Raw genomic sequence first — 120,811 nt, forward strand, 5'->3', positions numbered from 1 at the left:
AAAAAAAACTTCAGTAAGATTAAGTGAGTCTGGACGCTATTAAGAAGAAATATGTACTTATCACAACATTAAACATCTTTAAAGTGTAAAATTATGCGAAATGAGAGAAGTAACTTCGTATTTTCAGTAATTCTTTTAAGCAAAAAATATATAAAATATGCACAGTTGATAGTAATGTTTTAAGAATCTTTTTAAAGGTTATATGGAATATTTGATGTAGGAGTCTAATACAAAGTTATTGTGTATTTTCAAGCATCCTGCCTGTATTTTATGTAGTTGATGGAATTCTGCTGGTTATTTATGGTCTCAGTTAGAATTTAGAATATTATAATCTATAGATCTAAATGGGTCCTAAAAGTATGGTTCTTGTTTGACAAAAATAATTAACATTGCTATGGTTTTATTCTATAGTTTGCATAACATTCTGGTTTATTTACAATTCTTGGATAAATTCAGTTTTCCTTCTTCTCCTTGCTTCAGTATCATATTCTTTCAAATATGTTTCGAAGATCCGCTTCCTCTGGGTTGAGTCTCGGGTGTTCCTTGAAGCTGCAGAGGGAAGCACAGGTTTTTTTCAGCATTATGTTGTGTGAGAAAGATCACAGATCACACTTTCTAACTTTTGTGATTGTTTGACTTCTGAATAATTAAAACTAGCTTTTCTAAAGATCACTATGTATCTGTCCCATCTTTTCTGATTTTTTAAAATTTATTTTTTACATTTCTTTTTATTTTTATAAAGAACCCAAGGCAGCGAGTATCATTAACCTGGTTATAAAAATATATTCTTCAATACTTAATTTATGATTTCTGTCTTTTGTTGTTGTTGAAATGAATATTCAGGCAATAGACATTTGTAAGAAGATCTGTAGTAATTAAAATTATATAAAATATGTTCACAAATGTTATTAAAATTTAAATTTCAAACAAAAATAGGTAAGATATATATATATTATTTTAAAATAAATTTTCTGATTTTTTAAAAACAAGGTAGAATTTGAAATCAATGCTTTTAATGTGTTTCTGAGAAAAATGAAACATTCCTAATATTGTTTGACAATCTCTTTTCTGCTTCTTGCTCACTATATTTATCTCTTTGATTTTAATGCATATATTTTTCTCCTCCATTTTATTACATGAACCAAACTAGGAAGGCAATAAGCTTTACAGAAGTAAAATATGTGTCTATCTTTCTTACTCTATCTCTATATCTTATCTCTCTCTCTCTCTCTCTCTCTCTCTCTCTCTCTCTCTCTCTCTCTCTCTCTCTCTCTATCTATCTATCTATCACATTGATAGAGGGACCCTAGATGCTGTAAAAATAAAACGTTAAAAACATAAAAAATATAATATAAAATATTTTTAATATTTTTAATATTATATAATATAATATAAAAATTTAAAATAGGGCAATAGGGATTAAAATGTGATATTAAATTAGTTAACAGGTGAGCAGGGCTGACTTTCAGGGCACTACGTATTCTTCTGTGAGATCCAAGCAAGAGGATTTGAAAAATATTGCCTTTAAATATAGATATTATTAGATTTTTATTCCACATAGAAGTGATATACATCTAACCTCCTTCCTATTTTTCCCGCAATAACAACCCTGTGAGGTAATTGGGCTGAGGGTGAGCATGATTGGCCAAAAGCCATCAGCTGGCATTCCTAAAGCTTGACTAGAATTCACCATCTCCTGGTGATTGGCCCAATGTCACCCAGCTGGCTTTCATGCCTAATGTGAAACTAGAACTCACAATTTCCTGGTTTCTAGCCTAGCACCTCTGCAACAAAATGGTTGTCTGTGATATATGTGAATAGGGCAACAAACACCTGTCTAAATGCAAAGCTAGTGTTTAATTTGGCCCTCATAATTAAGGGGCTGACCATATTTGATTGTTATGGTCCATGTAAAGTTGGCTTAACTCATAAATGAGCAGCATTTTTGGTTTTCTCTTAATAATGGCTTCAGTTAAAAACTGACCAGCTTAATCATGACTTTTTCTGTGTTCTTGGGAAAACAGAGAAGTCTATCTTATTTATCTCTTAAGTTACATTTAAGTTAACTAATAATAATAATAATAATAATAATAATAATAATAATAATAATAATAATGATAAAGTTGGAAGGGACCTTGGAAGTCATCTAGTCCAACCCTCTGCTCAGGCAGGAAATCCTATACCATTTCGGACAAATGGTTGTCCAGTCTCTTCTTAAAAACTTCCAGTGTTGGAGCATTCACCGCTTCTGGAGGCAGGTTGTTCCACTGATTAATTGTTCTCACTGTCAGGAAGTTTCTCCTTAGTTCCAGGTTGCTTCTCTCCTTGATTAGTTTCCATCCGTTGCTTCTTGTCCTGCCTTCAGGTGCTTTGGAAAATAGCTTGATTCCCTCTTCTTTGTGGCAGCCCCTGAGATATTGGAATATTGCTATCATGTCCCTCCTCATCCTTCTCTTCATTAAACTAGACATACCCAATTCCAGCAACTGTTCCTCATATGTTTTAGCCTCCAGTCCAGGTTAACCAAGTATGTAGTAGTAAAACAGACTATAAATTTTTAAAGTAAATAGCTTTCATGGCTTTCTGTTGAAATTAAATAACCAAATACTGCTTGCTGTTTGTGTAATTGTGTTGATGTCCTGATACACAAAACCATCTGTATGGTCTGATTCTAATTATCAGCTATATTTCTCTTACAATCAGAATGTTTGTTTGTCTCCTTTTGCAGTCCCAGTGCAGAAATATGCCGAATTTTTCTTTTTCAACGGCTCATAATTTCCTCCGTTTCACTCCTGAATCTTTGGATGCAATTAAAAAGAGAATTGCTGAGAAAAAAGCCAATCGCGCCAAAGTCTCAGAAAAGGACAATAATGAAACACAAGAAGAAAATATTCAACCACAGCTTGACCTGAAAGTTTTAAAAAAGCTGCCTGTTCTTTATGGGAAGCCCCCTCCTTGGCTGATCGGAGAACCGTTAGAGGACGTTGACCCCTATTACAAGGATCATGAGGTCATACAGGTTTTTCTTTTTAAAAAATCTCTTATTTTTGGTATAAAATGCTTTTATGAGATTAGTTAGAGTAGAGGTTTGAGGAACACAAAAGTAGAATTTTTTTTAAAAGAGCTGAAACATAAAATGGGTCAGTATTCATGAATGGAGGAGTCCTATACAGTTGAATTGTGAAATATGTGTCTGAGTTTCAAGTAGAAAATATTGTATGTATTTTATTGACGAAACATTGAGGGCAAGAGAAGAATGGGACGACAGAGAATGGAGTCGCTGAAGCAGGAGGCGTGAGCTTAAAGGGACTCCAGAAGATGGTAGAAGACAGGAAGGCCTGGAGGAATGTTGTCCATGGAGTCGCGATGGGTCGGATGCGACTTCACAACTAACAACAAATTTTATTGACTCTGGAACTAATTGTTGGTAGTTAGTTGCTGTTAGAGGTACCCTTGATCTAACCTGTAGATTAGAACCAGTGATTTCACAGATAATAGGAAAACCAAAATGTGTGAAGTAAGAATCATTCTGTTTTATTTTAAATTAATAAAAAAAAATTCAGGGGATTTTTATCAGTCCAGGACCTATGTAGCTCAGAGGTTGAGGCACTGTTAGATAATGTCCTCCATTCTCTCTTATTGGTCAGTTGAAGGAAAGAATGGGAGCAAAAATTGAGAATTTTTGAAATTCTCCGAATTTCCAAATCGTCAGAAATGGGTAAGGTTGTGGATTTTCTTCAAACTTTTACTAGGGGGTAAAAATTCTGGGGTTGTGAAAGTGCCCTTTTTATAGAAAACGTTGAGAAAGCACTGGAAAAATTCTTTGGAGCCTTAGACTTTAAATGATTCAGGACAGGCAATTAAATCATTAATGACTAAATCTAGAAACCTACAAAGATTAATTGGGATGTACTAAAACTGCTCAAAAGTCCATTACTGCTTATACAGCTTTTATCTGTGCTCCTCCACAATATTCCCAGCAGTTTTTTCCCCAAGCTACAGTAAAATATAGCCCGTTTCCAGTCTTCTTTCAATTGTATCATAATATCACATCATAATGATGCTTCTAGTGGTACATATCCTGCTCTTTCTCATTTCAAGAAACAAAATTACGAGTTTGAAAATCAAAATTGCATTGCCTGAGGCTGGTCTTCAGAAAACCAGCCACTTGGAAATTGCACAGACATTATAGTCAGAAAAGTGGTATACAAGTAGTCCTTGACTTACAACCACAACTGAGTCCAACATTTCCATCACTAAGCAAGAGAGTTATTAAATGAGTTTTGACATATTTTATGATCTTTCTTGCCACTGTTGTTACGTGATTGCTGTTGTTAAGTTACTAACATGGTTATTAAATGAATCTGTCTTCTTCATTGACTTTGCTTGTCAGAAGTTTGCAAAAGGGGATCGTATGATCCCGGGACACTGCGACTGTCATAAATATATGCCAGTTGCCTTCACCATGGGGAAACTTTAATGATCATAAGTGTGAAAACTAAGATTATAAGTCATAAGTTACTTTGTTCAGTGCTGTTGAAACTCAGATGATTATTAAATGGATGATTGTAAGTCAAGAAATACCTGTAGAAGAAAAGGGTTAAAAACTGATCTAAATTGTCAAGTCCACAACTGACATCTGCTATGGGGAAAAACAAACATCAAAATTAGTTAGTTTTTCTACCTAAGGTAAGCATCAGCGAAAAACCTACCTCAGGATTTTCTGTTTTTTTTTTTTACGTGTCTCATTATTGCAATGATAGGATAGGACTTGCTGACTTTTTGTATAAGAGACACAATTCTGTAGCTGCTAAGATTGGTATGTAGTATTTTTCCATGTCAAAATGTACAAAACTGCATTGAATTTATATTGGTGGAAGTATTTCAGTCTTCCTAAACCAATGTCCTTAGATTTGGAAATTCTGGGAATTTTAGTTCAACACAAGGCTTCCAAGCTGAGAGTTTGGTTGTTACAACTTTTAAATAAATAATATTTAAGATGTTCTTTAAAATCTCTTCTAAACAGCATACGTTATTTACAAAGAATTTACCTATATTTTACAGACATTTATGGTGCTATCATCCCGAAGCAGAATCTTTCGATTTACAGCCTCCAAATCTTTATTTTTATTTAGTCCATTCCACCCACTAAGAAGACTAGCCATAAAAATTTTAATACATGTATATCCTTCTAATGTGGATATGGGGGTTCACTCCATGGTTGTTAGTAAATATGTATACCAGTCTAGGCTGGATTCACGTAGCATAACAAACAGAGGATAAATAGTTTATAGTTCAATTATCATGGAAATCTAGCCACTGTTCCATCATTTTATGAGACACTCATGATATGCCATTGTTTATTGGTATGAATCTAGCATGATATGAGAAGACAATTGTATTTTTAAGTGATACAGTGGCTTTCTTCCCTTTTTATATACTCTTAGACTGGAGAGTAATTGAGTCTCATAACAGAGGCCTCTTACTTCCTTGCTGAAAGGGGGATTAATATCTAGAATAGAATAGAATAGAATAGAATAGAATAGAATAGAATAGAATAGTAACTTTATTGTCACTTTAAATGTAAACTAATCAGCATACATTAAAATAAATTTTTATTGCATTCAGTGCTCAAAGGGTCACCACCTCGGATATACACTACATAAATATGACAAAACTAAATAAATAAATACAGAATTATGCATATACCCACATATATTATAACACAGAGAAACAACAGTCTAGTTTGGGTTATGTATTTACCAAATATTATATAGATAGTCCTCAATTTACAACAATTGACCCAAAATTGTTGTTGCTAAATGAGACAGTTGTTAAGTAAGTTTTATCTAGTGGTGGGATTCAGCCGGTTCGCACCAGTTCGGAAGAACTGGTAGCTAATTTTTGGTTGCCCTGGCCCACAATGGACTTCCAGAAGCAGCATCCACAAAGAGAACTGGCTGGTCACCTATTTGAATTCCATCACTGGTTTTGTCCCATTTTGCAACCATTCTTGCCACAGTTGTTAAGTGAATCACTGCAGTTGTTAAGTTAGTAACATGATTGTTAAGCGAATCTGGCTTCCCTCTTGACTTTGCTTGTCAGAAGGTCACAAAAGGTGATCCCATGACCCTGGGACATGGCAACCATCCTAAATACAAGTCATGACCATGGGGAAGCTGCAATAGTCATTAAGTGTGAAAAATAATCATAAGTCACTTTTTTCAGTGCTGTTGTAATGTCAAAGAGTCATTAAACAAATGGTTGTTTAAATTAAGGGCCTTAGTATTCAACCTTTAGTTCTGTGTGACAAAACACCTGTAGTAATTTGTTACCTCTGGGGCACTTAATGTATGACTAAACATACTTTTTTCAACTTGCTTGAATAAGACTAAGCTATATCCTATTAAAGAGGATCTTAATCTTAACAGTCACTAAATGAGAGTTGAGAACTACTTGTAATTGCTATTGACTTCATATGGATTCCATATGCTCAGACCCTAATTATTTCAGCATAGGGAGACTACTTATACCTGATAAATCCCAATAATGGTGAAATCAGTCATATAATACATCATGCTGTTCAGCAATAGTCATAGTAATAATCAGGTTTTATTAAATTTGGAATAGATATTTTGTGATCCCAGCAACTTCATTTCCTTTTTGATTGGATTCACATGTTCTATTCATTTCAAACAAAATCCAAACTCTTGGGTTCCTCAGTTCTCTCATGATGATCAAAATTAGGTGGGTTGGATTTATAATGAAGCCACCTTTGATGTTGAACATTGGGTTATATAAGTTACCTAGGAAGTTAAATTCATAAAATAATGGAAATGGAAAGTGCTTTGAGATACTTTGGCACTGGCCTTAATATAGTATATCAATAAATTCACACTATAAATTTGTGATATAGTCCCCAAATCTCTCACAAAACTGAAGCATTGAATAAAAGGTAGGCAATCTATCAGAATTATTTCAAGTAGGATAGTCAAGATGGAAAGCTTGAGTGAAGTTTGTTTTCATTCTTAAGAGCTGAACATGGAACTCTGCTCAGATCAATGTTAACTAGAACTGAGGATAGTGGTGGGATTCAAAGGGTGAACAACCAGTGCTTTGTGTGGATGCCTCTTCCAGAAGTCCATTCTGGGCCTGGGCAACAACAAAATTAGCTACCGGTTCTTCCGAAATGATGTGAACTGGCTGAATCCCACCACTGACTGAGGGTCATAACAGTGGAGGATTAAGTAGAATAACTGCATTGCCCTATTTTTTGAAATGCTTCCTTTAATTTAAGAATACAATTGTAAAACAACCACTTTTTACCATATTAACAGATAATTGAACATACAAATGTATTTTTTCTTCTTCAAAGGAAGACAATTTCCTTAACATTGTTTACTTTGTTTATTGCATTTATAACATGTGTTGTTCTTGTCAACTGTGTTTTTATGGCTTTAAACACTCCTCCAACTGATGGAAACACTACTGAGTAAGTATATTCTAAACTTTCATATTTTCTCCTGCAAGCAATAATTAATGGAACTAATGGACTTGACACAGCAACATAACACAAGCAGCAGTGCTAAATCAAAAACAGTCCAAATTCTGAAGGCTGGGAATTCAAGATAGCATAGCAGATACTCACCTTAATATGCTTCCAGCAAGCTGACTGAATTTTTGCCAGAATTTTTTTTAATCAGAGCTTCTGCAGCCTGTTATGTTCTTCTTGATTCTCTATTAAATATCTTTGAAAAATTATTTTAACTTTTTTCCTTGCTGATGGAAAAAAACCTTTGGTTTTAATCTGGAACATGTAGCTTCCTCCTGCCTCAAACTACCTGGACGAAATTTTATTTAATGATGGTTCTTGACTGTCCGAAGAATATTCAGAATCATTTGTAATTCCTTGCTTGCTGTGCATGAGTTCTCTCTCTCTCTCTCTCTCTCTCTCTCTCTCTCTCTCTCTCTCTCTCTCTCTCTCTCTCTCTCTCTCTTTCCTCTCCCTCTCTTTCTTCCTCTCCCTCTCTCTCTTTCTCTTTCGTCTCCCTCTTTCTTTCTCTCTTTCCTCTTTCTCTTTCTCCCCTCCTCTCTCTTTCTCTCTCTCCCCCCCCCTCTCCCTCTCTCCGATCTTCTGCTCATCTGGCAAGCTGGCTTCAGGCTGTTCTCCAACAAGCTGGCACACATTATTGGGCTGGTTCTCTCCTGCCCTTCCTGCTTCCTGCAGAGATGCAGCAAAGGGAGGAGCCCCACCCAATAAGCTTGTCAGCTTGTTGGTACAGTGTGAGCCCACTCTCTTTCACACATACACACACACACACACACACACACAGAGAGAGAGAGAGAGAGAGAGAGAGAGAGAGAGAGAGAGAGAGAAGGGAAGCGCAAGTACCTCTCTCTGTCTCTCTCTCTCTCTCTCTCTCTCTCTCTCTGCAAGTGGCAGAGGAGGCTGGGAGCCACAGGAGAAGGCTCAAAGAGCCACGGGTTGCTGACCCGTGGACTAGAAGACCTCCAAGCTCCCGTCCAACTCTTACTATTCTGAAAAATATCATATATTTATTTCTCTTTGCGGAGCCCCTGAAGTGATCTTGGGGAACCCTAGAGATCTTGAGACCATACTTTGTTTGGGTTTTATTTTGGTAGTGCTACCAAATCTGAGTTGCAAAACTCCAGACAATTGTATGGAGGCCGCAATGAAAACAGCCCTGCTTGGCATTGTACTTCTGTTTTTATAAAATGACATGATATTTTGGCTTAAAAGCAGCAAAAACTAGTTTGTTTGCAGTCACTAAACACATCAATTGCTGAGAGTTCTTAGTATTGTTTTCATGGTAAAAGGCTTCATTCCCCAGCTAGTTTCCACATTCTGTTCTTTTTGGGAATGTTTCCCCTCTTTGAGGATTAGGCAAATATTTTGCAACAACTAGTAATGTAAGCCGCAAACCAGAGCAAGTTTCTTAACCCGATATGCTTTTGCCCAAATAGGATCTGAACCAGAAAGATAGATTAATATCTATTTATGCATAAGTAAAAGGCAGGTCTCCTAGTGTCACGTTAAAGTTTCCTTAAAAGAGAAAAAAAATCGCTTTATAAACAGTTCAAGCATATTGGATTTGGATTGTGTTCTCCAATTGGCCAGCATCATTTGAATCGTCAAGCTTTTAAATAGCATGCTCAGTAACTATATATATAGCATGTAACAGTTCTTAGCATCCCCTAATTCTTAGCATGATCTTGTTAATAACCAATTGCATATTCATAAGGTGTGTTTCCCACAGTGTGTTTTCAGGTGATTAAAGTTCATACTTTTCCACAGACCCCTGGCTGGTCTGAACCAATACTTACCAGAAACCATGTTTTTGCTTTGTTATTTCAAAGAACAAGAAACATTAATCATAGATGCTCCTTGTTACTGAAAACAGTTACTCAAAGACCACCCCCACTTCCTGCTCCCAATAGTAATACTGAAATATTCAATACTATAAGCTGAATATCCCTTTTTTTTCTACTTCTAATGACTTTTTTTGCTGCTTTCCTTTTCAGAATTATTTTCACAAGCATTTATACGGTGGAGTTCATAGTCAAAGTGGTAGCACGAGGATTTGTTTGTAATGAATTCACTTATCTGCGAGATCCTTGGAATGTGTTGGACTTCTTTGTTTTAATTATGACGTAAGTTTGGGTATTTCTTTGCTGGTTGAAACCCCTGTAGAGATGATGATGATGATGATGATGATGATGATAATAATAATAATAATAATAATAATAATAATAATAATAATAATAATAATAATAATAATAATAATAGAGACAGTCATAGAAAATGATAAAATTAAACAGCTCTGGGACTTCAGAATTCAAACAAACAAGCATCTGCAACATAATACCCCAGACTTAACAATTGTCGATAAGAAAGACAAAAAAGTCTGGATAGTGGACATGGCAGTGCCTGGAGACAGCAGAATAGATGAGAAAGAACTGGAGAAGATAACAAAATACAAAGACCTACAAATAGAAATAGAAAGACTGTGGCAAAAGCAAGCAAGGGTAGTACCAATAGTCATAGGCTCCTTGGGTGCAATCCCAAAACAACTGGAGCACCACTTGAACACCATTGGCATTGACAAATTCGCTATTAGTCAATTGAAAAAGGCGGCCTTACTAGGAACTGCTTCCATCCTGCGACGATATCTGTAATACCATCAAACATCCACATCTGCCTATCCCCGGTCCTGGGTAAGGACTCGATAGGTAGACAAAATGCCAAATCCAGTCTGAACATCTGGCTGACTGTGCGATGATCCATAATAATAATAATAAAGTTGGAAAGGATCTTGGAGGGCATCTGCTCCAACCCCCTGCTCAGACAGGAAACCCTATATAATTTCAGACAAATGGCTGTCCAGTCTCTTCTTAAAAACTTCCAGTGTTGGAGCGTTCACCACTTCTGGAGGCAGATTGTTCCACTGGTTAATTGTTCTCACTGTCAGGAAGTTTCTCCTTAATTCTAAGTTGCTTTTCTCCTTCGATTGCTTCTTGTCCTGCCTTCAGGCACCTTGGAAAATAGCTTGACTCCCTCTTCTTTGGGGCAGCCTCTGAGATATTGGAACACTGCTATCATGATAGATAAGCTCAAACTCTCCTTAGTTTTTAGTGAGAGGGAGTTTCTGATCTAGGAGTTACTAAAGCATGTAGTAATCAGCCTACCTTTTTGGAAATAAGTAGCTTTTTTATTTATTCAATTTATATGGTTACTTATCTCACAAGTGCTTTTAAAAGCTCTATCTCTGGATTTTATTTGAGAAGGCAAAACATAGACAAGAGACAGATGTTAATAGTGTAAAATAAGAACATCATAATAATAAGATTAAACAATATATTTTGTTTCTAACCTCTCAGCTCCCCTGTAAAAAAAATTACCTATAATTCTTACCGTTGAAATAGAAGGAAATACAGATAGTCCTCGACAAGTGAGCCCAAAATTTATGATGCTAAGTGAGATGGTCGTTATGTGAGTTTTGCCCCACTTTACAACCTTCTTTGCCACATTTGTTAAGTGAATCACTGCAGTTCTTAAGTTAATAACACGGGTTAAGTGAATCTGGCTTCCCCCATTGACTTTGCTTGTCAGAAGGTTGCAAAATGGGATCACATGACCCCAACACATGGCAACCGTCATAAATATGAACCAGTTGTTAAGCATCTGAATTTTGATCACATCCATGGCCATGCTGCAATGATCATAAGTGTGAATAATGGCCATGTCACTTTTTCAATGTCTTTGAAAGGTCACTAAACGAAGGGCTGTAACTCAAGGACTCACGGTAAAGAGAAACAAAAGTGACTCAGGGAGCCATTGAGATTTGTTAATGAATGGAGATTTATTGCTGGGGAAATGGGAATGAAGAGTCTTGTGATTAAGGTACTGGGGAAGAAATTAACTGTCCTGCCTTAGTCATGAAAGCTGACTGGGTGATTTTGGACCAATCCCCAGGAGGCATTGAATTCTAGTCCTGCCTTAGGCATCAAAGCCAGCTGGGTGACTTTGAAGCAATCACCAGGAGGCAGTGAATTCTAGTCCTGCCTTAGGCATCAAAGCCGGCTGGGTGACTTTGGAGCAATCACCAAGAGGCAGTGAGTTCTAGTCCTGCCTTAGGCATGAAAACCGGCTGGATGACTTTGGACCAATCCCGAGGAGGCATTGAGTTCTAGTCCTGCCTTAGGCATATAAGGAAAGGCTGCTGGAATTGGGTATGTCTAGTTTAATGAAGAGAAGGATGAGGGGGACATGATAGCAGTCTTCCAATATCTCGGGCTGCCACAAAGAAGAGGGAGTCAAGCTATTTTCCAAAGCGCCTGAAGGCAGGACAAGAAGCAACGGGTGGAAACTCATCAAGGAGAGAAGCAACCTAGAACTAAGGAGAAACTTCCTGACAGTGAGAACAATTAATCAGTGGAACAGCTTGCCTCCAGAAGCAGTAAATGCTCCAACACTGGAAGTTTTTAAGAAGAGACTGGACAGCCATTTGTCCGAAATGGTGTAGGGTTTCCTGCCCGAGCAGGGGGTTGGACTAGATGACCTCCAAGGTCCCTTCCAACTTTACTACTATTACTATTACTATAAGGTGAGAAGCAACCTGGAACTAAGGAGAAACTTCCTGACAGTTAGAACAATTAACCAGTGGAACAACCTGCCTCCAGAAGCGGTGAATGCTCCAACACTGGAAGTTTTTAAGAAGAGACTGGACAACCATTTGTCTGAAATGGTATAGGGTTTCCTGCCTGAGCAGGGGGTTGGACTAGATGGCCTCCAAGGTCCCTTCCAACTTTATTATTATTATTACTTTGGAACAATCACCAGGAGGCAGTGAGTTCTAATCCTGCCTTAGGCATGAAAGCCGGCTGGGTGACTTTGGAGCAATCATCAGGAGGCAGTGAGTTCTCCAGCATGATGAATGTAGCATCTCGGTGGGTAATCTCAGCCTTCCTGCTCAGACAAGACTAAGTCAGAACTTTAGCCACGCCTCCTTTGGGTGGTGCCTTCCCCAGTTTTTGACTTAGTCTCGGCTCAGTAGGACGCAACTTTGTGTGGCTCCTCAGCTAGGCTAGTTAAAATAGGAGATTTATTTATCTGGTAGTAGCATAGAATTAGATTTGATATTGGTTGTTTCCTTTTCCTTTTCTTTATTTTTCTATTTGTTAATCAGCATTTTCAGTTCAAGGGAACTCAAAAGCAGTTGAAGTTCCTTTTAGGTCCTAAAGGGGCCTTTTCCGGCTCTCTCCAGACCGTTTCTCAGCCGCGCCTGATCATCGGGGGATTCAGCGAGAATCAGCTGTTCAGCACTGAAATCGGGCTTATTTTTAGTGCTTGGGGCTTTCCGGGAGTGCGGCTCAGCAGGGAGGCTTTGTTTACGTCAATCTCATGGCACGAGGTCCCTGCTGGTGCACGAGTTTCCAATTCGCAGCGGAGGCTGCGCTACAAACCGCAAGTGTTGTTTTGCCTTATTTCAAAGGGGAAGGTATCCCTTTACAATTAAGCTCCCTTTGTTCCTTTCTTTGGGCTAAACGGCCAAAGTAGATCGCTGGGGCGTTTGTTAGGGCGCCACCATTTTGAGCGACCACAAGGCTTCGGGTCGCCATTTTGAGTCATAATAACAGGCATGGTCGCCATTTTGAAGGCCCTTACGTGCCATAGCGGAGCGATTGGGCCTGATTCCACAAAAACTTTAGCCTGCTGTGCCAGGTTTCCAAGGGGGATTACTCAAGCTCCCCTTTGCTTATTTCTCTCTTGATTAGAGAAAAAAGCTGAAGAAGCGGGGGCGGCCGCCATTTTGGATTCCTCTGTGGATCACACATATTCTTCACAAGGTCTATTCCCTTATACCATCCTCTGAGGGGGTTTTATTAGAATCCACCTGTTCGTATTAGTCCGCAGTGCTGTGCATGCAGGGCCTTGACAGGCAGTTCTAGAGAATTGTCTGGCTGTTTGCCTTCGTGGTTCATCAGAGCGCGGGAACCTCCCTCTCTGATAACCTGATCTGCGTGTTAATTTCCCCCATTCCTGGACATCTCCTACCCGAAATATCCAGTGTGCGATGGCAGACAGTGCAACTCCTCAGACATTGCAGAGCTCTGATGTTCCCCCCGCACAAAAAAAGCACAGATCTTCTGATTTGGAGGCGGGGGGGGGGGAAAGAAAAGGCCAAGACAAAGAACATAGAGCCTTCCAAAGCAGCTGAGCGAGAAGCCTCGAGAAGACATCTGGCGCTGGAGAAGGAGTTCTCCAGAGCTCAAAGGCTCAGGTCCAGTGAGGCTGACGTGGTTTCCCCCATTTCACTGGACCCATCCCCATTCGGGCCTCATTTCGTGCCTTCTCATGATGCCCCTAGGGCGTGATCTCCTCAGGGGGAAACTGAACAGGTTGGTCCCTCTCCTCCACCTCCTCCTCCTCCTCCTCCTCCTCCTCCTCCTTCGATCACACAACAGGTCCCTGAAGCAGCATATCCTTCCACTTCAGCTGGAATTCGTTATTCGGGCCAACAGGCATGGTCTGAACAGTTCCAGGTGTTCATGCATCAGGCCTTTGGACAATTCATGGCGTCATCCATGGGTCAATGGTTCCCTCAGATACCACAACTTCTGCCCATGCCTTTAATTCAAACAGGGCGTGCCCTGTTAACTGGCACTGGGGAGTCTGAGACATCCTCTCAGTTAGGAGAAGGGGAATCAGTGGACCTAGAGACGGCAGACATTCCTATGTCAGAGGATGAGGAGGCTGCACTGGATCCGTCCCCAACATCGGGTCTTTTTGATCCTTCATTGTTCAGGTCATTGCTTATGAAGTACTATGGCTAAATTGGCCGCTGAACAGGAACCTCAGCAATCTACCTCCACTGAACAAGAGTCTAATCCCTTGTTTGTGGAGAAAGTAGTGGAAGAAAGGCACATTCCTTGTCCAAGTGTCTTCCGCTCCATTGTGGAGAAACAATGGTCCTCATTGGCCACTCTGCCTTCTCCTAACAGTACAGAAAAGAAGTTGTTTAACGTTTCCTCTTCATTTGCTTCTCTTCTAGAGGTGTCTACTGTAGATACTCCTCTCACATCGTTGTTCTCCACATCCACAATTCCAGGAGATATGGCTGAAGCCCTAAAAGCGGACGAGAAGAGGTTTGAATTTTCTCTCCGTAGAGCTCACCAGGCCTCAGCATGGGCGATCAAGGCGGCAACGTCTTCGTCCTTTTTTGCACGGGCGTCCATTATGTGGCTTCACGAGCTGCAGGCCTTGATTTCTCCTGACCAGGTGCATGCACACCAGACATTAGGAAAATTGCTTGCCGCTTCTGAATATATGGTCGACGCATCCCTCCATTCTGCTAGGTATTCCGTCAGATCTATAGCGGCCACTGTTTCATCCTGCAGGTTGCTGTGGTTGAAACAGTGGAAGGCTGATTTAAAATCTAAATGGCACCTCTCAACTGACAAGTATAGCGATACAAAGCTGTTCGGCCCTATCCTAGAACCATACCTTATTGAGGGGAAGGATAAGCGCAAGGTCCTCGCGCACCCCTCTAAGGAATTCCTCAGACAGGCCTTTCGTGCCGGTGGTTCCTGGGAGTGGAGGCAGCCCTTTCGGGCTGGGCAATCCTGGGATTGGAACAGAAGTTCCTGATCCTTCTCCCCCAGACAGGATCGACAACAGGACCGCCAAAACCTAGGAACCAAAGGTCAATTCCAATCTAAGTGTTCCTTTCGGGGGTCCGGGAGTCGCCCTTATAGGAGGTCCAAGTGACGCCAAGGGGGATCCTCCCATAGGCGGTCGCTTAGCATTGTTCAGCGACACTTGGGAGCTTACCACCAGCGACGCTTGGGTAAGGGAGACCATAAGATACAGTCTTACTCTAAAATTCATAACCACTCCTCCAGACTGCTTTATTCAGTGTCCCACTTTGAGAAACACAGTCAAGGCCAAGTTAATATCCACGGCCATATCCCATCTGTTATAAATAGAAGCCATAGAACTGGTACCTTGGGAACAGAAGGGATGGGGGTTTTACTCCATTCTGTTCGTGGTCCCCAAGGCCTCGGAGGGTTGGAGAGCCATATTGGATTTAAAGGGGCTAAATTACTTCCTAACCTACAAGAGGTTCAAGATGCAGTCCCTCGAATCCATTCTGGCCAGTATCAGAAAAGAGGATTTCCTCTCTTCTATAGACCTGACAGAGGCGTACCTCCACATCTGTATCCTCCCACAATACCACAGATTCCTCCGGTTTTGTTACGCGCACCGGCATTATCAGTACAGGGCTCTACCCTTCGGGCTTTCATCAGCTCCTCGGGTATTCACAAAGATATTGGCAGTTTTGGCAGCCCATCTCAGATCAATCCTGGTGCGCGTACAATGTTACCTGGACGATATAATCATCCAATCCAGTTCTTTCCGTTCTGCCCAATCAAACCTTCAAATAACAATCAATACTCTTCAGGAACATGGATTTTCTGTGAATTTCAAGAAGAGTCACACAACATCTTCAACTCGCTTGCTTCACCTAGGAGCAATTATAGACTCCAACCTTTGCAAGGTTTACCTCTCACAGGAGTGCAAAGACAGCATCAGGTCACTTGTCCACAAAATACGGAGAGACAAGGTGGTTCCCCTGGTCCAGCTGTCCCAGCTGTTGGGCAAGATGGTTTCTTGTCTGGGGATCGTTCCATGGGCCAGACTACATTCCAGAGTCCTCCAGTGATTCCTTCTTCCTTTCCAGAAGCGGAACATGAGTGCTTTCACAAGGAAGGTGAGAGTTCCACATCACACACTATTGTCTCTTCTGTGGTGGACGTTGTCGGCAATGAACAGGGGATCCCTATTCAAGGAGCCTCCCAGGCTCACCTTGACTACGGACGCCAGCCTGTTCGGCTGGGGCGCTCACCTACAGACTCACAAGGCACAGGGTCAATGGTCCCAGTCAGATTTAGCGCACAACATCAATTGGCTGGAACTCAGGGCAATCCACCTGGCTCTCAGTCAATTTTCTGCCATCGTGGCAGGAAATCACGTTCTCATTCTGATGGACAACATAACAGACATGGAGGGACTCGTTCGTGGGCTCTCATGTTAGAAGCCCTGGAGCTGGGGTTGTGGGCAGAATCCAATATGTAGTCTATCAGTGCGGAGCACATATCTGGGGAGGCGAATCGTCAAGCCGACTCACTGAGCAGGGCCACGGTCGACCACTCGGAATGGCACCTGGACCCAGCCCTGTTCAGGGAGATCTCGGCCAGATTCGGATAACCACAAGCGGATCTGTTCGCCTCCCCAACAAACTTCCAACTCCCTAGGTACTTCACAAGGTTTCCCTCACTGGGGGCGGAGGGAACGGATGCTCTCCGCAGCAATTGGCCCAAGGGGCTCCTTTACGCTTTTCCTCTTCCCTTGATTCCAGCGACAATCCGCAAGCTTCTGCAGGAAAAGGCGGAAGTTATCTTAGTTGTCCCACACTGGCCAAGGCGACCATGGTTTGCCGAACTCGTGGATTTGTCTCTTTCTCCACCATGGAGGCTTCCACCGGACCGCGTCTCTCTCAGTCAAGGGAGACTTCAACACTCAGATCCACAGTGGCTTCAACTAGCCGCTTGGCACTTGAGCGGGAGAGTTTAGCCAGGCAATCCTATTCGTCTGGGGTGATCTCTATGATCCAAGCCGCAAGATGGCCCTCGACCAATAGGATCTATGATGCCATGTGGAAGAATTTTTGCTCGTGGTGTAGTCCACATAATCTTGGACCATTGGAGGTCACTATTCCTGATATTCTGGACTACCTTTTAGAGGGCCTGAACAAGGGTCTCTCACATAGCACCATCTGCAGACAGGTTGTGGCTTTGTCAACGGTTCTCACCTGTAACAATCTAGTCCTTTTATTGCAGCACCCTGCGGTTGCTGCCTTTCTAAAAGGGGTGGTTAATGCCAAACCTCCTGCGGTGCATCGCAATCCCTCATGGGACTTACCTACGGTGTTACAGGCCCTCATGTTGAACCCATCCGGTTTTGCTCACTTCACTTCCTTTCTCTGAAGGTGGCCTTTCTGGTAGCCATCACATCGGCAAGACGTATCTCAGAACTGGCCACTCTCTCAGTCAGAAGTGACCTGTGTATTTTTCTGGAAGACAGAGTGGTCCTTAGATTGGATCCTTCTTTCATTCTGAAGGTCAATACCTGGTTCCATAGGTCTCAGGATGTTATTCTTCCAAACTTTTGTCCCAATCCGTCACATCGTTTGGAGAAGCTGTGGCACAAGTTAGACGTGCGCAGGGCCCTGAACCACTATATCAAGCGAACCGCAGCTTTTCGCAAGTCGGAGGCCCTGTTTGTGTCTTTCCAGCCCTCTTCCATGGGTATGAAGGTATCGTCTTCTACCATTAGAAAATGGATCAGGGCTTGTATTGCTCACACCTATAGATCCCAATCTCTCCCAGTGCCTACGAATGTCACTGCTCATTCTACGCGCAGTGCGGCCACATCGGCAGCCTGGTCTACCCAGGCTTCTGTTGAGGATATCTGTAGGGCAGCGACCTGGTCATCTCCCTCTTCGTTTATAAGGCATTACAAACTTGATAGGTTCACTGTGGCGGAAGCCTCTTTTGGTAGAAGGGTTTTGCAGCAGGTAGTTTCCTCACAGGGGACACATGCCTAGACTTTCCCTCCCCGTAGGGACATGGGTGGTTTTGGTATGTCCCACCGGTGGATGCTACATTCATCGTGCTGGAGAAGGGGCATTGTCTTACCTGAACGCCTTTTCTCAGCATGATGATGTAGCATCCACACCCGCCCTTAACAGGCAGTCTAGGCAGGTATTTGTTACAGGAGGAGCCATTGCATCAGACTTTGTCATGGGAGCTTCACCTCGTCAAAACTGGGGAAGGCATCGCCCAAAGGAGGCGTGGCTAAAGTTCTGACTTAGTCTTGTCTGAGCAGGAAGGCTGAGATTATCCATCAGTGGATGCTACATCATCATGCTGAGAAAAGGCGTTCAGGTAAGAGAACGCCCCTTCTAATCCTGCCTTAGGTATGAAAGCTGGCTGGGTGACTTTGGACTAATCATCAGGAGGCAGTGAGTTCTAGTCTATCTTTAGGTATAAAAGATGGCTGGGTGACCTTGGGCTAATCCCTTTCTCTCAGCCCAACCCACCACACAGGACTGGTGTGGGGAAAATAGAAGGAAGGTGTATCAGGTCTGTTTGCCGTCTTGAATAATTTACAAAATAATAAAAGTGAGATAAAAATCTAATTAATAATGAATACTGGGCTAGTGGCCTCCCTACTCATAACTCGATTTAATGCTATATCTTTGTAGGAGAAGCTGAAAAAATGATGCTGAGAGAGGTTTATAATAGTCAAAATTAATATTTTGTTTTTGAGGTGTTTTGTAAATGCCTTGCTTCCGGCATGTACTCACCAAAACATTTGGCAGCGCTTAGCAGAAGCTCTGTATGTGTGATAGATTTTTCGCTCTTTGCTGTGTCTCTTGGGAAGCTGAGGTGATATTCTTAACAGTACCGAGAAACAAAATGAAGTATGTTTTGCAGCCTTTCCCCTGCAGTTCTGGAACAGGCCTTTCCTTCTTGTTCTGCTGCACAGTGACTGGAATTTCTCTCTCCCTTAATAGCTCACGTGACTTTGCCACTAAATGTCTATGGAAATTCTCAGTCATCCAGGTTGTGGTTGTCCCAAAGATGCTTTTTCATGAAGCAACTGGACTTTCTTGTTTTTATTTGCAGACATTTCGCTTCTCCTCCAAGAAGCTTCTTCAGCTCTGATTGGGTGGTGGGAAAGATTTACATTCCTGCAGACAGCTGTTTATTTGCATTCTTTTAGTGAGTCATTAAATCTACCTGGTATATCCAGTACAATGCAATGAGCCATGAGCAGATCTGTACCTTGAGGAAACAAAACAACCACTTCATAAACACATGGCACAACGCAGGAGAATAAACCCATCAGGAAAAGATTCAGCAATCCATCTGCATTTAAAAAGCAAAGGCACTTTTTTGAAGACAGCAAAGTTCACAATTTGGACAGAGAAGAAAGAGGGCCATCTAGGTCAAAATTGAACCGCCTTCTGTCAACAGAGGGGGAGGGAATCTGACATCCTCTGTCTCCAGTTTACAACACAGTCTGTTCAGCGGTTCCAAGAAGACTCCAAACCCATTTGCACTACTCAGGTGATCATGAAGACACAGATAACCTCCAGGTAGATTTAATGACTCGCTAAAACAGTGGTTCTTAACCTGTGGGTCGGGACCCCATTTGGGGTCAAATGACCATTTCACGGGGGTTGCCAAACAATGCAGTCCGCCATTTCCCCCCCTTTTCCTTAGCTACTCCCTTTTATTCTGTTGGCTTTTGAAAGCCAATAGAATAGACTCTCTTGAATAGAGTCTAATTCTATTGGCTTTCAAAAGCCAATAGGAATTGTCCAGGCTGTCTCTGCCCTGCTGAGCCCGCCAAAAGTCCCATTCTGCAAACGGTGCTGCACCAGTTGAGTAGTCCTCAACTTATGACTGGTTGAGTAGTCCTCGACTTACGACCGGTTGGGGGATCGTGGCATTAAAAAGGTTGAGAACCACTGGGCTAAAAGAATACAAATGAACAGCTCTCTTCAAGGAGTATAAATCTTTCCATTCCCCACCATCCAGTCAGAGCTGAAGAAGCTTCTTGGATGAGAAGCAAAACATTTTCAAAGAAAACAAGAAAGTCCAGTTGCCTCGTGAGAAAGCATCTTTGGGATGACTTTGCCACTTACTCTCCCTTCTAGCACTTTTGTTTAATATATTTAATAATATAATGTTATGTTCTGTTTTCTGTTGCTGCATAAGCAAATCAGGCAAGGAAGAACAGAGACATAGGTGGCCTTTGTTGTGCCTTCCCATTGGCCTGCAGGAGGGAGTGTTGGCCAGGACTGTGAACAATCAAAACATAGAAGTGGAAATACACATTTAAAAATGCTGAAGAAGGTTTGAAGTATGAGGTATATGACTGTAATGCCCTAAATATATGAACTAAAATAATCTGAGGTAAGCTTTATGCTCTTCAGTGCTTCCATCTTCACCCAGCGACATCTTAGCATTAATAGAGGGATAAACTCAAGATCACATGAATTTCCACTACCCCTTTACAAGGCCTTGGTAAGTCCACACTTGGAATATTGCATCCAGTTCTGGTCACTACAATATAAAAAAGACTCTTGAGACTTTGGACAGAATGCATAGAAGAGCAACAAAAATGATTAGGAGACTGGAGATTAAATCATATGAAGAATGGTTGCAGGAATTAGGTATATCTAGTCTAATGAAAACAAGAATAGAGAGATATCATATAAGTTTTCCAAATTCTGAGGGACTGCCACAAAGACGAGGCGGTCAAACTGTTCTCCAAAGGGCAGGACAAGAAACAACAGATGAAACTAATCAAGGAGTGAACCAACCTAGAACTAAGGAGAAAATTGATAACGATTAGAGCAATCAACCAAGCTTCTCTTCAGATGTTGTAGTTGCTCCATCACTAGAGACTTTCCAGAAGAGATTGAACAGCCACTTCTGGACTAGTATATTGGGTCTTCTGTGTGAGGAGGGGGTTGTACTAGAAGACCTCCAAAGTCCCTTCCAAATCTATTATTCTATGTTCTATATTCTAAAACATATCCCCAATAAATAATATGGATGAAATGGTGCTCTCTCTTTATATAGTACTTACAGAAGAAGTTCAGATTGTTGTCCTTAAGACTGTAAGTATTCTACTGAATCTGGTTATGGCCCATCTTAGTCCAACATTGAGCATTTTGAGGGTGGCAGGTTCTAAATCAAATAAATGTTTATTACAATGGCCAACCAGAAGCCTCTGAGGTATTCATAAGCAGGACCTGGAGACCTACCCTTATTCTCCTGCAACTGGGTGTTTGGAGTCACGCTGTCCCCAACTGGTTAATACAGGTAGTCCTCAACTTACAACCACAACTGAGCCCCAAATTTCTGTTTTTAATGAAGACAAGTGACTTTCGCTCCATTTTACAACCTTTCCTGACTACAGTTTTTAAGTGAATCAATGTAGTTGTTAAGTCAAGAACATGATTGTGAAGTGAAACTGGCTTTCCCATTGACTTTGCTTGTCAGAAGGTCGCAAAAGATGATCACCTGAATCCAGAACACTACAGCCATCATAAATATGAACCAGTTGCCAAGCACCTGAGTTTTGATCACATGACCACGGGGATGGTGCAACAGTCATAAGTATGAAAAATGTCCATAAGTCCCTTTTTTCAATGCCATTGTAACTTTGAACAGTCACCAAATGAACTGTTGTAAGTCAAGGACTACCTGTACTTGAGTCTTCAAGGCCAAGAGACCTTGATAGACCTGTTCTCTTTTAAAGCCAACCAAATTAATTACCATTATACACCTTATCTTGGGTATTGAATTTCACAGGTTAATTATCCATCTTCTTTGTCGTGACTTGTTTACAAAGTCTTCAATCACTTTCCTTCCAACTAGAAGTCAACCTTGGAGCATTCTGCTTCCATTTACTTGTTTATTATTTATAATCCACCCTTAATAAGTAACTCAAGTGTGTGAATATATCCAACATACCTTCCTCTTCCTTCCCCCCCCACAACAACAATCCTGTGAGGTAGATTGGTTGAGAGAGGGGGACTGGCCCCAAGTCATTCAGCTAGTTATCATTCTTAAGCCAGGACTAAAACTCAAAGTCCCCTTCAAATTGACCCAAAGTCACCCAACTTGTTTTCATGCCTAAGGTAGGACTAGAATTCACTGTCTCCCAGTTTCTAGCTTGGTGTTTTAATCAATAGACCAAGGCTCTCTAAACTATACAGTACAACAAAGAGCTACAATTTTTCCTCTCATTTAATAGAAGCATTTGCAGCTTTTCTGCCCTGAGTATTTTCATACGTTCACCCAGTCCAACCTTGTCTGGGTGGACTAACATCAGCTGCCAAAGTTATTCCCAGATTCTGCTACCAAAGCAATTGCAGTGAGGACCTTTGGAAATTAGCCCTTGTGGTCTTTGTGATCCAAATTCACACATTTCAGTAGCCGATAGGATGGTGCTGACAGGACTGTACATATAACTGGAAAACATCTGCCTATCTCAGGATCCTTGGGAAGGACATAATAGGTGGATAAACATGCCAAATCTAATCTAATCATTTGATGGACTTTGCAACCTGCCATAATGATTTATTAAATTTCTATGTTATTCAACTCATAGCAACTCTGCCAAACTATCATATTACAATATTAGGTGTATCTTTATGCAGATATCAAGAATTTGGCAGCATTTCAGCTCTCCGAATTTTCAGGATACTGAGAACTTTAAAGGCAGTTTCTGTAATTCCAGGTAAGTAGCACTTTTTATTGCTTATATTCAAAATTTAGAAACTGCCTGTCTGTTAAGGATTTAAATACTGCGTTACAGGAACATATATCAAAATAATCACAAAACCTTCTGAAAAAATGAACTGGTCCACTTTAACACAGAGCTAACCTGCTGTATTTCTACCAAATTTCTGTTGTTCTGGGAAACCTGGAATTTAACCCTCAATTTCAAATCTTGGCAATGACAATCAAGGAGCCCTTATTATGCTGTGAAAAAAAAAAAAGAGAGCTAACTCAAATCTGAACCTTAGCAAGAAAATTAATATATAGGTAGTCCTCAACTTATAACCATGGTTGGGACTGGAATTCTGGTTGTACATTGTTATGATTGAGGGACCACAAAAGCAAATCTCATGGTTGTAAGTCTAAATCCACTTTCACAAACGGGCATTTTTTGCTTTTAAATAACTGGTTGTAAGTTGAGGACCTGTGCATACTGTGGATGCTATGCTCCAGTTACATTCAGAGATGCCCCTCCCCTTTACCAGTGTTCCCAATATTTTCCCAGTATTACCATAATTCTGAGCTGGACTTCCAAGATGTACAGATCACTTTTCCAAGGCTATTATTTATTTATTATTGTTTTATCAGTAATGCTAATATGCCACTTTTCTTCCATAAGTTAAAGGTAATATCTGATTCTTTTCTATTTCCCATTTTGTTCTCTAATGGTGCTGTGAAGGACATAAAAAAGCGGATACTTTATTTATTTATTTATTGTACACACACACACACACACACACACACAGACATAAATACACACACACACACACACACACAGGTTCTCTATGCAGCTTCGTGAATGAGTAAGGATTTTAGTTTTCTTTACTTATCTACTGTAGTTTTTAATCTCATAGTATAATGCTCTAGAGTGGAATGGGATGGGATCAGATGGGATGGGATAGGATAGAGTAGGGAATGGAATAAAACAGATCAGAACAGAATAGAATGGAACAGAACAGAATAGAATAGGGCAGGGCAGGGCAGGGCAGGGCAGGGAATGGAATAAAATAGCCCAGAATAGAACAGAATAAATAGGATAGGATAAGATAGGATAGGGAATGGAATAGAATAGAATAGAGTAGAGTAGAGTAGAGTAGAGTAGAGTAGAGTAGAGTAGAGTAGAATAGAATAGAATAGAATAGGGCAGGGCAGGGAATGGAATAAAACAGAATGGAATAAAACAGCACAGAATAGAAGAGAATAAATAGGATAGGATAGGATAGGATAGGGAATAGAATAGAATAGAATAGAATAGAATAGAATAGAATAGAATAGAATAGAATAGGGCAGGGCAGGGCAGGGAATGGAATAAAACAGAATGGAATAAAACAGCACAGAATAGAAGAGAATAAATAGGATAGGATAGGATAGGATAGGATAGGATAGAACAGATTTCTTGGACAAATGATAGACATACAAGAAATAAGCTCCCAGTGTACATGCAAAGCAAAGAAATAATAATCATAATATCAAAATAATAATAATCATATTGATATCAATATGAGAAGATAGTGGAACAGATGAGAAAGATAATAGTAATACAGCCATACTACAGGAGTAAATATACCTAGACATAAGACTTAGACTGTGGGAATCAGAGAGATGGCATAAACGGACACACACACAAAAAAGTGTCTTTGTGTCTAACTGCTTTGGCATGCAATGCTCTGTAGAACTGTCATGAGGGAAGAAATTGAAATACTTTATGTCCAGGATGTGGGGTCTGTACATATTTTCTCAACCCTCTTTCTGGTTCGTGCAGTATAGTGGAAGGCAGGCTGGTTGCGATTGTTTTTTCTGCAGCCCTAGTTATCCGTTAAAGTCTGTACCTGTCCTGTTTGGTTGCTGTACAGACAGTTATAGAAATACAAATGACAGACTCAATAATTCCTCTGTAGAATTTTATCAACAGCTCCTATTCTGTTCTGAACTTTCTGAGTTCAGGAATACTCGGGAATAACATTCTTTGTTGTACCCTTTTAATGATATTAGGTGTCCATTTCAAAACCTAGAAGATTATAGGACTCAGAAACATAATAATGTTGATGTTTCCTCTGCTGTAGGCTTGAAAGTCATTATATCTTCCCTTCTTCAGTCAGTGAAAAAACTTGCAAATGTGATGTTGCTGACAGTTTTCTTCTTGGCTGTGTTTGCACTGGTTGGTCTTCAGCTCTTCATGGGTAACTTAAAATATAATTGTGTTTCCTGTTTGGTTCTTTCTGAAAACCTCATCAAGAACAAAAATGATTGTTTATTAAAGGATACAGGTAATGTATAAGTTTCTATCTTTTGGTAAGCTCTGTGTCATACCTGTTTTAAATCATTTATTGTATTAATAACTATATTAACGCCATTTATTTGTGAACCATTTGCAACAAAAAGTGTTGCAAATTAAGAAATGTAAAATTATTAAATCCTAGAACTGTGGTATTGTCAAGGAAATCCTGGGGTTTTTTTTTCTCACTCTTTCTCATTCCTCTACGTACCTTTTTCTTAGGTCATATCTGTGCTCCTGTATGGGATATGGAGAACCCATAATGAAACTTAATCCAATCTTGTACAAATCTTATCATTTGGGAGTTAGAAATAAAATCTTATACTCCTTATTTCTTTTTTTGGATCACATCTATTTTGTTAAGTTTGTTTATCTCCATATCACAGTCCATAAAATTTCCATGAAATGGTGTGTCATGGTTCTAAAAGATGAAACTCTTCAAAGAACTTTGAGGCATTGTTTACCTTAAAGAACCTTTATTCGAACAACATAGTTTTGGCAGGTACATAGTCAAAGCCAAAATCCGACTTCCCCTCCCTTCAGCACATAGATCAAAGCACAATTCCCTCCTACAACTAACAGTCATAAATCACATTCTCCAATTAGTTTGAAATGCTGGCTTTCCGCCCAGTTCTTCATCCTGCCATGCCTTATCATCTTATGTTACAATATTGTATGTCTAACTAACTCCCATCACATTCCTCCTCCTCCCTCAGTATCATCTAATTCTAAGAGTAAAGCATAAGAAAAAAAAAGGCTGCATCTCCATATGTCGTCAAAGCAAGAACATCCAATGTTAGCAGCATTAACATGGTGCTTTGCATAAAATGAAACACAAGTTTTCCTTTTGGTGTAGTTATTTCTGTTTGGGATTAGGGGTTGTTTCAAAGCACTATTTTCCAAACTTTTGCATTATCATGGACCCCCTTTGGGCATTAAAGATAATGAAAATAAGAAGATGGCTCCAATTCAGGGCTTAATTCAGAAGTATTTGTTCTGCCTAACCCTCTAAATCAAAGCAAAGTAAAGAAACATGCCCTGGAATTAGAGAAAGAGGAAGTTCATTTTTCTGGGCAGTGGCATCCATGGAGGAACTAAAAAGTAAGTCAAGATGGAAGCTGCAACCACTCAGTCAAAACACATTGTCTTTTTTGTATGTGTAACAATTTGCACATGTGTATAAAAGGGAGGTCTTAAATCATGTGGTTGGTGAATGCCATCTTGACTTTTAAGCCTCTCCATGCACACCTCTGATTTTCTGGGAGCACTCTCAAGATTGTAAATGTAGTCTCCCCCAATTTAAGAATATTCAGGGTTTTTTTTTGTCATGGAACGCCCAGAACGGAGTTCTGGCACCTTTTTTGGATGGAACCTTGTAGGGTAGGCAAGACGGATTGTATGACGTGTGTGAGTTCCGGCACCTTTTTTTTTTTTTTTTTTTTTACAAAAAAAGCACTGAGAATATTGGAAACTCCTGAAGGAAGCCTTTACAGGTAGTCCTTGACTTATGACCTGTTGCTTAGCAACTTGGAAGTTATGACCAACCTGAAAAAGGGGACTTAGGATCTGGATTTGAAGTTTTGAAAGTCAAGCCTCTTCCATGGTCACATGACTGAATTTAATTTGCTTGGCAGTATGGGTGCAAGGTCATGTTTTACAATGGTTTTGCTGAAGTGACCATGTTGTGCTTCCGGTTTTGGGCAAAACTGCACCTATAGTGAATTGTTTTGTTTAAAACTGTAGCATTTGTTTAACTGTGGATTCACTTAACAAGCATAGTTATTTGCTTAATGACTGCCACAAAAAAGTCTTAAAATAGAGTTGGTTACATGGCCTACCTGTTTTATGACTATTACAACATACAACTGCATTGGGTCAGCTCCAATCATATGTTGTGAATTATCTTTATCTCTGTATTTGTAAAATAAAAGAAATTTTACACATTTACAAGCAGACCTGATAAAACAATTGAACTTTTCACTCATTGGGCATAATTTTTTTTTTACTGATTTCATATAGGAAGTGCCAGAGAAGGCTTAACATAATATGTTCAGGTTTCCTCATGTGTCTTACGTTAACTTAATACACTGCTCCAGATTATGGCATTTTCCTTTCTTTTTTTATAAGGTTTTATTGATTTTTTTTTACATACCTATAATAATTTTTCAACCAACGTGCTATCTGGGTTGAAAAAATGCTAATACATATTTAATTCCTAGTCCTTCATTCTTTCCTCTAGCTATTGATAAAATAAGTCCCAAGTTTGATAATATTCTGTTTCTTCTTTTTCTTTCAATCTCATAGTCAATCTGTCCATCTCTACACATTCCAATATTTCTTTTAATTATTTCTTCCTCGTGGTATTCCTACATTTTTCCAATATTGCACAAACATTATTCTTGCAGCTGTTGTGATGTATAAAATCAAATATAGGCTTTGTTTGTTAATCTTTTCTGGCATTATACCTAGTAAGAAGAGTTCAAGTTTAAAATCTAGATGTTTTCCCAGTATCTTTTCTAACCAAGTATGTATCATTTTCCAATAGCTCTTTGCTTTATCACATTATTGCATTTTTCTTATGAAACACTTCTGGAATTGAGTTTGGGGACATATATGATAAAGTTATCAACCAATAAAATACAGATAAGGAGAAGTTATAGCTCCTCTTACCTGCATGTTCCTATTTCATGTAAAAGACTACCAATCTATGATAAATATTTTCCTTTTCTTTTGAGAAGAGCACTTTTCTGAAATACCATCAGATATAGTCTGGTTTTTTTTTCCAGAAATGCTTCCAATTATATTATTTGGAGATTTTCCTCTTATCTTGCCTTTTGTTTTTCTGGCTCCTATTGTTCTTTCTTCTATCTTACCCTATCAACCCAATCCATCCCAGATTTTAAATAAGGATTTTTTTTTAAAGTTAAGCCAGTGCTAATTTGCAGATTAATAAATTATTCTTTATACCGAAGTTATCCAACAGATGGTTTAAGCTATGCATATCAGGATAGGATGATCTTTTAAATAATTCCTTTTTTCTCCACAGAAAAGTATAGGAGCTTTGTAAGTGACTCTTCGAAGCCATTGTTATGTGGATTTAGCCCAGATCCTAAGTACGTACTTTTTCTTCTCAAAACATTTTAACTGTAAAATAGAATTGTTTTCAGAATAATTGAGGCTATAGTAATGGATGAGGGCAAGATTCCATGTAATCTTCCTTCTTTTAAAAGGAGGAATACTCTTAAAATGCTGGGCCTTTTTAACTTTGAGGTAAGGATGAATTGGCTCATTGAGAGTCAGTGTGGCCGTGAGGCCAAAGGAGATCTTCAAGTGCCTGAGAGGCTGTTGGAGAATTGAGAGATCAGCCTGTCTTGGCCTTCCAAAGCTTTTTCTCTTCTCTTCAAGTACAAGAGTATGCTTGCAATTGGGTTCTTAAAGGGCAATCATTTATCCCTTGTTTCAGACAGCAAATTGAACTGGACTAATCCTTGTCTTCTAATGGAGCAGGAAATTTATGTGATTGTGACTATTGAGAGAAAACTTGTCAGCTGCTTTGAAACTCATCAAATTTGGTACTCAATGCATTCTGACATGAACATTTTCTCCCGGTGCTCATTGTTTATTTGGCACTCACACACAAAGTAGAACTTGTCTGTGTCAGCTGCCTTGTGACTCACTATATCAGTGGTGGTGAACCTATGGCATTCATGCCAGAAGCAGCACTCGGAGCCCCTTCTGTAGGCACACATGCCGTCTCCCAGCCTTGCCTCCCCCCGCAACCCCCTCCTCATCAGCAGCCCTCCCAGAGGAGAGTCACCCCTGGGTGCCGCCCGGGCAGAGCAGCGCAGTGAAACACATGGCAGCTAGGCAGCAGATGATGTTGTGGGGCACGGGCGGAGGGCATGCCACCATGGTACTGCAGGGCCGCCAGGGTGATCTGCAGCGGGCTGTGGATGACCCTGAAAGCAGGTAGAGTGAGGGTGGAGCAGGGCGGGGGTGGGCGGGCGGAGCAGGGGCAGGCTGGGGGGCAGGGCGGTTTTTGGGCACTCGGTCTCTAAAAGGTTCGCCATCACTGCACTATATTATTCCTTGTGGAGAAATTTTGTACTCCTCATTTTGGACCTCCCAGAACCAATTAGCAATGAGTACCAAGGAACCACTATATAAGCAGAAGGCAAAGGCTATTTATTTATTTATTTGTATCCCGCTTTTATTATTTTTACAAATAACTTAAGGCAGCAGTATCCAACAGACCTTTCCCAAAACAACAACCCTATGAGGTGGCTTGGGCTGAGAGAATGACTGGCCCAAAGTCACCCAGCTGGCCTTCATGGCTAAGACAGGACTAGAACTCACCATCTCCGTCTTTCTAACTTGGTGCCTTAATCAGTAAACCAAACCTTGTCTATTCTTTAAGTTTAGGGAAGTAAATTTGAAGGAGACACATGCAATGTTCCTGCAAAAGGCTGTAGCATACTGGTGACATCTCACAAAAGAGCTTTACTCTGCCAGAGGTTTAATGCTATAGTAAAACTATGACATATTGTTCTATAAGTCAGCTCATACAAGAAAAAACAGTTTATATCAAAAGCAAACTGGCGTTTGCTTTTTTGGAATAAAAGGATATTGAGTGGGTAAAAAAATGAACATTCAAAATTATCATAGGTTGTCCTCAATTTACAACCAGTCACTTGGTGACACTTGTATTTGTGACAGATTTCCCTAGGCTACTTTCAACTGGATTTGAGGTTCCAATTTTGCTCCTCTCCCCCTTTGGTCACAGGATCGCATTTTGGGCAGTCAGTAACTGGTCCATATTTGCAAGCATTTGCAATGTCCCACAATTACGTGACCATAATATACAATGTTTTTTTCTCAAAACTGGCATTTACTTACAATAAGCAATTGAGTCAGAAGATCATTTAAGTATTACAGTACTCTGATAAAGTGGTGTCTCCCTATGACAGCGATGGCGAACCTTTTAGAGACAGAGTGCCCAAAAATTGGTTCCACCCCTGCTCCACCCCCTGCTCTACCTCTACCCTGCCTGCCGCAGGGTGACTCACTGCCTCCAGGGCTTGCCGCAGATCATCCAGGCAGCCCAGCAGCACCATGGCGGCCACGCCCTCTGCCCATGCCCCGCAGCATCAACTGTGCGTGATGGGGCATGAGGGCACTCTTGTCTACGCTGCCTGGCTGCCATGTCCTTGGCTATGCTGCTCTGCGTGGGCCACACTTGGGGGCGACTCTCCTCCAGGGGGGCTGCTGGTGAGGAGGGGGTCACGGGGGGGAGGAAAGGCTGGGGCAACAGCATGGGTGCCCACAAAGAGGGCTCCGAGTGCCGCCTCTGGCACTCGTGCCATAGGTTCGCCACTACTGCCCTATGAAATGGATGAACCTGGAAAAATAATTTACACTTACTTTTATAGTTAGCATAACAAAGAACTTCAAAGCAAAAGCTGATTGGTTTAGAAATAGTCTTCTCTCCAGGTACAACACCAGCATTAAAGCATCCAATAATATGTGAGCCTAGCAATAGAAAAAAGCATTGTACCCTGAATAAAACTAAAGGAAACATTTGCAAAGGAAAAACATTAAAATGGGTATGGATAATTTACATTCTCAATGCTTCCCAAAGTTGGGCTTGAATATTTTCTTTGATTGTGGATGCTTGAAAACAGCTGAAAATAAAAGGTACTGAATGCTTTCCTGCCAGTTCTGTTTTCTGAAGGGGAGGCTTTTCTTGAAGGTTAAGGCTTATGGCAAATTATTAGCCATACATTTGAAACAGTAAATTTAAAATACAAGAAAATCCATGTCAGTTAACCAGTATTACAAAATGCATGTTTCAAGTATTACAAAGTCCATCAGTCCCAAAGGGCTGGGCCGGCAGGCACAGGCTGCAGTGATTGGCCCGGGCAGACCATGTGGATGCCCAGGGCAAGAAAGGCTGCTTCCAGCCTTTGCAGTGATTGGCCAGCAAGGTATTGTGCAGGGGGGGGGCTATAAAAGGGGGCCGCACCGTTTTAAAACCTGTTCTGTTGGTGTTGCAATAAAGGAGACTGTTGGAACGCTTTGCTTCGTCTCAATGCCTCTTTTCCTGAAACAGAACAAGGCCAATTGAACTTTCTTGTTTTTCTTTGAAGACATTTCACTTCTCACCCAAGAAGCTTCTTTAGCTCTGACTGGACGGTGGGGAATGGAAAGATTTATACTCCTTGCAGAGAGTTAGTCATTTGCATTCTTTGAGAGAGTCGTTGAGGCCACTTGGAGGTTTGTCTATGTCCTCAGAGTCACCTGAGTGGTGCAAATGGGTGTGGAGCCTTCTTGGAAATGTATACATTCTTCCATTCCCCACCATCCAGTCAGAGCTGAAGAAGCTTCTTGGATGAGAAGTAAAATGTCTTCAAAGAAAAACAAGAAAGTCCAGTTGCCTCCTGAAAAAGGGGACAACTGTGATCTCGATAGCAAAAATCCTTTTTTTACATGAAAACTAACACTAGTGTAATGTTTGGTCTATTATTAGTAAAACGGAATGTCCTTTGAACAGCGTTTGTGTGAAGAGTAAAGAGAATCCTGATTTTGGATATACCAGTTTTGATCACTTCGGATGGGCGTTCCTCTCATTATTTCGACTGATGACGCAGGATAGCTGGGAAATTCTCTACAGACAGGTAAGCTTTCCAGATAACTAAAGATAAGAAATGTGCAAAACAGAATGAAGAACACATTATTTCCTGGGATAAAGCATTCGCTTCATATCCTATTTGAATGCTGTGGGTTGCATTAAATTATTGTCTAATATCAACAGTATAAAAATCATTATCCAAATTTAGCTATGTACCACAATTCATTAGTTTGACCGTGAGGCGCAATATGAACTTTACAGCATCAAATTAACAAATTTACTTCTTTGAAATGTTTACAAGAGAGGGACCTCGGAGTCCCAGTGGACAATCACTTAAATATGAGCCAGGCGTGTGCTGCAGCTGCAAAAAAGGCCAACACAGTGCCGGGCTGCATTAACAGAGGGATAGAATCAAGATCAGGTGAAGTATTAATACCACTTTACAACACACTTGGAATACTGCATCCAGTTTTGGTCACCACAATGTAAAAAAGATGCTGAACACTCTAGAAAGAGTACAGAGAAGAGCAACAAAGATGATTAGGGGACTGGAGGCTAAAACATATAAGGACTGGTTGCTGGAATTGGGTATGTCTAGTTTAATGAAGAGAAGGACGAGGGGGGACATGATAGTGTTCCAATATCTCGGGCTACCACAAAGAAGAGGGAATCAAGCTATTTTCCAAAGCACCTGAAGGCAGGACAAGAAGCAACGGGTGGAAACTAACCAAAGAGAGAAGCAACCTAGAACTAAGGAGAAACTTCCTAACATTGAAAATAATTAACCAGTGGAACAACCTGCCTCCAGAAGCGGTGAATGCTCCAACACTGGAAGTTTTTAAGAAGAGAGTGGACAGCCATTTGTCCGAAATGGTATACAGGGTTTCCTGCCTGAGCAGGGGCGTTGTACTAGATGACCTCCATGGTCCCTTCCAACATTATTATTATTATTACTACTACTACTACTACTACTACTACTACTACTACTACTACTACTACTATTATTATTATTATTATTATTATTATTATTATTATTACAATATGTGCCTTGTTGGCTTAATATATTTGTTTTGGAATCTCAAAGAAACCGAGGCTCACTGATTTTGTATTTACAGGTTATCCGAACATCTGGAAAATCCTACAGCATATTTTTTTTCATCGTCATCTTTCTGTGTTCATTCTATCTTTTTAATTTAATCCTGGCTGTTGTCTCGATGGCCTACGAAGAGCAAAATAAAGCAACTCTAGCACAGACAAAAGCAAGGGAGATGTTATTTCAGGAAGCAAAAAAAGTGCTGAGGGAACAAAAGGTTTGTAAATAACATTTAGGACTGCAAATCTCTATACTACTGAAGGAGAATCTATTGCAGACATGAGAATAGGAAGGAAATGCATCATTAATAGCAATTGCCGTGTTCTTGATTAAGAGAATATTCTCCATAGGCTTCTTCGTGTCATATTTTTGGTTATTTTGTATTTTTAAATTTGTTATATTGTTGCTTTGTATTTTCAAGTTTATAAGCTGCTTAAAGTCATCATATGTACATTTACATCTATCTATATCTATATAGATACACACACACATACATGTTTTCTGCATGTGTGTGTGTGTGTGTGTGTGTGTGTGTGTGTGTGTGTGTGTGTATTTCTTTTCTGAGGTTCTCGCGGGTGTTTGTATGTAGGTCTTTGGTTATTTGGGTTTTCTCCCGTGTAAAATTGGAAGTGTCTTGGCGACGTTTCGACGAAGTCCCATTCGTCATCTTCAGGCTGGTGTTTTCAGCTTCTTACTTCTAGAAGCATGAAGCCGAAAACACCAGCCTGAAGATGACGAATGGGACTTTGTCAAAATGTCACCAAGACACTTCCAATTTTACATAGGAGAAAACCCGAATAACCAAAGACCTACATATATATATATATATATATATATATATATATATATATATATATATAGAGAGAGAGAGAGAGAGAGAGAGAGAGAGAGAGAGAGAGAGAGATGGCTGCTAGATTGAAGATTGATTAAAAATATACACACACACATACACTATTCTCTGCTCTCCAGCTGTCCATCTTTTGTCCATGTGTGTGTCTCCACCTCTCTCTCTCTCTCTCTCTCTCTCTCTCTCTCTCTCTCTCTCTCTCTGTGTGCGTGTTTGTGTGGTTGTGTAACTAGTATTGACTTTGTTTACCTCCTAAGATCATCCAAATACTGATATATCTGCTGGGGCATCTGTATGTATTTTTATTTCTTTCATTGCATATCAGCTTTTACAATACCAGTATTCCTTTTTCTTATCACTACTCCTCTTACATGTTTTAGGAACTAGTTTCACACAGTCTCCTTGCATTATCAAATCAACACTTGGAAATACCAAGTGAAGAATCTGAAAATAAAAAAGGGAAAAGAAAATTTAAGAGAAAGAAGAAACACAAAAACACAAAATCCAAAACCTATGGAGAAGATGAAACAATGTTTTATTCACCACCCAATAAAAATCAAAAGGAGCTTGTAAGTTTAATCAGTATAACCTTTATAAACAGAGTTGATAAAGATGTATCAATCTTATTGAAATTTGATGACCAAGGTGAATATAGAAAGTTTTTAAGAAGCTACCAACAAAGTGCTGTATTTTCATTTCATAGATTTAAAAATCGGTAATATATATATTAAAAAAATCTTGAAAAATGCATTATCCAGTTGCACTTCACAATTTTACTTCAACTACAATTTTACTCTCTGTTTCTGGTTTTTAACTTTACAATGTAGAATTGCTTTTTCTAAATGTGTTTCATTATGATTGTGCATTTTTTTTTCATCATCTTCATGATAGGTCAAAAGAGGCAGGATGCTGGTCACAGTATTGTATGTGCAAGTGTGATGTTGAGATGCACCCAACCTGGCAGGATGGAGGGATCCAACATGGAGCTAGACCAGTGATAGTGAAACTTTTAGAGACCGAGTGCCCCAAACTCATCCCCCGCCCCCACTCTGCCTCCCACCCTGCCTGCTCTATCCCTGCCTGCCCCCTGCTCCATCCGCCCACAGGGCCATGCACCGCCTCAATGGCCCGCCATAGCAGATCACCCAGGCAGCCCTGCAGCGTCATGACAGCCACTCCCTGAGCCCACACCCCGCATCATCATCTGCATGCTATGGGGTGTGAGGGCGGAGTCTTGTCCCTGCTGCCCGGCTATGTCCTTGGCTGTGTTGCTCTATGCAGGCTGCACCTGGGGGCAACTCTCCTCCAGGGAGAGGAGGAGGTCAGGGGTCAGGGGGGAGGTTGGGTTGGGGTGACGGCACGCGTGCCCACAGAGAGGGCTCTGAGTGCCGCCTCTGGCACATGTGCCGCCACTGTCCTAGACTTACTGCACACAACCTTAAGAAGGGCCAGGACCAGCCCTCCCTGAATTGTTTGGAGCCTTATCTGATTGTTCCCAAAGGAGAGCTGCCAGAGTGGGGAGATTCCTGTATTATAGACAGAACATAATAAAGTAGCTAGCTGGAACTCTGTATGAATGGGCTTGGTTGTTTCCGCCTGACAGATGGGGCTTCAATCATGATGCTATGACTTCCATCCTGCCTGTTTTGACCCCCACTGTGGACACTACTTTTTTTCCCCTTTCATTTATTTCATCAAAGCAATGAAGTTTCATCAGTGTTGACTACCAAAAAACATTGGCTTTACTTCTGTGTTCTTTCCAATCAGGGCTGTCTATGTTTTGGCTATAGGGGAATTTTGTATCATTACTGAGGGTCTCTGTGTCTGTATAATCAAGTGCTGTTTTTGGGCTGAGCGGATTTGTTTCTGACTCACCTGTGGCAAATTTAGAAAAGGCATCCTTTTTGTACATAATATTGAAAGTATTGCTTTGCAGAATTACAAAGGGGTCAAAAGGAACAGAAGGCTAAGGGGAGACATAAAAACAGTCTTCTAATGCTTGTCACAGGGAAGATGGATTTATTCTCCAGAGCTCTAGAAGGTAGGACAAGAACTAATAGGTGGAAGCTGTACAGAGGAAGATCTAAATTTAAAATAAGGAAGAATTTCCTGACCAGAAGAATTATAGGTAATCGACTTATTACCACAATTGGAATCAAAGCTTCTGTTACTAAGTGATGTGGTTGTTAAATGAGTCACACCCTATTTTATGATCTTTTTTTCCTGTGATTATTAAGCAGATCTTCTCATTAAGTGAATTTGGTTGTCAAGCTCAAAGAAACATCATGCTGCTTCAGCCATTTCTGTTTTTTGCCTACAGACCCAGAGGGTATGGGGGGTGAGAATGGAATGTGCATTTGTAGGTGTGGAGCTGTTAAGCCTGAGAATCAAGGTCATGCAAGATTGTTTATTAAGAGATGAAGGTTTTCTTTCATAACAATTGTCTGAAACTTAATTAGGCAATGTGACTTGCATTGTGTGTGTGTGGGGGGGGGAGTTGTATACTTTTAATATACTGATTTGGTGGTAATTTAGCCAGAGCTGTTTTTCTACTCATCAGTGATGATATAGTATGCTCAATAAAGTTTTGCATTAGAGATTGGAATTTCTTAGCTGTGTTAAGTTCGTTGGGATCATCAGTCGGAACTTTGACATTGGCTTCCACATTGACATTGCTTGTTGGAAGCCCCCTGGTAAGGGTGCAAGTGGCAATCAAGTGACCCCCCCACTGTAAATATGTGCTGATTGCCAAACACCCAAATTTTGATCACATGATCTTGTAGACCCTGGCACAGTAACGAGTGAGAGGATCAGTTGTAAGTGAGGAGCGGTTGTAAGTCACTTTTTTGAGCACTGCCATAACTTTGAATGATCATTAAACAAGTGGTCATAAGTCCAGGACTACCTGTACTGAGCAGTGGAATGTCCTTCCTGGGGTTGTGGGTGTTCTATCACTACTGGTTTTCAAATAAAGATCTGGGATAGTAAGGAGCTGGCCTAGAGACCTCTGAGGTTTCCTTCATGATTTTGTGATTTTTATTTTATTCTTCTCCCTGGATTGTGGGGTTTAGCAATTGTTACTGTCCGAGATTTTATTCCTGCTGAATGCTTATAAGTATCCTAAGCATTTCTCTCTCCATAACTCTGGTCACCAAATATGCTTAAGGGCATTGGGAAAAAAGGACCTGGCAGCAGAACAAATTGGCAAGCTTTTTTTTTTTCCATCTCCATACAGGATTTTTAAATGCAAAGAGGAATGATGGCTTTGCAAGTTCCATTCCTAGCAGTCATTCAATTTTTTTTTTCTTTTAAACGGAGTAGGCTACCAGTGCTAGCAATTTTATTGTCCTTTTGTTTAAAACAGAATTGAGGGGATGTTTGTTGCTTCAAGATCTGCAAAAGATTCTCAAAACAACAGAACAAACTTGGAAGGGAACATGGAGGTCTTCTAGTCCAACCACCTACTCAAGCAAGAGACCCTATACCAGGGGTAGGCAACCTTGGCTCTTTTATGATTGGTAGACTTCAACTCTCAGAATTCCTGAGCCAGCCATGCTGAGGGGAAAAGGAGAGGTTTCCAAGCTGAGCCATGCTGGCTCAGGAATTCTGGGAGTTGAAGTCCATGAGTCATAAAAGAGCCAAGGTGGCCTACCCCTGCCCTATGCCATTTCAGACAAATGGTTGTCCAATCTCTTTTGGAAAACTTCCAGTGACCAAGCACCCACAACCTCTGCAGGGAAGTTGTTCCACTGATTAATTGTTCTTATTCTCAGAAAATTTCTTCTTATTTCTAGTTCTTTGCCCTCCTTTTGACAGCTAGAGGTCAGCATTTAAAGATGTTTGATATTCCCCAATCATAGATCAAGCTGATTTCTGTGCAACTGGAAAAATAAAGTAGTCTGGAAGAGCTTTTAGCTCTCTTTCTCACTTTCAGAATACAGGTAATTCTCATCTTATGATTGCAGTTGAACCCAAAATTTCTGCTGCTAAGAGAGACAGTTGTTAAGTGAATTTACCCCATTTTACAACCTCTCTTGCCACAGTTCTTAAGTGAATCACTGAGTTTATTAATGTAGTAACACAGTTGTTAAGTGAATCTAGTTTGCCTATTGACTTTCCTTGTCAGAAGGTCACAAAAGGTGATCATGTGACCTTGGGACACTGCAACTGTTACAAATACATGCCAGTTGCCAAGTGTCTGAATTTTGATCACATGACCATGGAGATGCTGCAACAGTCACAAGTGTGAAAAATGGTCATAAGTCACTTTTTTCAGTATTGTTTTAACTTCAAACAATTCACTAAATGAATGGTTATAAGTCAAGGACTACCTGTAGTGAGGGTTTTTAGTTCTGCATGAACAAAATGCCTGGAATAATGTGATACCCATAACAATTACAGGTAATTAATATCTCACTAAGCATATGTTTTTCAACTACTGTGAATTAAGACTTTAAGCTATATCCTATTAAATAGGATCTTAATCTAAGATCTTTTCCAAGACGTTATTGTCCTATATTCATCCAATAAGAGATGTTTCAATAAAGGGATGTGGGAAATCATCCCTCCCAGAGAAGGAAATATTAAAAGAGCAGAAAAAATGTATTTCCTCAAAGGATTTTAAAGAGGCAGAAAAGCATGCCCAGTTTTCTTAATAGCCCCAAGTCTCCCTCCCCCAAGCAGAAACCATCTCTGTAGAAATGCAGATGTAAACCATTCAGGAAGGTTGAAGCTAGAAGATTAAGAAGACAAAGACACCTAAAATCTACATACCCCACCCAAATTCTAAGACAAGACATAATAGGATTAACACAGAGATACCAAAGGGCACAGTCAGATTCAGGTCAAAGTTCATGCCACAGAAACAAGTCCAAACAAAAGGCTCTAGAGGGTATAAAAACCCACTCCCTACATGTGCTCACTCTCTTTTCTGCCAGAGCCATCTTTCTGTCTGGCTCTCCTCTTCAACAAACTGCAACCTTCTTCCTAAAGCAGTCACCATGTAGTTTATTCTCGGCTTGGACTGAACCATGATGAAGACTTTTCCTTCAACAGCGGTACATTAATAGTTCAAACATTCACTTTATTCGGTAAAATGGGGTTTTTTTTCTCCCACAGAAGGAGATGGTGATGTCCTATCAACTACCACTTGAAATGCTTGATGATCCATTTCAAAGGCAGAAATTAACGAGTGCTGCCAATGTGATTAGCAAAACTATGGGTGAGTGAAAAGATAGGAAAATAATTTTCAAAAATATTATGGGCAAGATTTTTAATTTTTTTAACTGTTTGATAAAAAGTGAAAATAATTTAGCTTCTTCTTCCCTTTTCTTCCCCTTCCCCTTCCCCTTCCTTCTCTGTTGAAAATGAAAAGGAGGAAAGTATTAATTCAACAGCAAAAGCCATCTGTGGAAATCCCATTCAGTCCTTTCAAAATGATATTTGTTCAAATAAAATAATGAACTGGAAAAACAATTCCACCACATATTTATGGAGTCCTTGATGTGTCTGAGCTTGGCTGGTTTTTTGTTTTTTGTTTTTTTTTGGCAGACATTTCATTACCAAACTAGTAATGAAATGTCTGAAAGAAAACTTTGGTAATGTTTGGTGATTAGTTTGGTAATGAAACATCTGGAAAATCAACAACCAAGCTCAGAAGCACCAAGGAACCCCAATATTTCAACCGTGAGCTGCAAAGGTTCTCTACATACTACATTTTTGTTTGGCTTTCTTTCTAAGCTTTTGGCTTTCACTACTGTCAGGTTTTCAAATAAATGCCAGTGATTTGGAAAATTTTACTCCTATTTTTTTTAACAACTAAACAACTTCAGTACCATTATTATATTACAAATAATTAAGTTTTCATGGCCTGAAATACATTTAAATTTGTGTCCTGTTCTATTCTTTACAAAACTAAGAAGGGTCTTCCCCAGAACGTGGTAAAAAAATCCAGAATGGCAATCATAATGATGTCATTGTTACCCCACCTGTTTTCATGTACATCACAACCTTATTTTTTTTTAACCATACTGTGGTTAACACTCCCTGGTCCTCTCCTCTGATTAGCCAAAGAAACCCAGAATTCAAACAGGAACACATCCACATTGTCTAATTGAAGCAATAATTATTATGACTATCGTATCCATAAAGCTTTACAAGCAGATTAAAGATGTGCAAATTGGTGACCACTAGCATGCTAAATTGCAATACACTATTCCAGGTCTCAACACCAGAGTCAGCATCACTGTGTCATGCATCTCGACAGCACTTCAAAAGGAACTTGCAGATTTTCCCAAAATTATTTTGTTTAGACGAAAATCAAAATATCTTGAATGTTGTAAATATTAAAATAGAATCCAGAATGGGGCTGCAAATTCAAGTGTAACTGAGAACTCTTCAGGCCAGGCAGAGTTTAAATGCCTTTCCTAATATGTCCCACAACCCAATTCTCAAGCTTGTTGAATCTGTCTGGTAACTCTTGTTTGTTACCTTCACTGGGAGCAGCTGTTGAACATACTAGGCAATAGGTTTTGTTCCTTTTTGTCCCTCAACTCTTAATGGTGGCGCATCTTTGTGTGTATGTATTTTTATGTGTGTGTGATGACCCAGGGCACAGCACAGAGACAATGCAGTCAGTTGGCAATTCAAACTATCCTTTAATTGCTCCAAATTTTCCCAAATGCTCCCACGTTTCTGGCAAGCCTCCAAACAACAGAAGACACACACACCTCTGGCTGCAAGTAGTTTCACATACAGTCTGATTTAGGAGAGGAATTTACTCAAGGTCATGGAGATAAGAGAGAATGACACATACATCATAAACCTAATGAGTGGGTGTGAATACACACTTGCCTGAACAGTTTCAGAAGGGAAGTCAAAATAAAGTCCAAGCTTTATAAACATCCAAGTAACATTGTCAGCCAGTCCAATGATCAGAGTTTCTGGGTTTCCAAGCAGAAGTCACAGAACAAGAGATCAGCAACAACACAGACAAAACTCCAAGGAATCAGCGTTTGTTCCTGACAAATGTCTCTCCCCACAGCGTCTCCTTAAATCTCAGTCTCCAGGTGTGCCTTTTGGAGAGGGGCAGGACACTCTCCTCCTGAGTAGTTGAGCCTGTCTGCATTGTTCCCTCCTTCTCTCTACTCTCTGTGCTCTAGGATCAGGTGGGGGAGGCCCTTGCTCATCGCCTCTCCTGTTCCAATCCTGAAGGGCCCTGGCCTGCCTCAGCCTGCTCTTCCCCACATTCCTCTGAAGCCACAGATATCTCTCACTCGACCTCCATTGGTTCCCATTCCAGCTCATTTTCCTCCGCAGATTCAGGCTCCCACGGAGGCATGACAGTGTATGTGTGAGAGAGGGAGATGCAGAAAATTTCACAATATTGTTCTACACTGCAGAAAGAGAGCTGTATAATCTATAGTGGTGTTTCTATAGGAAAAGACAAAGCAGAGTCTGGGGTGGAGTCAAGATAGGAATCAGCCTGGAGTCCTTACGCTGCTAGAAGTTGTCCAGCTTCCCCTTGAATTCCATTGACTCTTATCTAGTACCAATTTACTGCTGACAGTTAGTTGATTATTCTTGTGTATGAGCTATACATCTTCTGAACTAGAACTGTATGTGTGATCCTGATTCCATGTGCTTGATAGTTTGTCAGCTTTGGCCCTTTTAAAAGATGTGGACTTGTACTCCCAGTGTCGACTGGCCAGTTAGTTGGCTGAGGAATTCCACATCTTTTAAAAGGGTGAAAGTTGAGAAACTGTCAAGTGCCTGGTCTATAGTCTACAGGTAATGCTTGAATTGAATCCACAGTTATGGTCCATGTGACCCACAATGACAGTTCATGTGACCAGATCTGACTTTACGATCTTTTTTTGTGGTGGTTGTTAAGCGAACAGCTGGGAACACTGTTATCATTATATGAACCCATTGTATATGCTGGCTGAATGCCCAAAATGTCACATGTTGATTTCAGAACCAGACTGTAAATGTCATTTTAAATAAATAAATAAACTTTATTGTCATTGTATGTGTATACACAGTATACACATACAACGAAATTTATGTGACACCCAAACACTAGGTCCCACACACATAATCCCCAAACACACGCACACCCGCCACACTTCCCCACCCCTAAAACCACCCAAACATCCACCCAACAGACCAAGTAATACTGTCCAACAGTTCACTGATGGTGGCCCTTTAGTTCATTATTAAGTGCAATTATAGCTCTGGGATAAAAACTATTCCGAAAACGTGTGGAGTCTATTGTAATTTTGAACAGTCACTGAGTGATTATAAATCAAGGACTACCTGTGCAGTCAAAAATCAGCACCTTTTTTGACTATCAAACTTTAGGAATATTAAGACCTAATTATGGCAAAGAGAATGACTACTTGATATTGCATGTTTTAACTGCTACAAGGATAGTATTTGCCCATTTTTGGAAAAATGAGAATTTACCATCTGACCAGATTATTAGAGTGTGTAGAAATGGATAGACTAACATTAGAAATGAAAGAAAAAGATGATTCAATTTATTTTAGAACTTGGGAAATTTTTTTATCAATGGTTAGAGACATGTTAGAACTTGAAGGATTTAATATTTTAGAATAGATGACTGATTTTTAATCAAGTTCTAACTAACATTTTGATGATATCATTACTTTTCATTTGTTACTTTTGATTGTTAGGATTATTTTTTTTAGACTTCATTAGTAGTATTTACTTAATAGATCAACTTATTTGTTTACTAATTGTTTTTAATATGTTACAGTTTAAGCTTTGTTAAAAATGGTTGAATATGATATTTACTCACTATTATGATCCGGACGGTAGCTTGTTTGTTGAAATATGTGATTGTACCTATCCTTATTTTACCCTAATTCCTTATTTTCTTCCCCTCCCCCTTTCCTTTTACCCTTCCCTTTACCATACCTGTATTGTTCTTATTTTTCCTTACCTATATAAATTTAATAAAATTTTGTTAAAAAAAACTTTAGGAAAAGATGTATCGTATGCATTTCCATGAGATGCAATTTCAAGTTAAGCGTGTGTGTTAGTGCCAGGGATTACCTGGAAAGTTAAAATAGACGATATTATTCTGCATTAAGTTCTAAAATATTAACTTGTAATTATGTTCCTCTTGGTCTTCAGAATGGGAAGAACCCAAGTGTGAATTTCCTCCTGGCCTGAAAGAAGCTATCAAAAAGCATCTTACTTGGCAGTGCTGTTCGCTGTGGCTGCAAATAAAGAATATATTGAAGAAAATAATGATAAATCCTTTAATGGAGCTATTTATTACACTGTGCATTATAGCAAATACCCTGCTCATGGCATTGGAAAAACTTTCATTATCATCAGAACAGGTTACTGAGGGAAATAATGTAAGTGAATTCAATTTCTTATTAAGGTGATTGCCAGCCAATAATGATGTTTTCTGGGAAAATGTTCCTTTTTAAAACCTCGGTACTCTAATGTTGTATCTATTAATTGTGCATTAAATTATTCATTTTCTTCTACTCAGTTCTCTGAAATCACTCAGTTGCATAATGAAGTGGCCAGGGCATCTGCAAGAGCATTCAAGAAAACACAAGATGGTTTTAATAATCACCATCTTGATTTTTTAATGCCTTCCTGCCCACCCCGTGCCCCTGGTAGTGGCTATCGGATGAAAAAAGAAAATAATAGAACAGTTATAACCCTACCATAGGCATGAAAGCCATCTGGATGTCTTTGAGTCAATCATCAGGAAATGGAGCTCTAATCCTTCCTTAGGTTTGAAAGCTGGCTGGATGACTTTGGGCCAATCACTAGGACAGTGTTTCTCAACCTTGAGAATTTTAAGGCATGTGGACTTCAACTCCCAGAATTCCACAGCCAGCATTGCTGGCTGTGGAATTCTGGGAGTTGAAGTCCACATGCCTTAAAATTGTCAAGGTTGAGAAACACTGCACTAGGAGAATCTGAGTTCTAATTGTGCCTTACACATGAAAGTTGATTGGGTGACTTTAGGCCAATCACCAGGAGAGGGTGCGTTCTAGTCCCGCTTTAGGCATGAAAACCAGCTGGGTAATTTTGGGCCAGTCATAGTCTCTCAGCTCAACTCACTTCACAAGTTCGTTAATATAGGGAAAATTGGAGGAGGAAAGATTGTTAGGGATATTCGCCATCTTGAGTTACTTATGAAGTAATAAAGAGAGATAAAAATCTGATAAATAAATAAATAGACTTTGCCTTCTGAAATAATAAATCTGCAGCAAACAGTTTTTCATAGCTTAATTTAACAGTGTCTGAATTCTAGCTTTAGCATTATTACCAGAAGAACTATCTTATGAAGAAGCAGATAGAATCCTTTATATCTGCAATGCATTTGAATCAGTGTTCTTCTAACAGAAACCATACAGGTAGTCCTCAACTTACAACAGTTCATTTAGTGACCATTCAAAGTTACAACAGCAATGAAAAAAGTGGCATGACCTTTTTTCACATTTATAACCATCACAGCATCTCAATGGTCATGGGATCAAAATTCAGATTTTGGCAACTGACTCATATTTATGACAGCCATGTGATCCCCTTTTGCAACTTTCTGACAAACAAAGTCAATGGGGAAGGCAGATCCACTTAAAACCATGTTACTAACTTAACAACTGTAGTCTCATTTAACGACTGCAGCAAGAAAGGTTGTAAAATGGGGCAAAACTCACGTAGCAACTATCTTGCATATCAACATAAATTTTGGGCTCAGTTGTGGATGTAAGTTGTAGGTCCCTCCTCCTCCTCAACTCACAGATTGTAGCTCTTCCCAGCAATCTCTGGGCAGTTTAAATGCAACAGAGTCCAATCAGCAGGGGCTCAGCTACTTTCCTCTTCCACCCTCCTCCTTCTTAACTCACAGAACGTAGCTTTAATTTCTAATAGAGGCATAAAACATCTTAGGAGATGTTACTGTTCATTTAGGGAACGTTCAAAGTTACAATGGCACTGAAAAACATGACTTACAATTGGCCCTTTGCACTTATAACGGTAGCAACATCTGCAAAGTCACCTGATGATTGCCATTTGCAAGCCTCAGCAGAATTCAGCAAGCCAGGGGATTCAGACAAGCAAAGTCAATGGCGGAAGCAGGATTCATTTAATAAATGCAGTCATTCACTTAATAACTGCAGTGATTCGCTTAACAACTGTGGCAAAAAGGCCATGAAATTTGGACATGACCAACTTAGCCACCACCTTGCATAGCAACAGAAATTTTAGTCCCAATTGCGCTCATAAATTGAGGACTATCTGTTTATAAATCAGAGCTATGTACCAACGCCAAGTGAATTACATTCTCCAAGAATGGAAGCCCTTTCTCTCCCACATTTCTGAGCAGAGAGATTGGGTGGCTGAATTCTTTCATTTGCTCAAAAACTGAATATAGCACCATTACTAAAGCAGCCTAGTGAGAATTTCCTTACAATCCTCTTTAGGATTTAATAGAAACCTGGGAGGCTGCAAATTAAGATTATTATTTAATCTATTTATTAGATGTTTATCCCACCTTTTAAAACTTTTTATGATTAATTCAAGATAGCAAATATGTTGGAATATTCATGAACAGGAAGAGTCATGTGTAACTCAGTCAGCCAATGTGAGGAAAGTGCTACTGAGTCTGTGCAAAAAGAGTATTGGGTTAGGAGCTGGATTTCCAGTCTCTGGTTTTGTCTCTGGTCTGTCTCTGTAAGAAGTCTTCATTAAGCTATGTTGCTGTAAAGAAGAATGGTATTGTAAATATTTTTATATAAATATAAAGTTATTTGAATCAGCTAAATGCAGTCAACTGTAAGAGCTTCTGATTTATTTTTCACCAATTAGAGAAATTAAAATTCTCTAACAAAATATAATATTCTTTCTACCTCCTTGTTTCTCCCATAACACCAACCCTGAGGTGGCTTGGGCAGAGAGAGAGAGATTGGTTGGTTCCTAGTCAGCTTTCATGCCTAAGTTGGGACTAGAACTCACCCTCTCCTGGTGATGGGCTCAAAGTCACCCAGCTGGCTTTCATGCCTAAGGCAGCACTAGAACTCGCAGTAACTTGGTTTCCAGGCCAGTCCCTTAACCACTACATTGGTTGACCATCTCTTCATTAAGTAAGTGTAAGAGCATCCCATGACCCCAAACATCCTCCTTTAAAAAGAATGCATAATTATTTTCCAGCCTATTATGTAAGAACTGATAGAAAAAAAATGCAGGATATTTTTTTCTGCCCAGCATTAGGATAACTAAGAATTACTATTACATAAAGCAATATAATTTACAGGAAAGAAAAGAAGAAGAAAAACATCATTATTGTATTTCAGAGAAAGAGATTAATACCAAATTTTTAGTTTAGTTCTGATATATTTTCTTGCAGGTGTTTACTGCCATTTTTATGGCTGAAATGGTCCTCAAGATGATTGCGCTAGATCCGTATTACTATTTTCAGTGCCCCTGGAATGTGTTTGACTTCATTGTGGTTATTATCAGCGTAATAAACATGGCGTTCAGCATGCGAACAATTTTCAGAACGGTAATGAAGAACCCTTTTGATACAATCAAGTATAAATCTTTTATGTCCATCCTGTGAATGAACTCCTACTTTTTAAAGGAAATTAATTAGACTGCTAAATTTGAGTAATGAAGTGCCTTATTTTTGGCAATAATTTGGCCAGCTTTTTCTGGGTGCCTATTCTATGTTGTTTTCTTGGTATGGTACAGGTGAGGCCAAACAATATATAATAATGACAATTATGTCTTGTTGATAGGCTGCTCTTCTCTTGAACAGCCTGCCAGAATAGCTAGTCATCAAAGAAACATCATATGAAGCAGCCTATTTACCTGTTGATTCAGAGAGATATACTGGGATCAGGAAGCATTTTTAATCTTCTCTGAATCATTAATGATAGACATGTACTATCTATATATAATTTCAGATGTAAATACCATCCTCTTGTACAAGTGGCTGTTTGTATAAAGGTGCATTTTGAACTGCCTTTTGGTATGAAAAGTCTGATGTATATTTTATCAGTAGAATGAACTGTGCATATAGTATAAAACTCAAATCTGCTTGATTCCTGTGTTCTTTCCTTTCCTCCCCAACAGCTGAGAATCTTCAAACTTTCAAAATTTTGGCCAGCTTTAAATAAGCTTATGAAAATAATGTTGAAATCAGTGGGCCCTCTGGGTAACCTCACCCTTGTTCTGATATTCACCGTATTCATTTTTGCTGTGGTTGGCAAGCAAGCATTTGGGACTTATTACAGCATGGTCACTGCAAATGTTAGCATCTGCAACAACGGCAGTATGCCCAACTGTGTTTCCAGTAATGGTTCCGAGACATGCCAGTTGCGTTGGCACATGAAGGATTTTTTACATTCGTTTCTTATTATATTCCGAATCCTGTGTGGAGAATGGATTGGTACCATGTGGGAATGCATGGAAGTTGCTGGGGAAGGACGGTGCATAATTCTGTTCATGCTGGTCCTGGTTTTAGGAAATCTGGTGGTAAGTTTCCAAAGATTTTTGTCAGAACTATTTAAATTGGAGCCTTTCTCAGTTAACAAAACTGAGGAGGGGAACTTTCCCCTTCAAAGTCCAGTTGTCCAATTTCTTCTTCTGTAAACAGAAATATAATTTACTTCTAGAATAACGTATAATGTGAATTATTTATTTATTTATTAGACTTCTAGGTTGCCCATCTTGCCTAGAGCTGCCTCTGGGAGGCTTACAAACTTATTTTTCACAATCTCACATCTTTATCAGAGCTGGTGCTTTTACACTACAGGTACTCTTTAACTTGCAACTACAACTGAACCCAAAATTTCTGTTCCTAAGCAAGATAGTTATTAAGTGAATTGTGCCCGATTTTATGACCTTTCTTGCCACCATTGTTAAGTGAATCCCTGCAGTTGTTCAGTTAGTAACACAGTTGTAAAGTGAATCTGGCTTCCCTATTGTCTTTGCTTATCAGAAGGTCACAAAAGGGGATCACATGACCCCAGGACATATCATAAATACATGCCAGTTGCCCAGTGTCCAAATTTGGACCACATGATCATGGGGATGCTGTAACATTCGAAAGTAGTTGAGTACCATTGGAAGTTTGAGTGGTCACTAAATGAATGGTTGTAAGCTGAGGATTACCTGTAGTTTTTTTTTTTAAAAAAAAACCAAAACTTTTTCTTTCTCCACAGAGATGATCTCATGATAGATTTTCTTCTGTGTATTGCTTTCTTGCTCATCTTGGAAGTTAAATAGGGCTGGATCCTAGTTTGTACTTGGGTAAAGCACCATAAAGCAGCAGTCCCCAATCTTTGCGGCTTGGGAGGGTGGGAAAAGGGGAACTGCGCCACGTGAGCTCAGTTCATGCAAGTGGTGGGTTGGTGTGTATGCGTGCACACACCTTAACTTATGCAAGTGACAGACCAATTTCTTTGAGCACGTGAACATGCCGCTTGATTGCAAATTGAGCTGCGCATGCATGTGCTTGCACAGCAGCCACCCATTTGCATGAGTTTAGCTGCATGTGGGCCAGCTCACAGCTTGTGCAGTCTGGTTGCAAATAGGCCATGATGCAGTGGTGGGCCACGAGGGTTGGGGACCCTGCAATAAGGACCATCTTGGAAACAATTTCCCAGAAGAATGTTGTTGGAATATAGTTTTCTTGTATTCTATGCAACAACTACAGCAGTAGAGCTAGTAGGGGGCAGTGTTTGTAAGTTTGCTAGTTTTATCTCTAATATGTTCTATGTCTTTTCTCTGTATAAAAAGTTTCCTGTTTCCTTCTAATAGTTAAGCAGTAAAGCACATGGTGACTGTGCATTTTGCTTGTTCTGTAGGACTATATAAACAGAATTTCTAACACAATAAAGAATCCATAATACTACTAGAAAAACTGAATGCACTTCATGGGAGTTATCAGGAGTCACTTGGAAGAAGACTATTTGCTTGAGCGCACTTTTGCCAAATTGAAGGAATGGGCTAAATTATTGCCCTTGGGAGACAATGTATTGCCGTGTTCATTGCTTGATGGATTTTTTTCATTGTTCAAATCATACTATTTTCACTATTTTCATACTATTTTCAAGCACAGTCAAACAAAAGATGGAATTAACACCTGCTATTACCTGTGAAGCTCCTTCAGACTTTGTATTTAATGCCCACTCTTTCCATTTTTTCAGAGAAGGAATTGTGATTTTATTTTTCAGTCAGGTCTTTAGCATTAAATTAAATGATTTTAGCAAATGCTTTTCCTGGGGTTTTAACAGATAGCTGCCTGGAGGATTCTGTGGGTGGAAAAGAGTGGTATGGATTTGAAACATACATACATACATACATACATACATACATACATACATGCATACACACATGAGAAGAGAAGCGAGTGAAAAATTTTATCCAGTTATTTCAGGAGCAAAACTGAAGAGTTGGCAGTATTTGAGTACTAGACCAGTTTCGGAGGAGAGTATTTACACAGCAGAGAAAAATGGCTTGATGTTGTAATCCTATATTTATCTATTCAGAAATAAGCCTTATTATCCCAGGCCCTATGGATAGGATTGTAGTCTGAATATAAGTAGTCTTTGACTTACAACCACAACAGAGCCCTACATTTTCATGACCAAGAGGGATAATTGTCAGGTGGGTTTTGCCCCATATTACGACATTTCTTGCCACAGCTGTTAAGTGAATCACTGCAATTGCTAAGTTAGTAACACAGTTGTAAAGTGAATCTGGCTTCTCCATTGACTTTGCTTGTCAAAAGGCTGCAAAAGTGGATCGTATGACTCTGGGACACTCCAATTGTCATAAGCAACTGCTTATGAGTCAATTGCCAAGCAACTGATTTTTGATCACGTGACCAAGGGGATTGTGCAACCTTGTGAAAAATGGTCATAAGCCACTTTTTCAGTGCCGTTGTAACTTCAAGGGGGTCACTAAATTAATGGTTGTAAGTCGAGGACTACCTGTATCTTACTCTGAAATAGATATTTTTCTATCTTTAAAAAAAAACTTGCTTTTCTTCCACGCAGGTCCTCAACCTCTTTATCGCTCTGCTGCTGAGTTCCTTCAGTAGCAGCGATTGCGAAACAGAGGCTGATAACCACAAACCCCAGCCTGAAAAGGCTGTCGCACTCCTACAGAGGGGGCTGCGCTTTGTCAGACTTTTCCTGTGGGATTGGTGTTGCAATGTGCTCCTGAAGAAGATGAAGATAAGAGGCACAGAGAAAAAGAACAAGGCAACCGTCACTGAAAAGTCCTGTGAGGATGAATCCACGAAAGAGATCTCAGAGAACTTTGCTAGCAAGGAATCCTTCGGGAATTGGGATAAACCTCCGTGGGATAGAAAACAGGAAGATTTTGTGACCGATTACAAGGAGCTTCCCCCTGTTCCCCTGGCTGAACTGGAGTCATTAAGTATTGAGGAAATGGACCTTAGTATCCTGGTAGGGAACAACTATCCTAACTTGCTGTTTTTATTCCCTGTGAAAGTATAATAAAACATTTGGGGAAAATTTCTTTCTAGTGTTTAAGTGGTTCTGTATTAGCTTCCTTTTTGGTTGACATGTACCAAGTGAATTTTCTTTTTATCAGTTGTTACCTTTAGGAGGCATCTGAAAGGATTAAACAGGTTAACTGATAATAAAAACTGTTTCCCAGGGTAACAAAACTGAAAAGTCATGACTACAGGTAGTCCTGTAATTAGAACCTTTAATTGGGACCAAAATTTCCACTGTTGGACAAGGCTGTTGTTAAGTGAACTGTGCCTGATTTCATGATCCTGTTTGCCACATTGTTAAGCTAATCACTGCAGTGAATCTTGCAGTCATTGTATGAATCTGGCTTTCCCCATTGACTTTGCTTGTTGAAAAGTGGCAGGGAAGATTGCAGTGGTGGGATTCAGCCAGTTCGCACCGGTTCAGTAGAATCGGTAGCTAAATTTTGCTGAGTTTGGAGAACCAGCTGAATGCACACTGCTTCTGGAAGTCCAGTCTAGGCCTCGGAGGCCTGGAAGAGGCCTCCCAGGCCTAGAATGGCCCACCGGAAGTGCGTGGATGCCACTTCCAGAAGTCCGTTCTAATCTTCAGAGGCCTGGAGAAGGCCTCCCAGGCCTAGAACAGCCCGCTGGACGTGCATGGATGCCACTTCCGAAAGTCCGTTCTAGACCTCGGAGGCCCAGGTCTGCATCGAATAAGAGTTGTTCAGGTATTTGAATCCCACCACTGGAAGATTGTATTTGGTGATCACATGGTCCCAGGATGCTGCACCTGTCATAAATACATTCCAGTTGCTGAGCATCTGAATTTTGATCATGTGACTGTGCAGATATCACGCCAGTCATAAATATGAGACCTGGTTGTAAGTCCCTTTTTCAGCGCTGTCATAACTCCGAATGGTTGTTAAAGGATAGTTGTAAGTTAAGGATTACCTGTGTGTAACTTGAATAGCAGACGTTGGGAAGAAATGGGGTGTTGGATTTATCTCATTTTACTGTATATTTGAAGTGGCATGGTATCTCAGCTGCTTGTCAGCTGGAAAACCAGCAGCCCAGGTTTGAGACCCAAGGACCATGCGACAGGATGAGCTCCCGTCCTTGCTCCAGCTCCTGCCAACTTAACAGTTGGAAAGCAGGTAAATGTGAGTAGATAAATAGGTACCACTTCAGCGGGAAGGTAACAGCACTCCGTGGCATCATGCTGGCCACATGATCATGGAAATGTCCTTGGTCAGTGCTGGCTCAACAGCCTTGACACAGAGATGAGCACTGGCCCCTAGAATCAGTAACAATTAGCGAAATAAAATCTTCAGAGACTCTTTGATCTTTACTTTTTTTTAAAAAAATCTGTATATATGAGCTCTGGAGGAATAAAAATTCAATAGACTTTTTGAATAATCCAAATATGGCTCAAACATGCTCATACACAAGGCAATGCATGTTTCATGCCCAAAGGATGTGGCTGATATAATTTACTCTTGTGCATTCATCACATTGATAGTATTTCAGAATAAATAGTTAAGATTTTTTTTTTCATTTCTTTGTTGCTTTTTTATACCTTTTTATGTTTGGTATGGAACTATTTATTTCAGAATAAATAGTTAAGATTTTTTTCATTTCTTTGCTGCTTTTTAATATCTTTTTATGTTTGGTATGGAACTTCTTTGTGTTGAAGAAACTTGAAACTTGGCATAGCAAACCTTTTTTTTTTGGCTGTCTTTTTCTAGGAGAACAATTTGCGAAAGAGGAGAGAAATATATCAAGACCATAATCGAAGATTCTCTTCCCAGGTTTCTGAAACTACAAGTGTTTGGTCTTTGGATGTTCCCAAGGTAAAGCCAATAAAAATGGTCAAAGACAGCTTCATTACTTGTTGAGAAAATGGTACTTTGCATTCTCTAAAATTTGACCAGAGAAATTACCACTCTTAGGTTACTTTTACAAAAGAGTTCCAGAATTTTTTTTGTCTCATCCCTTTGGCATGCAATGGTCCCTTCTTGTAAGTATGGAAAGGCAGAACTGAGTTTGTGTGGGGAAGACTTTATTTCCATGATACTTTACTCTCTTTCTCAGGGCAAACAGCTTTTGAATTTAAAACCCAGGCAAATGGCATCCATTCTTCAAAGGTATGTCATTTGAGTAGACAATAATCCCTGTAGGAACTCTAATTAAATACTCTCTGTTCAGAGCACACCTATTGTAGCAACAAGGCCAATCAAAACATTGAAAAAAGTTTTTTACACTTCACTTATTATTTATTGGTTATCTAATTGACTTATGTAGCCACCCATCGACCTATGATTCAGGGCAGCTCATGAAATTTATAAACAGTGGCTCAATTTTAGAAAACCTCATAATGAAACACAGTATAAAGACATGATCTGGCAGTTAGGAAATAGGAAATACATGTGTATATATACAGCAGTTTGCCTCTAGAAATTGTGAGTGCTGCATTACTGGAAGTTTTAAAGAAGAGACTGGACAGTCCGAAATGCTATAGTGCAGTGATGACGACTTGATGACCCCTCATCCTCCTGCACCTACCCCAGTCTAAGACACCTGCAGCCCCTCCCCCCCCAATCATACCCTCCTGCCCCACAGCTGGGACCTCCAGCAATTCCGCAACCGGGAGCTGATTGGATGGTGGGGAAATGGGAGGATTTATACTCCTTGCAGACAGCCGGTCATTTGCATTCTTTTATAGCAGGGGTTCTCATCTTTGGCAACTTTAAGACTTGTGGACCTCAACTCCCAGAATTCCTCAGCCAGCTTTGCTGGCTGAGGAATTCTGGGAGTTGAAGTCCACAAGTCTTAAAGTTGCCAAGGTTGAGAACCCCTGTTTTATAGAGTCGTTGAGGCCACCTGGAGGTTTATCTGTGTCATCAGAGTCACCTGAGTGGTGGAAATGAGTGTGGAGCCTTCTTGGAACTGCTGAAAGGACCATGTTATAGCCTGGAGATAGATAATGTCGTACAGAATTCTTTCAGCAGTTTCAAGAAGGCTCCACACATCCAAGTGGTCTCAGTGACTCTCTAAAAGAATGCAAATGACCAGCTGCCTGCAAAGAATATAAATCCTTTCATTCCATTCTCATCCAAGAAGCTGAAGAAGCTTCCTGGATAAGAAGCGAAACGTCTTGAAAAGAAAAAAAAGCAAGAAAGTCCATTTGCCTCATGAAAAAGCATTTTTGGCATTACTATGACCTGGATAACTGAGAATCTCCATAGACATTTGTTGTTGTTGTTAACTGCGAAGTCGTGTCCGACCCATCGCGACCCCATGGACAACGTTCCTCCAGGTCTTCCTGTCCTCTACCATCTTCTGGAGTCCATTTAAGTTCACACCTACTGCTTCAGTGACTCCATCCAGCCATCTCATTCTCTGTCATCCCCTTCTTCTATTGCCCTCAATCTTTTCCAGCATTAGGCCCTTTTCCAGTGAGTCCTTCCTTCTCATTAGGTGGCCAAAGTATTTGAGTTTCAACTTCAGGATCTGGCTTTCTAAAGAGCAGTCAGGGTTGATCTCTTCTAGGACTGACCGGTTTGAACGCCTTGCAGTCCAAGGGACTCGCAGGAGTCTTCTCCAGCACCATAGTTCAAAGGCCTCAATTCTTTGGCGCTCAGCCTTTCATATGGTCCAACTTTCACAGCCATACATTGCAACTGGGAAAACCATGGCCTGGACTATACGCACTTTTGTTGGCAGGGTGATGTCTCTGCTTTTAGTATGCTGTCTAGATTTGCCATAGCTTTCCTCCCCAGGAGCAAGCGTCTTTTAATTTCTTGGCTGCAGTCCCCATCTGAGGTGATCTTGGAGCCCAGAAAAAATAAAATCTGTCACTACCTCCATTTCTTCCCCATCTATTTGCCAGGAATTGAGAGGGCTGGATGCCATGATTTTGGTTTTCTTAATGTTGAGTTTCAAGCCAACTTTTGCACTCTCCTTCTTCACCCGCATCAAGAGGCTCTTTAGTTCCTCTTCACTTTCTGCCATCAGAGTGGTATCATCTGCATATCTTAGGTTGTTGATATTTCTCCCGGCAATCTTAATTCCAACTTTTGATTCATCTAGCTCTGCCTTTCTCATGATGTGCTCTGCATATAAGTTAAATAGGCAGGGCGACAGTATACAGCCTTGCCGGACTTCTTTTCCAATTTTGAACCAATCAGTGGTTCTGTGTCCAGTTCTCACTGTTGCTTCTTGACCCGCATATAGGTTTCTCAAGAGACAAATGAGATGGTCTGGTACTCCCATCTCTTTAAGAACTTGCCACAATTTGTTGTGATCCACACAATCAAAGGTTTTAGCATAGTCAATGAAGCAGAAGTAGATGTTTTTCTGGAACTCCCTAGCTTTCTCCATGATCCAGCGTATGTTGGCAATTTGATCTCTAGTTCCTCTGCCTCTTCGAAATCCTGCCTGTACTTCTGGTAGTTCTCGATCTACATACTGCTGGAGTCTAGCTTGTAGGATTTTAAGCATAACTTTACTAGCATGTGAAAAGAGTGCAATGGTGCTATAGTTAGAACATTCTTTGGCATTGCCTTTCTTTGGAATTGGAATGTAAACTGACCTTTTCCAATCCTGTGGCCACTGTTGAGTTTTCCAAATTTGCTGGCAAATTGAGTGTAGCACTTTAACTGCATCGTCTTTTAAGATTTTGAATAGCTCAGCTGGAATACTGTCACCTCCACTAGCTTTGTTGTTGCTCAGATTTTCTAAGGCCCATTTCACTTCACATTCTAGGATGTCTGGTTCGAGGTCAGTGACTATCTCATTGTGGTTATCTGGGATGTTAAGCTCATTCTTGTATAGTTCTTCTGTGCAGTTTTGCCATCTCTTCTTAATCTCTTCTCCCTCTATTAGGTCTCTGCCATTTTGGTCCTTTATCATGCCCATCTTTGCATGAAATGTTCCCTTCATATCTCCAATTTTCTTGAAGAGAGCTCTGGTCCTCCCTATTCTGTTGTTTTCTTCTATTTCTTTGCACTGTTCATTTAAGAAGGCATTCTTATCTCTTCTAGCTACTCTCTGGAATTCTGCATTCAATTGGGTGTATCTTTCTCTTTCTCCTTTGCCTTTCGCTTCCCTTCTTTCCTCAGCTATTTGCAAAGCTTCCTCAGACAGCCATTTTGCTTTCTTGCATTTCTTTTTCTTTGGGATGGTTTTAGTTGCTACCTCTTGTACAATGTTGCGAACTTCCATCCATAGTTCTTCAGGCACTCTGTCTATCAGATCTAATTCCTTAAATCTATTTGTCACCTCTACTGTATATTCATCAGGAATATGATTTAGTTCATACCTGAGTGGCCTAGTGCTTTTCCCTACTTTTTTCAATTTAAGCCTAAATTTTGCAACGAGAAGCTCATGATCTGAGCCACAGTCAGCTCCTGGTCTTGTTTTTACTGACTGTATAGAGCTTCTCCATCTTTGGCTGCAGAGCACATAGTCAATCTGATTTCTATGTTGACTGTCTGGTGATGTCCATGTGTAGAGCCGTCTCTTGGGTTGTTGGAAAAGAGTGTTTGTTATGACCATCGTATTCTCTTGACAAAATTCTATTAGCCTGTGCCCTGCTTCATTTTGTACTCCAAGGCCAAACTTGCCTGTTATTCCGGTTATCTTTTGGCTTCCTACCTTAGCATTCCAATCCCCCATGATGATAAGGACATCATTTTTTGGTGTTAATTCTATAAGGTGCTGTAGGGCTTCATAAAACTGGTCAATTTCATCCTCTTCAGCACCAGTGGTTGGGGCATAGATTTGGACTATTGTGATATTGAATGGTTTGCCTTGGATTCGAATTGAGATCATTCTGTCATTTTGGGGATTGTATCCCAGTATTGCTTTTCCTATTCTTTTATTGACTATGAAGGCTACTCCATTTCTTCTGAGGGATTCTTGCCCACAGTAGTATACCTGATGGTCATCTGAGTTAAATTCACCCATTCCTGTCCATTTTAGTTCGCTGATTCCTAAGATGTCGATGTTCAGTCTTTTCATCTCTTTTTTGACTACGTCTAGCTTGTCTTGATTCATGGATCTTACATTCCAGGTTCCTATGGAGAAAAAATCTTTACAGCATCGGACTTTCCTTTCACCACCAGATATATCCACAGCTGAGCGTCCTTTCGGCTTTGGCCCAGTCGCTTCATTCTTTCTGGCGCTACTAGTACTAGCCCTCTGCTCTTCCCCAGTAGCATATTGGACACCTTCCGACCTGAGGGGCTCATCTTCCAGCGTCATATCTTTTTTCCTTTTAGTACTGTCCATGGGGTTTTCATAGCAAAGATACTGGAGTGGTTTGCCATTTCCTTCTCCAGTGGATCACATTTTGTCAGAACTCTCTGCTATAACCTGTCCTTCTTGGGTGGCCCTGCATGGCATAGCTTATAGCTTCATTGAGTTATGCAAGCCCCTTCGCCACGACAAGGCAGTAATCCATAAAGGGGCCATAGACATTTAGCTATAGATAAATTTCCTATGTATCACATGAGGTTTTCTGCATGTTTCTTGGAGATCTCAAAGATCTAGTAAAAAGTGTGTTGAGTTTCAGCCTTTTTCTTTTCCTATCATGAATAGAATGTTCCTGACTAATGTATACCGCTACCTTAATTCCTCAGATGCTGATTATGATTTTTTCCTCCTCCTATCCAGAGATCAGATTATGATACGAGCTGTTCAGAGATTAGCACAGTGGATCAGAGATCTCCTATCAATCCGGTGCCTGAAGTCAAGAAGGAACCTCAGGACTGTTTCCCACAAGGTGAAGACCAGTTTTCTTGGCAGAAAACTACTCAGATAAAAAAATCTGTTGAAATGTTGATCAGTGGCAGTCATCCTTTTTGGTAAATGTGCCAAATCAAAAATAATGGTTCATCCCGATTATTATTATTATATGTCTGCACCATCAGCCATATGTTTAAACTGGATTTGGTATTTTAATCCACCAACTGAGTCCTTTCCAAGGACCTGGAATAGGCAGATATGGATGTTTGATGGAGTTAAAGGTCCCATCGCAGGATGTAAGCTGTTCCAAGTAAAGCTGCCTTTTGCAATTGACTGGTGGTGAATTTGTCAATGCCTATGGTGTTCAAGTGGCACTCCAGTTCTGTTAAATTTGTTTTCCACCTATTTTGCCATGGGGCTACTCTAGGCAGCTTATAGCCCAGCCTATTATTTATGCTAAGCAAATTTATATTGTACGGCTTTAATATTTATCCATCTTAAAAACTTTAGCTCCTGGTGGCTAACAAACAATTGCTTCTAACTACAGGCTTGAAGAAGCAGCAACAACAAACACATTTTGCTTCTCCAGACCTTCATTTCCTCAGAAAGTGCTAAGGCTTTCCCAGTCAGTTCACACACACCCCTTCCCCAGGTGTTTTTGTTTTCTATTAAAAACTCAGCTTTGGGTCTAATAGTTCAAGAATATTATTATTAGGAAAGGCAATAGGAGCAGTGGTGGGATTCAGCCGGTTCGCACCAATTCGGCAGAATCGGTAGCTAATTTTTGGTTACCCAGGAAGCGGCAAGCATACAGAGAACTGTTTGTTCACATATTTGAATCCCACCACTGAATAAGAGCTATTGATTTTTGAAACTTATTACTCAGGGAGACTAGTATTCAGGCCTTTTCATCTGTTGAAGATGTTTTATATATATATATATACATACATACATACATATATATATATATATATATATATATATATATATATATATATATATATACACACACATACACATACACACACACACACACCCACACACACACACATATATATATATATGTAGGTCTTTGGTTGTTCGGGTTTTCTCCCACGTAAAATTGGAAGTGTCTTGGCAACGTTTCGACGAAGTCTCATTCGTCATCTTCAGGCTGGTGTTTTCAGCTTCGTGCTTTGAGCAGCTGCTCAAAGCACGAAGCTGAAAACACCAGCCTGAAGATGACGAATGAGACTTCGTCGAAACATTGCCAAGACACTTCCAATTTTACGCGGGAGAAAACCCGAACAACCAAAGACCTACATACAAATACCCGCGAAAACCTCAGAAAACACATATATATATATATATAGTGAGAACAAAATATGATCACCAGGAAAAGTTAAAACATTAAAAGTTTTAATATAAAACAGAAGTTTTAAATAAAAACATAAAAAGTTTTAAAAATTAGCAACCTAGCTTTCGTCGGCTCCTGCCAACTTCATGATGTTAAAGGTAGATGTCAGAAGGGAGGAGGAGGGGAGGGCCCTAAACTCATGGAGAGTTCAAAGGAAGAGAGAAGGGGTGAGACAACTTGGTGGGGATGACACCTCGAGTTGGAATAAGATTGAAGATCTTCCTAGACCACGGATACGGATGAGTAGAGAGTCGGAGGCTTGTTTAAACTCTGATGAGGGACGCGTGATACAAGTAGATGAGTCATTCAATCATGCAGCAATTGCAACGAATGCTAAGATTGGCCGACCTGGATCCGTTACACAATCCAGGTGTCGAGCGCAGGCGTTAACTTACATATAAATGTTTACTCCCATTGATTTATGTATGCCCTGATGAAGTTGGCAGGGGCCAACAAAAGCTAGGTTGCTAATTTTTAAAACTTTTAATGTTTTTATTTAAAACTTCTGTTTTATATTAAAACTTTTAATATTTTAACTTTTCCTGGTGATCATATTTTGTTCTCACCATGTACACACCCAGGCTCACCTCTACAAAACCTAGCCAAATTTCTCACCAAACAACTACAGCCCTATGCAGAATCCATCACCTCACATATAAAAAACCTCATTCCAGTTTATAGAGATCATAAAGAAACAAAACTTACAGCCCAGCGACCTACTCGTGAGCTTCGATGTCATATCCCTCTTCACCCAAGTGCCTATCAAAGAAGCCTTGACAGCTATCCAAAACAAATATACCCCCCCCAAACACATCTTAGATCTGACCAACCACTGCCTATCCAACACATACTTCATCTATAATGGACAAAAATACAAACAAACAGAAGGAGCACCCATGGGATCACCCCTCTCACCTGTCATTGCAAACCTCTACATGGAACACTTTGAAACCCAAGCTCTAGAAAAATCGGATCACAAACCCAAACTCTGGCTCAGATACGTAGACGACACCTTCATAATCTGGCCACATGGGAAAGAAAAACTGGACAACTTCCTCACACACCTCAACAGCCTACACTCCAAAATACAGTTCACCATGGAAACAGAAGCTAACAACCAACTTCCCTTCCTGGATGTCTTAGTCTACAAGAAATCCAATGGCTCCCTAGGACACACCATCTACCAGAAGAAAACACACACAAACCGCTATCTGCACGCTCTCTCACACCACCACCCAGCACAGATCAACTCTGTAGCCAAGACACTCATCTCCAGAACAAAACGCTTAGCTGACGAACAGCACCTAAAAACCGAACTACACACTCTCACCAATGTACTAACATCCAATGGATTCCAAAGAAATAAGATTACAAACCTAATCCAAAAAGAAACCCCCAATAAAATCCAAGACAAAGAACAAGAAAACGGCAAAGCCCTCCTCCCATACATAAAAGGCACCACAGACAGAATCAGTAAGATCCTCCATAAACACAACATCAAAACAGCATTCTGCACAAACAGAAAAATATCCACCATCCTTAGAAACCCCAAAGATAAAATTGACTTAGAAAATCAAGGAGTATATGAAATCCCATGCACTGCTTGTCCCAACACATACATCGGACAAACCAACAGAAGAATAAGTGCACGCATTGAAGAACATAAGAACTCAGTCAAAAAAGAGGAACCAACATCTTCCCTGGTCCAACACCTTAAAGCCACAGGACATGAAATTGACTTTAAAAATACCAGAACCATTGCCAAAAGTGAACATTTTAATAACAGAATAATCAGAGAAGCCATCGAGATAGAAAAACGCCCACACAGCATGAACAAGCGAGATGATACCTCCCGCCTACCAGCCATTTGGAAACCCGCCCTTATTGACAAACGACTCCCTAACACAAAAAATGATACCAGACCCACACTCACAAAAACCACACAGGATGTCACCACCACACATCCACGCAAAAAGCAAACCCAAAGCCACACCGATGATGAGGCACGACCACAAACCAGAAGCCAGACCACAGCTGCATCATTAGCCACTTTAAACCCCTCCAATCCATACATGAAGCAAACTGACACCCTCCATGAAGATGAGGCACGACCACGAACGCGAAGCCAAAAAATAGCAAGGCAGCCCAAAATCTTAAACCCCCCTGCAACTCAGACTAACCTGAGCACAACCAAACAGAACACTCCCCCAGCCAATCAGAGCACAGCCAACCCCCCAGCCAATCAGAGCACAGCCAAGCCCCTAACCAATCAGAACACACCTCCACCCAATCAGAACACAGCCAAGCTCCCACCCAATCAGTTCATACCCCCACTGGCAGTTAAAAGGAAGAAACAGCTAAGACCACACATTGCTGCTCGAAGCACGAAGCTGAAAGCACCAGCCTGAAGATGACGAATGGGACTTCGTCGAAACGTCGCCAAGACACTTCCAATTTTACGCGGGAGAAAACCCGAACAACCAAAGACCTACATACAAACACCCGCGAAAACCTCAGAAAACAAATATCGAACCTCTACGGGGAGGAAATCCACCATCTGACCAGGACCTATGAAAAACTTGAAGTCCAAAGAGCTTCCATTCTATGCGACCTCACATTCCTACGCAATTGCCGAGATCAAAATCTAATCCCCACATGTTTCCAACTGAAATTCCACTCCAACTCTGCAGCCACCAAACGGATCCTGAAAAGAACAGAATTGGCCCTAATCAGAAATGAACTTCACACAAAAAGATTCCTCCTAGACCAAATTAACAAAGATCTCCTCACGCTCCACCTCAAACTCAGCAACAAGATCCACCCCGCACTTTGGGACAAATCCAAACAACTCGCCGTCTGGAGAGCCGAAACACAGACCACCCTCAAGACAGATACACACACCATCAAACTCCGAAGACTACAAGAACGCCAGAAACAAACCCCTCCTCCCTCACAGCCACACATGAAACAAACAGTGCATAACATCTCAGATAGGATCCTCACCAAAGCTGAAACCAATGTCCTTTCCAAAGGATTCAACTTTGCAGTCGCTCCCAAACACATCCCCACTGAAACCATTATATGTGGAGTTGAAACCAGCCTGACCAAAATCAACCCCGACGACGCTAACAGAGTCAGACTCGAAATCACCAACATCCTCTGCACCAGCAAGCCACCCAAAAACAACTTACCCAAAGAGGAACAGACAGCACTACGTAACCTGGAAGAAGACACCAGCATAATAATCCTACCAGCAGACAAGGGCAACACCACGGTGGTTATGAACACATCTGACTACCAAACCAAATTAACCAACCTACTCCAAGACTCCACATACAAATGGATAAATACAGATCCCACCACCTACCTGGAAAAAACCACCAGATCCAAAATAAAAGCCTCCCACATTAGTGAAGAGATCCAGCAAAGAATCATTCCCAGAGAGAAATCATCCAGATGCCCCAAACTCTATGGTCTCCCCAAGATACACAAAGAAGGAACCCCACTCAGACCTATAGTCAGCTCCATAGGCTCATCTCTACAAAACCTAGCCAAATTTCTCGCCAAACAACTACAGCCCTATGTAGAATCCATCACCTCACATGTAAAAAAAACTCATTCCAATTTATAGAGATCATAAAGAAACAAAACTTACAGCCCAGCGACCTACTAGTGAGCTTCGATGTCATATCCCTCTTCACCCAAGTGCCTATCAAAGAAGCCTTGACAGCTATTCAAAACAAATATAACCCCCCCAAACTCATCTTAGATCTGACCAACCACTGCCTATCCAACACATACTTCATCTATAATGGACAAAAATACAAACAAACAGAAGGAGCACCCATGGGATCACCCCTCTCACCTGTCATTGCCAACCTCTACATGGAACCCTTTGAAACCCAAGCTCTAGAAAAATCGGATCACAAACCCAAACTCTGGCTCAGATACGTAGACGACACCTTCATAATCTGGCCACATGGGAAAGAAAAAAAAACTGGACAACGTCCTCACACACCTCAACAGCCTACACCCCAAAATACAGTTCACCATGGAAACAGAAGCTAACAACCAACTTCCCTTCCTGATGTCTTAGTCTACAAGAAATCCAATGGCTCCCTAGGACACACCATCTACCAGAAGAAAACACACACAAACCGCTATCTGCACGCTCTCTCACACCACCACCCAGCACAGATCAACTCCGTAGCCAAGACACTCATCTCCAGAACAAAATGCTTAGCTGACGAACAACACCTAAAAACCGAACTACACACTCTCACCAATGTACTAACATCCAATGGAGTCCAAAGAAATAAGATTACAAACCTAATCCAAAAAGAAACCCCCACTAAAATCCAAGACGAAGAACAAGAAAACGGCAAAGCCCTCCTCCCATACATAAAAGGCACCACAGACAGAATCAGTAAGATCCTCCATAAACACAACATCAAAACAGCATTCTGCACAAACAGAAAAATATCCACCATCCTTAGAAACCCCAAAGATAAAATTGACTTAGAAAATCAAGGAGTATATGAAATCCCATGCACTGCTTGTCCCAACACATACATCGGACAAACCAACAGAAGAATAAGTGCACGCATTGAAGAGCATAAGAACTCAGTCAAAAAAGACAAATCAACATCTTCCCTGGTCCAACACCTTAAAGCCACAGGACATGAAATTGACTTTAAAACTACCAGAACCATTGCCAAAAGTGAACATTTTAATAACAGAATAATCAGAGAAGCCATCGAGATAGAAAAACGCCCACACAGCATGAACAAGCGAGATGATACCTCCCGCCTACCAGCCATTTGGAAACCCGCCCTTATTGACAAACGACTCCCTAACACAAAAAATGATACCAGACCCACACTCACAAAAACCACACAGGATGTCACCACCACACATCCACGCAAAAAGCAAACCCAAAGCCACACCGATGATGAGGCACGACCACAAACCAGAAGCCAGACCACAGCTGCATCATTAGCCACTTTAAACCCCTCCAATTCATACATGAAGCAAACTGACACCCCCATGAAGATGAGGCACGACCACGAACGCGAAGCCAAAAAATAGCAAGGCAGCCCAAAATCTTAAACCCCCTGCAAATCAGACTAACCTGAGCACAACCAAACAGAACACTCCCCCAGCCAATCAGAGCACAGCCAACCCCCCAGCCAATCAGAGCACAGCCAACCCCCCAGCCAATCAGAGCACAGCCACGTCCTTAACCAATCAGAACACACCTCCACCCAATCAGAACACAGCCAAGCTCCCACCCAATCAGTTCATACCCCCACTGGCAGTTAAAAGGAAGAAACAGCTAAGACCACACATTGCTCCTCGAAGCATGAAGCTGAAAGCACTAGCCTGAAGATGACGAATGGGACTTTGTCGAAACGTCGCCAAGACACTTCCAATTTTATGCGGGAGAAAACCCGAACAACCAAAGACCTACATATATATATATTTCAACAGATGAAAAGGCCTATATATATATTGAGTTTTATAAAGGTAATAAAGGGATAGGGTCAAAAATGGTAAGACAAAGGGAAACATACAAAAAGGTTAGACCAGGGGAAAGGGGTAACACAAAAGTGGGATTAATCCCACAAAATAACATTGCTTCAGCAAGTCTACCAGTCCGGGTTTACATATTAAATCTTAATAATTACTCTTAGATAATTTTCAATATTCTCATGTAAATAACAAATTAGTCAATAGCTCTCATTCATTTCACTACTTAACAATGCTTAGTATTAATTAATTATAATCACTTTAAAATAATAATATATTACATATTAATTATAGTTTACCGTATTGTTTAAGATCACAAATATACAAAGAGGAAGAAGAAATAAGAACAAATTTATACAAATAATCATGGAATATAAATACAGATTATCAATTATCTCTTTAAATGTCATAACCTTTTCTCATTCTAGTGTGTTTCTAACCAATAATAAAAATTTCCCCATGTTTCAAAATAAATTGTATCTTCTTTCTCTTTCATTTCTAATGTCAATCTATCCATTTCTGCACATTCGAGTATTTTTGTTATTATAGTCTGATCAGAAGGTAAATTTTCATTTTTCCAAAACTGGACAAATATTATCCTTGCAGCTGTCAACACATGCAATATTAAATACCTAATATTCCTAACAAACAGAGTTTAAATTCTATCTGTATTTTAATCATCTTTTCTAACCACATGTGAATCTTAAACTAAAACTTTTTAGCATTAGGACATATCTACCAGAGATGGTAATAAGTGCCTGGTTGTTGTTTACATTTCCAACACATATTTGATACATTTTTAAACATTTTCTCTAATCTAACTGGTGTCATGTGCCATCTATAAAACATTTTATATAACTTTTCCTTATATGCAACTGCTTTAGTAAATTTAATATTTCGGTCCCATAGTTTTTGCCAATCTTCTAAATCTATAGAATAACCAAAATTCTTTGCCCACACTATCATTGTTCTTTTCACTTGTTCTTCCATCTTCCAATTTAGCAGGAATTTATAAGGTTTCTTAATCAGATTTTCATCTGTTTTCAAAAGTATTTTATCTAGTGGTGTCTGTTCTTTGTAGAATCCCATTTCTTTTACATCTTTTTCATATCTTGTTTGAATTTGCAAGTATGACCACCATGTTAGATCAATGCCAGTTTGTTGAAGTTCTTGCCTATCTTTAAGTTTTCCTTCTTTATCTAAAATGTCTTTATAGGCCACAAGTTTATCATAGTTAATTAAATTCGGATACGCAAATGCTTCCATTGTGGAAAGCCACTCAGGCATTTTCATATACATTTTTTTTTAACTATCTCCCACTCTGAGAGTAATACATTCCTTATGGCATGGGTTTGGAAGTATTGATGTGCTTTGTTTTTCTCGTACCAAAGGAAGGCATGCCACCCAGTTGTAAATCATGTCCCTCTAAGTAAAGAAGTCATTTATTTCTCAGTGTGATCCATTCTTTAAACCACAACAAAATAGTGGCTTGATAATAAAGTCTCCAGTCTGGGAGTCCAAAGCCCCCTCTGTCTTTTGATTCTTGTAGCAGTTTAATTTTGATTCTCGCTTTTTTCCCTTGCCATATAAATCTCATTATTGTTGCATTTAAGTCATCGAAAAATTTCTGGCTTAGTTTAACAGGAACCGTCTGAAATAAAAAATAACAGTTTAAGTAGAATATTCATCTTAATAATCACTATCCTTCCTAGTAATGATAATTGAAAGTTTTTCCACTTCTCCAAATCTATTTTTATTTGATTCAATAATTTTCCATAGTTATCTTCTTTTATTGTTATATATTTTGATGTTAAATAAATACCTAAGTATTTAAGTTTTTTAACTATCTGGAGATTTGTTTTTTCCACAAATTGAGCTTTCTGTTTTTCTGTTAAATTTCTTGTAAGTACTTTAGTCTTTTCCCTATTTATTTTCAACCCAGCCACTTCTCCAAATTCCTCTATTTTCTGCAATAATTTAGTGGCTGTTTCCAAAGGCTCCTCCAAGATAAAGGCCAAATCATCTGCAAAAGCTTGTAATTTGTATTTCTGATCTTTTATCTCCAGTCCTTTGATCTCCCCATCTTGTCTAATATTCCTGGCAACACTTCCAGTGTAAGAATAAATAACAAGGGAGACAGTGGACATCCCTGTCTTGTACCTTTCCTAATCTCAAAATTATCTTTATAGTCTTCATTTATAAGTATCTTTGCTGATTGTTTATTATAGATTGCTTGAATTGCATTTATAAAATTTTCACCAAAGTCCATCACTCGCAATTGATGAAACATAAATTGCCAGTTAAGATTATCAAAAGCTTTTTGTGCATCCAAAAATATCAATGCCATTTGTTTCCCCGGATGTTTTTCATAGTATTCTAACACATTTAAAATAATTCTTAAGTTATTCTTTATCTGTCTTTTAGGCAGAAAGCCATTTTGATCTGAATGAATAAATTCATTCAAAAATTTCTTCATTCTTTCTGCTATTATTGCTGTAAATATATTGTAGTCCACATTTAATAGTGATATTGGCCTATAATTTTTAATTTGTGTGAGATCAGTATCATCTTTGGGAATAAGAGAAATGTTAGCTTTTGTCCAGGATTTTGGTATTTTCACCCCCAAAAAAGTTTCATTACAAAGATCTTTCAATATCGGACTTATTATATCTTGTAAAGCTACATAAAATTCCACTGGTAAACCATCAGGCCCTGGAGTTTTATCTTTTTTGGTCTTTTTATAGCTGCAGTAATTTCCATCATTGTTATTTTCTCATTCAATATCTGTTGCATGTTCTCTAGTATCTTTGGAAGGTTTGCTTTTCTTAGGTATTCCTGTATTGCCTCCTTGGAAACCACCTCTGCCTGTGTCTCATAGTAAGTTTTAGCAATTTTTTAATGCGTCATTATGACAATGTATTTCACCTTTTGAGTCTTGCAAATTACTTATCAATTTTTTTCTCTTTCTTTTTTCAATCTATATGCAAGCCATCTTCCTGGTTTATTAGCATTTTCAAAGAAATTCTGTTTTGAATATTTTATCTATTGTGCCCTTGTCTCCACCTCCAATAAATTTAATTTGTGTTTTATTAATTCCATTTGTTTCTTCAGCTTCTTTTGTGGATCATTTTGTAACTCAAGTTCTAAATTCCTAAATTGTCCTTGCAGGTTAAGTTGTGTTTGTCTCTTTTCTTTATTCTTTTTAGCAAGGTAAGTTACAGCCAATCCTCTAAAATACGCTTTCGCAGTGTCCCAAAGATTTTGAATTGAAGTTTCTTCTTTTTTATTTATTTGAAGAAAGATTTCCATTTCTTTTGTTGCAAATTGTTAAAATTCTTTTTCTTTTAATATTGATTTATTCAATGACCATCTTAATTTTTTCCTAATTCCTTTCAAAGTCATTTTGATTGGATTATGATCAGCCCAAATATTGGGTTCAATTTCTACTTCTCGTATCATGGTCTTTAAATAATATGAAGTCCATATTGTATCAATTCTTGACCAGGATTTATGCCTATTTGAATAAAATGTATATTGTCTTTTCTCTGGATTCATTTCTCTCCATATGTCTTGTATACATAATTCATCTTTCATCTTTAAAAAAGACTTAGGTAGGATATTTCCCCTTTTTTCCCCCTTGTTTATAGTTTTTATAATCCCGTATTGCATCAACTATTACATTAAAGTCATCAAGTATGCAAAGATTTTGATAATTTAACTCCACTAATTTATCATATTATTGCTGGAAGAACTGATCTTGTTTCTCATTGGGAGCATATATTGCAACCATCAACATTTGTTTTTGATCCCATGTAATTTCCATCATTAGTATTCTCCTTTCTTCATCAAAATAAATTTGTTTTGGATTCATCTTTTCTTTTATATAAAATGCTATTCCTCTTTTCTTTTTCTGTTCTAAAGAAAAGTAAAGTTTGCCTATCTTTGGTTGTCCTAAAATTTTTGAATGCTGTCTTTTGATATGTGTCTCCTGAAAACAGATTATATCCATTTTCAATTTTTGTAGTCTGTTAAATATTTTACTCCCTTTTGATGGGGAATTAAGACCATTTATGTTTATTGAAAAAATTCCAATCTCTTTCATAGTTTCAGTTATATCTAGATCTCAATCTTCTAAGAGAGGTGGTCTGTCTCTGATCTCTCGGTCTTACATCTTCCTCTGTTTGTGTCTTTTTTGATTCTCCCTCCTCCAATTGTTTTGGTGCTCCTACACCCATCGTTTCTTCTGTTTTCTTGGATTTGGCATCGCCTTTTTCTAAAAAGGCTCTGTGGTTGTTAAAAAATTCCTCAGCTTGAAATGGAGTATCTATTCTATATCTTTTCGAGTCCCAGAAGATTAATAATCCCTCTGGGACCAGCCATCTAAAATTCACTCCTCTATTAAAAAATTTCCTTGTTAAAAAGTGGTATTCTCTTCGGGCTTCTCTTATCCTTCTTGGAATCTGTGTAAGAACTACAAGTTCTTTATCTTTATATTTCAGTGGTTGATCTCTTGTTCCTCTCAAGATCTCATCCCGTATAAATCTTTTAAGAAATCTTACATGAACCTCCCTGGGAACTCTATTTATTCTCGCATAGCTCAAATTCATTCTAAAATCCTGATCTATTTCTCTTTTCATTAAATCCTTTTCCATTCCAAGCAATTCCACTAATAATTCACTTATCAACTCCAACAAGTTCTTGTCTTTCTCTTCTACAATATTTTGAAATCTTAGAAAGTGTGAAATTATCCATCTCCATCACAGCGAAGCTGTCCTCTAATCCCACATTCGCCTGCACCAATCTCTGATTTTCCTCTTGTAATGCTTCAATTTTCTGATCAAAAACCACTGCCTTATCTTCAATTTTTTGCATTCTATTTTGAGTATCTAGCATTGCCTGTTGAAAATTTTCCATTTTTTGATCCATTTTAAGAAGATCGATTTTCAAGTCTTCATGATTTTTTTCCAAATCTTTTTTCAAATCAGCAATATTTTTAGATTGAGCAGAAATTGCCTGGAAGATTGCTTGAGTGTCAGTCAATTGAGGATCTTGTTGTAGAAAAGTGGTAATTGATTTCTGAATAGCTGGACTCACCGAGGTAGAAGCGGGGGCTGAGGAACCCTTCCTCACCCCTTTGGCTAAGTTTGAAGAACTCATCTTCTAATTATTGTATTTATTTGTAATCCACCCAAAAGCCTGATGGCTAATTATAATCCACCAGATAGCCCGAAGGCCACTTATAATCCACAGCTCTCCTATTACCAGGAGACAAGGCCAAGCATGATATTAACAAGAAAAAAAACCAAATCCTTTGGGGGAATAGAAGTAATAAAGAAAGAAGAACTCTCAAAAACCATCCACAAAGGGAACAAAAATAGGCAAAAAAGAGAAAGAAAATAAATAAAGTAGAATTTTTTTTTCTTTTTTTTTGAGACAAGGAAAAAAAAAGAAAAATAAAAACACGCCAAAAATAAGTCAATCTGTAAAAATGGGAGATAAAAAAACCCTCTCATAAAAAGAGGTAGGAGACTTCAAATACACAGCTAAAAAGTAAAAGTAAAAAATAAAACTAAAAGTTGTCAAAAAAGATGAGTAAAGTCCAAATTATAATCCAATCAAACTTTAATTCCAGAAAAAGCAAAGACAAGATTTTCCTTCTTCCCTTGTATTTTTCTTTGTTATGGAAAATATACAGCTAGCCAGCCCGTCAGATAGAGAGCTGAACAGTCTCTCACAGTAACCTCTAAACCAGTGGTTCTCAATCTTTTTAGACCGGCGACCCCGGTCATAAGCAGGCGGCGCGCATGCACGGCGCCGCCCCCTGCGCAGCACGCATGCACGGCACCGCCCCCTGCACGGCACGCATGCGCGGCACTGCCCCCCTGCACGGCACACATGTGCGGCGCCGCCCCCTGTGCAGCGCGCATGTGCGGCGCCGCCCCCTGCGCCGGCTGAGAAAAAAAATGGCAGATCGCGTTGTTTGGCGACCCCCGTGAAATGGTCGTTCGACCCCAAATGGGGTCGCGACCCACAGGTTGAGAACCGCTGCTCTAAACAAAGTTAAGAATGTCTGGGCATTCAGCCAACAGTCTGGGCATTCAGCCAAATTTCTATTGAATCCACAAAAAACAAAGTGAAGAGGAAAAAATGTTACCTTGTAACCACCAGGGAAGCACTGATTCTTCTTTCCCAGGGTTTTTTTTTTTTTGAAAAAGGAAAATTCAGAGCAAAAATAGAGTTTTAAAAGTTATAGCAAATAAAAAATAATTAGGTTAGCTTTCCAACTAAATCCTCTTTAATTTTTTAGATTTCTCCAGCCAGAGGCCAAATTTAAAATAGTCCCAGTTAAGTTTCTTCCTTAGCAATGGAGTTGCTTAAAACACTGCCTATGAGGGAGGGGATGGAAAAAAAACCCCTCTTCCTTCCCTCCCTCAAGCTTCCAGCTTTTCATTAAAGATAGGTACTTCCACCAAAAGTCCCATTTCAACAAAGAGCAGAAAAGAGTCTCACCGGACCGGCTGCTTGCTGTCAAAATCAGCTGTTTTCTGTTCCCCACGATCATCTGTTAATGGAGGCTCTCATAAATGCGATCCTCCTTTCTTGTTGAAGATGTTTTAATTTGAATTTCAGCACTGAACTCAGGGTTGGATTTTATGGTTTCCATAATAAAGGTAAAAAGATTTCCCCTGTCCAGTCATGTCCAGCTTTAAGGGGTGGTACTCATCTCCATTTCCTAGCTTCCGTGGCCATGTGGCCAGCATGACTCTATGCTGAGGCTCATGGAACACGGTTACCTTCCCACCAAAGTGGTACCTATTTATCTACTCGCGTTTGCTGCTTTCATATTGCTAGTTGGGTAGGAGCTGGGGCTGGAACAAGAGCTTGGTCTTGAACCCAGGCTGTCTGCTTTCCAGCGGACAAGCTCAGCGGTTTTAACCATCTTGTTCTTTTTGGATTCTATTTCGTTACTTTATATGTATTTCTGTATGAGTCATTTTTGAGAGTCTGGATTGTCAGAGGGACTGTTTGTCTGAAACCAGAACCCCTACTTTAGTTCAAGAAGCCAACAAAGTAAAAATAATTGCCTTCAACAAATGATTCTAATGGAGGGAGCTTGATGCATTCTGGAAGATAAATTTATACAGCTAGTCCTTGATTTACAACAGTTCATTTAGTGACTGTTCAAAGTCACAACGGCACTGCAAAAAAGTGGCTTATAACCATTTTTCACACTTATGACCATTGCAGCATCCTCATGGTGATCAGAATTCATATGCTTGGCAACTGGTTCATATTTTTGACAGTTGCCATGTCCTGGGATCATGTCATCACTTTTTGTGGTCTTTTGACAAACAAAGTCAATGGAAACTAGATTCATTTAACAAACTCACTTGACAACTGTGCTAAGAAAAGTTATAAAATGGAGCAAAACTTACTTAACAAACATTTCACTTAGTGACAGAAATGTTGAGTTCAACTGGGGTTTTAAATCGAGGACTACCTGTATATTGTTCTCTTCGATTGACTACTTATCAGTTGGTGTTGGTGCAGGAAGTCCTCAAGTTACAATCACAGTTGGAACTGGAATTTCTATTGTAAGTTGTTATGGTGGTAAGTCAAGTTGCACCTGGTTTGACCACATTTTTACAGCAATCATTAAATGAATTGCATGGTTGTCCTAAAGGTGCTTTTTTAGGAGGCAACTGGGGTTTCTTGTTTTTCTTTGAAGACATTTTGCTTCTCATCCAAGAAGGTGTCTCAGCTCTGACTGGATGGTGGGGAATGGAAGGATGTCATGGTTCCGACAGATGAAACTCTTCAAAGAACTTCAACACATTGTTTACCTTAAAGAATCTTTATTCGAGTAGCATAGCATCAGTATGTACATAGGCGGAGCCAAAATCTGAATTCTCCTCCCCTCAGCACATAGTATCAAAGCATAATTCCCTCCTCTAATTAACAGTCATAAATTTATTTATTTATTTTATTTATGAGACTTATATACCGCTTTAAGTGCAAGCACTCTCTAAGCGGTGTACACCAGTAAGCAATGTATATATATTTACATTGCCCCCAACAATCTGGGTCCTCACATTCTCCAATTAGTTTGAAATGCAGGCTTTCCCTCCAGTTTTTCAACCCGCCATTTCTTATCATCTCTTATTCAAACAATCTTGGTTCTCACACTAGTTACAGTATTGTTATATCTAACTAAACTCCCATGCACATTCCTCCCTGCTCCAGTATCATCTAATTCTAACTCTAATTCTAAGAGTAAAACACAAAAAGGAAAATGGTTGCATCTCCATATGTTGTCAAAGCAAGAACATCTGCTGTTAGCAACGTGGACAAAGGATTTATAGTCCTTGCAGACAGCTGGTGCTACCTCAGTGGTGCTTATTGCCAAAACTTGTTGAAAATAATTTGTAAATTGTGATCATGTGACTGCAGGATGCTGCAACTGGTCATAAGTTCGAGACAGTTGCAAATGTCTGATTTGCAATCATATGACTGCAAGAAAAGAGACCAGGAAGAGATTGGCTTCTGATCAATTTTCTAGGAACTAATGATTTCTATTTTTTTTTATTTTAGTCTTCATGAAATTGTTTCCATGGTGCAGAGTGAATACAGATGTATTTCCAGGCAACACTTGGTGGAAATTTAGGAAAACCTGCTACAAAATTATAAAACACAATTGGTTTGAATCCTTTATTATATTCATGATATTACTGAGTAGTAGTGCTCTGGTAAGTTTACTATACTTTGAATTACCTCTGCTTTTCTTTAGCTTCTGTTGTTAATAAGACACTTATTAATAATACAGATACTTTTTAATAATAATAAAGATACTTTTGTATTCCCAGTAACATCTCTCTCTCATTCTCTATCATTTATCATCTATCATCTACATCTATCATCTAAGAATTAAAAGTATATTTATTATTAATAAATAGTATCTATAATTATTATTATTCAATGCACTTTGATATGAAAATTTTGTCCTGGTATTTGCTGTTTATTTGGTCTCAATATGCAATCTAGAACTTCTCGGTGACAGCTACCTCATGATGTGATCCATTTTGTTGAAGCCACTTCTGAAGCCTTTCTGTTCCTTTGGCTATGCATCATTTAATGTTCTGAATATTCTTTCTGCTATTATCTTATTGAAAATTTTGCAGATGACTGAAAGAAAGCTTATTGGGTCATAGTTCTTTAAATCATCTTGGGCCACTTTCTCATGTATAAGAATAACTTCAGCGTTTTTCCATGCATCGGATGTTTTTTCTTCTCTGAGGCATTTTGACTATAGTTTTGTTAGTATCGTGTGTAAACTGTGACCACTAGCTTTCAGCATTTCAATTATAACACAGTCATTTCCTGAAGCTTTGCCATTTTTTATGGCACTTGATATTTCCTCCACTAGGATATCAGCATTTCCTCTTTCGTGGGTGTTGTTACTTTTGAGAGATCTTGATCTTTGTATAGTTCTGAATAGAATTTTCCACTATTTTCATTTACCCACACAAGCACTCTTCACTTCATCAAGGCCCCAATCATAGAAGGAGAAATAGTTTATTAAAAGGGGTTCAATAAGTTTTAAAAAAACAGAATACTACAAGGTGGAAATGGGATCATCTTAGTCCAAAAGTCCAAAATCCTTCTCCAGAATGGCACACTCATTGGAACCCTTGGCCAGTCAACAGAGTCAACTTTTGAGGTTCTTACGGAAGGCCAAAATGGTGAGAGTGTATTCCAGAAGGTAGGAGCCACAATAGAAAAGACCCTTCTCCTGGATCCCACCAGTTAGAATCCCATAAGTGATAGGGTCTGCTGCATGCACCTTCTGTTATCATAGCAGATTGGAACTGTCCTTATCAGCTAAGCTAGAATAGAGTAGAGTAGAATAGAATAGAGTAGAATAGAGTAGAATAGAGTAGAACAGAAGATAGAGAATGAAATGGAATGGAATAGAGTAGGGTAGGGTAGGGTAGGGTAGGATAAGGTAGAGTATATAGAGTAGAATAGAGTAGAACAGAAGATAGAGAGTGGAATGGAATGGAATAGAATACAATAGGGAATAGAATAGAACAGAATAGAATAGAAAAGAATAGAATAGAATATAGAGAATGGAATGGAATGGAATAGAATAGAATAGAATAGAATAGAATAGAATAGAATAGAATAGAATAGAATAGAATAGAATAGAATAGAATAGAATAGCTTTATTTGGCCAAATGTGATTGGACACACAAGCAATTTGTCTCCAATGCATAAACTCTCAGTGTACATACAAACAGCAAAGTAATGCAATCATAGGATATCAACAGGAGAAGGTAATAGAAAAATTGAGAAAGATCATAGTAATACAGTCTCCTCCATGGGTAAATATACTTAGACATAATATACAACACTTAAGGATTAGGTGTTCAGTAGAGTGATGGCATAATGGGGAAAAAATTTCTTTATGACTAGATCTCTTAGCATGCAATGCCCTATAGTGCCTTCCCAAGGGAGAAATTGGAACAGTTTATGGCCAGGATATGAGAATCTATAGAAACAATATTTGATTTTATTATAGTCTAAATCACACCTGATTTATAATTCCAGATCTTTGAAGACATTTACCTTGATACAAAGAAAACCATAAAAAGCATTCTTGACTATGCCGATGTATTCTTTTTCTGTATATTTTTCTTGGAGATGCTTCTCAAATGGGTGGCCTATGGCTTTAGAAAATATTTTACTGACGGCTGGTGTATTCTTGATTTCTTTATTGTAATTGTAAGTACCATGTATTTATTTGTTTATGTGCACTGCTGCAATGTGGAAATAGGCAAAGTAGTATAGAAATACATATAAAAACCACTAACATTTCCTATACCTAGTAAAATAAAGTTCAGTGTAGAGCAGGCATGTCAAACTCGCGATGTCATGTGACGTCATGTGACATATCGGAGCTTTTTTGCCATTGCCGGCAATGGGGTGGGTGCGGCTCCGATATGATGAAACCGCCCCGCGGGCCGGTAGTTTGATGCCCCTGGTGTAAAGAAATGTAAGATTTTATACGTAGGCAACAAAAACAAATGTACAAGTACAGATTAGGTGAAACTTGGCTCAATAAAAGTAACTGCAAGAGGGATATTGAAGTACTAGTGAACAATCACTTACATATAAACCAGCAATGTGTGGCAGCAGCCAAAAAAGCCAACATAGTCCTAACTGGAGGATAGAATCAAGATCACATGAAGTACCCCTTTATAAGGCTTTGGTAAGACCAGACTTGGAATATTGCATCCAGTTTTGGTCGTCATGATATAAAAAAGATATTGACATCTAGAAAGAATGCAGAGAAGAGCAACAAAGATGACACCCCAAGGTTCTCAAGGAACTGGCAGATGTGATCTCAGAACCACTGAACTATATTTTTCAAAGATCTTGGAGCACTGGGGAACTACCAGAGGATGGAAAAGAGCTGATGTAGTTCCCATCTTCAAAAAAGGAAAAAAAATGGATCCAGGAAATTACAGACCTATCAGCCTGACCTCAATACCTGGGAAGATTCTGGAAAAGATAATCAAACAATGAATCAGCAAACACCTAGAGGCAAATAAAATCACTACTAAAAGCCAACATGGATTTGTCAAAAACAGATCATGCCAGACAAACCTTATTGCATTCTTTGACCAAGTGATAGAATTAGTGGATCAGAGGAATGCTGTGGATATAATTTACTTGGACTTCAGTAAGGCATTTGATAAAGTAGATCACAACCTACTACTCGATAAGATAGAAAAAAGTGGGTTAGACAGCATCACCACCAGATGGATTCGTAGCTGGCTGACCAGCCACACTCAGCGAGTGGTCCTCAATGGAACTGCATCTACATGGAGGGAAATGTGTAGTGAAGTGCCCCAGGGCTCTGTTATAGGCCCAGTGCTCTTCAACATCTTCATCAACTATTTGGATGAGGAGATAGATGGGGAACTCATAAAATTTGCGGATGACACCAAGCTGGCAAGAATAGCCAACATTCCAGAAGACAGGCTTAAGCTACAGGAGGGACCTGGACAGACTTGAACACTGAGCGCTATCTAACAAAATGAAATTCAATGGTGAAAAAAGTAAGGCTCTACATTTAGGCAAGAAAAACCAAATGTACAGGTATAGTATAGGGGGTACCTTGCTCAATAGTAGTAACTGTGAGAGAGATCTCAAAGACCTAGTGAACAATCACTTAAATGTGAGCCAGCAGTGTGCTGCAGCTGCCAAAAAAGCCAACTCAGTGCTGGGCTGCATTAACAGAGGGATAGAATCAAGATCACGTGAAGTATTAATACCGCTTTACAATGCCTTGGTAAGGCCACACTTGAAATACTGCATCAGTTTTGGTCACCACGATGTAAAAAAGATGTTGAGACTCTAGAAAGAGTACAGAGAAGAGCAACAAAGATGATCAGGGGACTGGAGGCTAAAACATATGAGGAACGGTTGCTGGAATTGGGTCTGTCTAGTTTAACAAAGAGAAGGACGAGGGGGGACATGATAGCAGTGTTCTAATATCTCAGGGGCTGCTACAAAGAAGAGGGAGTCAAACTATTCTCTGAAGTGCCTGAGGGTAGGACAAGAAGCAATGGTTGGAAACTAATCAAGGAGAGAAGCAACTTAGAACTAAGGAGAAACTTCCTGACAGTGAGAGCAATTAACTAGTGGAACAACCTCTCCAGAAGCCGTGAATGCTCCAACACTGGAAGTTTTTAAGAAAAGACTGGACAGCCATTTGTCCAAAATGGTATAGGGTTTCCTGCCTGAGCAGGGGCTGGACTTGATGACCGGCTGCATGAATTGGGTATGTCTAGTGTAGTAAAAATAATGGCTAGGGATGACATGACAGCAGTGTTCCAGTATTTGAGGGACTGCCACAAAGAAGGGAGGAGGTCAAGCTGTTCTCCAAAGTGCCTGAAGACTGACAAGAAGCAACAATGAAAATGAATCAAAGAGAGAAGCAACCTGGAATTAAGGAGAAACTTCCTGACAGTGAGAATAATCAACCAGTGGAACAGTTTGCCTTCAAAATTTGTGGGTGCTCCATCACTGGAGGCTTTAAAAAATATTTTTTTATTATTTTATCATATAGATAAAAAGATAAAATACAAAACAGTAAAACTAACAAACAAAACAAAACAAAAACATACATTCAGCCCTAACAACAACAAAAAAAGAAAAAAATGTGTCAAAAAAGAGGAAAAATGATTTCGGACTCATTTGTTCTCATCAGCTAACCACACCCTTTATGAGTCTCCCACTTAAATCTTTAACTTTTGTCAGCAAAAAAGAAATCTGAATTTGGGTCCATCGCTATTCTCCCCCCCTCGTTCCTGGGAGGGGCAGCCCCCTGTTCGCGTTCACTAAACGGTCTGGACGCGGTAAACACGAACGGGGGGCTGCCCAATTATGAACTAACCAGCAATGGACTGTCACTCATGCAACTCATGCTCCCAGGAACGAGGGGGGGGGGAGAATAGCGATGGACCCAGTAAAGCACAAATTGAAATGACACCTATAGAAAGGAATGGGAAGAGGAATGGAATACTCGAACCAAAATTGCAAAAGATGGGGGGATCGGACCGTAACTCGACTGGGACAACCAAAGGAACCAAAAAGAAACGGGGATAACATTCATACACCCCAGCAAGCAGAACTATGGACAGAAGGTTGGTGGAAGGAAGACAACCACTACCCACAAGGGAAGTGAAAGGACTCCGGCCAATTCCAGGATTAGTGAAAGGGATATGCGCGATGGAACACAGAAAGGAAGTGAGAAAGAACTACACTCTGATGTAAGACACACACTCAAATTACAGCACGCTCAGCTGGGTCCCGTAACACGGTCTAGGAGCCGAGTGCAGATGATTAGTGGTTGCATATAAGCTTTCCCCAAAACTGCCTTTTATACCCTGACAATGTCAAGAGCTCTTGACAAAAGCTAGGTTTAGCAAATAAATTTTCTACATTTTTATTCTCTTGGTGATCAACTTTTATTTGATATATATATACATACATACACACACACACACACACACACACACACACACACACATATAAGTATCTTGGTGACATTTCAACGAGGTCCCACTCGTCATCTTCAGGCTGGGGTCTTCGGCTTTGTGCTTGTGCGAGCAAAGTGTGATCGGAGCTGCCGTCTTTCTATAAATATTGGTGGGAATGTGTAGAGTGCTGGCTTAGTTGCTGTAGGAGGGTTGGTTGGCTGTGTTGGAGTTATTGTTTGTGGATTGTTTGGCTGTTTCATAACATCCTGAGTAGCTGAGGTGCTGCTGTGTGCCCATTAATCTTTTGTGTTGTAACGACCTGGGTAATGGATGTTACAACACAGCCTACCAACACAGAACTAAGGATATCACTACACTAGATCTCAGGATGTCATCACACAACCTATTACCCAGGTCGTTACAACACAAAAGACTAATGGGCACACAGCCAGCACCTCAGCTACTCAGGATATTACGAAACAGCCGAACAATCCACAAACAATAACTCCAACACAGCCAACCAACCCACCTACAGCAACTAAGCCAGCACTCTACACATTCCCACCAATATTTATAGCAGTGGTTCTCAACCTTTTTAATGCCGCGATCCCCAACCAGTCGTAAGTTGAGGACTACTCAACCGGTCGTAAGTCGAGAACTACTCAACTGGTGCAGCACCGTTTGCAGAATGGGACTTTTGGCGGGCTCAGCAGGGCAGAGACAGCCTGGACAATTCCTATTGGCTTTTGAAAGCCAATAGAATTAGACTCTGTTCAAGAGAGTCTATTCTACTGGCTTTCAAAAGCCAATAGAATAAAAGGGAGTAGCACAGCTAAGGAAAAGGGGGAAAAAAAGGCGGACTGCATTGTTTGGTGACTCCCGTGAAATGGTCGTTCGACCCCAAATGGGGTCCCTACCCACAGGTTGAGAACCACTGATTTATAGAGAGATGGCAGCTCCGATCACACTTTTCTCACACAAGCACAAAGCCGAAGACCCCAGCCTGAAGATGACGAGTGGGACCTTGTCGAAACATCGCCAAGTATAATTTTATATACTTTAGAAATCAAATGGTCATCTCCACAACATAAATTAATGTCCAGTTCGGATTTAATTCCTATGAAAACAAAACTTTTTAAAATCAGATTTAAAACTTTCAAAAATTATATAATAATTAAACCAGTCGCAAGCAAATCCTTCACTTACTAATTGTTCTCTTGCCCTTATCTTAAATCACTCTTTTCCAAATATCAATAAGTCTTGATATGTCAGCCGTTTACATTCCAATATCTACCTCTGAGATGATAGCCAAAGAAAGTGGCACTTTATCACTTGAGGCTTTTGAAAAATGACTAGACGACTGTTTGTCTGAAATGGTATAGGACAGGGGTCTTCAAACTTGGCCCTTTTATGACTTGTGGACTTCAACTCGCAGAATTCCTCAGCCAGGCACACTGAGGAATTCTGGGAGTTGAAGTCCACAAGTTATAAAAGGGCCAAGTTTGAAGACCCCTGGTATAGGATCTCCTGCTTGAGCAGGGGCTGGATTAGAGGACCTTCAAGGTCCCTTCCAACTCAGATGTTCTATGATTCTAAGCTAGTGAAGGCAATAGATGGAGAGAATTAACTAAACAGGAATGGGAATAGGGGAGAAGAAATTGTAGGTCAGGGCTTTTATAACAGATATACAATTGATGTTTGCTGAGTTATTTAGCATGGTTTTTCTTGAAAGTAAATCAGAATCACAAGGTTGTCTTCTGTGGCTGAATTGTACTTTTCTTGTTTTTCACAGGTTTCTTTGCCTATGTCAAGAGGTGCATCAAAGACGAGACAGTGTGATAGTAATATCTCCACAAAATCTCTAAGAACATTGAGGGCCCTGAGACCTCTCCGAGCATTGTCTAGATTTAAAGGAATAAAGGTATTAAATCTTCCTTCCTTCCTTCCTTCCTTCCTTCCTTCCTTCCTTCCTTCCTTCCTTCCTTCCTTCCTTCCTTCCTTCCTTCCTTCCTCCCTCCCTCCCTCCCTCCCTCCCTCCCTCCCTCCCTCCCTCCCTCCCTCCTTCCTTCCTTCCTTCCTTCCTTCCTTCCTTCCTTCCTTCCTTCCCTTTTCCAGAGATTATGGTTCAAATATGGTGTGCCTGTCTTTTGGAACAATATTTTGTTTTATTTCAGAGGAACAGGACTGACACATTGTTTCAGCCATGGATCCTTCTCATTCTGTTTTGAGTATTGCAGGAATATTGGCAAACACTTAAGAGTCCAAGGAAGATAAAAATGAAAAATATTTGCTGCTACCCTAATCAAATTCGGCCATATATTTGAATAATGCTGCTTTACCTAGCATACATTGCTTTTGGATTGAGAATTTATTATTCAAAATACTGCCCGGTGTGTTTGAGGAAGGAAATTGTCCTCTGGATATATAACAGCACCTGCCTCTGTCTGACGTGATTTGCAATTTTTAACTCATGAATTCTACAGTAATTTTTTTTTAGTTCATCTGCTTTTCTCCCAGATTCTCTTCATTTTTAATGAAGGAGAAGGGAAACATTTAGAAACTTCAGCTGTAAGCTTAATAACAGGACATGGATTGTTTATCGAGATTTATTAAGATATGTATAAGCAAAAAAAATGTATTTATAAATGCGATAATGAAGTTTTTACTGAGTTTGATACAATTAGAAGTTTACTAGCTTAAATATGAATTAGCAAATGTGAAGGGAAACAGAGAAGAAATATTTGATGATGTAATCTGAGATACCTACTAAAGATTTTGTTATTGAACTTTCGTTTAACCCAATCAGCACGTTGCCTTCCAAATACACAAATGTAAAACTGGAAAACTAATAATATATATATATATATATATATATATATATATATTAAAAAAAAACTTCAGCTGGTCTAGAATGCACTGGTATGTACAGTTTGGGATGGACCAAGATTTGTCCAAGTAGGGAGGTTATTCTACAGGACAGTGTTTCTCAACCTTAGCAAGTTTAAGATGTGTGGACTTCAAGAATACTCATTTGTTCGTACTACAGGTGGTCCTCGACTTACAACAGTTCATTTAGTGACCATTTCAGTGACCAGCACTAAAAAAAGTGACCGCTTTTCACACCTACTGTTGTTGGAGCATCCCCACAGTCACGTGATCAAAATTCAGACACTTGGCAACTGGACTCATATTTACATGATAATTGCAGTGTCCCAGGATCATGTGATCCCCTTTTGCGACCTTCTAACAAACAAAGTCAATGGGGAAGCCAGATTCACTTAACAACGGTGTTGCTAGTTTAACAACCGCCATGATTCACTTAACAAACGTGGCAAGAAAAGTCATCAAATGGGGCAAAACTCATTTTACAAATTTCTCACTTAGCAGCATAAATTCTGGGCTCAATCTGGTCGTAAATCAAGGACCACCTGTACTATGTATCCTTGCAATGGGAATTGATTGTGTACCTCCATTTTTTTTTTCTATAAGGTTGTTGTGAATGCCCTTGCTGGTGCCATCCCTTCCATTGGAAATGTGCTTCTTGTCTGCATTGTACTCTGGCTCCCCTTTAATATCTTGGGAGTGCAGCTGTTTGGAGGGAGATTTTCATGCTCGAAATTTGAAACTAAGAATAATTGTGTTAACAGCCCTATCAACTTTGATCATGTTGGGAATGGGTACCTGGCTCTCCTTCAGGTGGTATGTTTAATAAAATGGATATTAAATATCTTTTGTAAGGTGCACAGGTACAGCCAGAATATGTTATTAATAGCAGCTTGTTGAAAGTTGATTTGTGGGGAAATTTGCTTAGAAAGAAAAAGCTTTGAGGAGCGCTTAAAAAAAAAAACCTGTGCTGGGAAAAGAACAAAAAAGACAAAATACCTTGGTGCTACACACAAAGTCCAAATGTAATCCTTTGTGTTCAGACTGCAGGGCAGAACAGTAGATTGATTATGGTTAGTAGCAGCAATGATAGGTTCTGTAGTTATCTAAACCCAGTATTTCATAAAACAGAGAAATGAATCTTGCAGGTATATTATAAATAAAATTAGTAACAGTCATAATTAAAGTCCCTTAATTTTAGCAGCAAAAATATAGACAACTTTATCTAATAAAAAAGGAGTTGAGTCTTACTGCCTTAAGGAAAAATTGGTCATCTGTTTGTTTGTTTTTTTATTTTACGTATCAGGCAAAGCATGATTCTCTTTTAATTATTCTTCCTGTCAACCAGGTGGGATGGTAGAACTAAGTCTATGTATTTCCTTCATGTTTTGGACATCAAAAGAGGCAGATGGATCAAGGGAAGTGTATACGGTCTTCCCTTCTTAATTTTCTGTGATCTTTCATTTCAAATTCAGATCCTCTATCCAATTGTAATATTTCAAATGAATAAGACAAGACAATTAGATGCTTAAAGTGACAGCATAATAAATAAACTATGGGAATAAAATAAAAATACAGTAAGGTGTGGGAAATGTAGCTCCATTATTTTATATTCCTATGTTTTGTCCAAGAAAATTGAATGCTTATTATCTGCACCTATATATTTCTGAAGAAAAAGAAGCAAATGGATTGTTTTTTAAGTGCATAAGAGGTCCTGTAGTGGCAGACTGGGGAAAGGTTGTAATGATTGTGAGAACACAGTAAGGTCTATTAGACAAATCAAGGAGAAAAAGCATAGAAAACTTTAATAATTTGGCTTAATAATATCTCCATTTATTTTTTCCAGGCAACATTTAAAGGCTGGATGGAAATTATGTATGCTGCAGTAGATTTACCCACTGACGTAAGCTATGAAAAAGAACTTGCAATATTGCTTTTTTTCAGATATCTTCCTGTTCAGTTAGCAATCTTGTACTATTGTTGAAGGAAAAGTCTTCATCCTGGTTCAGTCCAAGCCGGGAATAAACAATATGGTGACTGCTTTAGAAAGAAGATTGCAGTTTATTGAAGAGGAAAGCCAGGCAGAAAGATGGCTCTGGAAGAAAAGAGAGAGAGCCACATGTAGGGAGTGGGTTTTTATATCCTCTGGGGCTCTTGAGGTTGTTTCCTGAGGCTTTGTATTTCCTGTGTCATGTATTTTGACCTGTGTTCCTTTGGAATCTTTTGGTTAATCCTATTATGTCCTATTTTAGAGTTTGGGTGGGGTATGTAGATTTTAAGTGTCTTTGTCTTCTTAATCTTCTAGCTGGGGGCCTCCAATCTTCCTGGAGGGTTTACATCTGCATTTCTACAGAGCTGGTTTCTGCTTGGGGGGAAGAAGACTTAGGACTGTTAAGAAAAACTGGGCATGCTTTTCTGCCTCTTTAAGATCCTTTGAGGAAATATATTTTTCTGCCCTTTTAATATTTCCTTCTCTGAGGGGCTGACTTCCCACACTATTGTCCCCAAAACTTTAGTTTTCCAACTTGAGCATCAGAGAAGCTCAGAGATAACATTAGCAGATCTTAAAAACTGATCAACATTGTGGCTAAGAACAGTAAGAAACTGATATTAGTCAGCTGACATTGTTTAGGTACAAGTTTGGGATTAAATACTAAAAAATAAGAATATTCAAATTCCCTTCCAAATTTGAGAAATGCTACTTTGCAGTGGTGGGATTCAAATATGTGAACAATCGGTTCTCTGTGTGGATGCCACTTCCAGAAGTCCATTCTGGGCCTGGGCAACCAAAAATTAGCTACCAGTTCTGCCAAAGTGGTGTGAACCAGCTGAATCCCACCACTGCTACTTTGGCTGTAAATGTTTATGATACGTAAAAAGCTCATCTGTTAAATCAGTGGCAAAGAAAAATTTTAAAATACATAGGTTCACACTTAGTGTAAAAACAGGATTTTTTTTTAAACTCATGTTTCGTTAAGGCATAATATCTGGGGTCACACATCTTGATAAGCCATCGTGGGTCAGATCAGATTAACAAGAAGGACTCTATGCTATAGTCTAGCATGAAGCATGAATCAGCCATTTTCTGCAATGGCACCTCCTGCAGCTCATGGATAGAATACGGAAGTGGAATGTCCCGCCTTCAGAAGTTGTGGGTGCTCCATCACTGGAGGTTTTTACAGAGCTTGGATAGCTATTTGTCTGGAAATGTGAACCTCCTGCTTGAGAAGGAGGTTGGGCTAGAACAGGGCTTTTCAACCAGTGGTACGGGTACCACCTGTGGTACTTTGGCACCTGGCAGGTGGTAAGCGACCATTCTAGAAAAGTGGTAGCGGGGGAGGGGAATGAGCTGAACTGGTGGCAGCACTGCACAAGCCTGAATGAGAGATGGCTGGAGCTGCAGGGCTGTCAGGGCTCAGCAGAAGTGCCAGGATCAGTGCCACTTTCCAGCTGATTGGCACTTCGGGACTGTCAGGGCTCAGCGGAAGTGCCAGGATCAGCGCCAGGCTCCAGCTGGAGCTCGGCGCTGATCCTGGCGCTTCTGCTGAGCCCTGAAGAAGCACCAATCAGCTGGAATGTTGCAGCATCTCCAGGGTCTTGTGATTTACATTCAGATGCTTGGCAACTGATTCATATTTATGACGGTCACAGTGTCCTAGGATCATGTGAAGTGACCAAAACCTGCTGCAACCACCCAGCAGACAGGGGAAATAAAAACCAAACACCTCCCCACCCCACCCCTGCTGCCAATCCTCAAAGAAATGCTCATAACAATGAAAATCTTGGACAGGAGGAAGAGCGCTGCCAAGTGGGCAGGCAGGTGTCTTGCTCGACTGTGGTTTGGGGGGCACTTTTTGCAGTGCCATTGTAACTTCGAACAGTCACTAAGCAAACTGTTGTAAGTGGAGGACTACCTGTACTTTATCATTTTTTTCCTTTTTTTGGGGTCAAATTTTTGACACCTTGCTAGGCGACTGGTGGTACTTGGATATTGCCATATCCTAAAAGTGGTACAATGGGTGAAAAGATTGAAAAGCCCTGGACTGAAGACCTTTAAGATCCATTCCAACTCTGTTATTCTGTTATTCAGATTTCCAAATTCCCTGCCTGGAGCTCTGAAACAGTTGTTTTCATTGCTTCTGTTGGATATTTGGCTAGTTGGCCAGTGGTGATAATAATGATAATCTAATAATTATTCTGTCCTAGTTGGAGTTTAAGTACCGTTGGGTTCTAGGTCAAGCAGGAGCTAAAGTTTAAATGTGAAACAAAGGAAGGTTCTGTTCTGAAACAAAGGAAGCCAAAATCAAGGATAGCAAATATTAAATTTTATAAGGCAAACCAGAGAAAACCAAAGCAGGCTCTGATTAGGCCAGTTCTATGCACTGTGGCACGATGGGCCCATTGTTCAAGTTTGTCCAGATCTTTTTGGATCCTGAGCTTGTCTTCTGGGGTGTTGGCTACTCATGCCAGTTTGGTGTCATTTGCAAATTTGATGAGTCCCCCTTCTATTCCTTCATCTAAGTCAGTGGTTCTCAACCTGTGGGTCAGGACCCCATTTGGGGTCGAATGACCATTTCACGGGGGTCGCCAAACAATGCAGTCCGCCATTTTTCCCCCTTTTCCTTAGCTGTGCTACTCCCTTTTATTCTATTGGCTTTTGAAAGCCAATAGAATAGACTCTCTTGAATAGAGTCTAATTCTATTGGCTTTCAAAAGCCAATAGGAATTGTCCAGGCTGTCTCTGCCCTGCTGAGCCCGCCAAAAGTCCCATTCTGCAAACGGTGCTGCACCAGTTGAGTAGTCCTTGACTTACGACTGGTTGAGTAGTCCTCGACTTACGACCGGTTGGGGGTCGCGGCATTAAAAAGGTTGAGAACCACTGATCTAAGTCATTTATGAAGATATTGAAGAGTACTGGGCATAACACAGAACCTTGCGGTACTTCAGTGCTTAATTAAAGAAGAGTAAATAGCTTATTGATTTTTCCAGAAGGAGAGAATAATTTTACTGAGACTTTAGAGCCAGGAGGTATACAGTAGATATCCTGAGGTTGGAGAGATGCAAACCAAACGGTATCATTTTGCACTAGTTTCCAGAGCAGGGAACATGCCAGTTCTTCTTCTTCTTTTTAAACAGGTTTTATTAATTTTTCAAATTTTTACATCCAAATGCTTAGGAAGCAGCATGGTGATAGGGTAATCAATAGTCCAATAACAAAATCATTCATGTGTATCTCAGGTTACATCAATAAAGATTCCCTCTCTAGTTCCCTTAAATATTATATCATGTTCATATTAATACATTTCTAACTGAAGCTCAATCAATCAATACATTTATCAATGACATTTTACTTATACATATCCAAGTCCTGTATTTAAGTTTTACTTAATTCCAACTGCCATGTTCCAATTTTGCCTTTTATAATCAATGTTTAAATTTGGATAACCTTAATTTCCCTAATTTCATTATAAAATACTTAACATAACTAGAATAGACATGTTGTTCCAAAATTTACCTTCTTTGTTCACAAATATACTCTATTTCATTTACTAGCAAAATATCTTCCATCATCACAAATGTATTTCCATCTAACAATTAAAATTATAATCTAACAATTACCGTAAATGCTGGCGTACAAGGCGACCCGGCGTATAAGAGGACCCCCGTCTTTATAGCCGGGCCGCATTCCTAGAACGTCGTCTTATACGCCAGAAACTACCAGTATTTCCGGCGTATAAGACGACTTGGCGTATAAGACGACCCCCGTCTTTAGCGCTGATTTCAGCGCTCGCGGAAGTCGCCTTATACGTCGGCATTTACGGTAATTTTAATTTCATAATCCTGGATATTAAACCAATCACTCCAAAAAGCTACTTAGCTCATTAAGTGAATTTTTAAATCCCATTTTAAAATCTAACTCTGGCTTTCTTTTTGTGCCAGGTAGGCTTCCATACAGTGCCTTTGAATCCACTGATGTGTCTCCCTTCATTCCCACATATGTTATTTGAACCAAGGGAGAACATCCAGTTATCAATTTTCCAAAGGAACTGGCCCCTTTGTAATAATTGGGGTTGTTGCACTAATAGTTCAAATCTCCATGTTTGGTTTGGAATGTTTGTCATCAGTTCAGTCTGGTCCTCTTGTTCTTCTTCCAATTTCGTCTGAGTAAAGTAGCAAGTCATACCCGGTGTTGTAGTTATTGTTTGGTTAGCTAAATTGTCTAAGTTCTCAATGTGGTATGTTTGTTGATTAGTTCCTGTTGCTTTTGGAGTTATAGATACTGTATTTAAAGTCAGTGTTGGATTATCAAAATTCTTATAGGTTGTGAATGTTGTTGTTCCTCTTCTGTTGTTTTTTTGGCTTGTAAATTGATCATCTGGAGTCTGGGGTTCGCTTTGTAGTTTTATGAAAACATCCTCGGCTTTCACTTTTGAGTTGATTAGCTCAGTAGCTTCAAGAATGTTTTCAAGGATAAGTTTATAGTTGAGTTGTGGGTAGAATTCCTCCGTTTCCATGGTGGTTAGAGATAGTCCTTTAGTGGAGGCTATGTTTAGTAAGAGTGAGCCAATGTTCACCTCCACACTTTCTAAAAATTGTTTTCACCAACTAGTTGTTTCCAATTCTTATCTTTTGGATAATGTGAAGGACAAATCAAGGGAGTCAATAGGCACAATTGAAAAAAAGAAAAGAAATTCAGTTGCTATGCCAAGTTTCACCACAAGATGTCCCCAGCAGACCACAAAATCTTTCCCCAAATGCTTAGCTTTTTTATTTTTCAGTTAAAAAAAGCAGAAAAAAAGATATTTTCCAAAATTAATAGTTTAGGTAAATGATAGGTCTCTATAATAAGAAGTTTTGGGACCCCAAGATATCCGCAGAACAGAAAACCAGTTAACTAGTTGTTAAAGTTAGTTATTCTTTTCATTTCTTTCCAAAGCTTAAATTCCTAAGTATGCAAATACCGCTGAATTGAGAGTGGGGAAAAAGTTTCAAAGAGCTTTCACAGAAAGGTAGTTAGGGTAAAGAGAGAGATACGGAAGCGTCTCACTCAGATCTTCCACGGTGCTTCATTGAGCTTAGAAGTGCTTTTGGCTTTCAGCTGGTGCAGCTAGATGATTGGCCATGTTGATGGCCGATCTTTCTTCCGTTGATCCAAAGGAGCTCTCTCAGCTCAAGTGGGAGGGCTACCGCCCTTCCACGCTCAGGCAAGGGTCCTCCTCAGCTTTGGTCACCTCTCCAGGGCAACTTTCGACCCTTTCCAGAGTCTTTCGATGGAAAGAAACCAGTCGGTGAGGAGGGAACTCTCTTCGTACATCCAAAGGGACCACAATCCGGAAACGGAAGCCAGAACATGCCAGTTCTGAAAGCAATTTCTTTGTAATGCTCTTCTGGAGAGCTCTCTGTCTGAGAGGTCTTGGTGCCCTCTGAGCTTGGCTGTTTTCTTGCAGATATTTCATGAGCCCAACTAGATAACATCATCAGTGCTAGTCATTTTGCATATCCTGAAGAAGAAAAATTGAAATCTAGAATAAGGATACTGATCATTTGTATCATATTAAGATCAAATTTAAATTAGCTGTGTTTTTTTTAACTTAATTATGGGCTTTTCCTCAATTTTTTTTTCTTATTTCAGAATTCTTCCCAACCATGTTTTGAAAGCAATGTATATGCATACATTTACTTTGTGGTCTTTATTATATTTGGATCCTTCTTCATGCTGAACCTCTTCATTGGTGTGGTTATCGACAATTTTAACCAGCAAAGAAAAAAGATAAGTATCTATCATAAATAGACAACCAAGACTCACAAAGACAAACAGTTACAAACTCTTTCAAGTGTATCCAATGACAGTTTGTCGGTGTTGCGTTTTATGCAAGATATAGGAAATATGGCAATTGAATATAGTTCTGGAAAGGATTCATATAGAAAGAGAATAATTCTCAACAACTAACCTTTCTTGCTCTCATTTTATATACGGGTTGTCCTTAATTTACAACCACAATTAAGCTCAAAATTTCTGTTGCTAAGTTAGACATTTGTTAAATGGGTTTTGCCCCATTTTATAACCTTTCTTGCAGTGAATCACTGCAGTCATTAAGTTAGTATCATGGTTGTTAAATGAATCAGGCTTCCCCCTTCACTTTGCTTGTCAGAAGGTTGCAAAAGGGGATCACGTGACCCCGGGACACTGCAACCGTCATAAGTACGAGTCAGTTGGAAAAATGAGAATTTACCAACTGACCAGATTATAATTACTAAAATTTTAAAGTGTGCAGAAATGGATAGACTAACATTAGAAATGAAAGAAAAAGATGATTCAATTTATTTTAGAACTTGGGAAAATTTTTATCAATGGTTAGAGACACGTTAGAACTTGAAGGATTCAATATTTTAGAATAGATGACTGATTTTTAATCGAGTTCTAACTAACATTTGGATGATATGATTATTTTTCCTGATTTACTGATTTTCATTTGTTACTTTGATTGTTAGGATTTTTTGAGATTTTATTAGTAGTGTTTACTTAATAGATCAACGTATTTGTTTACTAATTGTTTTTAATATATTATAGTCTAAGCTTTGGTAAAAATGGTTGAATATGATATTTACTCATTATTATGATCCCAACGGTAGCTTGTTTGTTGAAATATGTGATTGTACCTATCCTTATTTTACCCTAATTCCTTATTCCCTTCCCCCTCCCCTTTCCTTCCACCCCTCCCTTTACCATACCTATACTGTTCCTATTTTTCCTCATCTATATAACCTTAATAAAATTTTGTTAAAAAAAAATGAGTACGAGTCAGTTGCCAAGCGTCTGAATTTTGATCATGTGATCACGGGGATGCCTAAGTCATTTTTTCCTGTGCTGTTGTAACTTTGAATGGTTGCCAAAGGAACTGTTGTAAGTCAACAGTGCCTTATCACTGTACAGTCTGTACAGTTAGAAAGTTCTGCGGAAAGACCAGTTGTGTTAATCTTTTGCGGCAAAATGAATATGAGGTTTTGAGGCACCAGGCTATTAGAACTGCCTCAAAGAACAGGATCGTCTTATTTCCATAGCTTGTGCCAGCAAAACCTTCTGCCCAGGCATGGCTCTTTTGATGATCGCTTCCTTAATTCATGCAGCCTGTAGGTGTCCAGAGGTGCTCCTGGCCTGGTTTCTTAGTAACCACCATAAATAGTTCATTTACTGGCAGTAGTTTGGATAGTACATTTATTCTCTAATCCTTTGGGCCATACAGTCAATCAGATGACATGCCCTAAAAATCCAAGCAGAAGTCATATTTTAATTTAGAGTCTGTCTTTGTTTCATGAGAGTCACAAAGTAAATTAAGCCGCTCCGAGCAACAGGAGTAGCTACAAGTCATCTTGACTTCTAGAAGAAAAAAACAATAAAATGACTTTATGGAGTGCACAAAGGGATTATAAGAAAAAGTATTCATTTAAAGAACCACAAAGTCCCGTTCTTATTCTATCATAATTATGACTAACATTTTAGGGCTTTAGATAATCGCACCCAAATTCAGGAACTTTTTTCAGTTAAATTAAAGAGTATATTTGAGAAGATTGCTCATCCACCCATCTTTAACACCAAGTCAATAAATATTCAAATCGTACAGAGCTTTGCCTGTTAAAGTTCTATTTATTGGTACTAGCTCTTTAGTTGGCTTTGGACAATTCTTGTGTTTTGAACAGAGATAAATAGATTCAGAAAAAAATATACTTTAGAAATTTAATAGCAATGTTATTATTCTCTTATACCTAGGTGGAGAACTCATCTTTTTGTCAGAGGATCAAAAGAAATATTATAATGCACTAAAAAAGCTTGGTACCAAGAAACCACATAAGACTATTCCACGACCTCTGGTAAGGCCCTTGCAAGCATCAATGCACTTGCATTATTACTAACTTGGAAAGATTTTTCAGAAATTTTAGTAAAGCCAAATATAAAACATTTTTTTCCTGCATGAGCCATGGTGGCACTGGAGTTAGAATGCAGAATTTGAGGCTGACTCTGCCAACTGTCAGAAGTTCGATCCTGATGGGGCTCAAGGCTGACTTCAGCCTTCTGTCCTTCCAAGGTCGGTAAAATGAGGATCCAGATTGTTGGGGGCAATAGGCTGTAAACCGCCTAGAGAGGGCTATAATTGGTATATAATTGCTATATCTATCTATCTATCTATCTATCTATCTATCTATCTATCTATCTATCTATCTATCTGAATGAATCTAAATGAGAACCCAGATGGTTGGGGGGCAACAGGCTGACTCTGTAAATCCCTTAGAGAGAGCTGTAAAGCACTGTGAAGCAGTATATATAAGTCTAGATGTTATTGCTATCTCTGTATCTCTGTATCTGTCTGTCTGTCTATCTATCTATCTATCTATCTATCTATCTATCTATCTATCTATCTATCTGTCTATCTATCTCTATCTCTATTTCTCTATCTCTATATCATCTGTCTATCTATATCTATCTATCTATCCATCCGTCCATCCATCCATCCATCCATCCATCCATCCATCCATCCATCTATCTATCTATCTATCTATCTATCTATCTATCTATCTATCTATCTATCTATCTATTTCTATCTCTATCTCTATTTCTCTATCTATCTATCTATCTATCTATCTATCTATCTATCTATCTATCTATCTATCTATCTATCATTCTGAATGAATCTAAATGACCCAGATTGTTGGGAGCAACAAGCTGACTCTGTCAACCACTTAGAGAGGGCTGTAAAGCACTGTGAAGCGGTATATAAGTGCTATTGCTACGATTCATATTATTAATCAACGGGTTACAAACAGATCAGGAGTTATGGCCATAATAAAACCTACATATCATGGTTATAACTCATGACCAACCCAATTTTACGACCTTCTTTTGGAGATCATTAAGCAAGTGCAGCAATTGTAAAGTCGCCACCATAGACATTAAGTGAACACTGCAGTCATTAAATGAGCAGTGTGGTCACTAAGTGACCTTATGGTTTGCTGCAGGCCAGTTTTGCTAAAAATGAAACAAATGTCAGTGTCCGTCAAAAGCATCACAAAATGTGATCGTAAAATGTTGTAAATGCAGGCCAATTGCCAAGCATCCGAAGAGCATCACATGATTGGGGTTGTCAGTACCAACAGTCGCTAAATGACCGGGTAACTAATTATATGCTTATAAAACTAAAGTAAACGTAGCAAAATTTTAAAGACTGTGCCAAAGTCAGCTCCGATTAGTTTGCAATAAATCTGCCACCTTGAATCATAGGGAAGTTGCTGAGATCACTGCCAGCTCACCTGCCTTCCATCTGCACCTGGTTAAAAGGAAAATACAAAAATGTCCTTCAGAATGACAGAATAACAGAGTTGGAAGGGGCCTTGGAGGTCTTCTAGTCCTTCCAGCAGCAACAGCAATAGAAGGATCTCCTTGAAGCCTTTCAAGTCTTCCCCAGGGTTCTCCCTCCCTTTCTGACTTCTTTGTTCTGTTAGATTCTCTTCGTGACTTTCAGATTGGGATAAATAATTATGGAAGGACTTGATGTAACTATTTGAACTACTTTGGAATCTTGGCACTAATACCTTCCTCCCTCCTTCCCTCCCTCCCTCCCTCTCTCCTTCCTTCCTTCCTTCCTTCCTTCCTTCCTTCCTTCCTCCCTTCCTTCCTCCCCCCTCCCTCCCTCCCTCCCCTTTATCTTTTTCTTCCTTCTCTCTCTTTTCCTCCCTTCCACCTTCTCTTTTCCTTCCTTCCTTCCTTCCTTCCTTCCTTCCTTCCTTCCTTCCTTCCTTCCTTCCTTCCTCCTTCCCTCCCTCCCTTCCCCTTATCTTTTTCTTCTTTCTCTCTTTTCCTCCCTCCCTCCTTTTTTCCTTCCTTCCTTCCTCCTTCCCTCCCTCCCTTCCCCTTATCTTTTTCTTCCTTCTCTCTCTTTTCCTCCCTCCCTGTTTTCTGCCCCTCCCTTTTTCCTCCCTCACTCCTTCTCTTTTCCTTCCTTCCTTCCTTCCTTCCTTCCTTCCTTCCTCCTTCCCTCCCTCCCCTTTATCTTTTTCTTCCTTCTCTCTTTTCCTCCCTCCCTCCTTCTCTTTTCATCCCTCCCTCCCTGTCTCTCCCTTTTTTCCTCCTTCCCTCCCTCTTTCTCTTTTCCTTCCTTCCTCCCTCCCTCCCTCCCCCTTATCTTTTCCTTCCTTCTTTCTCTCTTTTCTTCCCTCCCTCCTTCTCTTTTCCTTCCTCCCCCCTCTTTTCTGTCCCTCCCTTTTTTCCTCCCTCCCTCCTTCCCTTTTCCTTCCTCCCTCTCTTTTCCTCCTTCCCTCTCTCCCTCTCTTTTCTTCCCTCCATCCCTTCCTTCCATCCTCCCTCCCTCCCTCCCTCCCTCCCTCTCATTTCCTTCTCCCCCCCTCTTTTCCTCCCTCCCTTCCACAGAACCAGTTCCAAGGATTTCTTTTTGATATCGTAAACAAGCAAGCCTTTGAACTTTTCATTATAAGCCTTATCTTCCTGAACGTGCTGGTCATGGCTGTGGAATACGAAGATCAAGGCGTGGCTGCTGACCAACTTCTTGAAAAGATCAACTGTGCCTTTGTTGCCCTCTTCACTGGCGAGTGTTTAATGAAGCTCCTGGCTCTGAGGCTCTATTTCTTTAAAGACTCCTGGAACATATTTGATTTGGTGGTTGTAATTCTTTCAATAATTAGTAAGTAGGATTTTTGTTTGTTTTGTTTACAAGGTGATTGCCTGCCAATGCTAGCAAGCTCTAAGGCAAATAACATTTGGCACAGCATACTTATTTACAGTCATAAACTTCCGCTTCACATGTACAGGTGGTCCTCAACTTACGACCACAATGGAGCCCATCATTTCTGTTCTTCAGTGAGACATTGGTTAAGTGAATCTGGTTTTCCCTTTGGCTTTGCTTGTCAGAAGATCACAAAAGGTGGATCATGTGACCCAGGGACACTGAAACTGTCATAGGTACAAGTCAGTTACCAATTCCCTGAATTTTAATCACATGGCCACGGGGATGCTGCAGTGCTCGTAAGTGTGAAAAGTGTGGTCATAAGTCATTTTTTCCCCTAGTGCAACTTTGAACTATCATTAAACGAACTGTTGCAAGTCGAGACTACCTGTATAATGCAGACTTAGGAATGCACGGTTGCAAGAATTGGTTGTAAAATGTTGCACGGAAGAGAAATAATTCAGAATTTAGAAAATAGTAAACTGGCATAGCCTCAGCAAGCCTCAGGCAATGAATCTTTGGATCCTGTGTTTGTGCATGTGTGTGAATCACGTTTTTTAAAAAATAATCCATCAATTTGCTCTTTTGGGGCAGATCCCAACCACCATTACCCATCATTAAAATCTGTTTTTTTTATTTTATTTATTCATTCATTTATTTAAATTCATATGCTGCCTGTTATGTATTGAATATATATATAAATTGTGTCAATCCCTGCTAAAGTGAAACTAACTTAACTCCAACTGCTTGTGAAGCTAAAATGAAACTAACCTTTAGATGACCCTGAGTGTTAACTCCAACTGTTTTGGAGGGAAACTTTGAATATTCATATTTGGGTGGGTTTTTCAAGTATTGTGATTGGTTAAGGCCCTGTGGGCTCAGAGTATAAATTACAGGCAATTGCCTGTAGTTCTCCAGTTCTAGTTTGAGTCAATAAACATAATGTTGTAACTATGCTGGTCTTCTCCTTGACTACTGAAGCTATACAATACTGCCCGTCTCACTATCCACAGTGAATGAGTCTGGCTTGCAGTGCAATAACATCATAAAAATAAGAGCATTCAAAGAAATACAAAATCGGTTAAAAACTACAAAGAGCACAGACTAAACAGACATGTGGTCTGTTACTTCATGAGTGTCTCCATCAGGTCCCCAGAACAACCAGCAAAGAAGGAAGTTTCAATGCCCTTCTGGAAGGCCAAAGGGATGGGTAGGCCTCAATTTATGACTACAATTGAGCCCCAAATTTCCTTTGCCATGCAAGGTAGCTGTTCATTGAATTTTGCCCCGTTTTATGGCCACAATTGTTAAGTGAATCATTGGAGCTGTTAACTTAGCCGCGTGGTTGTAAAATGAATCTGGCTTCCCCATTGAGTTTGCTTGTCAGAAGGTTGTGACAAGTGATCACATGACCCCGGGACTCTGCGGCCATCATAAATACCAATGCCAAAGGTCTGAATTTTGATCACATGACCATTGGGATTGAAATGGGCATAAGGGTGAAAAACAGTCACAAGTCACTTATTTTAAAGCTCTCGCAACTTTGAGCCATTCCTAAACAAAAGGAATTCGCAATTCGAGGACCAGTACCGAAGAACAGAGTTTTATGTTAAATTGAAAGATATTGAAAAGAAGCCTGTTTTTGTTTTTTTTCCCCAGGCCTTGCCGCAACCCAGCTTTGGCAACGTCTCAATTTCCCGCCGACAATCTTGCGAGTCATTCGAGTGATCCGTGTTAGCCGCCTCCTGAGGCTGATCCGAGGCGCGAAGGGACTGCGCACCCTGCTTTTCGCCCTGTTGATGTCCCTTCCTGCTCTCACCAACATTGGTCTCCTCCTTTTCTTGATCATGTTCATTTATGCTATATTTGGCATGGCTAATTTCTCCTGCGCAAGTTGGGTACAAGGGATTGACAATATTTTCAACTTCCAGACCTTTGGCAATAGCATGCTTTGCCTCTTCCAGATAACCACCTCTGCCGGCTGGGATGAACTTCTTGGACCGATGATCACCCATCAGGACAACTATTCCTGTGCTCCGAACATTAACTCCATGCCCCAGAAGAACCCCTGCGTCAATAGCAAGCTGGCCATTGCCTATTTTGTCAGCTACATCATTATTTCGTTCCTGATTGTAGTTAACATGTACATCGCTGTCATCATTGAGAATTTGAATATTGCCACAGAAGAGAGCACAGAGCCACTAGGGGATGATGACTTTGAAATATTTTATGAGATCTGGGCAAAATTTGACCCCAAAGCAACCCAGTTCATTTCTTACTCAGCACTGTCTGACTTTGCAGATGCCCTGGCAGAACCTTTACGAATACCGAAACCAAATAGCCAGCAGTTGTTGTCCATGGACCTTCCGATAGTCAATGGGAATAAAATCCATTGTTTGGATATTTTGTTTGCTTTTACGAAAAGGGTACTAGGAGAAGCTGGAGAAATGGACTCGTTTGAGTCCCAAATAGAGGAAAAATATCCGGAGAAGATTGCCTATGAGCCTATTGTGACAACTCCCAAGAGAAAGCAGGATGAGTCTGCCATCGTAATTCAAAGAGCTTTTCGGATGCACCTCCACCATGTAGGAAAGAAAGCTTCTCAGGAACCCTGTGTAACTATCTCCTTGGAGAATATTCCAGAAGAAGAAAACCTATCTGTGTTCAGTCTGAGTGAAAATGAAGACATCCAGTCCAATAATTCTCAAAGCTTATCTTCAGTTGTCATTCCTCCATCCTACAGTAATGTGACTAACATCGCTTCTGACATTCAACAGGAGGAGTTCCCTGACAGTAATGGTAATACAAAGTGATATTACTCTCACTGATTTTTCTCTTGTCACAGCAGAGTTTTCCTGGAAACAGACAATAATAATAATAATTCATAAATAGTTAACTCAGGAGCTTTTCCATTAGTGTTTGTATAAACTCTTACAGATCCACAGTGGGAATTAAAGATTGCATTGGAGCAGAGTTCCCCAACCATCTATATTCCGGATGTTTTGTTCATTGCGATAATCTGAAAATTCTGGGAACCATATGTCATTTCTGCCCTAATGATTTATATAGTATCTTCTAGAATCAATCTGTGTTATGTCAAAGGACAGGCATTGTGTCATTTCAGTGATGGCTGGATGACACAATGAAAGGACTGGAGGCTAAAACATACAAAGAACGGTTGTAGGAATTGGATATGCCTAGTTTAATGAAGAAAATATCTAAGGGTGACATGGTAGCAGTATTCCACTATTTAAGGAGCTGTCAGAAAGAAGAGGGAATCAAGCTATTCTCCAAAGCACCTGAAGACAGGATAAGAAACAACAGATGGAAACTAATCAAGGAGAGAAGCAACCTAGAACTAAGAAGAAACTTCCTGACAGTTAGAACAATTAACCAATGGAACAACCTGCCTCCAGAAGCAGTGAATGCTCCAACACTGGAAGTTTTTAAGAAGAGACTGGACAGTCACTTGTCTGAAATGGTATAAGGTCTCCTGCTTGAGCAGGGGGTTGGACTAGATGACCTCCAAAGTCCTTCCAGCCCTGTTATTCTGTTCTTTCAGTTAAGACTTTTATAGAATGGTAATTTTCAAAATGCATCTGTGCAGAAGAATTGATATAGAATATAACAGATTGTGTGACAATTATTAATATAATTATTGTAAAACAATTCTGCTCTTGCATATTTCTACCCACCGGATGGTTCTTGCATGGATTCATGTAGCATAAGAAACGGGATTACAGTACTTACATCAGCATGAAAATGTATGAACATACACTAAAAATAGAAATAAAATATTTGTGTTGTAGAAATGTATTTTGTAATTAAGTGAAAAGAGAGTGGTTCATCTTTGAATGTTGAATTTTCCAGAACAGGAATTCATGATGCTCCAGATGCAGTTTGACTATATGAAAAATGAAATATCCTTTAGGAAAACCAGAATATTAAGAATAAAACCATAATAAGAGCTGCGCTAGCAGAGTGGTTAGAAAGCAGTATTGCAGGCTAATTCTGCTGACTGTCAACAGTTCAATTCTCACCAGCTCAAGGTTGGTTCAGCTTTCCATCCTTCCAAGGTGGATAAAATGAGGACCCAGATTGTTGGAGGCAATGTGCTGACTCTGTAAACCTCTTAGAGAGAGCTGTAAAACTCTGTGAAGTGTATACAAGTCTAAGTGCTATTGCTATATTTTGAAGACAAATGATTCTGATTTGCACTCTCATTATGGCTTATTGTACTCTGGCAATCTAGCCAATTGTGGCTTATTAAATGAACCATAGTAAAGATAACAATGTCTTAGGGCATTATGTGGAACATCTTACACATATAATAGAGATGCTATCTTGCTAAGAAAGAAGACCAGCAAGGGCACAATTGCAGGACTTCTGTTACTGTTGGTCCATCGGAATTGTTTTGGAATTTCTCCATATTCCAGTATATCTTATTTATATCAAGTGAGCCTTATAGATAAACATTAACACAGTTTGTTTCTGTTCATTGTTTGAAAGAATTACCATGCAGCACAAATAAATAGAAGACAATACTGTACCTCAGGACTAAACTGTGGGATCCTTGGTGTTTTCTAAGCTTGATTGTTTTCTTGCAGATGACTCATGACCCAACGAGATACCATCATCAATGGCACCTGTCAAAAGAATTTGAAGTCCCAATCCTATCCAAGGTTGTGCAAAAATGAATCAGAATGAAATCCAGATATGCTGTTTGAAAGGGAAAAAGTTTATTTGAGAGCATAAAGTAGCTACAGTTTAGGGTAGAGTGGCTATTAGTATTGATAGGCTTTAATGGTCCTTTTGTGGAGTGTGGGTGCATGTATGAATGTGCTTTCTGTAATGTTTATATCATGGTTCTGACAGATGAAACTCTTCAAAGAACTTCGAGGCATTGCTTACCTTAAAGAATCTTTATTCGAGTAGCATAGCATCCGCAGGTACATAGGCAAAGCCAAAAACTAGATTCCCCTCCTCTGAGCACATAGTATCAAAGCACAATTCCCTCCTCTAATTAACAGTCATAAATCACATTCTCCAATTAGTTTGAAATGCAGGCTTTCCCTCCAGTTCTTCAGCCTACCATTTCTTATCAGCTCTTATTTCAAAAAAACCTTGGTTCTCACTCTAGTTACAATACTGTTATGTCTAACTAAACTCCCATGCATATTCCTTCCACTCCCCCAGTATCATCTAATTCTAACTCTAATTCTAAGAGTAAAACATAAGAAGGAAAATGGCTGCATCTCCATATGATGTCAAAGCAAGAACATCCAATGTTAGCAGCATTGACAGTTTAATTACAGGTCTCTGTACAGCTCTGCTGGAAATGTTCTTATCTTGTTTGGCTGAGTGTGTACATATTTTCTGTTTGATATATGCCTATGTTGTGACTTTGCTGGCCACCTCTGTGTAGCCAGAAAAACTCTGTATTGTACAAGGATTTTCCTGTTCTATTATTACTTAAACAGGTTAATTATTTTAGCCAGATTGGAGAATTGCCAGAGGAGAAAATGAATTAGTGATCTTTGCAACATAATTTTCTAGTTTTGGTTACTTGTGGCTCATGTTAATGACTAAAAGGAGGGTCAGGGTCAGTATAGGAATAAATCTAACTTTGAAGTAAAATTCTTTTTACAGTTCTTAAAATTCTTTCCACACACCATGATGTTACCTGGTTGAATAATGAAATGCCTGCCAGAAAAAAACCAAGCTCAGAGAGCACCAAGGATCCCATACATATAAATTCTAATTTGTTGGATTTATAAGATCAACTCTTTTTGAGAGACTGATTAGGATAGGGGTCTTCAAACTTGGCCCTTTTATGACTTGTGGACTTCAACTTCCACAATTCCTCATCTAGCGTGCCTGGCTGAGGAATTCTGTGAGTTGAAGTCCACAAGTCACAAAAGGGCCAAGTTTGAAGACTCCTGGATTAGGAGAATCACAACTAGTTCCTGCCATCTTCTGTGGAGGTTCCATCAGCGGGAGAAAACCCTATAGTCTGGATGAAATAGAGCCTGGTTTCCAGAAAAAGATTTCATAAGTGAGAGATGGATGTGTTCTATGCATTCTCACATTCATTCAATTGATCATATTTCCTAATCGAGGTGGAGTGGGTGAGCTTAAAATGAAATTCTTGGGTCCTGAGCTTTTTTTGTGAGAACTTCCTTACAATTTCAGAGAAATCTCTATTACACATATTAATTCAGCTTTCCGATGTCTATTTTCTAAAGGATGTTGCTGCTGATGTATTTTAATGGCACTTTTTAAATAATCTAATAAATGAGCACCATGGCCATTAACAGTAATTGCATGTCACACAAGCCTCCCCATCTCCAACTTCTCTCTTAATTTTTCTCTCTCTGTTATGATTATTATTAAAAACATTTCTGCTAGTCTGCCTAAAGCAGTGTTTCTCAACCCTGGCAATTTTAAGGCATGTGGACTTCAACTCCCAGAATTCCACAGCCAGCAATGCTGGCTGTGGAATTCTGGGAGTTGAAGTCCACATGCCTTAAAATTGTTAAGGTTGAGAAACACTGGCCTAAAGGCTTGAATTTATATTTGGTAAGCCATTGACACAAAGAAAACCCAGCCATTTCTGTCATGCCTCCTTTGCACTTGTTTTTGTTAATGTTTGTGGTATTAACAGGGTTTTTGTGTTGTTTTATTACAGATATTGTTTTAACTGGGAGCCATCTTGACTGGGAGTTTGATGTAAGATGGACGGCTATATAAACCCCAAAGGTGCTTTATCAAACTGTTTTTCCTTGAAGATGTTTCGCTTCTCATCCAAGAAGCTTCTTCAGTTCTTGCTTGCCTTGATAAATATTGAAAAACTGAAGAAGCTTTTTGGATGGGGAGTGAAATGTCTTCAAGGAAAAAACCAAGAAAGTCCAGTTGCCTTTTGAAAAAGCACTTTTGGGACAACCAGGACCTGGATGGCTGAGAATCTCTGTAGACATATGACTGTATAAATATTATCAATCAATAAAATAAAAATAAATTTGGAATTCACAATTTCCAGTTAGAGCTGTCCATTGCAGCAGGGTCCAGTGATCCCTGTTTTTCCATCCACAGTTTATTTCCATCAAATTCTGGATTGGTTTGCAATCTTTGGCAAGGTTCCCTGAAAACCATTGGCCCTGTTTTGCACATTTGACTAGCAGGTTATGTGCCATCACGTCAGTCCTAGCAACTTGATAGGTAGATACTTTGCAACACTTTGTGAGGTTTTTCACATACTAAACACATGTATGTTTTTGAATATACTTTCCCTTGTAATATAGAAGTAGTCCTTGACTTGCAACTGAGACCAGAACTTCCACCGCAACAAGGTGGTTGTTATTTATTTATTTATTTATTTATGAGACTTATATACCGCTTTAAGTGCAAGCACTCTCTAAGCGGTGTACACCAATAAGCAATGTATATATATATTTACATTGCCCCCAACAATCTGGGTCCTCATTTTATCTACCCCGGAAGGATGGAAGGCTGAGTCAACCTTGAGCCGGTGAGATTTGAACCGCTGACCTGCTGAACACAGTCAGCTAAAGTGGCCTGCACTCTAACTGCTGCGCCACCTCGGCTCTTTGTGTTAAGTGAATCATGCTTGATTTTATGACCATTATTGCCACAGCTGTTAAGCGAATCACAGCAATTGTTAAGGAAACCATGTGGCCGTTAAGCGAATCCAGCTTCCCCCATTGACTGGTCAGAAGCCGGCTGGGAAGGTCACAAATGGCCATCAAATGGCTCCAGGGTGATGCAATAGTCATAAATTTGCAAAATGCCTGAATTCTGATCAGTGGAGATGCTATGATAGTCCTAAGTGCGACTGCAAGTCGTAAATCATTTTTTTTCAATGCTGTTGTAACTTTGAGTGCATCTAGTCTTTGAGTTGTAAACTCAGTGGTGGGATTCAGCCAGTTCGCACCACTTCGGCAGAACTGGTAGCTAATCTTTAGTCTGGAGGCTAAAACATATAAGGAATGGCTGCTGGAATTGGGTATGTTTAGTCTACTGAAGAGGAGGACGAGGGGGGACACAATAGCAGAGTTCCAGTATTTCAGGGGCTGCCACAAAGAAGAGGCAGTCAAAATATTCCCCAAAGCATCTAAAGGCAGGTCAAGAAGCAATGGGGGGAAACTAATCAAGGAGAGAAACAACCTAGAGCTAAGGAGAAACTTCCTGACAGTGAGAACAATTAACCAGTGGAACAGCCTGCCTCCAGAAGCAGTGAATGCTCCAACACTGGAGGTTTTTAAGAAGAGACTAGCAGTCATTTGTCTGAAATGGTATAGGGTTTCCTGCCTGAGCAGGGGGTTGGACTAGATGACCTTCAAGGTCCCTTCCATCATCGTTGTGGTTGTTGTTGTTGTTGTTATTTTGTTGTCCAGGCCCAGAATGGACTTCCAGAAGCGGCGTCCACACCTATTTGAACCCCACCACTGTGTAAACTGCGTAGCTGGAGAAGAACAGGTTTTGATCTTTCAGTCTCTTGTAAACTGGAAAAATGGCATTCTTGCATCAAAAGTCAGAATGACTGAATTTCTCCCATGCCCGCCCACTGGCAATTTCTATTTTCCTAACCTAATTTCAGTTGCAAATGTTTGAATGGTTTGAATTTCTCCAGCGATGATATTTTTATAATCTACTTTAAAGAACATGCAAGGCAAATGAATACATAACTCAGTAGACCAATGATAGTTGGAGAATTTGAATATTATTTGCTGGAATATTTTTAATTATAACGAATTGTTTATTGGCTTAATATATTTATTAATGAATCTCTGATTATTCTTTATGCTGGAATATATTGGTCTATCAGACTCAAATGAAAAAAAGCCTCACCTCTGTAGCCTTCTGCTTAAATAGATTTTGAACAAATTACCCAATACTGTTTCAGCACTCATGAGGCCATTAAAGTACTAAGCGTTTCCCTTGTAGCCAAATAACTTATTGTGAGTTTATGTTTGCATTTCCTATTACTCTGAAGTTTGAGTTCTTGTTAGCCTATGCTTAAAGCATTTATATGCAGATAGGTGGCCCTTAGGAATGAAAATAATACTTGTCCAAATCAATTCATTGAAACTGAATTATTTTAAAGGTTTAAAAAGATTGTTGCCGTAATGAACAAGTGTTGATAAGTGCAACCTCTTTGGTTTTATTTGACATATGAAAAAGACTTGTCTTCTAGAAGATGAGCTGGGATGCTTGAAAAGCAGAGAAAAAGATAAATATTGTCAAGAAGGAGGGGGAGGAGGAGGGGGAGGAGGAGGAGGAGGAGGAGGAGGAGGAGGAGGAGGAGAAGAAGAAGAAGAAGAAGAAGAAGAAGAAGAAGAAGAAGAAGAAGAAGAAGAAGAAGAAGAAGAAGAAGAAGAAGAAGAAGAAGAAGAAGAAGAAGAAGAAGAAGAAGAAGAAGAAGAAGAAGAAGAAGAAGAAGAAGAAGAAGAAGAAGAAGAAGAAGAAGAAGAAGAAGAAGACCATCTAGCTACAAAAATATTCCTGATGGCAGTATACAACATTGAAAACAGTAAGCACAATAAGCTAAAGGAAGAATAATGTACATAAATAGAAAACATTCCAGCCAATAGAGGCAATCCTATCTGCCATAACTAAAGATATGAAAAAGCAACTCCCAGAATTCCTCAGCCAGGCACGCTGACTGAGGAATTCTGGGAGCTGAAGTCCACAAGTCATAAAAGGGCCAAATTTGAAGACCCCTGGCTTAGACATTGTCAGGGTAGTGGCCATATAGATCTCTTGAGGATGCTGTTCTTCTTCTTTTTTTTTTTAACCTTCTCTTTCCATGCTCTAATTTAAGATAAGGAAATGGGATTCCCACGTATCCATTCTCTGCTGGATAAAAGCATTGCTTAATGGCCTTATACAATTTCATTCTGATTATTCCAATAGGTCTTTTAGGAGGTGACTCACTGAAGGGAACCATGCAATGTTGAGGCAGTTCAGCTGCAGGATTTCCCCTTTTATGTGGAAAAAGAAAACTACTTTCTGAAAAACAAACTGCAGATGCATAAAAGCTCTGGGGAAATTTTTTACGCTATTTAGAGAACGTTACAAAATGGTTGACAGGTTTTTAAGGTTTTTTCCTTCTTCTCAGCAGCTGAGTTCCAAACAAGTTCTTCCGGTTGTTGGAAGAAAGGTCTTCATCCTGGTTCATCCAAGCTGGGGATAAACATGGCAACTGCTTTGGGAAGAAGGTTGTAGTTTATTGGAGAGGAGAGCCAGACAGAAAGATGGCTCTGGCAGAAAAGAGAAGTAGAAAAAAAGGGACCTAGCACATGTAGGGAATAGGTTTTTTATATCCTCTCGAGCCTTTTGTTTGTATTTCCTGTTCCTGTTTTGAGGCTATTTCCTGTGTCATGCATTCTGACCTGAGTTTGGGTGTGCCCTTTGGCCTTTGTGAGTTAATCCTACCATGTCTCAGGTCATAATGCAGATTTTAGGTCTTTGTCTTCCTAATCTCCTAGCTCCAACTTTCCTGATGGTTACTGTTGAGTCTTTCGCGAAAGGCAATAGCTTCAGGAGTCATTTGGTAGTTCTCAGGAGCCTCTTTATTGGTGACTAGCAGCTCTGTTACAACGCTGAGGCACACAAGCCTCTCTGCTCCTCTTAAAGACAATCCCCGGGCCAAACGGCAACATTTGGCGCGCTTTGCACTTCACGCATGTGTGCGAGTGCTGGCGCCAGCCAGTCTGGTCCCGGGCAGCTTGCAACTGCCCGGGACTGTTGCAACGTCCCTTCTGCAGGCTCAGGACACAACACCCCTTTCCCCCCGGCTAAAACTATAATTATATTAATGGTTACACTTGACCTTAACACGAGCGTGGGAGCCACACTAGTTCCATGGCAACAACTGTAATGTTTTTTGGCTTCATTTCCCACTGTTCCTTATTCAGACTTTCCAAAGGGACACCCTCTTACTGTTTCTGCTTTGCCAGCAGAGTTACAAAATCTTCAAGATATTTAGGAGATCTTTTAGCTCTCTGAGACCTCCGAATTTCCTGGCAACCTCCAAGCACATCTTGTCTGGGGGGTGCTATGTGTTCGCCCCCTTCTTTTGACCCTGGTGGTCCCCATGGACCGTGCCCCGCTGCCTGGCCTGCTTGCTTGCCCACCGGGCTCGTCAGGCCAGGACTTTGTTCTCTCCACAACCTGGTTGACCTGCCTAGTTGCAGGCTCTCTGGCCCTTCTAGAAGGCTGCCACTGTTGGACAACTCTGTAGAGCCTCCCAGGTCTATCCTAGACCTATCATGAGGCTGCCTTTCTCCACTTCCCTGTTCCATAGTGGGGCTGTCTGGAATCTCAGTACTGTCCCAAAACTCAGTTGCCCCCTCAGTTAAGCCAGAGGTGTCAGAATTGGAATTCGGCCCTCCAACCATCTCCCTATGTAATTGTCCCATTCTGGGAACAGTGGCAGTGTTGGGCCAACTAGACGGAGTGTGTGCCAGCTCTCTTGCAAGATGTGAGTTATTAGGATGCTCCTGGTTATTCTCCCTGACTGGAGTGCTGAATGGTGTAGGTGTGTAATGATTATGCCCCTGGGGTAACTCCCTGGCTGGAGTAGGCACTGGTGCCTGTATTCTAGTTGGTTCCCACGAATTCCTGTTTGGAGCACTTGCGGAATCTTGGAATGGGCCGTCTGTGACCTCTCCGTTGGTGTCTGGCTGCCGCCCACACCCTTACCTTTGCCCGTAGAGGTCCCCCTCCCCCCCTGGAAAAAAACCAGAGGTGCCAGCAGGTGAGTTCAGTCTTGTACGCAGCTGGTCGATATGCCGTCTCAGGATACGACCGTCATCCATCCTCATAAGACAAGGGACCTGTAATCTTGCATACAATGGCAGGGACCCATAAGTGACCTGGCCTGTAATTATAGGTCCATACTGGGGCACCCACTAGCAAGTGCCTTGGTGCCCTGGCTTGTGTAAACTTAGAAGGCAGTCTGTCCGGATGCAACCGGTCAAGCTTAGTAGTCAGTGTGCGCCCCCAGCGAAGTTCAGCCGGGCTTTTCCTGGTAGAAGTAGACGGTGTGGTGCGGTAAGCAAGTAGAAAATCTGCCAACCTGTGATGCCAGTCCCCATATGTCAGTTTCTTTAATGCATCCTTGGTGATGCGGACCATCCGTTCAGCCATACCGTTGGTGGAAAGGTGGAAAGGTGCATAGGTGGCATGACGAATCATGTTGGCCTGTAAGAAAGCTTGGAATTCGGAAGAAGTGAATTGAGGGCCATTGTCAGACACCAAAACATCCGGAAGCCCATGTGCAGCAAAAATACCCCTCAGTACTTGAATAGTCTTTGCAGAGGTGGTGGAAGAGACAGGTACAACCTCAAGCCATTTTGAATGGCTATCAACCAGGACCAAGAAGAATTGACCCTGAAAGGGCCCAGCATAATCAATGTGCACCCTAGACCATGGAGACTGTGTTTCCTCCCATCTATGTACAGGGGCCTGTGGCATTTCTGGGCGTGAGTGCTGACAAAGGTGGCATGTGTGCACCTTAGCTTCAATGTCTCTGTCTAACCCAGGCCACCACAAATGGCTGCGCGCAAGCGCCTTCGTGCGTACAATGCCAGGATGACCCTCGTGAAGGGAATCTAAGACCCTAGGCCTCATTGAGGTAGGAATGACAACTCTGCTGCCCCACAGCAGACAACCCTGGAAGGTGGATAACTCGTTCCTTTTAAGCCAAAAACTCTGAAACTCAGTGCCAGGACAACTCTCTGGCCATCCAGACAAAACCCAGGATAAGACACGGGAGATTGTGAGATCTGTGGCAGATTCAGCAGCCACATCCCTGGCATTTAACGGTGACTCAGGCAAGGCCTGAATTGAAAGGATGTTGATGGCAGGGGCAGGATCAGCCTCTACTACTGGCAGGGGTAATCTACTGAGCCCATCAGCATGGCCCATTTCTTTCCCAGGTTTGTGAATTAGAGAAAAATCATAGGCTGACAGGAAGATTCACCATCGCAGCATCCTGGGGGAGATGATATGGGGTGTTTGTTTGTTTGTGGTAAACAGCCTCAACAAAGGCTTATGGTCATTGTAGACCGTGAAATGTCTGCCATATAAAAAATCATGGAATTTTTTAATTCCAGAAACAACAGCTAAAGCCTCCCTGCCTATCTGGGCATAGTTTCGCTCTGCAGAAGACAAGATTCTGGAGTAATATGCAACAGGAACCTGAGTTCCATCTGGCCTAAGGTGGCTAAGTACTGCTCCCACTCCATACGGAGAAGCATCACATGCGATGCACACAGGAAGAGTTTCATTAAAATGTGCAAGCACATTGTTAGATTTGAGTAAGGCCTTAACCTCATTGAAGCTTGCTTCATGTGTTTGTGACCACTGCCACACTGCCATTTTGTCCAGAAGCCTATGAAGTGGTTCAGCTACTTTAGCCTCGTTAGGAATGAATGAATTATAAAAGTTCAAAAGGCCCAGAAAAGCCTGTAGTTCGGCCTTGGACTTAGGCCTAGGAGCATGCATAATAGCCTTTAATTTGGATTCAGCAGGATGAATCCATTGGCATCAATTTTGAATCCCAGGAAATCTGTAGAAGGCACCCCAATTTTACATTTGTTCTTCTTGAGTTTGAGGCCCGTTTTCCAGAACCGCAGCAGGACAGCCCTCAATCTCTCAGCTAAATTTTGGGTGGAGTCTCCAGCAATTAAGACATCATCAAAATAGGGGCAAACCCCTGGTATACCCCTCAGTGTGTTTTCCATTATGCTTTCGAAAATTCCAGGAGCCACATTTACTCCAAATTGTAATCTCTTTACTTTGAATGCTCCCCTGTGGGTTACAATGGCTTGTGCTACTGCAGCAGCTTCATCAACAGGCAGCTGTTGATAAGCCTGAGCAAGGTCAAGCTTTGCAAAAACACGCCCCCCCCTTGAGGGAGGCCAGGATATGACTGACTACAGGTACAGGATAGGCATGTTGCTGCAATGCCTTATTCAGAGTGCATTTGTAATCTGCACAGATGCGAATGTCCCCATTAGCCTTGAGAGGTGTGACAATGGGGGTCTCCCTATCTTTGCCATCTTCAGTAGTACAGGAAGGGTCTATCAGCCAGCTTACCTCCAACGTTTGCTGTATTGGCAGGCAGTTGCTGAATTTAACGCCGTTTCCTGCTGCTTCAGGACTCCAGGGTAAGTTTACAATTGTTTGAAGTAATTGCAAGGCATCCCACCTTCGTCGCCAGTGTTGAGTCCTTCGCGAAAGGCAATAATTTAAGGAGTCATTTGGTAGTTCTCAGGAGCCTCTTTATTGGTGACTAGCAGCTCTGTTACAACGCCGAGGCACACAAGCCTCTCTGCTCCTCTTAAAGACAATTCCCGGGCCAAACGGCAACATTTGGCGCGCTTTGCACTTCACGCATGCGCGCGAGTGCTGGCGTAGCCAGTCTGGTCCCGGGCAGCTTGCAACTGCCCGGGACTGTTGCAACGTCCCGAGCCTGCCTTCTGCAGGCTCAGGACACAACAGTTACCTCTGCATTTGTACAGAGCTGGCTTCTGCTTAGGGGAGGCAGACTTGGACCTATTAAGAAAAACTGGGCATGCTTTTCTATCTCTTTAAGGTCCTTTGAGGAAATATATTTTTCTGCCCTTTTAATATTTCCTTCTCTGGGGGGCTGGCTTCCCACACTGTCATGCACTCATTTATAAGGGCTCCGTCTACCAGTAATGTTTCTGTTGCCATTCCAGCAAGCCAAATGCAACCCAACTGAGTTGAGATTATTTTCAAGGTTTGGAAACTATTTCCAAGGTTTATAGAATCAAAGAGCTGGGAGTGTCCCGGGAGGTCTTTTAGTCCAACCCCCTGTCCAAGGCAGGAGATCTTATACCATCTCAGTCAAATGATGGTCCAATCTTTTCTTAAAAACCTCCAGTAATGGAACACTCACAATCTTGGGAGGCAGCTGATCCATTGTTTAATTGTTCTCACTGTCAGGAAAGTTCTCCTTATTTCCAGGTTGGACATCCCTCTGAAGATCTTTTACCCACTGTTTCCTGTCTACCCTCAGATTCTGTTTATTTTTTTTTATAAATTTTATTGAATAAAAAAGGGAATTAAAAACATTGAACATGGTAAACCAACATCTGACAGACATCTCAGTCCATATTTACATTAATTACAAATAAATCTCTTTACAGTAACATCATTCTAATCTCAATCTTGGCTTTTCTCATTACAATGACCTCCATTTTTTCCCCACCATCTATAAAATTTATTCCATATTTGATAAAAATCTGATTCATCCTGATTTTTTAATCTTTTAGTTATCCTGTCTAATTGTGCAAATAATATCCTTGCTGCTGTAACCACGTGAATGAATAAATATGTGTCATCTTTACTTACATTTTTTTCAAGTATTCCTAACAGCAAAGTCTCAGGTTTGTACTGAATGTTTTGCATAGTCATTTCTATTGCCCATTCCCAGACCATACGCCAATACACCTGTGCTTTTCTACATGAACCACCAAACATGAAAAAAGTGCCCCTTTCTATTTTACATTTCCAACACATAGATGAATATCCTTTATACATTTTGGCTAATCTGCTGGAGGGAGATGCCATCTGTAAACCATGTTATACAAATTCTCTTTATATGTTGACGCCAATGTGTTTCGCATCCATACCTGCTGCCATTGATCCAAATGAATATTATGTCCTAGATCTATTGACCATAGGTCATCTCTGTGGCAGCCCTTCAAATACCAGACATATAAAATGTTCAGGTATATTTGGCCAAATGAAGAGAAAGGTCAAACATACCTAGTTCCCTTAGCAGTATGGTTTATCCTGCAGACTCCTGATCATCTTTGTTGCTCTTCTCTGCACTCTTTCTAAGTTCTCAGCATCTTTTTTACATGGTGATGACCAGAACTGGATGCAGTGTTCCAAATGTGACCTCAATAATACAGTATTGTTGAAGGAAAAGTCTTCATCATGGTTCAATCCAAGCCAGGAATAATCAAAATGGAGACTGTTTTAGAAAGAAGGTTGCGGTTTATTGAAAAGGAGAGCCAGACAGGAAGATGGCTCTGGAGGAAATAAGAGTGAGCACATGTAGGGAGTGGGTTTTTATATCCTCTGGGGCTTTTGTTTGGAGTTATTCCCTGTTCCTGTTTGAGGCTTTGTATTTCCTGTGTCATGTATTCTGACCTGAGTCTGGGTGTGTCCTTTGGCACCTGTGGGTTAATCTTATTATGTCCTGTCTTAGAGTTTGGGTGGGGTATGTAGATTTTAGGTGTCTTTGTCTTCCTAAGCTTCTAGCTGGGGGGGGGGTCCAACCTTCCTGGATTATTTACATCTGTATTTCTATAGAGCTGGTTTCTGCCTGGGGGAGGAAGACTTGGGGCTATTAAGAAAAACTGGGCATGCTTTTCTGACTCTTTAAGATCCTTTGAGGAAGTATATTTTTCCGCCCTTTTAATATTTCCTTCTCTGGGGGGCTGACTTCCCATAGTATAAAGCAGTATTATCACTTCCTGTGATCTTGATACTACCCCTCTGTTTATTTATTTATTTATTTATGAGACTTATATACCGCTTTAAGTGCGAGCACTCTCTAAGCGGTGTACACCAGTAAGCAATGTATATATATTTACATTGCCCCCAACAATCTGGGTCCTCATTTTACCTACCTCGGAAGGATGGAAGGCTGAGTCAACCTGCTGAACTGCTGACCTGCTGAACACAGTCAGCTAAAGTGGCCTGCAGTACTGCACTCTAACTGCTGCACCACCTCGGCTCATGTTGATGCAGCGTAGGATTGTGTTGATTAGTTTTGGCAGCTGGAGTACTTTGCTGTCTCATACTTAAGCAGTGGTCCAGTAGGACAACTAGATCCCTTTCGCAGATGCTACCTGTTGAGCCAGGTAGTGGCTATCCTGTATCACAACAGATACTAGGAATCGAACCCATGATCCTTGATCTCTGCTACTGAATTATGCCTACATTGCAAAACACATCTCGATTTAGATCTCCCCGTGTTTTTATTAGAGGCCAAACAGATCTCCAACTTGAATCAAATGGTAATGTTTGTTATGAAGGGTGTTCAATTCTTCCTCCTTGAATTCTTCTCCTAATTTAAAAGTGGGAAGATTTTTTTCCTTTGTGTCCATCTTCATAAAGCATATAAGGAACGGCTGCTGGAATTGGGTATGTCTAGTTTAATGAAGAGAAGGACGAGGGGGGACATGATAGCAGTGTTCCAATATTTCAGGGGGTGCCCCAAAGAAGAGGAGTCAAGCTATTTTTCAAGGTGCCTGAAGGCAGGACAAGAAGCAACGGATGGAAACTAAATCAAGGAGAGAAGCAACCTGGAACTAAGGAGAAACTTCCTGACAGTGAGAACAATTAATCAGTGGAACAACCTGCCTCCAGAAACAGTGAATGCTCCAACACTGGAGGTTTTTAAGAAGAGACTGGACAGCCATTTGTCTGAAATGGTATAGGGTTTCCTGCCTGAGTAGGGGGTTGGACTAGATGACCTCCAGGGTCCCTTCCAACTTTATTATTATTATTATTATTATTATTATTATTATTACTACTACTACTACTACTACTTGAAAAACCATGTTGACTTTGATGGACTTTGGTACTAAATTGAATTGCTAAAGTTGCTGTATGCCTTTGGTTTTTTTTTTTTTTTTTTAGCAATAATTCTGCTTGGAGATAAAATCTTAGTTTGTCAAAACTGCTCTAAAGACTTTAGCAGATCTCTCTTCTTGTCTCCAAAAGTCTTCATTTGTAAATACATTAGCTTTAATGAGTCCTGTCCCTTTGTAAGTAATAAGTGGTATATACAATACAGAAAGGTTTCCCATCTTTACGGATTCATTCCCCTGCCTTGGCTCCATTATCATTTACGCTGTCCATTTTGCTTCAGGCTGCTGCTATCTGTGCCATATTCAGCATTAAGAGTAACGCTCAGCCTTTTAGTGTCATTTAATTCCATTCGCCTCTGTGGAAAATTTCCTGATCATGTTACAGAAGTGAGTGGGTTTTCCCGGGATGGGGTGGGGGTGGGGGTGTGGGGAGAGACAGATGTATACAAATGCCAGTTCACCCCAGTTCAAAGATTAAAGTGCTGGAGTGCTAATATAGAAAAAAACCTTGAAAAGCAATGAGAGTAATGTTTCATTCAGATATAATAATAATAATAATAATAATAATAATAATAATAATAATAATAATAATAATAATAATAATAATAACCCCCAGTGAGGCACTACCTTGACGTGGTTGTGGGGCTTGTGTACTCTGAGGAAGATGAGAGCTATGCCAGAGGTTCAACCATACTGGACAGGTCTCATCAGAGGAGTCAGACAAAGAGTGTCTCTCCCATAAAAAATATGGTGAGACGTAAATTTCAGAATGCCATACCGGCTCGGACGTCGCCCGGGTTAACAAGGTCCGCACTAGATATTGGAGTTCCTGGATATCTGGTGAAAAATGGGTTACAGGACTCAGGACTGTTGGCTGAGCAACCAGGGCCAGCAGCTGCAGAACTACTGGAAGAAAAGGTGTTTACCCGTCGCAGATACACAGTGATGGAAAACAAAGAAATAATGATCTGTTACTACAGATCAAGTCCAACAAGACGAGGATATCTAAAACGAATGCACCAATTCTGGAAAGAACAACATCCAGAATCAGAAATAACAGAACAGAGACTAGCAGATCAACGCCGATTTATAACACGAAATAAAGTATTTACAGAAACAGAATTAGGACGAACTGCAAAGGTTTACCCAGGGCAAAGAAATCAAAGCCTTACAAGAAGTAATTCAGAATGTAGAGGCAAACCAGGGGGAGTTGGCAGTGAAAGAATCCAGTAGAGATATACAACTGTTCTCATTTGGAAACCAGGCACCTCTTCCTCAGGAAGAACAAAACCCTCTAACTAAAGAAATAAAAGAATTGAAACAAAGAATAACTGAGCATCTAGAACAGCACAAAAACAACAGAATAAGGCTGCCTGCATTGAAGCTTGTTCCAAAGAAACAGCTAGCACAAGCATTAAAAGATGCAAATACTGCAATAGCAAGTATAAGCACCAATTCACTGCAAGAAACAAACCAATTAATGTACAGCACAGCTGCAGTTATAACAGAATACCTGGGATGTAAAATCAACAAAAAAGAAAAACAAACAAACAGTGCACCACAAAAATGGAAGGTTAGACTAGAAAATAAGATCAGCAAGTTAAGATCACATGCAAGCAAGCTAGAACAGATGAAAGAAAAGAAGCTGAAGAACAAGAAGACCAAAGAATACCTAATCAAGAAATACCACTTAGAAACAAGGAAGATCAAGGAAGCACTGGAAATAATAAAGCAACAAATAACAGCTATAGCCAGGAAAATCAGTAGATATGAAGCTCGAATTGCAAACTATAGGCAGAACCTCCAATTTCAATCCAATCAGAAACGTTTCTACCAATCCATCAATGGAGAAACTGCAAGGAATCAGTCAGTACCTGACAAGGAAGAAACAGTGCAGTTCTGGAAGCAGATATGGGATAACCCAAAGAAATACAACAAGGATGCGGCTTGGTTAAAAGAGGTGGATGCAAATAAAACAGAAGTTGAAATGAAAGAACTAGTAATAACAACAAAAATGGTAGAAAAAAGAGCAAAGAAAATCAAAAATTGGTCAGCACCAGGTGAAGATGAACTGCATGGGTTTTGGTTGAAACATCTAACTGTTATACACCCACTCATTGCCAAGCAGTTCAACAATATACTACAAGGAGGAGAAATTGAAAAGTGGCTAACAACTGGGAAAACCTACCTAATAATGAAAAATCCAGCAAGAGGGGCAACACCAGGTAACTACAGGCCAATTACCTGCTTACCAACAACTTTCAAATTACTAACTGGTGTGGTAGCTGATGCAGTACAACAGCATCTAGTTGAAAACAATCTCTTTCCACCTGAGCAGAAAGGAAACCGCCCCAATAGCAGAGGAACAAAAGATCAACTCCTAATAGACAAAATGATCTTGGAAAACTGCAAGAGAAGGAAGACCAACCTGAATGTGGCATGGATTGACTACAAAAAGGCATTTGACTCTCTGCCACATGACTGGATAATCAAGTGCCTAGAAATAACAGGAGTAAGTAGAAACATCAGAAAATTTGTGCAAAAATCGATGGCACAATGGAAGACACAGTTGCAGATCAATGGTGAAAAGCTGGGAGAGGTTAATATCAAGAGAGGAATATTTCAAGGAGATTCATTATCACCATTACTATTTGTTATTGCACTGTTTCCTCTGTCAACAATACTGAATAACTCAGGACATGGTTATCAAACATCAAAAACATCTGCTAGACTATCCCACCTCCTTTACATGGATGATCTGAAGCTGTATGGAAAAACATCATCTGAAATAGAATCGCTGCTCAACACTGTCCGTATATATAGCCAAGATATTGTAATGGAGTTTGGCTTGGACAAATGTGCCACACTTACTATCAAACAAGGAAAAATAGTGAAAACTGAAGGAATCAAGATGCCCCACGAAAATAACATTAAGAGTCTGGATGAGGAAGAGTACTACAAATACTTGGGTATCCTTCAAGCTGACAACATCAAGCACACTGAAGTCAAGAAAAAGATTAGAGGTGAATACATCAAGAGAGTGAAGAAGATCTTAAAGTCCAAACTCAATGGAGGAAATACCATAAAGGCAATCAACACCTGGGCAATCCCAGTCATTAGGTACACAGCTGGAATAGTGGACTGGACTCAAGCAGAACTAAAAGCAATGGATAGGCAGACCAGAAAAATAATGACAATGAATCATGCCCTTCATCCACGCAGTGACATTGATAGACTTTATCTACCAAGGCAAATAGGTGGGCGTGGAATGCTACAAGTACATCAGATGGTTGAAGAAGAAAAAATGGCTTTGGAAGAATATCTGAAGAACAATGATGAAGATGCACTGAAATTAGTATATCAGGAAGGCTTACTAACTACTGGAGAGACCAAACTGGCCTACAAGAAAGACCAAATGAAGAACAGAATAGAGGCATGGGAAGACAAAGCACTACATGGCCAATACATGAAAAAAATAGCTGGGAAAGCAGATAATAATAAACCTGGCAATGGCTAAGAGCAGGAAAATTGAAGAAAGAGACCGAGGGACTAATTCTGGCTGCACAAGACCAAGCCTTAAGGACAAATGCATACAAAGTCAAAATTGAGAAGACAGCAACAGACAGTAAGTGCCGCCTATGCAAAGAAGCTGAAGAAACAGTGGACCACTTGGTAAGCTGTTGCAAGAAGATTGCACAGACTGATTACAAGCAGCGGCATGACAAAGTAGCAACAATGGTGCATTGGAAGATCTGCAAAAAATATCATTTGCCTGTAAGCAAAAACTGGTGGGATCATAAAATAGAGAAAGTCATAGAAAATGATAAAATTAAACTGCTCTGGGACTTCAGAATTCAAACAGACAAGCACCTGCAACATAACACCCCAGACTTAACAATTGTCGATAAGAAAGACAAAAAAGTCTGGATAGTGGACGTGGCAGTGCCTGGTGATAGCAGAATAGAAGAGAAAGAACTGGAGAAGATAACAAAATACAAAGACCTACAAATAGAAATAGAAAGACTGTGGCAAAAGCAAGCAAGGGTAGTACCAATAGTCATAGGCTCCTTGGGTGCAATCCCAAAACAACTGGAGCACCACTTGAACACCATTGGCATTGACAAATTTGCTATTAGTCAATTGCAAAAGGCGGCCTTATTAGGAACTGCTTCCATCCTGCGACGATACCTGTAATACCATCAAACATCCACATCTGCCTATCCCAGGTCCTGGGTAAGGACTCGATAGGTAGACAAAATGCCAAATCCAGTCTGAACATCTGGCTGACTGTGCGATGATTGATAATAATAATAATAATAAATAAGACAAATTCGCTATTAGTCAATTGCAAAAGGCGGCCTTATTAGGAACTGCTTCCATCCTGCGACGATATCTGTAATACCATCAAACATCCACATCTGCCTATCCCAGGTCCTGGGTAAGGACTCGATAGGTAGACAAAATGCCAAATCCAGTCTGAACATCTGGCTGACTGTGCGATGATCCATAATAATAATAATAATAATAATAAACTGCTTCCATCCTGCGACGATACCTGTAATACCATCAAACATCCACATCTGCCTATCCCAGGTCCTGGGTAAGGACTCGATAGGTAGACAATATACCAAATCCAGTCTGAACATCTGGCTGACTGTGCGATGATCCATCCTCAATAATAATAATAATAATAATAATAATAATAATAATAATAATAATAATCAAGGAACCACTGGAAATAATAAAGCAACAGATAACAGCTATAGCCAGGAAAATCAGTAGATATGAAGCTCGAATTGCAAACTATAGGCAGAACCTCCAATTTCAATCCAATCAGAAACGTTTCTACCAATCCATCAATGGAGAAACTGCAAGGAATCAGTCAGTACCTGACAAGGAAGAAACAGTGCAGTTCTGGAAGCAGATATGGGATAACCCAAAGAAATACAACAAGGATGCGGCTTGGTTAAAAGAGGTGGATGCAAATAAAACAGAAGTTGAAATGAAAGAACTAGTAATAACAACAAAAATGGTAGAAAAAAGAGCAAAGAAAATCAAAAATTGGTCAGCACCAGGTGAAGATGAACTGCATGGGTTTTGGTTGAAACATCTAACTGTTATACACCCACTCATTGCCAAGCAATTCAACAATATACTACAAGGAGGAGAAATTGAAAAGTGGCTAACAACTGGGAAAACCTACCTAATAATGAAAAATCCAGCAAAAGGGGCAACAACAGGTAACTACAGGCCAATTACCTGCTTACCAACAACTTTCAAATTACTAACTGGTGTGGTAGCTGATGCAGTACAACAGCATCTAGTTGAAAACAATCTCTTTCCACCTGAGCAGAAAGGAAACCGCCCCAATAGCAAGGAACAAAGATCAACTCCTATAGACAAAATGATCTTGGAAAACTGCAAGAGAAATGTATGGAAAAACATCATCTGAAATAGAATCGCTGCTCAACACTGTCCGTATATATAGCCAAGATATTGTAATGGCGTTTGGCTTGGACAAATGTGCCACACTTACTATCAAACAAGGAAAAATAGTGAAAACTGAAGGAATCAAGATGCCCCACGAAAATAACATTAAGAGTCTGGATGAGGAAGAGTACTACAAATACTTGGGTATCCTTCAAGCTGACAACATCAAGCACACTGAAGTCAAGAAAAAGATTAGAGGTGAATATATCAAGAGAGTGAAGAAGATCTTAAAGTCCAAACTCAATGGAGGAAATACCATAAAGGCAATCAACACCTGGGCAATCCCAGTCATTAGGTACACAGCTGGAATAGTGGACTGGACTCAAGCAGAACTAAAAGCAATGGATAGGCAGACCAGAAAAATAATGACAATGAATCATGCCCTTCATCCACGCAGTGACATTGATAGACTTTATCTACCAAGGCAAATAGGTGGGCGTGGAATGCTACAAGTACATCAGATGGTTGAAGAAGAAAAAATGGCTTTGGAAGAATATCTGAAGAACAATGATGAAGATGCACTGAAATTAGTATATCAAGAAGGCTTACTAACTGGTTTCTTAAAGTTTCTTATTTGGCGGAAATGGCAAAGATTTCGGCTTTCCTGAAGGATCAATCTCAAGAGAAGTATTTTGTGGTATGGAAAAAATGGATAGATTTTATACAATATAAGTTGGATATTAAAAAATATTATTTAGTTTTTTAACAACTTATATTTAAAATTTAATTTTCTTTTATCTTTTTTCTTTTTCTTTATTCTTTTTCTTTCTAAATATTTTTTTTCTTTTTTTGTATTTATGTTTTTTATACATACACTATTGTTAATTATTTTATAATTTCCTTAAGTAATGTATTTAGATTTATTTATGGTTTATATCTTTTTAAAGATTTTTTGAAGAAACTTTAATTAAGCCTATATTCAGCTCTGGGAAGGTCGGGGGAGGGAATGGGAGTGTTGGGGAGATTTGGGGAAAGATTGTTTTGTTTTTGTAAAATTTAAAAAAAAATTCAATAATTTTTTTTTTTTTTAAAAAGAAGGCTTACTAACTACTGGAGAGAGCAAACTGGCCTACAAGAAAGACCAAATGAAGAACAGAATAGAGGCATGGGAAGACAAAGCACTACATGGCCAATACATGAAAAAAATAGCTGGGAAAGCAGATAATAACAAGACCTGGCAATGGCTAAGAGCAGGAAAATGGAAGAAAGAGACCGAGGGACTAATTCTGGCTGCACAAGACCAAGCCTTAAGGACAAATGCATATAAAGTCAAAATTGAGAAGACAGCAACAGACAGTAAGTGCCGCCTATGCAAAGAAGCTGACGAAACAGTGGACCACCTGGTAAGCTGTTGCAAGAAGATTGCACAGACTGACTACAAGCAGCGGCATGACAAAGTAGCAACAATGGTGCATTGGAAGATCTGCAAAAATATCATTTGCCTGTAAGCAAAAACTGGTGGGATCATAAAATAGAGAAAGTCATAGAAAATGATAACATTAAACGGCTCTGGGACTTCAGAATTCAAACAGACAAGCACCTGCAACATAACACCCCAGACTTAACAATTGTCGATAAGAAAGACAAAAAAGTCTGGATAGTGGATGTGGCAGTGCCTGGAGACAGCAGAATAGACGAGAAAGAACTGGAGAAGATAACAAAATACAAAGACTACAAATAGAAATAGAAAGACTGTGGCAAAAGCAAGCAAGGGTAGTACCAATAGTAATAGGCTCCTTGGGTGCAATCCCAAAACAACTGGAGCACCACTTGAACACAATTGGCATTGACAAATTCGCTATTAGTCAACTGCAAAAGGCGGCCTTATTAGGAACTGCTTCCATCCTGCGACGATATCTGTAATACCATCAAACATCCACATCTGCCTATCCCAGTCCTGGGTAAGGACTCGATAGGTAGACAAAATGCCAAATCCAGTCTGAACATCTGGCTGACTGTTCAATGATCAATAATAATAATAATAATAATAATAACAAAAAATATCATTTCCTGTAAGCAAAAACTGTGGGATCATAAAATAGAGAAAGTCATAGAAAAATGATAAAATTAAACTGCTCTGGGACTTCATAATTCAAACAGACAAGGTACCTGTAACATAAACACCCCAGACTTACATTGTTCAATAAGAAGAGAAAAAAGTCTGGATAGTGGACGTGGCAGTGCCTGGAGACAGCAGAATAGACGAGAAAGAACTGGAGAAGATAACAAAATACAAAGATCTAGAAATAGAAAGACTGTGGCAAAAGCAAGCAAGGGTAGTACCAATAGTCATAGGCGCCTTGGGTGCAATCCCAAAACAACTGGAGCACCACTTGAACACCATTGGCATTAACAAATTTGCTATTAGTCAATTGCAAAAGGCAGCCTTACTAGGAACTGCTTCCATCCTGCGACGATACCTGTAATACCATCAAACATCCACATCTGCCTATCCCAGGTCCTGGGTAAGGACTCAATAGGTAGACAAAATGGCAAATCCAGTCTGAACATCTGGCTGACTGTGCGATGATCAGTCATAATAATAATAATAAAAAGGTTGGAAGGGACCTTGGAGGTCATCTAGTCCAACCCCCTGCTCAGGCAGGAAACCCTATACCATTTCAGACAGATGGCTATCCAGTCTCTTCTTAAAAACTTCCAGTGTTGGAGCATTCACCGCTTCTGGAGGCAGGTTGTTCCACTGGTTAATTGTTCTCACTGTCAGGAAGTTTCTCCTTAATTCTAGGTTGCATCTCTCCTTGATTAGTTTCCATCCGTTGCTTCTTGTCCTGTCTTCAGGCACCTTGGAGAACAGCTTGACTCCTTCTTCTCAGTGTCAGCCCTTGAGATATTGGAAGACTTCTATCATGTCCCTCCTCGTCCTTCTCTTCATTAGACTAGACCAGTGGTTCTCAACCTTTTTAATGCCGCGACCCCCAACCGGTCGTAAGTCGAGGACTACTCAACCGGTTGTAAATCGAGGACTACTCAACTGGTGCAGCACCGTTTACAGAATGGGACTTTTGGCGGGCTCAGCAGGGCAGAGACAATTCCTATTGGCTTTTGAAAGCCAATAGAATTAGACTCTATTCAAGAGAGTCTATTCTATTGGCTTTCAAGAGCCAATAGAATAAAAGGGAGTAGCACAGCTAAGGAAAAGGGGGAAAAAATGGCAGACTGCGTTGTTTGGCGACCCCCGTGAAATGGTCGTTCGACCCCAAATGGGGTCCCGACCCACAGGTTGAGAACCACTGGACTAGACGTACCCAATTCCAGCAACCGTTCCTTTATGTTTCATCTTTGTTGCTTTTCTCTATACACTTTCTAGAGTCTCAACATCTTTTTTACATCATGGTGACCAAAACTAGATGCAATATTCCAAATGTGGCCTTACCATTATATATTTATATTATATAATGTATCCTTTGTAGTGGAAGTTATTATATGTGTCTGTCCATCTGTCTGTCTATCTATCTATCCATCCATCCATTCATTCATCCATTCACCTATCTCACCATACAGATAGTCTCTGTCTTATGACCAACTGCCTGTCAAGGCGGTTGTTAAGTGAGTTGTGACTTCAATTTTACAACCTTTTTGCCACAGTGGTTAAGTGAATCACAGCAGTTGTTGAGTGAATCACAGTGTCATTAAGCAAATCCAACTTCCCTGAGTGTCTTTGTTTGTCAGGAGCTGGCTGGGAAGATTGCAAATGCTGATCGGATAACTCCAGGATGCCGCAACTGTCATAAATATGCTGGCTGCCAGGCACATAAATTTTGATCATGTGACCATGGGAATGCTGTGTAGTGTGAAGAGTGGTCAGAAGTCACTTTTTTCAATGCCCTTGTAACTTTGAACAGTTGCTAAATGAACGGTTGTAAATTGAAGACTAGCTTTGGTAAATCAGTGTGTACTGATGACGTTACCTACTACTGGGGTAAGGAAATGTCTGCAAGCAAAACAACCAAGCACTTTTTGTGCTAGAACAGTGATCCTCAACCTTTCTAATGCCGTGACCCCATAATAC

The 120,811-nt window shown here is 40.0% G+C and overlaps 2 protein-coding genes across 2 annotated transcripts; both read left to right on the forward strand.

The window, feature by feature from the left end:
* The first annotated feature begins 7,429 nt into the window (after positions 1–7,429).
* LOC120313380 (sodium channel protein type 4 subunit alpha A-like) lies at positions 7,430–25,330 on the forward strand. Its single transcript, XM_039355271.1, has 4 exons — positions 7,430–7,492; positions 9,544–9,672; positions 22,827–22,906; positions 25,011–25,330. Exons 1-4 carry the CDS (start codon positions 7,452–7,454, stop codon positions 25,223–25,225), a joined length of 465 nt encoding a protein of 154 aa, XP_039211205.1. The 5' UTR covers positions 7,430–7,451; the 3' UTR covers positions 25,226–25,330.
* A 2,272-nt stretch (positions 25,331–27,602) lies between these two features.
* LOC120313374 (sodium channel protein type 5 subunit alpha-like) lies at positions 27,603–96,849 on the forward strand. Its single transcript, XM_039355250.1, has 18 exons — positions 27,603–28,335; positions 31,749–31,896; positions 32,966–33,160; positions 34,171–34,359; positions 38,909–39,011; positions 42,950–43,179; positions 46,191–46,346; positions 46,919–47,320; positions 49,849–50,262; positions 52,040–52,144; positions 56,970–57,078; positions 72,559–72,713; positions 81,603–81,713; positions 82,744–82,800; positions 88,531–88,672; positions 90,667–90,767; positions 93,319–93,589; positions 95,291–96,849. The coding sequence occupies exons 2-18, from the start codon at positions 31,861–31,863 to the stop codon at positions 96,442–96,444; spliced, it is 3,930 nt and encodes a 1,309-aa protein (XP_039211184.1). The 5' UTR covers positions 27,603–28,335; positions 31,749–31,860; the 3' UTR covers positions 96,445–96,849.
* The last annotated feature ends 23,962 nt before the right edge of the window (positions 96,850–120,811 follow it).

This window comes from Crotalus tigris, unplaced genomic scaffold, assembly GCF_016545835.1.
Source record: "Crotalus tigris isolate CLP2741 ecotype Arizona unplaced genomic scaffold, ASM1654583v1 scf7180000018650.477379, whole genome shotgun sequence".
NCBI lineage: Eukaryota > Metazoa > Chordata > Lepidosauria > Squamata > Viperidae > Crotalus > Crotalus tigris.

Coding starts and splice junctions, on each gene's coding strand:
- LOC120313380 (XM_039355271.1), top strand. CDS start 7,452: ATGGCTTTAAACACTCCTCCAACTGATGGAAACACTACTGA. Junction 7,493..9,543: donor ACTGATGGAAACACTACTGA/GTAAGTATATTC, acceptor TTTCCTTTTCAG/AATTATTTTCACAAGCATTT. Junction 22,907..25,010: donor GGCAGTTTCTGTAATTCCAG/GTAAGTAGCACT, acceptor CCTCTGCTGTAG/GCTTGAAAGTCATTATATCT.
- LOC120313374 (XM_039355250.1), top strand. CDS start 31,861: ATGACGCAGGATAGCTGGGAAATTCTCTACAGACAG. Junction 34,360..38,908: donor ATAAAAATCAAAAGGAGCTT/GTAAGTTTAATC, acceptor TTTCTCCCACAG/AAGGAGATGGTGATGTCCTA. Junction 52,145..56,969: donor GGTCTTTGGATGTTCCCAAG/GTAAAGCCAATA, acceptor CCTCCTATCCAG/AGATCAGATTATGATACGAG.